The following is a 144,179-nucleotide window of genomic DNA, read 5'->3' as shown; positions in this document are numbered from 1 at the left end:
CCCCCACAAAATCAGCCACACTTTACAATACCAAGAAAAGAATTAAACCACCAGGAAGAGGGGAAAGAATCCTGCAAAATATTTCCATTTTTAAGAAATCCATTTAAAAACAAAGGGAACGATATCGATTTAAGATTTTTTATACCGAGGATTTGCCATGGAACCGGGAAAACATTAAAATCAAATCCCTCCTGCAGCTATTGTAAGCGACGGGGTGGGAGGAATTAAGACGACATTTTGGGGGTATCTCGAATAACCAGATTAAGGTTGGGTTGCTTTGAGTTACGTGGGGGAGGGGGTTAAGTCCCCGACTGGGGAGGGGGGGACGGCGTCTAGACCTTCCACAGTCGGATGCAGAAGACAGGGAAGACATGTCTTGTATTCTTTCCCTTGCCCTCACGGCGCCCTCGGCCCCGCAAGCCAGGGACTGGCCTCAGGCGGTGGCTGCCGAGGCGGCGGTGGTTGCTGCTGCTTATTGACACTGCCGTGCCCCTCCCTCCCCAAGGGGCCATTCTCCCACCACAGTCAAGTCAGTCATCTTCTCCTTCCTCCTGCTCACCTCCCCTTCCTTGCCAAGGATCGAGCAAGGAACACCTCCCTCCCACCAACCCTCCCTCGCTATTTACCTTCCTTCAGCGGCGTGTTGTTATGGAGCAGGGAGGCCGCCGCTGAGGCCGCCACGGCCGCTGCCGCCGCTGCTGCTGCCGCCGCCGCGGAGCAGCCCTGCAGGCTCGGTGGGGACGTGGAGAGCCGGGACCAAGATGGCGGCCCCTCCAAACTTCCACTGCTACTTTGGACACTCATCAAGCTACTTTCCTGGAGCCCGGCGGCAGCCGCCGGGGGCAGCAGCACTTGGGGGAGAGGAAGAGGCGGCGCGGCGGCGGAGGGACAACCAGCAACACCGCCGCCACCACCGCCGCCGCCGTGGTCATTGCCGGGGGTGGGGCGGAGAAGGGGAGCAGCGACCCCGCACGCGGGAACACGAAGGAGAGGGTTGAGGGGGGGGGAGTGAAAAGCCTCCGTGGATTTGGAGAAGGAGGAAGGGGGCTCCCGCTCCCTCCAAGGGGGCGACGGAGGAGGAGGAGAAGCCGCGACTCAGGCCGAAACAACCTGCCCACACCTCTGCACTGCGTCGCCTCAGAGCAGCCGCCAATGTTAGAAGACGGAGGAGAACCCTCTCAGGCAGCCTAACCTTCTCCCCTGCTAGGGAGCGGGCGGCTGGGAGGGGTCATGCGCAGACACTATCGCAGCCTGGCAAATGATGAAGGAGCGGCGACGACGCTGCTGCTGCGCATCTCAGCGGCAGCGTCGGCACCCACAGCCCGCCTGGGAGAAAGAAGGCACACGCAGCCGGCATGGGCACCTGCTCCTCCTCCCGCCTCTCTTCCACACAGCAGGCCGTAGCGCCGCTAGCGACGCGCCCTCTTTGGCCTCTTCCGAGATTACCTCTCAGCTACTTACATCACCCACCCCCAAACACAGCCCTCCCTGGTTGTTACACCTCTCGCCGCCCATTACATAGATACAGACGGACGCACGCTGCAATGTACGCCCTCAACGGAAACCTCTTCCGCCGGGACACGGATGGCGAGTCCATCGCCCTTGTTATACGCACATTTCAGCGCCACAGCCTTAGTTAACTTATGGAATTCACTACCACAAGATCAGACCTCGGTTCAGTATGGTTTTTCAAGGCTGCAAAACTAGGAAGCTAGTTCCACTGAACAGAGCGGGGGACCTGCTTCGGAATAAACATGTACAGGGTTAACCCGAAAAGGATTACATACATTCATAGAGGATATCATAAACATACTAGCCATAGCCATTACCTCCAGGGAGCCCCCATGTTCCAAAGCAATATACTTCTGGATTCCAAATGCTCTGGCTGACAAGGCAAATGATGAGCTAACAAGGGAAGGCTGCCACTTTCATACCCTGTTTTTTATTGCTCTCAGAAGAACCCCAGCTGGCAGTGCTGGAAACAGAATCTTAAGTCTCATCCAGCATGGCAACTCAACTCACTGCTACACTTACAGTGCAATAGGAGGGTCCTTCCTTTTATTCCAGATTTATATCATACTTTATTGCCAAAGCCTCAAGACTGCCAAGCATTTTTTTAAAAAAATAAATCAAGCCACTAAAATTAAGACAAGAACAAAAGCAGCCAAGAAAACACAGCTCTAATTCAGAGAGAAAGACCAGAATCATAAAAGCAATTACATGCCATTAAAAGCTAACAAGTACAGGACAAACTTTACCAAGCACTCATTAGATAATAATGAAGGCTTCTGGCAAACAGTAGTTGGGAGGGAGTTCCACAATTAGGACATTTTCCATGGTGGTGTCCTTTCTCCAAAAGCTACCAACGCACTAACCTTGTGATGGTAGAGGTACCCAGAGAAGGGCCTCCAAAGATCCTAATAAGCAGCTGATTTGTGTGAGAAGGTGGTCCTTTGGACACTGCGATCTCAATCAATTTAGAGGTTTTTAAAAGGCCAAAAACAGTAACTTTAATTGGGTCTGGATGCAAACTGATAGCCAGTGAATCTCTTTAAATCCTGGCATAGTAAGTACATTTTTGGTACCATGTGCCAGTTAACAGTCATGCCACTGTCACATTTTGAACCTCTTCTGGACAGTCTTCGAGGGCAGCCCCATGTACAACACATTATAATAATCCAGCAAGGATGTTTCTGGAGCACAGATTGCTATTGCTCTTTAACAAGGGAAACAGCTGATGAAATGCATTGCAAGGTACGTTATAAGTTAAAATGTCTTCTAAATCAAGGAATCTGTGTATAAGTATCCTGAGTATACACCTGCAGAACTACAACATGGATGTGTGGTGGGGTATGTGTAATAAATAATAATAACCTACCTACTGATCCTGTCACATATGCACACTTCCAGCCAGATCTGCCTCCACTTTCCTTCATTCCATCCTACTGATCCCCCCACACACATAAACCTCTGCATAGCCCCTCCTACTCCTGATGTAGAAACCAAAATTCTTCATGTTTTTTCAAGATTAGTGGTTACGCCATCTACAGTGATAGCCTTCTACAAATCTACTACAACATTAATAACAACTGAGAATAACATTGTATTTTTTAAGCTATATTTCAGGGCCATGCTCTCATGAAGCAACATACACAAAGAATTATCATCAATTGTATTATTTATTTATATTGTTTTGTGATTACATGGCCATGAAATGCAGCTTAGGAATAGTATATTACTCTTAATTGTTACATTTCATAGCTGCTTAATACACAAGAAAAAAGTCTCTAAGCAACTTATTAAAAAGATAATCAGAATGGTATACATTATTATGAGAAATCTGTGCTCAATCACATAAGCCATTTACATTCTTAAGAAAAGGCAATGTTGAACAGATAAGTTTAAGGCCCACTTGAAAACCTGTACTATAGGGGCCAAGTGCAATTCAAGCAGAAAAAGGTTCCATTACTCTGGGTCCATCACTGAAAAGGCCCTGTCTCTCATGATCACCAATCTAACCAGCAAGCACACCAGCACGACATCTGAAGCAGATCTGAGGCTGTGTGCATACCATATATTTAAAACACTTGGCGTCCTCCCCCAGAATCCTGGGAACTGTTGTTTATCCCTCACAGAACTACAATTCCCAGCACCCTTAATGAACTACAGATCCCAGGATTCTTTGGGTAAGTAATTTGCTTTAGATGTGCTTTAAATATTTGATGTGTGTACACAGCCAGAACATACAGGTGAAGATGGTTCTTCAGATAACCTTGTCCCAAACCATTTAGGGCTTTAAAGGTTAGTATCAACACTTGCACTGAGCCTGGAACAAACCAATAGCCAGTACAATTTCTAAATAGTATTCAAAGGCAGCCCCACATAAGACACATTACAGTACTCCCCCTTGGTGGCAACTAGGGCATGGGTAACCAAAGCCAGTTCTGTCCCATTAGATTGGACTCTAGCCACCAGGCAAGCATGAGCTGATGGAAGACACTTCTAGCCATTAATGCTACCTATGCATTACTGCTTACACTGATGCCCAAACTTCATAATAGCTATTAAAGGCCTGTAGAACTTTACTAGCCATATACAGAATTGGAGGGAGGCACCCACCCCTTCTACCAATCCCCTTAACCTACACATCTACCCTTTCCCCTTGCCTTTGTTTAGCCCCTAACAACCTAGGGCCTAGCCCAGTAATAGCCTTCCCTCTCTCCTTAACCTGCAGGCCTGAACCTAGAGAGACCTAGTCACATCCCATGTTCCACCCACAGCAACAGCCTTCATAGGATAAGGCAGCAACTCTTCTCCTATCTCCATGACTATTATTAAGGCTATCACTGCAGATAGACCAAAAGTCCCACCACAGACTCAGATTTACAAAACCATCACAGCAGCCTGTCAGAGACACAAACAAAGAAATCCCCAACCAGCAAGGACCTGAGTTTAAACATGGGGAAAACTAATCTCACAGGTAGAGAAAAGATGTATAAGCTAACTGTCTGTTTCATTTGCCACTCACCATTCTTGCTCCATTCTGGGCTGGAAGAAATTGGCCTAGTTCCATTCACAGCATTGGCCATTTTATTGGCAATATTGCCACAGGTGGAGCTAGGACTGCTATTTTAGATCCAATCCTGTCCAGACTTACAAATCTGCTAGCTATACAAGTGAGAAATGCTTTATAAAAGAGAAATGCCTGCATAAAAAATGCATCACCCTGATCTCTGTTACTTCAGAGGTGTGCTGTCTGGAGGAATGGAAAGTTATTCTTCTCTCCAGCCAGCTGCAAAATTCAGATTGTTTCTTTCTTGATAACTACATTGCATATACAGACCATTACCATCTGGCCACCAGACTGAAGAAGTACCTTCTGTACTAGGGCTGGGGAACCTGCGGTCCTCCAGATGTTGTTGGACTACAACACGCATAATCCTCAACCATTGGTCATGCTCGATGGGGCTGATGTAGGGTTGCCATTTTCCAGTTCCACAAATCTGGGCAGTATAATTTGCATATTATGCAAATTAAGCATATTAATGGTTGCATTGTCCAGTTGTTTTGTTCTTGTGCCTAGTATATACCACCAAAAATTGGGGGAGGAGGTGAGGAATCTTTTTCTTCAGAAAACCTTACATTTTCAGGCTTCAGTGCCTGACTCTAGTTTCCAACACTATAGAATATTTATTTATTTGTTTGTTTGTTAAGAAGGTTTATATCCTCCCCTTCAACTGTTAAAAACAGAGCTCAGGGCAGCTTAATAAAAACAATAAAAATACACAAGAATCAGTATAAAAACGTAATAAAAACACAAAATAGAAATAAACATGAAATAAGTCATGGCAGTGATATAAAAATCGAACATAAAACAAAAAGCCAGCAAAACATCAATTAAAAGCAATATTGTGATCGAGAGGTTGTACCAATAATTAGGAAATGTGAAATGAACACACCACCATAACTTGTAATGCAGATAGAAATCAGTATTTCAATATTATCAATCAATAATCGTGTTTAATTAGCTTCAATGCAAGCAATGCTATCATAGAGTCACCAGACTATACTCCTGCCCCTCCCCCAAGTTTGAAGATATCCATGCTTATACTGAGCAGTAAATTGGAGATCAGCAAGGAAATAGGAAAGATGTATTCTATCTTTAGAGTATTTAATATGCTGCTAGAAATAACAGAATCTTGGTGTGCAGCAAGGTTTGCCTGAACTACAGAGTATTTTCAGCATACTACTGCCAAAAGTAGTATTACTAGCTGGCATTAGACAGGGCAGCTTATCGTGAGAAAGGGAGATGTACCTTCCCTATCCAGCCATTTTCCGTCTCCCGTGAATAATGTTGCTAGTGGTGTCCCCTGAAGGAGCTAAAGTCTCACATTTTCCCCCAGGAACCCAACATAGCAGTGGGAAGAGCAAAGATCTCAGCCACTGCCAGGGGGCAGACATGCAGAACCAAGAGAAAAATATACCACATAGTAAGCAAATAACTTTTCCCAGGGTAGTGAGTGTGGGGTCAATTGTTCAATTCCTATTGATCTTAAGGGGGAGGAGTTACACCCTCCACTACATTGAATGTATATACAGTCTGTGTGTATGTACAAATGTGTGCATATATATATGTATATATACACACACACACATACATATCCATCACTGGGGAGGAAATTAAGCAGGGTGAACTTTGGGGGGGGGAGATGCTTGCCAGTCATTTTGAAGAAGGGTATGTATTAAAAATAGATGTTAGCCTTTTCTGAATTGCTGAAAAATTCAGTAGTGCTCTGCCAAGCAACAGGGTAAGTGACGTTGCATTCTAATGCAACTTTACTTGGGAGTAAGCACCATTTAACAAGGTGAGGGCAGGGCTAAAAATGCCAATGCCGATACCTCAGCCTTTTCTATGAGAAATTTGCTTTTATATCTTGTATTTGTTCAGGGTTGGGGGTGTTACGGTGGAATCAAACCCCTTTATTCCATCCTCCATGATGGCAGGCAGACCCTCCCATTGCATTCACTTAAGACACATACTCTGAGACATAGAGGAAATTGAGATGAAGGCTGCTTCTCCTTGCTGACTCAGCCAGAAAGTGAGCTACAATCTCTGGATAAGGGGCAGAGCTGCAGGTGTTGATCAAGTAAGCATGTTTCTAGACTGCCTAGAGTTTGCATAAGCAACAGGCAGGCTCAAATTCTTGATTTTCCTAGCACAGCTGTGGTTAAGAACAATGGAAGACAGGAGTAGGCTGATTTCTCACAAACTGATTGGGCAGAAAATTGCCTCCACATTTTGCCTGATATCTCTGGGCTAGGGCTAAAGACTTGCTTTCTTTAAAAAAATGAAAGCTGGGAATCTGGGCCATCTAATGGGCTAAGCAGGCTAGAATCCTGGTAAAATCCAGCTATCTGGGCAATATGGCACCCCTAGGCTGATGGGAGTTGGAGTCCAGCGACATCTAATTTCCCCATCCCGGATCTAGAGATAATTCAACCCACCAGGAAACACTATAGGGAAGCAATTTGGTAGAAAAGAGCTGCCTTGAACTTTTATAAGGAAAGGCAGGATGGAAACATTTTAAAGATATATAAATCATGGTCACTCAATAGCCATCTCCCAATAACCTCCCAAGAAGTGACAGTCTCCTCCAGTCATGTGAAACTGACAGCCCTTTGTCCTTGAGGTTAGTTTCCTGAGTTTATTTTTCCTTCTCCTCAACTATGGGTAAGGATGAAATGGTATGGATGCTTGCTTCCCATCCTGTTGGGAACAGAGCAAAAGCTAAGCTAAGCTAAGCCCCTCCTCACTTCCTAGCTCTTCCTCAGAGGGGGCATTAGAGGAATAGATTATTTGTTCCCATCCTAATTCTTGTTGAGCAATATGAGAGCCAAGTCTGTGGCTTTACTTGAACCCTTTCCAATATTTCATTGTGGGCATCAACCAGTCTATATTAATGTGGATTATGTCAAGCTAATGAAACTGTGAAGGAGACTATAGACCAGGTTAGCCAACATAGTGCTGGCCAGACGTTTTGGACTACAACTCCCATCAGCTCCAGCCAGCCTGGCCAATGATTGGAGATGATAGGAGTTGTAGTCCACAACCTCTGGAGGGCAACACATAGGTTACCCCTGCTATAGACCTATTAGATAAGTGGAGATAGTGTCCTGCCCAGAGTGCGAGACACGAGACAGAGGTGAGACTGGAATTAATTCTTGTTTTATTAGAGTAATGGTTACATCAAAGGCAGTGCACTTCATAGACTTAGCTATGCTAACTCACTACTATCCCTAACTAAGCTACCTAGGCATACTCTGCAGCGTGTGAAGAAAGTTGACTCAGCACCCCAATCAGGGGGGGTGCCACCTTAAGTAGGGAAGGTCTTCGCTCATAATCTCTGACTCCTCTGAAGTTCTACCTTCTGGCCTACCTGCTTCTCGTGGCATCTCGTGCAGGGCGAAGGGGGTGAGCCTCCGCCGGCTCATCTGACAGTACGGGCTCGATAGGTGCCAGCTCAGCTTCATTAGGCAGGAAAGCATTTGAAGTGCCAGGCGGGGAGTCCTGGGGGGGTGGAGTTGGCGCGCGTGCTAGGTCATCCCCAATATCTCTGTTGGGGGGACTGTAGGGGGAGCGAGGCCTGCTTCAGCGGGAGAACTGTCCGTGGAACTGGCAGACTGTCAACTATACCCCCTCCCTCATTGTCCTCGGAAGCCTCTATACCCCCTCCCTGATAGCCCTCAAAAGCCTCATCTGCCTCTGATTCCTCTTCTTGCTCTAACTGGGGAAGCTGGGGCTTGACCGACTCCCCTCCCTGATCCTCCTGGGAGAGCTGGAGCTCAACGTAGAGCAGGGCAAGGTCCACCCCTGACAGTCGTTTTCCCATTTCCCAACCACCAACTCACTCACTCTCCCGCCTCCATTAACTGGATCACTGTGGCACTTTTCATATTCAAATTATAACTGAAACATGAAGTGGACATTAGAATGAGGCTACAAACCATTTTATTTGAAAATTAACTCAGTCAAAACAATAAATAAGACAATAAAACTCTCTTTAGAGAAAATGAATTTAGGATAGGAACAGTAATATTCCTTTGATTTCTTTTTTTTAAATGCAATATTCCCACCCCTAAGAGGCGCATTTTGCCCTTAGGAACATAGGAAGCTGCCTTATACTAACCATTGGGCCATCTAGCTCAATATTGTCCATACTGACTGGATTCAGTCCTCCAAGGTTTCAGCTGGAGGACATTCCCAGCCCTACCTAAAGATGTCAGGGAAACTGGGACCTTCTGCATGCAAAGCAGGTGTTGTACCACTGAGTTATGGCCCTTCTGTTCCTTCCTCCAGGCTGAATGCATTGGAAGGGAGATCACACCCATAAACTCTCCCCTCCAACTTCTGTATATACAGATGAAGGTCAACAGAGCCCTACACCCATATAACAGTGTGCACGTAGGGCTTTACCTCAGGGGTAGGGAACCTTTTCAACACAGTGGGCCAGATCCTTATCTCCACAAGCCCCTTCAGCCAAGTTTGACAGGGGCGGGGCCACCCACCTGTCAATCACCTGACATCAGGTAACAACACCTTTGAAGTCCGTTTCCAGTAGCATTGCCATCTCTCTGGATTTTACCCAGATATTCTGGGTTTTGGGAGTCCTGTCCAGTGGATTCACCTCAATCTCAAGGCAGACAAGGGGTCAAGGGGTTGTGTGAGGTCATGAGAGAGGAGATGGTGGCACAGTGGCAGCAGTGAGCAAGCCAAGTCCTCCCCAAAAGTTGAGGAGGAGGGAAGCCTGTAAGTGCATAATGCTGGGTGCTGACAAAAGAGGTTGGTGAGGTGGGGGAAGGAAGGACAGTGCCCAGGGAGTGAATGGGATGGGTGGTAGGGGTAGAAGGTGCCTGGGTGAGTGACATCTCTAGGGCCCCACCCTGTGGTTTGGGATGCTTCTGACCTGGCAAACCTAGTTTCCAAGAGGCTTCTATTGAAACTGGCAGGGATCCTAATCTGATCCCCTGAAAAAATGGATTGACATTCAACCACACTCTTTTCTCTATTGACAAAGCAACTGTAAATAACATTTAAAAAAAATAATAAGTTGTAGAATGAGAGATATGCACTTCTTGCAGTATAGGGTCCTCTTCCAATATAAACAATGCCACTTTAATTGATGCAAATTCAGTATTACTATTATTTCTGGATGCCACTAATATTCCCCATTTGATCAACCTTGGCCCGCTGTAAAGGCCGAATAAGGTAGGGTTCTCTATTGCATCTGTTGCTCTGAGGCCTCCTTTTGCTTGGCTTTGCTGCTGTAAGGCCTCCATCCACAGTTGGTAGCGCTGTCATGAAGCCTCCATTTGCTGTTGGAATAACAACTTATTTTGCACGAGGAGTTGCTGCTACATCCTCACTCTCGGCTCAGTAACACCAGTTCAAAGTTTCTCTCCAAGAAAACTTATCTCACTGCTAACATCAGCATTATAGTCTCCCCACTTCATTAACTGATATGAAATTATGGGTAGGGCTCCATGGAATTGGAGTTCTGGAGACACATCATTTTAATTTCAATAGGCCTACTCTGATTAACATGGTATATCACCCTTTGGTTATTTACAAATGCATAAGTAAATTAGGGCTCTACTTATAACATTGAAATAATTATAATGCCAGTTGTTGCTATTATTGTTACAAAAAAGGTATTCAGTAAAGATCTCCATAAACTTTATTGAATAACTTCTGTGCAACAACTTCTTATGTCTCTGACAAATACTGTAACATAAATCACCACACTTCTTTGAATGTGTAATGCTTTCTGAGCAGGAACAACAGATGTTGGTTGTATTCTAACTGCTAAGGCAGTTGGTCCCAGTCAGAATCCTCGGAATCAGTTGATGAAGTCCTCGGTTCCACAGGGCTCAAAATCTCAGCTGGAAGAGCCCAGAAGGACTTAGGGGCTAACAAACACATGCTTTTATACCAAAGATGAGTGGACAGTGAGAAAGGAGTAAACAGAGTAGCATTCACTCACAAAAATTTAAGTAAACTATGAGTGATGCTCGTTATAGAACCCCTTTGAGCTATTTTCTAACAAGAGTTGTAAGCACAGTTAGGGATCTACCATTTCTGCAAAAAGCTTAGTGCTGCCTTTACATACTTAGTTGTACTCTGGCCATCTGTCAAACTGAAGAAACAGCTTCATCCATGGAATTTATTTAGTTACTGTATGAGCTATTAGGGGTAAAAACAATATTCAATTACCTGTGTCTGTAATGTTTTCACTTGTTTGTTTCATTTTAATCTGAAGCAGTTTACCACAAGCAGCTTACCACCTGACATAGCAACTTTGTTGAAGCTGAGCAAGCAGAGCCAAATCCAGTCCATACTTGAATAGGAGATTGCCTAAAAACTCCATGTGTGTCACCTTGATTCCATGATGGAGAAGAGATGGGACAGAAATTTTCTCAAATAAATGTGTATAGGTGAGTTAGGACCATAGACTTTTTATACACCAAAAGAAGGGTCACCAATCTTGGGGGGTCAGTGAAGCACATTTAGAATTTTGATAAAGTGCTGTGGGCTGGGCACCCATCACAAAATGGCTCCTGTGGGAGAATGACATAACACAAAATGGATGCCACATCTAAAACAGCATAAAAATAGACAGGATCACAAAATGATGTGGGAATGCCCTCCTGTCCATCGGTGCTAGAAAAGGCACATACAGCAATCACTATTACAGTCATTTGCAGAGAAAAGCTCTTTGCACCTCTCCTCTGTTCAGAATAAATGGGGGGGGGAGTGCCCAATCCTGTCATCCAATGAAATGTGGGACATTCAGTGTAGGAGAAGATGAGCCAGCACAAACAAGATGACCAGGATGAGCAGACAGTTGTTTGTGGATTTTGAGAGGATATTTACTGAGACCTTTCACAGGCACCATAGGAGGTACCGGTGGGCACACAGGCACTCACAGGTGCCACACTGGCAATCTCTGCACAAAAAGCTGCAATCCTCGGCATGTCCCATCGGACACTGTCTCTAGTGAAACAAACATACATAGGATCAAGCAATATAATCTGTGTTAGCTGTCAAACTGTGTTCAGGGATACAATCCAGACGTAAGTCCAGTTCGAGTTTCTCAGTTTACTGGGGCATATCTAGGTAGTAGCTTCCTGTGACCAGTGATGTCAGTACAGGGGTGCGGGGGGTGCGGACCACACCAGGTGACACCATCAGAGGGGGTGATTCTCAGCTTTAATTTAAAAACAAAATTAAGTTTCTAGGTGGTCCGGTTCTCGGGATATACATAAAAATGTCAGCTGCCCCGTTAAATATTTTTTTAAACTACTGTATAGCACTTCGTAGCTTTAACCCCGCCCATTCAGGATTGCAGCCAATCAGTGAAGTGTTTGTTTGACCTGTGGCAGTGTCTAGTGAACCTCATTGCAAGGCCAGAAAATGGTGGTTTCCCCCCCCCCGTTTATCTGAAAATCTCATAAATTGGGTAAGTATATATATTTCAGTTTTTTCCCCTCGTGTGTGTAGGAGTCAGATCCTGGGCAGTGTTTTCAAAACCTTCCCAATACTTGCTTTTGTGAGGGTAAAGGCATTGCTAATCCCATATCTCCAGAGTAAATCCCATTGAATTCAATAGGATTCACTTTTGAGTAGACATGGTTATGAATGTGCTGAAAATCAATGGGACTTTGGAGTGAATGTAAAAAGAATTGTGTTTGTGTTCTCTTTCTGTCCCCCCTCTCCTCCAGTCCTATTTTAAAGCAAGTAGGCAGGGCTTACTTAGGTATTACAGTTTTTATTCTGTAGGAAACGAATACTGATTTTTTTAAAACTAATACTGATTTTTCTGCAATGACCAACTGGTTTGACAATAAACTATTATATGGGCTGTATGTATTTATACATCTGCAGTGTGTGTGTGTAGTCTTTCCAACAACCCTGTGAGGTAGGGTTGGAAACCAAGGCAGCTCACAACAAGAAATAAAGCCATTTAAAATCCAATAACCATAAAGCAAGAATAAACAGTTGGAAAACAGCCTAAAGAGGCATGATTCTGAATTTTGGGTTGGGTGAATGAAGTTTATTTATTTGTTATTTGATTTATATCTCGCCCTTCCTCGCAGTAGGAGCCCAGGGCGGCAAACAAAAGCACTGAAAGCACTTTAAAACATCATAAAAACAGACTTTAAAATATATTAAAACATCTTTGAAAATATTTTTTAAAAGCTTTAAAAAAAATCTTTTTTTTTAAAAAAAGGCTGAAAAACATATTAAAAAGCAATTCCAACACAGACTGAGATAAGGTCTCAACTTAAAAGGCTTGTTGAAAGAACAAGTTCCTTATCACTTGAGGCTGTAGTTCTCTGCACACTTCCCAGTTTGAGTAAGCCCCATTTAATACATTGGGACTTGCTTCTGAGTAAACAAACATCAGATTGCACTATAAATATATTTACAGATTGTGTAATTCATAAACATATTTGATAGTCATGTTTATATAAATATTTCTTCATACTGTGTCCCAATAAGTATTTGATTTCGCACTATGGTTGTAGATGATTTTTTCCTCTACATTTTAAGTGTGCCCTTCTTCCTGGGGGTGGTCATGGTTCTCTGTTGTTTTCATCCTGAGGGGAGGATAGGCTGAGAGATGGTGAGTAGCACATTTAAGGTCTTTTCACCTCCCCCTCCTTTTTTTATTTGTATTTATTTTATATTTCTCCAATATCTTCCCCTGGCTGTTTTTATGTATTTTAAATGTTTTTAGATTAAATAAATAGGAAATCATAATTGTGAACCTCCCTAAAAGCAATTTACCTATCCTTATGTTTTGGCAAAGTGATGGTGTGAAGGCATGCTGGTAGAACAAGAGACCATGTTTGAGGCATGTTATAAGGTGTTTGAGGACTTTGTCACACATTACTTTTTGAGACCTGTAGATTCACGTTGGAAAGAACACGTGCACGTATTGAATGGTGGCTTGGGTGCTGTTTTTTCAGTCTACGCTGCATGCGTAGCGAAGATGATACATCATCTGGCAGCTAGCTTCATAACGTGAGAATGAAAAACATTTGGATCACCATTCACTTGTTTACTTTTCTCACTATTGAGACCACTTCATATATTATTTTTTCATACACAGAAATTTAATCTTTGTATAGGAAAAAGTATTTTGTAAAATGTGAAGGACAGTGGCTGCCCAGTCAGTATAACCACTGTACAAGATCTACTCAGCCACTGTAATTACCTTTTTGTTTTGAGTGCCCTTTTGTCTGGGTCTTGGTTCAGGTGTGTATCCAACTTTGATGTGCTTATGGAAGGGGTGTGTAAGTAGTGCTCCCCCCCCAAGTGTGGAGGCTTGGATGAACATTGTGTTATGGAAAACCAAAGTCTGTGTGAAAGTACATATTTGGGAATGCCATCAGTGTAATCCTAAGCACACTTAATAAATAATGTCGAACTTGCACGTCACAAAATAATTAAAATTAAAATTAAAATTAAAATTAAAATTAAAATTAAAATTAAAATTATTATTATTATTATTATTATTATTATTATTATTTATACCCCACCATTTTTCCAAAACTGGAACTCATGGCGGCTTCCAGATAAAAAATACATATAATTAAAAACATACAAAATCTACATTAAAATAAGATTAAACTATTTCCAATATTAAAACCATACACACATATAGCTAAAAGAGTTCAGACTCGTTTAAAAATGATACAATAGACATTAGCAATGAAGCACCCTTCACGCCCTGTCCATAAGCACCAGGAGGGTAGTCGCCCAGGGATCTTAGTCCCTCTGCTTTTTTGGGAGCAGGGTCCCTATGTCTCCAAGCATCCTACAGTCAGCATGAAAAGGGAGTGTGTTAGTCACTGAGAAGAGTCTTCTAATAGGCTTCCTTGCTTTTCCTGCTTATTGGAGCCAATCAGAGGGAAAGGAGGTGAGTCAGCCACTGAGAAGATTCTTCTCAGTTGCTAACGCTCTCCACTTACATGCTGATTGGCTCCTAGAGATGTTTGTTGTTGTGAGAGAATGCATTAACAAAGATCTCATTCTTAATCCAGGAGCAAAAAAGGGTGTAAGTGGCTGCAACTATCACGAAGGGACCCTGCAGCTTTGAATTTTCTACTAAACAACTGATAAATATCTATGTAACTTTGTGTCTGGAGACTTATTATTAAGAATTACTTTCCATAATTGTAAGGAGGTGTGTCCACACGCATGCATCCCAGGCACCTAAATGAGGGGACAGAGCAGCATAGGGACATAAGCAGGTGTCTTATTCCAGGGGTTCCCAAACCTTTCTTCTACATAGACCACTTGAAAATTGCTGAGGGTCTGAAAGTATCTGAAAATTTACTATGGGCATATGCAAGATAATTAACTCCCATTAGTAATAAGAGCAAGAATTTGAGCTGTGCGTATGATATTGTAACTTAAAGGTGTAATTTTAATTTTGCTAGTTGTTTATGTCACTACTATTGCCATTACATTCAGTGATATATGGGAACTACGATTTACGAGTAACATTAGTACAAAAAACATTCTGTATGGTCTGATACGGGAGGAGGTCCATGGGGGTGACACCATGAGTTACCGCACCGGGTGACACCAACCCTAGTGACGCCACTGCCTGTGACCCAGTTGTGCACAGTTTTTGGCTGGCTCCACCCCCCTCAACTGGCACACCATCACTATTACAGCACTGTATTACAGCAATCACCAGCAGGAGTATATGACATTAAACAATATAGAGAGAGAGAGAGATTTCAGGAAACCAAGCAGTCATTTTCTAGGGGAATATGTAAAATTGACAAAAATGTGGCTCATGGAATTGGCCAAAAACAAATACAGCAGATCAAAACATTTGCTTGTTTGAGCATGTAAATTAGAATGCACTACAGAAGTCTAGAAAGTCTTGCTCTTCAAGCTTAAGTAATATCATTTCCATTACATAACAGGACTTCTCAGAGTGACGAATGTATCTTGGTGTATACTATGCTGTACAAGGCTCACTCTTTCATCCCATTTATATACTTCCACAAAGAAAAAAACTATCAACATGGAGGTGGTTTAGTGTCCACTCTTTTCCCCCCAGTTTAATTTAGCAATGTTTTTATCCAAGCAATCCATTCCATGAATATTTCATAACTTTTTTTCTTTTAACTCCCAGATAGTTGTGCTTTGGAATGTCAAGCATTTTATTGCCTATAACATATCGCATTGCACAAAGCTTTCCTTTTTTTTTTTTTTTTTTTTTTTTTTTCAATAATTTTTATTCAGATTTTCATAAAACATACAAGACGAAATCATAAAACATTCAAAGACAAAAAACAAAATCAAAAATAGTTAAACAAAAAAAAAAAAGAAAAAAAAAACAAAAATAAAAAATAAAGAGTAAAATATTGACTTCCCATTTGTCAAAGATCAAATCAGTTATAAGTCTATAATATATAACAATCCTGTCTCTTAAGTCATATTATAAAATCACTTTCCTCCAGTAGTTATCTTACTTAATCATCAAATCTCATAAACATTACTTTATTCTTTCCACAAAAAGTCAAAGAGAGGTTTCAATTCTTTAAGAAATATATCTATCAATTTTTTTTTTCCAGATAAGCATATCGATTAATCCATCTCATTACTAATTATGATAATCTTATTGTCATAACCATAGTCAAAATAAACATTTCAATTAATCCATCACATCAGAATCTGTTAGGTTCAGTAATTTCAGTAGCCATTGTTCTATTATCCCTATTAGTTCCATTTTCCATCTTCCATCTTCAGTAGTCTTGTTAAGTCCAGTAATTTCAATATCCAATCTTCCATTATCAGTATTCCATAATAATCTTGCTGTCAAAGCCATAGTCATATAGTAAGAGTCTGATGGGAATTACCTCTATCCCAAATATTTTCTTGCCATCCATTCTGAATAGGTTGCTGAAATACTGCTGTAAAATCATATCTCTGTTCTTTTTTTCAAAATACACTGGGTCATCTCTTAAAAGTTTTTCCATTGTCACATGGCTGCAGTTAATTCCATAGATTTTCTCTATATTGGGCTCCATCACATCATTCCAGTCCAGAAGATTATCCATGCCATTGATAACTTTATCTCTAGAATCTTCATTAATTTCTTCAGAGATAACATTGAGTTCCAAACAATAGATTTTATTTCTAAAGTCCATAGACTCCAAATCTTGTTCCTGTTCCACGTTTGTTCCAATCTCCGGGATCTCCTCTCTCACAGGGACCCCTGTTCCAGTCTCCAGGGTCTCCTCTCTCACAGGGACCCCTGTTCCAGTCTCCAGGGTCTCCTCTCTCACAAGGACCCCTATGTCTTTAATCTCCTGTGTCTCCAAACAATAGATTTTGTTTCTAAAGTCCATAGACTCCAAATCTTTTTCCTGTTCCACGTTTGTTCCAATCTCCGGGGTCTCCTCTCTCACAGGGACCCCTTCCAGGGTCACCTCTCTCACAGGGACCCCTATATCTTTAATCTCCTGCTTCATTTTACTCAATTCAATTTTCAGCTCCTTACAACCCTGTCGCAGGTTTTGTTTCGTTATCTCAATCTCATCCATTATTTTCTGAAACATAGTTATTTCCAGCTTCTCAGCCACTTTCTTAATTGCCATTTTAAAAGAAAAATATAGGAAAACCACTTCTTATTTCAGCAACAATTGGGTTAATACTCCAAACTTGGTGACATCACAGTATAAACAGAGCAGACAGCCTTATCTCTCCATGCTTAAGTAAACAAAATGCAGTTCCCAGGATCGAAACAATTAATGGCGGTCGTCAGGAAACAGATTCGTCAAAATAAAATAGACCAAAAAGAGAGTAGTCTCAGACAATATAATATTCTTCAAAATAAAAATCTGGAATAGAAATCCCTCTTCTGTGTATATCTTTAGAATGCAAATCCAGGACAGCTTTTTGCAACAAAAACAGAGATAAGCTATTAATTAGTGAGTAGCAGAGAGAAGTTATGGCTCCCCAGTGAGATGTCAAAAACCGATCAATCTGGCAAATCTCTTTTAAACAGCAACAATTTAAGTCAAGTAAAAGAAAAATATAGAAAGAAGGGTGCTTGCCTGTTAGTGCGTTCTCTCTTAGAAGATAAGATGAACGTTCGCTTTATCAGATAGAGCTTGTTGTTGAAAATCCGTCCCACCTTCGTCGGCTGGACCTCGTCCCATAAATTAATGAGATCTGGTCGTCCCAACAAAAATAGGCTTTGAGGTTAATCTCTTCGTTTCTCCCTACCCGGGAGAAGTTTAATCAGTCAAAAAAAAAAAAAAAACCTGACTGATATATCTGAATAAGCTTCTTTTGAGGCAGGAGCCCGTCTCAAAAGCAGGCACAGGCTAAGTCACCCTTCCCGGAAGTCCGCACAAAGCTTTCCAAGTATTCCAATTAACAATTAAATCCTAATTCAGTTTACCGCTGAAAGAGGGAAGCATAAAAAAGAGTGCAATTGTTTGTGCGTGTGTGCGTGCACACACAAGCACATATGCACGCGCACACACACACACATAGTCTGGTATTTTATCTTGGTTTTATACTTTTTGGGATGCATGGAGACAAGACGACAGTAAAACAGAGGAATTCTAATTCAAAACATAAGATCTGTGACCACAAACAGTACATTTTTCCAGAGGAGAAATAAAAATCTGCTTTTCATTATTTGTGTAATAGAAATGTTATATGAATAAAAATTCTCATCAGCTTTGGAAATTGGCACATAGAAATTCTTCAAATGGCTACAGCTCAAGCTGATTTCTCTCTGCCAACTTGACCTATCTAAAAACATCCTCAAATTCATGCAGTGCACATCTATTTTTGATTTACTATGCCTCTTACATCTCAATTCTGCCTTTGAACTAAATGTGGTTCATTCTGTGATTTCACTCTTACTTTCCTTCCAAAAATCAGTTTCAAGAATAATGTCTATTGACTGTAAAGAAATAGGGGGTATCCATTTCCTTGTAATGAAACAATGGGATAATTGGTATACAGAATAAAGACAACATCAGAAAAATTAACCAATCAGATTCATTTAATCCCCAAACACAACCAAATTCCTTTGATGCCACATGGAATACATTTATTTCTTTCACAAACACAAGGGACAATGCAAGTTCTCCTTCTGACAAATATAAGAAACACTGGAATAACAGCTGAGACAACAATAAAATCTGATTATATATTGTCAGGAAGTTTGAATGCTTTGCAGGAAGATATGTAACTGAAGGTTAAGATGTTATCTCATTATCTTCTAGGTCGTACCCTGCAATAACTGCAAGAATAGTCTCCATTATTTTTATCTATCCTCAATTATTTTTATGTTGTTCTCCATGTTGTGTAAGGCTATGTATACATCATGCATGTAAAAAATCATTTAAAGTACATCTCCCCAAACCTGAATCCTGGAAACTGTAGTTTGTTAAGAGTGCTGGGAAATGTAGTTCTACGAGGGGTAAGCTACAATTCCCAGGAAACTGGGGGTATGTGCTTTAACTAGATGCAAAGCAGTCAGAGTTTATGCATTCATAATACATATAAAAATTAAGTGATTTTTTTTAAAGAATAAAGGCCACATCAGTGTCATTCAAAACAGTTTACCATTATCCCATCCACATGCCAATGGATGATGCATGATTGAATGTGTATAATTTGTATAAGCCTAGACCCTACAGAAAAAGGAAGGGGGATTCCAAAATGCTGTGAAAGTTACGGAAAAGGTGAGAAGGCGGTGGGTTGTGATGGACTGGTGTATAAAATCAAGGAGAAAAGGAGGTGTGGAGTTGGATGGTCAGTTCATGAAAGAAAGCTTTACAGATAGAAATGGTGAAATAGGAAGAGTGAAGAAATTCCAGTCTGGTAACATTCGCTATCTGGGTGCCAGTACATTCAAGGCCAAACAATGGGAATATCCCCCACATCTCCAATTTGATAACCGTCCCATAATTGCATTCAGTTACATACTATATAGGCAGATGAACAAGAATCATTTTTAAACTATTATGGTTTTCAGGGAAATTACTTTAAAGTTAGAAGAGCAACAGCAGAAATTGAAGACACCCCCTGGTATGATTATGACATCACCACTTGGCTCCCCTAGCAACTGTGAATACAAGTGTAGTTTATGCTATTGGATGGGTTGTTAACCATCTTTCCCAATAATATATAAGGCCAAGAATATATCTGCTGTCACCTCACAAGCCCCCAAATCCTGTCTGGCTCTTAATATATGGTGAGCAAGTTGAAAGTCTTTTCCAGAAGAGGAAGATGGGGATTCTGTACCTTGAGCAGCAATGGCTGTAAACATACTAGTCGTCAGAGCAAAGTGTTTCCATTAGCTACACCTGGAGGGGGAATGGCTTGATCTGCCAATCGGCTGCGAAATCTCTTTGAAGCTGAATTTAAAAAAAAAAACGGACTTGAGCTGCTCCCACCAGGTGTTACAGTAAAAAGGGGTAGGGTTTGACTAGCATTGTGTGCCCCCATTTTCAGAAGACAGAGGTGGAAACACAATGAAACTGGCAGAACAGTGAGTGTGTTTCTACCATATGACTGAGCTGGAATTCAGGGTGCCTGACTCCTGCCTTTCCTCATCAGTCCACTCTGCTGTTACTTTTCGTAAGTTACAAAAATACTGTATTGTGTTTGATGCAAGGGTTTGTTTGTTTTTTGAAGAGCAGCTTGTAACCATTGTTTTGGTGGGACATTGGATGAGGGCACTGAGGAACTCTCTTTCTCCACCTCTCTCTCTACAGTCCCTGAGAGGGATGGTGGAGAGTGAAGGCAGGGAACAGGATCCAGAGAGAGATTATGAGTGGCAAATGTGTATGTAATCTGATTGTTCCTCATTTTGCAGGAGGAAAATCCTTGGTGGGGAGGAGGGCAAAGGAGATGAGAGCAGAGCAACAGGGCTGTGTACAGACTGTTGGGAGATGGAGATGGTAGGGGGATTAGGAGCACAGGAACACAGGAAGCTGCCTATGTTCAGATATTGTCTACACTGATTGGCAGAGACTCTCCAGGGTTTCAGGCAAGGGACAATCCCTGCTGCACCTGGAAATGCCCAGGGACTGAACTTGGGACCTTCTTCATGCAAAGCAGGTGCTCTACCACTAAACTACGGCAATACAACACAGTCAGACACACACACACCATTGGAGAAAACCAAGAGGTAACTGGGTCTCTTCTGGGCAAGCCAGGAGAGGATGCTAATGGCCTCTCTCCCACACCCCATGGCCTCTCTGAAAGTCCCTCTGTTTGCTCAGTGGAAGGATTAGCTTCCCAAGCCCTCTTTTGCATGCCTCTACTTTGTCTAGCTTTAACTGTGGGCTTTCCAGAGGCTTCAAAAGGCCTCTACTCTCTGATGCTCTTCTCCATCCTGTCCCTCTGCAGTCACTACTAACAGGATGGCTTCAGTGCCAGGATGGGAACCTACCAGCATCCTTGCAGGGAAAGAAGAGGCTTCTGGGGTGATTCAGGCTGTGAACACACTAGTTGCCAGATCAAAGCATTTCCATTAGCCACACCTAAAGGAGGAATGGGTCAATCTGCCGATCAGTTGCAAAATCTCTTTGAAGCTGCATTTTAATAGCACACACTAAAACTGCTCCCACCAGGTTTTACAGTAAAAAGGGGCAAGGTTTGGCTAGTGTCGTGTGCCCCTGTTTTCAGAAAAGAAAGGTAGAGACACACTAGAACTGGCAGAACAGTGAGTGTGTTTCCATCCTCAATCCGGCTTGAGTGTGGATCTTGCATCTTGTTACAAGGACTAACGTTCCTTTCATTTGCTGGCTTAATCCTTGCTGGAGCAATCCTCATCTTTAGTGCACTTCAGTTGGGACCTCAAAGAGGTATCAAACAGACCTGGACAGTATTTGAATTAAAGTCAGACTTCCTCAACCTGGGGCCCTCCAGAGTAGTCAGGAATGATGAGAGCTGTAGTCTAACAACATGGAAGGCTGATTTAGGCAGCAGTTTCCCTCATACCTACCCATAGGTATGAAAATGTTATTTGCTTTGGAATTCCTGCTGTTTCATCCTAACCTGTCCTAATGGGGACAAGTTGCAGTCATTTGTGAAGGAAAGGCATTATTTGGTACAAAACTGTGTGAGTTTTGTCCTACACCTGTATGTTGTATGCAGATTTTCTGCCCCTGCCTGGATAATGCAGGGATGGAGAAGGCAGGACCAATACACCAGGTGGGCTGGGATGGCAGGTGCAGTCATTCTCTCTTCATGGCAATGGGCCAGATTGGATGGGGCAGCATAAATATCATTCATTCTGATCCTCTTGCAGAGTTGTGGTTCCTTACGCACTATGATCTGGGGATTAGGTCTATCCTGATCGGAGAGCACAGTTAATTCTAGGTCAACAAATCTCCCACCGCTCCTCTTGGTTTAGTCTGGAAAGAAACTGATTTGTTTTCCCAAATCTGGAAACAAATTGGTTCATATGCTGCCCCAGTTCTGAAGGCACCCTTCACACCTTTCACTTTACTTGGCAGCAAATGGGGATAATGGTAGTAGCAGCCACTGAGAGTGGAGAACTCCTTCCTTCCTTCCTTCCTTCCTTCCTTCCTTCCTTCCTTCCTTCCTTCCTTCCTTCCTTCCTTCCTTCCTTCCTTCCTTCCTTCCTTCCTTCCTTCCTTCCTTCCTTCCTTCCTTCCTTCCTCCAGACTCAAGCGGTGGGACTTTAAGACATCCCAAAACTTACTGCTGGTGTGGGAACCATTGACCTCCTAATGAAACCATTGGAGGGCATGATGGGAGTCTGGTTTGTTTCATAGTTGGGCTCATTTAAAAAAACAAGCTATTGTCTGAACTGGGAGGGAAAGTCACTCATTTTAATCAACCCAATTATGAGCAGTTCTGGGCTGGTCCTGCCAGGAAGATGGTGGGACATTATGCTATCCTGGAACTTAGCTTGGGCTGCATCTCCACAATCTCTGGCCAAGTACATTGCCTGTGTTGGAAAGCCAATGGAGCGTAAGAGTTTTGAGGGATGAGAATGTTGGCCTCTTGATGGAACAGGCACAAGTTCTACAGACTTGGGGGTGTATGTCTGGGTTCTTTGGTATTGGTCTTAGGGGTTCCTAGGTATATGGGGGCTCAGTCTCAGTGTTGGGAATTAGGTTCAGCACTTTCTCTGTGCCACTGGCCCAACACTCTCCTTGTCCATGTCTGTGTTCCTGATGGAAGTCAGGGCAATGATGACAAGTTGCTTAATAAGACTCGCTAGGGTTGCCAGGTTCCTGGCCTGATCCTGATCCTGTATCTTTAGGAGAAAAGAAAGTCAGCCAAGTGCAGGTGTTCTTGCAACTCCGTAATGGGAAAAACCACAAGGTGGAATTCTCCCTTCCCCTTGCACATCTTTTAAATATACAGAAGACGTCTTGGAGGCTGGGCCTGGCAACCAAGAGGTCTTCTGTATCTTTAAAAGTTGTGGAGGGGAAGGGAGAATTCCACCTTGTGGCTTTTCTCATTACAATGTTGCAAGAACACCTGCACTTGGCTGACTTTCCATTCTCCTAAAAATACAGGATTAGTCTCAGGCCAGGAACCTGGCAACCCTAAAACTTGCATTTCTTAACTCCATATACAAATTTCCATCTATTGCAATGGTTAGAAATTTTGTCACCTATGAGAAAGGCAAACCCATCTGGAAATGTCAAAACTGACAAGTGGGAGAAAATCCATCTCTCATCTTTCTGTTAATCCTTGATCATTAAAAAAAAAAAAAGATGGACTTCCGGGAAGGGTGACTTCGCTTGTGCCTGCTTTTGAGACGGGCTCCCGCCTCAAAAGAAGCTTATTCAGATATAAATCAGTCAGAACATTTTTTTTTTTTGACTGATGAAATTTCTCCCGGGCAGGGAGAAACGTAGAGATCAACCTCAAAAGCCTGTTTTTGTTGGGAGGACTGGAGTTCATTAATTTATGAGAAAAGGTCCAGCCAGCAATGCCGGACGGACTTCCGAACAAGCTCTATCTGTTTAATGCGATACGTTTATCTTTTCTTCAAAGAGAAAACAGACTAACAGGCAAGCACCCTTCTTTCTATTATTTTTTTTACTTGGTTTAAATTGTTGCAGCAAAAAGAGATTTGTCAAATGAATCAGCTTTAAAGAACTTCTGGGTGAGCTATAACTCTTCTCTGTTATTCACGAAATTAACAGCTTATCTCTGTTTCTATTGCAAAAAGCTGTCCTGGAAGTGCATTCTAAAGATATAAACAGAAGAGGGATTTCTATTCCGAGGAACATTATATTGTCTGGGACTATTCTCTTTTTGGTCTATTTTATTTTGACGAATCTGCTTCTTCACGACGCCACTAACTGTTTTGATGCTGGGAACTAAATTTGTTTTGTGTTCTTGAACATAGAGAGATAAGGCAGGCTGCTCTGTTTATACTGTGATGTCATCAAGCCTGGAATATTAACCCAATTGTTGCTGAAATAAGAAGTGGTTCTTCTTTATTTTTGTTTTGTTTTGTTTTCGTGGTTTTAAAAATGGCAATCAAGAAAGTGGCTGAGAATCTGGAAGTAATTATGTTTCAGAAAATAATGGATGAGATTGAGATAACGAAACAAACCCTGTGACAGGGCAGTAAGGAACTGAAAATGGAACTGAGCAAAATGACGCAGGAGCTTAAAAAAATAGGGGATCCTGTGAGAGAGGAGAATGAGATCAGAGATGAGAAAAGAAAAAATAAAGGGAAGATACAAGCCCTGGAGATTGGAACAAATGTGGAATTGGAAAAAGATCTGGAGTTTATGGATATTAGAAATAAAATCTACTGTTTGGAATTTAACGTTATCTCTGAAGAAATTAATGAAGATATTAGAGATAAAGTTATCAATGGCTTGGATAATCTTCTGGACTGGAATGACGTGATGGAGCTTGATATAGAGAAAATCTATGGAATTAACTGCAGCCATGTGACAATGGAAAAACTCTCAAGAGATGAGCCAGTGCATTTTGTAAAAAAGAAGAACACAGATATGACTTTACAACAATATTTCAGCAACTTATTCAGAATTGATGGAAAGAAAATATTTGGGATAGAGGAAATTCCCATCAGACTCTTATTATATGACTATGGCTATGACAGCAAGATTATTATGGAATACTGATAATGGAAGATTGGACACTGAAATTACTGGACTTAACAGGACTATTGAAGATGGAAGATGGAATTAATATGGATAATGGAATAATGGCTATTGAAATTATTGGACCTAACAGATTTTGATGAGATGGATTAATCGATATGTTTATTTGGACTATGGTTATGACAATAAGATTATTATTATTATTAACGAGATGGATTAATCGACATGTTTATTTGGAGAAAAATTGATAGATATATTTCTTAAAGAATTGAAACCTCTCTTTGACTTTTTGTGGAAAGAATAAAGTAATGTTTATGAGATTTGATGATTAATTAAGATAACTACTGGAGGAAAGTGATTTTATAATATAATTTAAGAGACAGGATTGTTATATATTGTAGACCTACAACTGATTTGATCTGCGACAAATGGGAAGTCAACATTTTATTTTTTTGTTTAATCATTTTTGTTTCGTTTTGTTTTTTGTCTTTGAATGTTTTATGATTTTGTTTTGTATGTTTTATGAAAATTTGAATAAAAATTATTGTAAAAAAAAAAGATCATTTAAAAAAAAGATGATCTTGGCACTAGGCAGTAGGCTAGAAGCTCTTTTCAAACAAGTTGTTTAAAAGGTTATGATAGAGAGGATATGTTGGGAGCAGGGACATTCACGGGATATTTGCAGAAACACGTCTTTTCATACAGTTGAGGAGATCTGATGAGGTACAGAAAGAAGCACCACAACTGGATCAAATAACTGATGCTACAAGGTGGACTACACCTATTTACTTTTTGTGCATAAAAGAGACTTTAATTCTGTCCAAACGCTGTGAATGCTTCTACATTTTATCTCACTACTGGGTTGTTCAGATCCAATTTTCTTTGTCGTCAACGAGCTCATTAGCTTCCACACATCCTTTTTTTAGTCATTAATATTTGTTACTATTCTGCTACTTGCCATCCAAACCAGTGGGCAGAGCTTGACAGAATGTATCCAATCTCTCTCTCTCTCTCTCTCTCTCTCTCTCTCTCTCTCTCTGTGTGTGTGTGTGTGTGTGTGTGTGTGTGTGTGTGTGTCCATCCCAGTCTTCAGTCACTCCTCCCCTGTGCTCCTCTACTACCCCCCCATTCTGGGCACCTGGACAGGTATATCTGTACATGTGTGTATGCTCCTTTTAAAAACAAAACAAACTTTTTCCCAGAAGAGCACAAAATCGCAAGAGCAAATGTTACCAGCCTTTAGTTAGCATATCTCTATGGACAAAATGGAGCATTGTGCTTTTTTGAAAAGGCGGCAATATCCATTTTCATTTGGTTTTTTTTTTAAGTTATCAAAGTGATATTTAGCTATATTGATCTGTTTGATTTGACATAATCAAGGATATATGCAGTAATGTAGTGGCAAATTCAGAAATGCAGGATCCCTTCATGTTGATCACAGCCATGCCCCCTCCCCGATCTCTTTGCTGTGGGATTGAGAATGAGATCCTTGTTAATGCCTAGGAACAAATAAGCATGAAAGAGGAGAGCACTGAGAAGAGTCTTCTCAGTGGCTGACTTTCCTCCTCTCACTCAGATTGGCTCCAATCAGCAGGAAAGAAGCATGTTAGGAGATTGTTCTCAGTGGCTAACATGCTCCCTTTCATGCTGATTGACCTGCAGGATGCTGGAGACATATGGACCCTGCTTCCCAAAAAGTAAAGGGTCTAAGATCCTGCCGAGATCCCACACGACTTTGTTGTTGTTGTTATGTGCCTTCAAGTCGATTACGACTTATGGCGACCCTATGAATCAGTGACCTCCAAGAGCATCTGTCATGAACCACCCTGCTCAGATCTTGTAAGTTCAGGTCTGTGGCTTCCTTTATGGAATCAATCAATCTCTTGTTTGGCCTTCCTCTTTTTCTACTCCCTGCTGTTTTTCCCAGCATTATTGTCTAGTGAATCCTGTCTTCTCATGATGTGTCCAAAGTATGATAACCTCAGTTTCATCATTTTAGCTTCTAGTGACAGTTCTGGTTTAATTTGTTCGAACATCCAATTATTTGTCTTTTTCGCAGTCCATGGTATTTGCAAAGCTCTCCTCCAGCACCACATTTCAATTGAGTTGATTTTTCTCTTATTCGCCTTTTTCACTGTCCAACTAGAGATCGGGAATGATCCTGACTTTGGTGTTCAGTGATAGATCTTTGCATTTGAGGACCTTTTCTAGTTCTCTCATAGCTGCCCTCCCCAGTCCTAGCCTTCTTCTGATTTCTTGACTATTGTCTCCACTTTGGTTAATGACTGTGCCGAGGTATTGATAATCCTTGACAAGTTCAATGTCCTCATTGTCAACTGCAAAGTTACATAAATCTTCTGTTGTCATTACTTTAGTCTTCTTGACGTTCAGCTGTAGTCCTGCTTTTGTGCTTTCCTCTTTAACTTTCATCAGCATTCGTTTCAAATCATTACTGGTTTCTGCTAAGAGTATGGTATCGTCTGCATATCTTAAATTATTGATGTTTCTCCCTCCAATTTTCACACCTCCTTCATCTTGGTCCAATCCCGCTTTCCGTATATGTTCTGAGTACATATTAAACAAATAGGGTGATAAAATACAACCCTGTCTCACACCCTTTCCGATGGGGAGCCAATCAGTTTCTCCATATTCTGTCCTTACAGTAGCCTCTTGTCCAGAGTATAGGTTGAGCATCAGGACAATCAGATGCTGTGGCACCACCATTTCTTTTAAAGCGTTCCATAGTTTTTCATGATCTACACAGTCAAAGGCTTTGCTGTAGTCTATAAAGCACAGGGTGATTTTCTTCTGAAATTCCTTGGTCCGTTCCATTATCCAACGTATGTTTGCGATATGGTCTCTGGTGCCTCTTCCCTTTCTAAATCCAGCTTGGACTTCTGGCATTTCTCTCTCCATATATGGTAAGAGTCTTTGTTGTAGAATCTTGAGCATTACTTTACTTGCATGGGATATTAAGGCAATATTTCGGTAATTACTGCATTCTCTGGGATCCTCTTTCTTTGGAAGTGGGATATATATTGAATGCTTCCAGTCTGTGGGCCATTGTTTAGTTTTCCATATTTCTTGACAAATTCTGTTCATAGGGGTTTTGTGGTAAGAGGTATTCAGAGATGGTTTACTTCCTCTGAGTTTGGATGCATTTTAGTCTGGCGTCTCAGCTTTGACCATTCTGCCATGGGTGCCCCTGCTAGGATTCTAGCCTCTTGGTCTAGACTCCTGACGGCATTGCTCTCAGCTTCTTCAACACTCTCAAACCCCCTCACCACATTAAGGTGTGCATCCTAAAGGGGGCCTGCATGACTACACCCCTGGATATTATTTATTTATTTTATTTGTATCCCACCCTTCCTCCCAGCAGGAGCCCAGGGCAGCAAACAAGGCACTAAAAACACTTTAAAACATCATAAAAACAAATATTAAAATACATTGTATGGATATATGCCCTGGAGGCTCCCATAACTCTTAAGAGCATAGTGGTTTGGTTCTGCTCTGTTTATTTATCCAGTTTATTTAGCTCTCCATAATACATAAGCAGAGAGGTCATGTCTCCCCTCTCCCAAGTATGAATACACAGGATGCAGATTGCAGTTGGGGAAGCTAGACCAGTAATTAACAGCTCCAGTCTCCTGCCATTGGCATTTTGATAACTTCATCTCCTAGTCCCAGTAAAGGTGTTATGGCCACTTTCTGGCCTATGCCCAACTCCTGTGACTGGCTGCTCAGAACCAGCTGTCATTCAGAGCCACCTGGTCAAGACTCAAGATGCCGCGGCTTGAGATCGGGCTGCCAGGGAAGAGCTACAGTGGTTGGTTGGCGGAGACTGGTGGAGTTTAAAAGGACTTTTTGTTGCTAGAAGAATGAGATTGTGAATAACATCATGGGTGGGGTGGTTCTAGTAGCTAAGGTGAAGTTGAAATTGTGTTACTTCTCTTCTACTTTTGCCATATTGACTAGTTGTGTAATAGGATTGTTACAATGTGTTATATTTATAGTGCTGGTATGGTTTTTGTGTTGCTGTTATATCTGCCATTTGTTTTTTCTCTATTACTGTTGTATTATTTCGATTGAAATTGATTTTGCCATTGTTTGACTTGCTATAAGCTATTTCATATGCAGTGTGTTTTTCGTTTTCTTTTTGTACGTCACTTTGAGTCCTATTTTTGGAAAAAAGTTACTAACAAATGCTATTAATAAATAAATAAATAGATAAGAGCCCTTAAAGGTAGAACATTGCCTGGTCCCTCATTGTCTCTCTTCATCTAGTTGACCATCTAGGATGCTGAATTACTCATGAGAAGACCATATGCCTATGTCTGCAAGTAGCTACATTGAGTGGATAGACTTTAAATGTTTCTTTTATTTTCTGTCATGCACTGTTCTGCCCTTTCCTTTTTGCTCTCTCAAACTTTATTCTTAATAAACTCTCTTAAATTGGCTGATGGGGTTTGATGTGTGTTTGTGACTGCTCATGAGAGACAGTATTCTCCCTATAGTGCCTAGATCTCGTTGGCCAATGCTACACATTTGTGTCTAGGAAGAAGCTGAGGAAAGCAAGCTGCTCTATTTCTCTGTGAAGAAGAGGTGTGGCCTCAATGCTCCCTCATCTCCATAACCAGCTTGTTAGAGCTCCTCCATGTGAGTAGAATCTCACTCCGAATCCACTGTTTCCCCATTCTAATTTGATCTTAGCAAATTAAGGTGATGTTAGCAGTCCATACAGGTTCTCATTTGTGTTCGTATTTTAGCTGCAGAACTGCTGCTTCCCATCCACGCTTCTGGACATTCCCATATGGTAGGTCAATCTGCACTGTGTTTTTGACCCCACCTTCTAATTTTCATTTCCTCCATGGAAGCATGTGATGTCCTTATATGTTAAAACCTGTAAATATGGTAAGTGCAGGTTTATTAAGGGATATATGGTAAGTGCATTGAATGAGAGGGGGGAGAGCATGGGCTGGAAGGCTGGAGAATGCTGGATGATGATTGGCTGAGTGTTTGAATGGCTGAAGGTATAAATGGGAGGATGACAGTTGAGAAGAGGTCGGTTGGTGAGAATTGTTGGAGAGTCATTAGTGGAGAGTTATTTGGAGGGGTTGGTTGGCAGAGTTCTGAGGGAGGGTTGGATTATATTTGGCTGATATTTAGACAGTATATATATGACCAGAAACATAAAGAGTGACACTATATGAAACCAGGCGCTTGTTAAACATTCCTAAAGTAATCTTGTTATTTCCTGGTGTAATCAAATAAATACTTTTATTGGTTTACCAAAAGCCTGATCCTTGGCTGGGAATACACAGACCAGAAGGGAGGGCAGTGTAATTACCAAGGCTGAAGGGAAACTGTATCATATGGTGGCAGCGGTGAAGGGAGATATCCTAACAACGTCAAGTATCCAGAGCAACCCAGGATTGCATGCTTTATAGACAAAGATATAACGGGGTTGTGGACAGCAAGGGCACCCAGACACAAAGTAACAAGCTATAGAGAGACTGAGGCAAAGTGTCTAGCAGTATTGTTTACAGGGAGTGACTGGTGGTGCCGCCTAGCAGTGGGATCTTGTGAGATCTGTGCTAGAGCGGAGTGAGAAAAAATAAAAATGATGATCCTGACTGGTGGTGTCCTGAGGTGGTGCCTAGTGAAAGGCGGTAGCCACAAGCAGGTGGGAACCTGACAGGGGGAGCCAAAGGTGGGATCGTCACAAAGCACAACCTGAGCATGTGCAAAAGTGGAGGTTTGCCAGCATGTCTACACTTTAAAAAACACAACAACTAGGAATGGGAAATGGTGGAATGATTTAATAATGATTGATCTCCAGTGCATTCCTATTATTTATTTTGTGATTTTATTATATTTCCTGGCATTCAATACAGCACACAAATACTAATTCCCCATTGTCATGACCATTGGGGAGAGCGTGTGGCCAGAGTGGTCTGAGGAAGAGAAGGATTGAGATCAGAGAAAGGGGCCCAGTGATCCGCGACTCATGGATGAGGTTGATGTTGACACCTTTGGTATGGAGACGCTGCCTGACATGGTTGAAGGGGCATCCCCTTCTACGCCTTCAGCAGTTGGTTTGCCTCTCAGCCCACCTTCTGTTGCTGAAGCACCTCCGCTCAGGTAGAGATGCTGGAATTGGAGCTGGGGGAGGACCTGGCTGAGTCATCCCTACATCTGTCGCCACGGACACACCAAAGGATATGCAGGCACAAACAGACTGAACCTGTCAACCAGGCTATTTGTAGGAGTGCCTGTTTACCCAGTCCTGAGATGAGAGACAAGTCCTGCTTTAGCAGTTGTGCCTGTCCTGTCCTACTTAAGGGGGATATAGGGGGGGTGTCAAGTGCTGTAACAACTTCTTTGCTGGAGCAGCTATACCTAGTAGTGTCTTGCAGTGACCTGAACTCTGTATGATCTGTAACCTGACCTATATTTCAATCGTGATAAATTGTGGGACAAGGACACCCAAGAAGGGACTGCATATTTCGGGAGTTGCCTCTGTGCATGGGTGTGTGTGTTTGGGAATGCCTGTGTATGTGTTTGGGAGTGCATGATGTGTGTGTTTGGGAGTCTGGGAGAAGGGATTTTGGAATTCCTTCAGTTTGTATGTGTGTTTGGGCATTCCAGGGGATAGAATTGGCAGTCTGTGTGTGTTTGGGAGTCCCTGGCTGGTGATTGGAGTGAGTGGGGAGGGAGTAGGTGAATGAAGCGAGAAGGGGGCAGAGCCCCCCTGGTACTCTATACTAGTCACAAAGCAAACATAGGCCTAGTTCTCATTGAGGTGATAAACCTGTGACTGGACTGTATCACGTGTCCACACTGCAGGTGAGGGCTCCCATATTATTTGAAAATTCCTCCTCCATTGGTTGCCAATCCATTCCTAGGTCTAATTCACAGTGTTCATGATGTTAATGTTTAAAGCCCCAAACTACGTAGGCCCCAAACATCTGAAAGGCTGCCTCCTTCCCTGCAGGCCGTCTCAGGTGTTAAGGTCAGCAGAGGAGGCCCTCTTGGTACTTCTGCCACCCTCAAATGTTCAGTGGGCAGTGGCCCAGAAATAGGATTCTTTGTGGCAGCCCCTAAGCTGTGAAACTCCCTCCCCACTGAGGTGTGTCTGGTGCTTTCACTACAGTAGGGCCCCGCTAATACGGTGGGTTAGGGACCAGGCCCCCGCCATAAAGCAGAAATCGCCGTAAAGCGGGGCCCCATAACTATAATGGGCTGCATCGTGTGAAAATGACATCAAAATGGCGCACGATGGAAAAAACCCGCCGTATTAGTGGAACAAGCACTGTAAGAGCAGGGTCTTTCCCTAATTGAAAACCGCCGCATGAACGAAGCACCGTAAAGTGAAAGGCCGTAAAGCGGGGCCTTACTGTATACAGTTTTCAGAGAATGCTAAAGACACACCTCTTTACCCTGGCTGGTACCTAAGATGTGTGTTTCCAGGACCCACCCTATTTCTGTGACTGTAAATTTTTTAACTGTTTTTAATACTGAATTTTAAATGGTTGTAACCTGCCCTGCAACCTTGTTGTTGAAGGGTGGGAGCTAACAACAACAAATGAAAATATTCCCTTACACAGAAAAGAAGACTTCTCCTTAGTTCATTACGACATGCACTCTTCAGCAGTCTTCAGGGGAGGCTCTGTTAGTGGTCCCCAATGGCTTAGATGCATGGCTCATATCCACCAGAAGCCATGCATGCAGTATTGTGGGCCCATTTCTGTGGAACTCCCTCCCAGCTGAAGATGAGCCCCCTCCCTCGGGCACTTGACAAACACCTTTCATCAGGCATTTTAAAGTAAATTGTCTGTTTCTATTATTAATTTTAATTGATTTTATTCACTATATGCTTTTTTGGAATCTTATTGTACACCACTTAAAAATTTTGATGATTAAGCATTATATACATAGTTGAAAAAAAAATTTACACTAGATTATGATTTTGCATAGTTTCTTATTTCGTAAAAGTCTAGGCAGTGCTATCTGAACCCAGTTTCCTGAATCCTTCCTCTTTAATTTCTTAATTAAACTCCATCTCCCAATCTTTCTAATACTGTAATTGTTATTGCTCACCTCTCGTTATCTAGAATTCTTCACCTTTGGTAATATACTCTTAGGTGACACCATTTTTTGTATATTGGGGATCATTCAGTTATGTGAGCCCTTCTCTACAGTCTGAAATGATACAACTCAGATACAGGCTTATCACCTCAGTGAGAACTAGGCCAAGGGCAAGCATGAACTAGTTCATGACCATAAACATTAAAGAGGAGAAAGAGGAACTTGCTAAACATTCCTATAAATCATAAATGACTCAAGAATGTATTCAGAAGAAGGAAGTCTAAGGCTACAATCCTAAGCACACTCACTACAGACACAGTAAGCTCTAGCCCAACACAGTAGGATTTACTGCATGTGAGTAAGAACTGTGGGCCACATCTCGAAGGTTTGTTTAAATGGTATGTAAAAAGTATTACAGAATAGAGAGGGAGAGGTTGAAGTAAGATTAAAGGGTTTTTTTAAAAAACAATTTGTATGCAATTACAAGTTTGAATTCTGAACTATCAAGCAAACATAAGGCTTATCCAAACGGAGTGGGATAATCCACGGTTTCCATATTCGGTTTGTCATCTGATAGTCCTCACTTTGCCTTTTAGTTCGCTCTTTCCCAATTAAAAAAAATGCTTTTTTGCACCCGCACACGCAGCAGTAAGACCCCTACATTCTTTTTGCTTTTTCCAAGCTCCGCCTCTAAAACCTCCCCCTATCAACCAATTGGTAAGCAAAAAAATTACGTATGCTGCTCTCCCCCTTTGCAAGGAAGCACAATATGGCTGTAAAGGAGTTCTTGCCTCTGAAGGAAAGGCTGCTGGTCGGTTTCACGCCTGCCTTCTCACTGAGAATGAAATTGACAAAGCTTTCGGGTGCAGGCTTGAAACCAAGGAGAAGCCTTTTCTTGTTTGCATTTGCGATATTACACTTAAACGAATGTATGCTTTTCTGCCTTTATTGATATTTAAGGAGATACACACGCTGGCAATGCACTTATTTCTCCAAAAAAGCAAGAAATGTGTCACACACACCCTCCTTCTCCCTTTCCTTCCCAGGGAGAATGAAATTGACAAAGCTTTCTGGAGCAGGCTTGAAACCGACCAGCAGCCCTTTTCTAAGTTTGTATTTGAGATATTACACTTAAACAAATGTATGCTTTTCTGATTTGAAGCAAAACCCCCAGCAAGTAGAATGAAATTGACAAGGCTTTCGGCGGCAGGCTGAAACCGACCACCACCCCTTTCTCGCTTGCTGTGCATTGCAGATCTCACCCAGAGCAACCGCCCAGTTTGCAGGCTGGCAAAAAATAAAATGCATCTGCGCAGTAGTTGCAGACCCCCCCAACACCCCACCATTGTGATGATTGGTTCAATTTTCCCAGGCTTATTCTTGCACATGTGCAAAAGTGCAGATACGTGATTGGCCAGAATGAGAAGGGGCAAGGGGAAACGCCCAAGAACCACCCATCGGCTGTAAAGTTCGCGGTATTGCATCCTAACTCCTGAAGGCACAGCGGATGATTCCCGATTTTAAACAGCAAATCGCATTTTTGCCGGTATTGCAAGGAGCGGATTTAACCCGCGAAAATGCGTAACAGCGCGAGACGTCATTTGGACGACCGAAAAATAATGAACACACATAGCGGGCATGTCACACATTTTGCAGTCGTCTGGATGAGCCCATAGTCACCCAATTGGGATTTCGTGCTTGTAACAAAGAGCCAAACTAGACATGACGTTAAATGCGCCTTTGCATTTAACATGCAGGTTTTTAAAAAAATGTTTGGGATGGCGATAATTATTGGGATTACAGCAGATGGCGATGGGGAGTTTAACTGTATTTTACTTACTTATTTATCCGTGTGGCATTCTTAATACCCCACTCTTCCTCCCAAAAGGGAGCACAAGGCAGCTAGCAACATAAAGCAATACATTAATCATAAAACATTTTGAAAATCAGATAAGACCCTCATCAATAGAAATACCAGCAGATAATGCTTTCCTAGAACCAATCATATCCCAAAGGCCTGGGCAAATAAGTGAGCTTTCAAACTGAGCCTGAACATAGCTAGAGTGGGGGACAACTGGATTTAACCCTGGAAGGAGTTCCATATGTGGGGTGCCACTACTGAGAATGCATTTATTAGCTTACCAATGCTAGGACATTTGTGCTATCAAGTGGTGTGCATGTATGGCCCCTGTTAATAAGGTAATTATCACCATGTGTATTTTTCTGTATTTTATTTCCTTCTGATCACACAGTTTACAACTTCACCCCCCCCCAAAAATCATGTCTCTATGTGTCTGCTACTCAGGATAACACTTTGTTCATCTGATGAAGTGGGCTGTAGTCCACAAAAGCTTATGCCATAAAAATGGTTAGCCTTTAAATTGCCACAAGATTCTTTGTTGTTTTTAATAACTATTCTAATAAATGTTCATATACACATAGCTGATAATGGTATGGGATAGAGTAGAAGAGTGTAAACCTGAGAGTATTTTTGAGGATGTGCTCATTTGCTAAGATTGCAAGAATAAAGACGAGCCTGGAAGAAATGGTTTGAGGATGAATTTCTTTGCAGAAGCTATCCATTCCTAACTCCTAGATTAGAATGATGATCAATATCTGGAAAGGAAAAAGAGAAAATTGGCATTCAGTGAAGGTCAATTATAATTTGAGGCACAGGCCAGGTGAGACAAGTTCTGAATTAATTGGTTCAATGTCCCAGAATCAAACAACTTCTGATAGGCATTTTGGCCTACAGATATCTCTATGCTGTCTATTGCTTTATCAGCCCTCAAACAAAGTTGCTTCTACCCATTCACTTGGGAAGTGAATTTAACACTGCTGCTGTATAGTAGGCAGTAATTGCATAAAACCTAACGGGACTGTAAACTGGAAGGCTAGTGCTGAAACAAGTACATATTTGATGCTTTTTCACCAGTGCTGAAACTCCACCCCGACTTCATAACTGGCACAGAAACAAACAGGACCGGCCCTGCCGTGCAGCAGTGAAGTGACCTGCTTCAAGCAACAGCATGAAGCTGGTGGGAGGCAGACAGAGAGAGGTTCTGGTGTTTGAACATTGCAGCAAGACTCTTAAGAGTGTTGGCCATAATGAGTAGGGAAGGGCCATCCCTCAATGGAACAGCATCTACTTTGCTTGCAGAAGGTTCCAGGTTCAGTCCCTGGCACCTTTATGTAGGGCTGGAAATGTTCCATTGCCCATCTGTGCAGACAATACTAAGCTAGATGGACCAATGGTCTGACTCACTATAAGCCAGCTTCTAATGGGGAGGGGCTGCGCTCTTTTTCAGATGGCAAAATGAACAGTAATGGTTACATATGAAAGAGTGGACAGTAGAGAGTTAATTAAAGATGAAATATTCAGAAAACTGTTTTAAGAAATATAAGGTTATATTATTATATTGCCAGTTGTGCATATCTCAGCCTTTCCCAACTAGTGGGCCACCATATGTTGTTGGACCACAACTCCCATCAGCCTCAGCCAGCATTGCCAATGGTCAGGAAAGATGGGAATTGTGGTCCAACAACATCTACTAGTTGGGAAAGGCTGGCATATCTTAATGAATCCATAGACAAAGAAATACTGGTGGCACTTTCCCCTCTGTTTTTATTTATCATGTATCAACTTGTAGTTATTTTCTGAATCCATGAGCGGCAGTTAATACCTCAGTTATTGTTGTGTGCATAAGAGAGCAAAGATGATCCCATAAGGGAACAGCTAATAACTAGATTGATAAGTGCTCTGGTCCTTGTTCACATAAACACCCCCGTCAAGAGCTAATAACACCTGAGGTGTAATAACAGTGCTACAATGAAAGAATCACAAAAGCCCAGAAGAAGAAACTGTCTTCCACGTAAAATGCTCTGAAATTTTCAAAAAATGATTTCTGCCCTATTCAGGGCCATTTCACATATTACATAGTGGCAAACATGGGCTTGCTACTGAGTGTACATCCAACATAAGGCCACAATCTTAGCTCTCCAATAAGTGTACTTGGAGGATACACGTTTGTAATCTGTAACATTTACACATTTTTGGTATACTAGTTAAAACATTCTAGATATATATCTGAAGTAGTAATGTACAAATAAGCCTTCAGAGAAATATCCTTTATTCTTTTGCGTATATTATGCCAATCACGTGCCGTGCAGTTCGCATAAATTCATTAAGGCAAGGCATCTTTTGCTGCCCAGAACTGCTAGTCTTACTCTCCTGCAAACTTTTTTAAGCAGTGTAAAACCTAAATGTAAACAGTCACTCACATCACACTTTATCTAAAGTTCCCATTACTATAGTGTGCTTTTATTATTCCATGAGTGATAGCTACTCACTGGTTAATTTCTGAAACAAGATGCCAGCTTTCAAGTCATCCCGGAAAGATGATCAGATCAAGAGAGGACAAGGCTGTTATATCTTTAACAGCTGGGTGGAAATGAGAATTTCAGACAGTGCTACCTTACCTGCCAAAATCCCCTCTTCTACACAGTTAGTAAAAAGGCACAAAACCATCCAGTTTCTAAAGACAAAAGCCCTGTGCAGACATTCTAATATACATATGAAGGGGAGATAAATGCTGACCAGCCCTTGCCCCTAAGTGTGTCCAGTGTCCATGTTGGGCATCACATTTGCATAGTGGTCTGTGTATTTACACTCGACTGATCCAACTGAACAATCTCTGCAAAAGTTGAATGCGCAGATCACATGGCTCCTGCCTATGTGCTTAGATCTTTCTGTGCAAATGAGATGTCCAACATATAGATGCAGGCACACCCAAGGGAGTGGGGCCTGCAGCTAGTATTATCATTATTTCCCCCTCCCCCCACTCTATACATACATTAGATAGTCTGCACAGGGCTAAAGGCCATCCAATACTACTACTAATAATAATAATAATTTAGGAGTTGCTTTCCTTGCAAAGCAACCCAAAGCAACTTACAACAATAAGATTAAAACCAATTATTACAAACACACATATTAAAATTAAAAAAAACAATACAACCTAAAAACAGATCAGTACAAATAAAGACCGGTCTTGCAAGACCTGTCACATTAAAAGAGACCATTGATTCTTAAAGCCCTTCAAATTGAGGGCCAAAAGCCCAGGTAAAAAGGAATGTTTTTGCCTGGAGCCTAAAAATAGATAATGATGGTGTCAGATGTACCTCCCTGGGGAGAACATTCCACAAGGGGGAAGCCACCACTGAAAAGGCCTATTCCCATGTTGCCACCTTCTGTACCTTTCTCGGAGGGGCCACATGGAGAAGGGACTCAGATTAAGAATCAATTTCTCGGCCCAGACTGCTGTTCCCTCCTTGTTAGTTTTTATCAGCCATGAGGGGCAAGGATCAAGAGCACAAGTGGTTTGTTAAACAGGTATGCTTTACAAAGTATAGACTTAACAACAAATTATATACTTGACAACAATACCATCTCTAAAACAAGCAAGTACAACAGGGTAGAGATCATGCATATATGCACAATATAAATTATTGCCAAGAGGTGGTGTGGTGCAATATTAGTGAGAATAAGGGTCCTCAATTTCTCCTCATCCATGAACTCACTCGATGGCTGTAGACAAAGCATTCTCTCTGTCAACCCTAATCTGCAAGACATGGGATAATAATATTCTCAGAACAAAGAAGCACAGTGCCAGAAAAACTGGATGAAAATTAAGAAGTAGACTTATCATTCTTCTAGCTTTCACTGTTATTAACTAAACCAGGGATGGGCAACTTTTTTTTTTTCTGTCGTGGGTCATATACCTTCAGAAGTAATTGGCTGTGGGCTATAAAACAGTAGAAGGCAGGGCCAGAGTCTAAAGTGGGGCTGAGGGAACCCCCAGAGCAGATTTGAGGACTGGGACCAGGGGGAAGAGAGGAAGAAATAATTCTGTCATACAAGGAGAATTCCTGAACACTACGTTGCCTTAGCACTATGTTGAATATAATCCTTTATAACTAAAAATTTCCTGCCCTTTTGTGGCACCCAAAACCAGCTGCCTGAGGTGACCATCTCGCTCTATCTAATAGTATTGCTCCTGTATTTGGCTTTTTTCCAGTCTGAGTTTGAGCAACCCGTATTGGGGAGGAGGTGCCAAACGGCCTTGCCTTGCCCTTCCCAACATAAACACAGCAAATTTTTGTTATTCTTTTAATTCTCACGTTTGGTTCCCATATTTTTTCCCTTGGAACTCAGGTGATGTTCATGGTAATGTTATTCCCCATTTTATCTATAAAACAACCCTGTCCATCTGAGGTGAGTTAAGATAGTGATCCAAACAGTGACTGACCCAAGGTCACAGAGTGAGCTTCATGGCTGAGCAGAGATTTGACTCAGGTCTCTCTGTCCAAATCTGGCACTGAAGCAGTGGAGGCTGGCTCATTAGGACTAGAGCTCAGCCCTACCAAGTGAAATGCCCAGCAATTAAAAAAAAAAGTTTCCCCAAAACTCTGAAAGCCACACTCTTCCTGCCCCACACATTGTTTCACAATCTATTTCAATGTAGAGAAAGTCCTGAATAATTTATTGTCAGTCTCCTGTTCTTTGGCCAATCAGCTGTCGCACCACTCAGCCAATCACAGTCCAAAAGGATTGCTATGGCTAGGAGGATTCACCCATATGTCTCAAGGCAGAAAAACCACGTGACAGCATTTTTAAAATCTGTTCAAGGTCTGTTTACAATAGGGTGTAAGACACACACACCAAAAGAACAACTGACAACAGTAAATGGTATTGCCAGAAACAATAACTGCAGAAATAAAAATACATCAGAAGTTAAAAGCCTCAACTGAAAATACCCTCTCCAGGTTGCCACCAGCCTTACCTCAGATGGCAGAAATATCTGGAGGAGGACCTCTGAAGCCTTAGTGTATGGCAAGGTTGTTGTAGGACAGGGATGAGGAACCTGTGGCCCTGCAGATGTTGTTGGGCTTCATCTCCTTTCAGCCCTTCAGCCCCAGCCAGCGTAGCCAGGCATTGTGGGAGTTGTAGTCCAACAACATCTAGAAGGTCACACATTTCTTCTACTTTCCAGGTCCCAAGCCATGTAGGTCTTTAAAGCTAAAATGCAAGCATTTTGAATTGGGCTTTGACTAGAAGCTAATGTGTTTAAATATTGACAAGCTTCTTTTGTTTGAAATATTTTTACCCTGTTCTTTAGCGCAAAAAAAAATAAAGCTTAGTGACTTAGACTGTAAACACAGAGTGACTTAGACTGTAAACACACTATTCGCCAGATCAAAGCATTTCCATTAGCCATACCTGGAGGGGGAACAGGTTGATCTGCCGATCCATTGTGAAATCTCTTTGAAATGGAATTAAAAAAAAAACTCAAGCAGCTCTCACCAGGTTTTACAGTAAAAAGGGGCGAGGTTTGACTAGCGTTGCGTGCCCCCATTTTCAGAAGAGAGGTGGAGACACACTGGAACCGGCAGAACAGTGTGTTTGTACCCTTAACAAAGATAAATAAGACAGTCTCTGCCCTCAGGCTTATTGTCTGAAAGACATGACATAAAAAGAAAAAGGACTGGGAGGGAGGAGAAAGTGCAGAGCCTGGCACTAGTTTTTAGTTACAGAGTTCTTATAAAGACTAGCTGGACCAGCCCTTTAGGATAGGCGTGACCATCCTATGGCCCTCCAGATGCTGCTGGGCTTCAACTCCCATCAGCCCCAGCCAACTTAGCCAACAGTTAGGGATGATGGGAGTTGTAGTCTGACAATATCTGAAAGGCCACAGGTCTCCCACCCCCACCCTGCTTTAAGAGAAGTGAGGAGCAACTTGGGCCAAAGTGTCCAGTCTGGTCCCCATGGACTTTCTGTTTGCTACAAGTGATCTCAAGGACACCTTTTTATTGTGTACATCAGTTGCTTTCTACAAGCCCTTTGCAGGCATCTTAATGATCTGAAGAGCATAATTTAAAGGATCCACCAAGGCCATAGTTACACTCAGGACAAAAGACAAAATGTATCATTCTACATGTACATGTATGTGTGATTTTTGCTCCCAGATAGAGAGGGGGAGATAACAGTAGCGGGTTCTTAAGAAAGGGGTAGTTAACAGCTCTGTGCTCCACTGACACAGAACTGTCTCTGATGCCTTTCACGTTTGAGAGAAATAATGTCTGAATTTGTATGAGAGTGGTTCATCTTCGATGGAGCCAATATTGTTGGTCGCTTGTTTGGTGCTCAGATGAAAAGATGAACTCACGAAAAAATTAGTTGCTGACTGGGCCTCCAATTAAGTGAGACGTCTTTATGTACAAAAAGAATGATCTTACCAATCCCTTTTTCCTATTTCATTTTGCTGTAGAATTTATCACTGCCATCGTATTTTAAATGCCAAACAAAACCAGACCTTCTCTTATCTTGAATGGAAATATATTAATATCTCCACAGAATTTTGAAGCTGCCTGGAATGCCAGTCAGGCCAGGCATTCATTTCAGCCACTAGTGAATGACTAAGAAAATATATGGCATTCATTTCAGAGTCCTGCATGACTATCCTATTATACGAAACAGGAATGTATTACATGCCAACTAGTTTCCAAGGGTTACTCTTTCGTTTGGGGGAAAGTGCTGTGGATGCTCAATCCATGCAGCAACCACAAGCATCTAAAAGGGATTCAGTAAACCCAATTAAACAGAAAGGACCAGTCTCTCTAAATGCTAATTATTCAGGCACTGTTTGAGTTCCTATAAAATTAGTTTTAGACTCCTTTTTTTGCTCTCTAATCAATGGGAACATAGAAAGAGCACTGTTTTGGGGGATTTTTTATGTCATCCTGCTGTTGCTATATTATTCCAGACATTTATTAGCTGCAGTTTTACAAGCTATGAAGTGCTTTTCTTCAGGGATGTCTCATCATTGGGAAAAAAAGGAGCAGGGAGAGAGAAAAGGCAGTTTGAAATAAAATGCCAGTACACCACCAATTACCGTTTTTGCTTTCTACTGGTTCTTGGAGCAAACAAGAGCCTTGCTTTGCACATACTATGCCATTGCAGAGCCTACATCAGATTGTACAGGCCACCACCTGTTTATAGGCATCTAGAGCCTGATCCACATGGATGACATAATTGGTGTGCGCCAGGACCTAATAGTCCAAAGATACAATTAACTCACTCTTGTTTTTTGGATGACTAGAGTCATCTGGAAAACAAATCTTAAAATTAATTACAGATTGAAACTGATAGCTTTTGCTTCTCTCTAGATGTTGCTATAAAATGTTGTCATGTTTCTTATGGGTTTTTTATATAAATCCATAAATCCATGTACATGGGGCTTTACAAAGAATGAGAAGTCCTTGCCCCAAGAGCCTTACAATCTAGAAACAGACACACAAGGGAGGTAACAGAAGCAGGAAAGGGAAAATGAGAGCAGGGGTAGATGGAGAAATAATATCTAATTATTTTTGTTATACGTACTTGGTTTGGGCCACATCTGAACTATACATTTAAAGCAGTATTATACCACTTTGTTAAGGATGCTGAGCTGTTAGGAGGCCCTTATTCCCCTCACAGAGCTACAATTTCCAAAGTGGTTTTAACTGTCCCCAGGAACTCTGGGAATTGCAAGTGTGTGGAAGGAATAGGGGTCATGACTGTGAAAGTGGTATACTGCCTTAAATGTAAGGTGCAGATGCGGCCATAGCTATAGTAGGGTATAGACAAAGTGAACATAGACAGTAGTGGCTGGTAGATCCATGTCAGTGGGGCAGTGGAATCTGTTCTGGGTTTTAGTCCAAACTTCCACACAGCTTTCCAAGGTACTTTGCAAAGCTTCTTGAACGTTCGGACTAAAATCCAGAACAGATTCCACTGCCCCACTGACATGAAGCCTCCAGCTGCCACCAAGCATAGATGAAGGCAGGAATTGGTGTCTTAATTGTACAGCAATTTGTAAAGTGTTGGCCTAGCATTGGACAGTGGGTGGGGATTGCATTTGGGCTTCACTTCAAGTAGGATAATGGCTTGTGCTTGTGCTGAGTACAAGGATCATGAGGCTGTGTTAAAGGTGTCACAAAAAGTTGGGTTTTGAGGAGAGATTTCAGGGGAATCAGGAACATTATTGTCTATTCCTCCTTACATGGAATCTGTATAGAATACTGATGCACATGAAAGATGATTGAGAGGCCATTTTAATTAACAGTAAAATCAAGCTTCCATATAGTGTATTTGGCATTCTTAAGCTGCAAACCCACACACACTTACATGGGAGCAAATCTCATTGAACTCAATGGTTGGACAACTCCAAAATATATTAGTTTAGTTTTAGTTTTAGTTTATTTATATACCACTTTTTGCCCAAAAGGCCCCCAAAGTTGTGAACAACATATTAAAACAGATCACAAAAAAAAATTACATAAGAAATAAACAGTAAAAAATATACAGTAAAAATACAATGCAACAAGAACAATGCAAATACAAGAACACTGCAACAAGAACAAAGTAAAAAAGATTGCAACAAAAACAATGTTTTCTTTGTTTTCAAATGATGCACACAGTTACCACAGCAGACATGGTCTTAGGAGACACATTCCTTCTTTTCTTGGAAGCACATAATGTCGTCAGCCAAGTTGTCCCTCTTCACCTCCACGCGGCCCTTGTTGGTGGTGAGCTGGTCCACCTGCCCAGGCTGCAGGGAGGATGTCTGACTGCCCAGGTGACACGCTGCTGCCTCACGCCTGGTAGTCCAAAATGCTGAATCCTAAGCCCATTTTAGTGTCTTTTACAAGTGTAACAACTTTGACTTCAGAAGACCACAGTTCTAGCTCCACATCTGCCTCCTCCTCTTCTTCTTCCTCTGGGTCAAAATGTTAGGTTTCACCTTTGGCTCTGGAGAGCAAGCAATGATAGCTGTGGGCTCATCCACAAAGGATTCTGTGCCATCATCAAACAGGCAACGACAACAAACCAGGGTAAATGGAGGTGGTACTTCCTTCAGAAAAGAAACTGCTTCACAACAGGATTTTCCATAGAGTTGAACACCATTTACCTCTAGAAGTTCATCTTCCAATTGCAGTAAACCAAGTTTAGCAATCGGGCTATCCTTGTGTTTAGGCAAGCAGTCTTGCATACATGGTTTAGTATATATTTTGGGCAGTGTTCAACTAATGCATCCCCTCAGCACAAGGATTTCTATTTGTACAACAGGACTTTCGCCACTCTCTTCCCCCCCCCCTCGCATGCCTGTGCCATCCCAAATCTGCTCCAGATGGTTAGGGGAACCTCTATAACAGATTTAGGCGGTGCACAGGAGGAAGAGAGGAAAAGGATACTCCACTGTGCAAGCAGAAATCCTTGTGCTGACAGAATGTTCACGTAGCACTACGTTGGATCCAACCCTATAATATTGTGTATTTTACTATTTCCCTAATGCATTCACCGTTTACACCTAATGCACTAAGCCATCTACAACAGGGGAACTGTAAAATATACAGTATTATAACATAACATATACTAAACATGTATGCAACCAGATATCATTTGTATGTTTGGGAGTTTCCAAATATTGTAATCTTTCAATACTTGTCTTAACTTTGCAAAATATTGAAGAAATAATAGGTAATCATATAACAGAAAATGCCATATTTTGATACTTATATGAAATAACATAATTTGAAGGTTATAAGAAATTATTATCTGTCTTTTTACTATAACCAAAGTGGCTTTAGCTCAAGCACAGAATAGAATGGACTTGATATTTATATAAAATGTAGAGCCTTGCCTCAATTGTTAAATGAACCAATTATGTACAGCCTCATAATGGAAATGTAATGTTTGCTGAGTAATTGTTATATTTTTATGTTGAAGTTATAAACTTCACCATCAATGAAGCCTCATAAGCTTTGTTCCCGTTGCTATAATTATCTAATTTTAAACTGTAAACTCTCAGGGTAGGGCTTGTCCTCTGGTTCTCTGTAATGTGCCATGCTCACTGATAGCACAAATGTTTCTTTGAATTGTACTACGAACAGTTTAAAATTAATGCATGCAACTAAAAAAAAAAATTCTCATATTACATAACTCCACTTGTCATCACACAGATCAATGACAGTTCAGCTCTGCACAATGAATGTACTATCAACTTCTAAACAGAAAAATATGAATTCTGGCTACACAGTGTACACAGGGGTATTCCATGCAACTATAAGAGGGAAAGATTACTACACTGATTGTAACTGAATTATTATAGCTGATTGGATTTTACCACCATAGTAAAAAAAAATGCTATGTTTGATGTTTGAAACAAGTAGAAGATAATTTGCCTCTGGGAGCGCTGGTCTCATCTGAACGTTAAACTGCCTCGTTCTTACATAACAATCATTAATTGCACTAGTAAGTGGCTGATGAAGTGCATCATGAAAGAAGAGTAATTTCTGCTGTAGCTTCATCAAAGTCTGAAAATATGAAGAGATCCCCTGCTCGGGTCATATTGTGCTGAAACCCCACTGTATACAGGTATCAAAGGGATTTTACGGTTAGAACAGATATGTTGGCATAGGAACAGGGAAAGCTGCCTTATGCTGAATCAGACCATTGTTTCATGTGGCTCAGTATTGTTTGCTCTGACTGGCAGCGGCTCTTCAGGGTTTCAGGCAGGGGCCACTCCCAGCCCTAGCTGGAGATGCTGGGGACTGAATCTGTGACTTTCTGCTTACAAAGGCAATGCTCACCAGTGAGCTGCAGCCCTGCCCCAATGGCCATTTCTGCATGTGCAGATCCAGACTGTTTATTCTTGCACTCACTATCTGCATGTGAGCGGAGAGTACTCTTGTGCTTGAGGCCAGCTTGCAACTTCCCAGAGGGATCTGGTTGGCCACTGTGAGAACAGGATGCTAGACCAGATGGGCCACTGGCCTGATGCAGCAGGCTCTTCTTATGTTCTTAATTACTGCTTCACTTCAGATAGCATCAACACACACACCCAAAAAACAGAGGTTGGTGGGCTTCAGGCTGGTGAGATCTACTGCACTTTTAAAATTATTGTTATAACCCAGAGACCCACTAACTGGAGCCAGGTGCAAAACAGTGGTTAAGAAACAGTGTGCCTTTGGGCACATGCTCAGCACAGGAATTTGTTGTGGGTACCAGAGCTGAGCTCACAGTCCTGCTGTCACGCAATAATCTAATCCTGGCTTCCCCCACCCCCAGATTTCTTCATCTCAGCAGCATAATTTAGAAGGAAAAAAGGGCCTTGTTGCTATTCTCAAACCATTGGAAGTCAGGGAATTGTTGCTGATCCACTGAAAACCATTGAGAGATAGACTACCAGTAGATCTCAGTCTATTTTCTGCTAGGAATGGGGGAGAAATTGTTTGCATTTAAAAGCAGATACCTAATTTGCACTTCTTGAAACAATACACGAAACAAAACACAGCCACCCTTTGAAATTCACGTATCTGAATTTTGTAATGCAATTCTCCAGCCATGTAATGTGCACATAGCCTATACAGTAGGCTAAAGTGTGCATAAAAATGCGCATGAGTGAAAACATAGAAAAATGCACTGTATTAGGGGAAATTGCTTTGCAAAAATATGCTTACAGGGAGAAGTTGGCACTAGAATGATGAATTTTCATGAGGATTTCAACAATGAGAAACTGATATGGAAATGTGGAGAACTGAATTTTAAGATTAGAAACGGACAGAAACTGAAATGGAGAGATTTTCTCATCCCCACATTCTGCATACATCCCTTCATTCAGCTCTTCTGTAATGCCCAGAATTAATTTTTCCTCGTGCTGAAAATGATACTACAGCAGGAACTAACTAGAATGAAAAACAACAACCCAACAACAGCCATCTTCAGGAAAGGACAATGTAAGATGGGCAAACCTTGTGTTGATATAATTCCTCCTAATGACAAAGACTGACCACAGACCATGACAATCACCCAACCAATACAGGTGGGGAGATGGGCGCACCTCCAAGGCACAGTGCAACCTACAAGGGTGAGAAGCACATTGAACCACATTAGATGAAGACCCCCTTGGACTTTCTGTAGCTTCCCTAGGAGATTGATCAGCCATCATTGATTCCTGCATCTAACCAGGTGCTCCAACAAGCACTGCTGCTGTTGGCACCCAGACTACTAAATGCAGTTTTTGGCAAAGGGCAATTCTCGCCCCACAGGAAGAACTTCCCCAAACGCATGCTGTGCAGATGGCAATCATGCTAGAGACACTGACATCTTACTGGTTAGTGTCCACTACATCATCAGCAAGGAACATGGCTTCATATCTTAATTATATACTACCTAAAAAGGTTTTGGGTAAAATGGTCCTTATTACCCCCAAAGGAGGTTGTTTTGCGCGTGGTTAACAGGAACCATGGCAAACCCAGCAGTACTTTAACCATTTTCTGTCTCACTTCACCAGGTATCACCATTCAAAGTGTTGTGTCCTGTTTATCAACAAGGTCTAGTATTCTTCCAGACTAGATTATGATGTAGCATATTTGCATGGAAAGAGTTATGTGCCTTCAAGTCAATTATGACTTATGGTGACCCTATGAATCAGCGACCTCCAATAGCATCTGCTATAAACCACCCTGTTCAGATCTTGTAAGTTCAGGTCTGTGGCTTCCTTTATGATATCAATCTATCTCGTTTGGCCTTCCTCTTCTTCTACTCCTTTCTATTTTCCCCAGCATTATTGTCTTTTCTAGTGAATCATGTCTTCTCATTATGTCTCGAAAGTATAACAACCTCAGTTTCAGCATTTTAGCTTCTAATGATAGTTCTGGTTTAATTTGTTCTAACACCCCATTTTTTGTTTTTCACAGTTGATAGTATGCACAAAGCTCTCCTCCAACACCACATTTCAAATTAGTTGATTTTTCTCTTATCCTCTTTTTTCACTGTGCAACTTTCACATCCATACATAGAGATCGGGAATACCATGGTCTGAATGATCCTGACTTTAATGTTCAGTGATACATCTTTGCATCTGAGGGCCTTTTCTAGTTCTCTCATAGCTGCCCTCCCCCGTCCTAGCTTTCTCCTGATTTCTTAACTGTTGTCTCCATTTTGGTTAATGACTGTGCCACGGTATTGATAATCCTTGACAAGTTCAATGTCCTCATTGTCAGCTTTAAAGTTACATAAATCTTCTGTTGTCATTACTTTAGTCTTCTTGACATTCAGCTGTAGTCCTGCTTTTGTGCTTTCCTCTTTAACTTTCAACAGCATTTGTTTCAAATCATTACTGGCTTCTGCTAGTAGTATGGTATCATCTGCATATCTTAAATTATTGATATTTCTCCCTCCAATTTTCAAACCTCCTTCATCTTCGTCCAATCCCACTTTCAGTATATGTTCTGCATATCAATTAAACAAATAGGGTGATGAAATACACTCGTCTCACATCCTTTCCATTTGGGAACCAATTGGTCTCCATATTCTGTCCTTACAGTAGCCTCTTGTCCAGAGTACAGGTTAGAAAGAGTATTGACTTTAAAATGCAACTTTCACCAATGATTTAATTCCACTTTCCTTCTCTGTTAACAATGCATTAAAATAAGGGGGATATTTTTAGACACTGTGGGGTTAATGGTGCTTGCCCTATTAATCTAAGGGACACAGTTATAAATACATGGCCCCTGCTTTTAACTGAACTGTAGGTTTCAAATGGCATAAATTAGATCAGAACCTGTTCTAAAAGCCTTTCGGCTACTTCTTTTTTACACAAGGCTGTCTTTGACTTAATAAGCTTTGTTTCAAACCAAAACAAATATTTCCAGCAATCCAGTCTATCCCAGTGGAAGCGGCAACTTACTGTGGAAAAAAAGTATTTTAAAGACACTTTAATGCTTTTCATCATGGATGTCTTCTGTATTTTGTTTCTCCTCTCTTTTGCTCTTAAAGCTGGCAGAGGTAGAATAAAAACCAAAGTTTTAAGAAAGGTTTCCTGTTGAAAATGTCTACTGATTTCTTTTTTTTTACAATAATTTTTATTCAAATTTTCATAAAACAAATCAAAAACATAACACAATAAAAATAAAAAAAATAATTGACTTTCGACTTGTCACAGATCAGCTATAAATATATAATATATATCAAACCTGTCCCTTAATACATACAAAATCACTTTTCTCCATAGTCTATCTTAATTAATCGTCAAATCCCATTATCATCATTTCATTTTTATCTTTCAACAAAAAGTCTAAGAGAGGCTTCCATTCCTTAAGAAATGTATCTGTCGATTTTTCTCTAAGTAAACATGTCAATTTATCCATCTCTACTAAGTCCATTAATTTCAATAGCCATTCTTCCGTTGTTGGTGTTGATTCCATTTCCCACTTTTGTGCATATAATAATCTTGCTGCCGTAATCATATATAATATTATTCTTCCATATTTCTTTTCTATTTGTTTATCCATAAAACCCCAATAAAAAAAATTCTGGTTTTGACTGTATATTTATCTTTAGAATTTTTTGCATCATCCTACCTATCTGTGCCCAAAATAATTTTGCCTGTTTACACAACCACCACATATGATAAAATGATCCTTCTTGTTGTTTACATTTCCAACAAACATTAGAAACATTACTATACATTTTTGACAACTTTTCTGGAGTCATGTACCAACGATACATCATTTTATAGAAATTTTATTTAAGATTATAGCATAATGTAAATCTCAAGCCTTTTTTCCACATATTTTCCCATTGATCCATTTGTATATTATAACCAAAGTTTTTTGCCCACTTTACCATACACTCTTTTACTTGTTCTTCTTCCATATCCAAAAAATGTCTACTGATTTCTAATAAACTCTTATAAAAATCCAGTACAGACTTTGTTGCCAGTGTACTTGCTTTCCTCCCTCTGTGTGTGAGAGCTCTAGTTAAAAATAAACACCATTTCACACTTTGGGAGCTGTAGCATGGTGTCCTTTCAATCTACTAAGTTTCGTTCACACATTATTAACAAGTATAGCTTGTTTATCTGGGATACAAAGCAATCATCAGTTTACTTCTATGTAAAATCAAGCCTGGATTATTACTAGTCATGGCTTCAGCTCTTCATTGTCAACTGTCCCCAAATCCCTTTGTTGATTATAAATTAGATCCAGAAAAGGGAAAGTAAATACATTACAAAACAAACCTATTCTTCCCGTTGTTCTCCACTTCAGACCAACAGCCATCCTGAAGTATTCCCGGTAATTTTACAGTGCTACAAACTAGACCTACATATGATTACATAAAATGACAACAGTGGTTTTGTATATTTGTATTTTAAAAAGTTACAAAATCTCCAGGAAGGGCTAGGAGAAACTCCCTGCCTGAAATCCTGGAGAGCTGCTGCCAGTCAGTGTAGACAGTACTGAGTTAGGTGAACCAGTGGTCTGACTCAACATATTCCTATGGTCCTATCTGAATGTTTCTCCAGATATAGCTGAAAAAATGGGGATTTGACTGTAAGATTCTCCATTATCTTGGCTTTATGATTTAAAAGACACAAGGGACTCAGTGTTCAAACAACACCCTCCCATCTTTAGAAGTCCAACATTAATATTGATATTAATAGAAACATTTTACACAAAACATTCTGCTTCAAGTATTAAAAGCATATGTTCATGCCAATCATTCGGTCTTGGTATGAATGACAGCACTGAATGCTTTTGTGAATATACACAGTACAAATCGATGCTACAATGCACTCAATAGATCCTTCTTAATTCAAGAAGTGACATCTTACACTGAATTATTTTGCATTCACAGAGTACACTGCACTTGTGGAGGTCTTTCTTGGAAAACAATGCTAGCCCAAATATTAGCTTTAAGATCTATGAAGGAAGCTATGTCCTTGAACTCTGAAGAGTATAAAGCTGCACTCATTGCTGGAGTGAAATCCTATTTCCTCCAAAAAAGGCAGGAAGAATGCCCACCTCCCATGTCTTACTCTAACCATATACTTACTGTGCACACACTAGCAAAAGTTAAATATTTCAGAGAAAGGAAAGACTTGTAAATCTTGCTGGCAGTTTTCTGTATTTAACACACAAATGAAGGCATATACAAAAACCATAACCACTACCACAGGACGTGTCGTGTCCTGTCTCTGCATCTACCACATTTCCTGCAGTAACATCAGGCATGATCATCTGTCATAGGCTACAGACTATGCACAATACCTTTCCGCTGGTTACTTCATAATTATATATCTGCAGCATAACCTCCACATTACAAGCAAACAAGTGTGTGTTATTATGGAAAGCATTAAAATCTTTCAAGAGTGGTGCCAAATCCAAGCACTGCAAAGCTGGAATGGTGGACCCAACATCTTAATAAGAAAGCTTGTCTCTGGACAAATCAGAGTTTCATAGATATACAATACACACAGACTGAATGGTGGTCACAGTGGAGATAGCCAATGTGGTGCCTTCTATATATTACTAGACTAGACCTTCCGTCATTCTAGATCCTTAGCCATGCTTGCAGGGGCCAATGGGAGTTGAAGTCCAACAATTATAGCACTACAGGTTTCCCATTTCTGCTTAAATACTTCTGTAAATGTGCATTTCTAAGGATGGGTGTGCATAGTTTAAGTCTCAGAAAAAATTACAATGCTCCTCAATTCATGCCGTCAGTTTCCATGAAATAATACTGCAATATATTTCTGTTCATACTTTGGTCAAATATGAGAAGACCACACTGTAACTATGTTTTAACATATGATCTGGTAGTTAAAATGACAGCTACGTAAGACAACCAGTATTCTGGATATATTCATCCTCAAAATTCTAAATACCATTGCATTTAGCTATGAACATTAAGTAGTGCAGTACAACAGGAAACTCCTGAAGTAATAAAAATAGTATGATATGAATTTGCATAAGTGTAATCCAACAGAGAGTCTAAGGCTGCAATCCTAACCACACTTATTTGGGAGGAAGCCCCACTCTATTCAACAGGATTTACTTCAGAGTACAGACTGTTAGGATAGTGCTGCAAGACTCTGAACTTGGGTCTCTAAGGTAAAAAAAATCAGCCTGAACCATACAACTCATTAGGTTAGCTCCAGACTTGTGCTCGGCTGACGGAGGAAATATGTGATTTTTTCCAATTCCCCCTTTCCTCTGCAGACCCTTGTGCCCCCCTGAAAAGCTGCTCTGGAGGATCAGGGAACCCCCTAAAGCAACATAGGAGGTGGCATTGGGAACTGAAGGGGAAATTGGCAAAAATCACGTACTCCCCTTTCCCCCAATGAGAAACTGCCACTAGATCCCAGTTTCCTCCTTGAGCAGATGGAGCCTTTCTATTCACAGAGGCGCAAGTCTGGATCCAATCTCTTGTGTGGCCTTTGTCAGGTTTCCATCTTTCAGCCTCAAGTCCCCTCACTGTAAAATGGCTATGGATAGATAAAAACAAACTAAACATTATAAAACAGTTGCCATTTTTTGAAGGGCTATACAAATGATTAACTTTCCAAGTAGAAACAAACAATGGAAGTACACCAATTATAATTATGTAATCATGTAATCCTTACATTTAAAAACAGAGATAGAAGGTATAGGCAAGGTCTCTTTTACTAATGTCCAAGGGCATGTGAATCAAGCAAAAATTAGACTTCTCCTGTCTTTTCCCCTCAGAGCAGACCAATCTTTTTGTTACTGTTACTCTGTAGTAAAGGACCATGTGTACATGGTGTTACATACACATGCTACATCATTTTCCAAATTTTTATCAATTCCTTAAGACAGGTTATATATGTTGTTCCATATTTCTGTACAATAGATACTGTTGCATCCATTCATCTTCTGCCCCATGTATCTCAGGAATCAAATGTCAAAGATATGTTCTGATTAAAACAATGTGTTCCAAAAGACTTTTTTCTTTAAGTATATTTTACCAAAGTGTCAATGCTGTAATATTAATTTTAAAAAATCCAAATCCTATCAGTTACATCAGATTTGTTTTGAAAACTCCCTTCTTTCACACCTTGGACAGGTCCTTGAAAGTTTGGACTAAAACTCAGAGGGATTCCACTGCCCCACTGACATGGAGCAACCAGCCACCACTGACTATAAGAGCAAACAAACAAAAATATTGAAAAACACCCAACTAAACCTAGTCTAGACCATTTCCCTATCCAAATCAATTCTTAGGAGCACAACAGTTTTTAGTCCTCTCAGTGTTTGGCTTCTTCTATTCTTGAAGTCTGGATCTACTGCAGCCCACTGGGCTTCTTTTAAGTTCATCTCTTCCCCCAAGAATGCTCCTAATCCACTATCTTTTCAGCTTTACTTGCATGCATTATTCCATTCCCCTAACAATCTCTTGGCCAATCCAAAGGGTAGGAACGTTCAGTTTAACTTTCTCTTTCTTGAGTCTCTTCCTTCCATCCCCACCCTGCTTTTAAATCTTTAGAGGTTTCACTTTCTCTGTACATGTCAAAATCATGGCCTGAACCTTTGACTTTCTGTGATGGTTTGAACCTCCCTGGTTAGAACATCTGTTGAAAACAAAGATCAATCATTTTGCATCAATGAACAGAACACAGAACACCAGAAACAGTTTCATTCCTTCATAATGAGTGTACAAGAGGCAATCCAAACACACTTTATTTTATTTTATTTATTTATTAATTATTTGATTTATATCCCGCCCTTCCTCCCAGCAGGAGCTCAGGGCGGCACTTCTGGAATGTGACCAGTTTATACCAACATATGAGGAACTGGTAAAAAAATGCTTCTGTTCAAGAGTCTTCCTGAATTTCAGCTACTAACACAGGACCTTTGGGAATAATGCATTCTCAGACTAAGAACTGTGTTTACATGGAGCATCTTCTCGCCTACTCTGAGTCAGCTGTAGTTGTTTTTGGAACTTGCTTTGTATCCAAACTCGATGCATCTTCACTTTTTTCTTCCTGTTTACTTGCAGACGTCGATCAAGCAGATTCTGCACTTCAGTTACGCCAGCTGAAGAGAAAATGTTTTGTATTTCATCTGTATTTGTGAAACAAAGAACTAAGTTAAAGTCATTAAATACTGTACAATAATATTAATCTACACAGAATGCTGCTAATTAGATCATGAATTACAGAAAATGTAAGATTGCACCCTCACGATCTCCTGGCACTGCAGGATTTCCTTATTTTTTGTGGCTTGCATTGCAGTGTGTTGGCTTTTCATTGTCTACTTCCAAATGAAAGAGCAAGTATGGGATGGGGGGCTCCCCCAAATATTTCCTGCTGACCCTTTCAATCCTACAGTTTTCAGTCACAGTATATTAACAACAATGGTCTCTCCACCCTTCGTCCACCTCAAACCATTTTTTCTAGAGCCCACTGTGTAGTTAAGGTACCAGTATAGATTGGTTTTCAGGCAGAGTGACCAGAGAACCCACAACCCACTTCTGAGACACCAGTGCCTTGGTCTGAGGGCCATCAGGGTGTATAGAGCAGCCTTCCCCATCTTTGGTCTCCAAATGTTATTTGAGGTTACAACATAATTCCCAGCTAGCATGGCCAATTACCAAGAATGCTGGGAGATGTACTCCAACAACACCTGGGGACCCAAGGTTGGGTAAGTATGTCGGACAATGACTGGCAAACCACTCACCCATGAAGTTCCTTGAGTGATTTGGGGGTCAGTCACTATCACTTACCCAAACCTATCTCACAGGGCTGTTTGATTGGGGGGTGGGGGTAGGGAGGAGAACCATGTATATTGTCCTGAGCTCCTTGGGGTATATTAAATATAACAGCATCACAGTGCAGGTGTGGGAAAGCTTTGGCCTTCCAAATGTTGTTGAACTGCAACTTCCATCATCCCTGACCTTTGACCACACTTGCTAGGACGAATGGGAGTTGTAGTTCAGCAACATCTGGAGGGCCAAAGGTCCCCCACTCCTGCCACAATATAAGAGCTCCAGTACCACTGCAAGTGAAAATTTGCCCCAACAGCGGAACCCAATTTTCCCGCATCATGCAGTACCAGAGAAGCAGCCACAAGTGTCTCAAAGTACCTTCCCCACATAGTGGATCTCTACTGTACAAAGGACATTCCACAGAGGGGTTGAATGTGAAGCAGTGTCATTGTTTGCCCCATCCATGACAGTCACAGCTTCACTGGGCAGCCTGGTACACTGATTCCAGTGTATTGGTCAACCCCTGCAATACAGCATAGCCTTTTCAGGTGTACAAGTGAGAAGCCGGTCAAAGATGTACAGTTCTGCCCCGCCTGTCTAGCACAGCATGCCACTTCCAAGATTTGGTGTTACAATCCTCCACTCACAGTGCAGCAGCTGAAGAAAGCAGCACCTACTCAGGCTGCCTGGTAATTCAAGAGGATTAAGCTTGAAGTAACCATTTCTATCCTCCCAGCAATACAATAGTTATGCACTTTAAGTAAGAGTACATCATGGATGGAACAAGTCCCCTCTTCCTTGCTGTTCTAAAAGGCACACTGAAGAAACTACCCCTAGGAGGGGGAAAACATTTTATGGCGCCACATGAATTTCATTACAGAATCTCATGCCTGCTAGCGTACAAAACTCATCAGTCACACCACAAGTTGAAAGCACTCTTGCAGACACCCTTTTCCCCCTCTCTCCTAAAGCGTTCACAGCTAATATCAAATATTATGGGAAACAAATGTGAGTTTGGTCACATCTCATCATCCAAAAAGAAAAAGACCTTTGCAGGACTGATTTAAAACACACACACACATTTACACCCCCCAAAACCTCAGTGAATACAGAGTCCCAGACGATTAAGCACGAGAGACTGGACCTATCGCAGGACCCCACAGAAAGAGAGGGACTCTGTGCCAAGTCAGAAATATCTTCTCCTGCCAATGCTGACATCCACATCCCTCCCCCAAAATATGAAGGGGCACAGAGCCATAAGAACTAACAGAGCCCAACACACCATGAGGAAATACTACTTGGAAATAGAAACCTGCTCTCAACAATGTGCTGGGATGGAAGGTGGGGTTATTTGTTCATCTGCTTGTTTATAATTTGTTTTTGGAAAACCAATAAAATACATCTTAAAAACAACAACAATGTGCTGGGATGCAACTTTTCCTCTCTCATACCATCTTTTAAGTGCCACAGTTCTACACTACTGGGAGAATTTCCATAAAACTACACATACATTTCCCCCAAAACTCTTCATTCCAGTAGGAGGTATTATATAAAATTTGCATTTAATTTAATTTAAGTTTAAATTTAAACCAGCCTTCATGATCACATCTGAGTTGTTGTGACTAAGATGCTTCTGCAAATGCTCCACATTTATTCTGGTTCAAAGGTGCTTTTACGCACCTGGTTACAAGGGACTAAATAGAGATAAAGTCAGTGAATTTTCCACTGCAATTTTCTTTGTCATCTATTTTGTATGTTTACTTTTTCAAAGCTTTCTTTCTATGAAGTCTTGCCAGAGGTACTGCAACCCACCCATCCTAGCCCTTGAGGAGAGGGTACATCGAATATCTGCTTCAGGGGTAGCCAACATGGTGCTTTCCAGATGTTTTAGACGCCAATTCCCATCATCCTGAGCCAGCATAGGTAATGGTCAGGGATTATGGGAGCTGTAGTTCAAAACATCTGGAAGCCACCACACTGGCTACCCCTAATCTACTTAAAAGAAACAGAAATAAATGTTAATCAACACAGAGGTAGAAAAAGGAACTGTCTACTCGCAAACTCTCTTGACAGAAACGGCTTCTGGCTGTTGGAAAACAGAATGGGATGGGGTGGGGGTATCTCAAGTTACTTCAGAGTTCACTTTATTTTCCACCTCCTAAAACAAATCAGTGCTTTGAAGAAATCCATTTTTCTACACCTACTATACCAGGGGAGCATTATCCCCTCCGCTCTCCTGCTCTAGGCAGCCTACCATTACCCAGCCGTGGGGCTGGCCCAAATACCTTTTGTGAAGAAATATGCTCTGGTGCCATCGCCTCTTACGTAGAAGTTTTCCGACAAACAGCAGCCTAATAGGAGAAAATGAAGGTTGGATTATGCTATTCCCACTGATGACTCACAAATAATCCAAACAAAGCAACTGTCTCTTTGAGAAGTACCTTTTTTAAAACGAAGCTGAGAAAAGTCGTATCTTCCATAGTCTCGAAACAGTATCATTCCTCCAGGTTTCAATAATCTGGCCAGCCTGTTTACAACCCCTTGCATCCTGTGAAAAGAGAAAAGCTAGAGATAAGAAGACCTGGAAAAATTTTGGGGGGGAAAATGTTTTTTTCCAGTTTGTTGGGATAAAAAGGAAAATTTAGGAAAATGGAACCCCCTCCCCCGATTTTTCCAATCCTTCACATCTCTAACAGCAGTCCACTCCCACCCCACACCAGTCTGGGTGTAATTCAGAAACCTGAAACAGTTGCTTGCCTTTTGGTTCTAAAATCCAAACAGATGCTTGTGAGGACTCAGTGAGTGGCCTGTTTATGGTTATCATTTGAAAATGACAGACACTAACAAACAAGATTGCCACAATGAACACTAAATATTTATTAAAATAAGTGCAAAGAAGATGAAGTATGAAAATAGATGCAAGAACAATAGAAAGCTTGAGTTAAGTATAAGCAATAGTTTCAGTAACTTTACTGGTTCGATCCCAGCCAATCAGCCATCAATAGCCTACTACTGACAGCTACCTATGTGGGTCCTTTGAAGGAGCATCAGAGAGTTGAAACAGAAGAGCAGGTGCGGGGAACCTTTTGCCCTCCAGATGATGCTGAATTACAAATCCCAACACCCCTAGCAATTGGCCATGCTTGCGGGGGCTGATGGGAGCTGTAGTTCAGCAACATCTGGGGGCCCAAAGGTTTCCCACCCCTGCAGAAGACAGGCTAAACTACTCTCTCCATATGGACAACTATATTTTGACAAGTAGAAATCTAAATGAAAGAGAAGGGGGGGGATCCGATCAGGGCTACTTCCTACATTACATTTAGATAAAAACCAAGAGTGCTCTCTATCCTATATAGAAAACCTGGTTAACATAAAAATGGAGAAAGAATTTAGTACACCCTTCTCTGAGGAAGGTGTGCAAGTGAAATGGTGAGGAGCTTATGGACCCTCTGGGTACCAGTCAAGTCTTTGGTGATTGGTGTGCTTCGTAAACCTGCCCCAATTTTATTTATTTACATCCTTACATTTATACTCCACCTTTCTCCTGTCATGGAACTGAAAGTAGCATGCATGTGGTTTCTAGGCAATTTCCCATCCAGGCACTGACCAGCCCCAGACTTGCTTAGCATGAGCAAAGTGGTGGCCTCAAATGCCTTTAGAACATACCCTGGGGCCTAACTATACATTGCATTAAATGTGTTGCTTACAGTGGTCAGGTTTTTGGTTTTTAAAAAAAATAAAATAAAAATGGGAGGAGGTGATCTAGATTGGCACTAGTGATAGATCATTATTGTTATAATTTTGCAATCGCTGCTTTTCATTAAGTTAGCAATTACTGCTACTACTACTAATTAAATTTATATCCCGCCCTTCCTCCCAGTAGGAGCCCAAGGCGGCAATAATTATGTCAATTATCCCATGTGTATCAACTTTTGTTCGTCTGCGGCTTTAATAAATCTATTGCTATTTCCACACTGGGAATGTGTTCCGGATCATGTTACAGAAAAGAAGGCTTAATCCCCACTCCCTGTACATGGTCCAAATTCAGATTTGGGGCTCCCTGTGCTTAGTTTTTTTAAAAAATCTTGATATTACTTCAAGTGGCACACTTATAGTAATATGCAGTTAGTCCCCCATTCTCTGTCATAACCAAGCCAAAGCACAAATAACTTCATCTTCTCATATTCATTCTTTGCTTTCTTGGTTTCTTCCTCCCTCTCTGTCCACCCATCCCCCACTGTCAACATTTGGAGGACAAGCTTCCTGAGAGCAAGGACCAATTTTTTAGGCATGAAACTCTGTCAAGTATCATGTACGCTGATGGCACTGTGTAAACATTTAAATATTAGTACAAGAGTAAGATGAAGAAATGCTCATGTTTATTAAATGAAACATGGGAAAGGGGCAATTATGCGTTCATGTCTCAACTGGAATAAACTCCCACAAGAGGTAGTGATGGCCACCAACCTGGATAGCTTTGAAAGAGGATTAGACTTTCATGAAGGATAAGGCTATCAAAAGCTACTAGCCACATGTCTACTTCCATATGGCTATGTCTACTTCCACGGTTGGAGGTCTGAATACCAGTTGCGCTCAGGTCCTGCTTGTGGGCTTCCCATAGGCATTTGGTTGGCCACTGTCCAGGATGCTGGACTAGATGGGTCATTGGCTTGATCCAGTAGGGCTCTTCTTGGGTAAGAAAGCTCCATGTATATTTTGGTGGCTAGTTAGTATAGAAAAGGCCTATTATTTAAATAACAAAGGTCACTTCCAGATGACCCATTTATCAAGCATTCATCCAGATTTGTTTGCGAAAAGGATATATGACATTACTTTAAGCAACTGTCATCCCACACTTTGCAATGCATAGACAAGTAGACACTTTTCTTATTGCAGAAAGTCTGATTTGGGGGTGGGGGGAGAGAAGTGGATTTGTTGTGCAAGAGTACTCAGTCAAATTTAATTGCACTACCAGAATTTGCTAGTACGTGAATCCCACCTGAAAATAATGACAGTCTGCAAGTGCCTCAAGATATGAGAGAGAGAGAGACAGAGAGAGAGAGGTGACCTTAAACATACAAACAACCACAGCTACGACTGGAATTTAGTTCCACTGATTTGAGGGGGTCTTATTCCCATGGAATATATTTATTTAAAACATATATATAAAACACCTTTTGTGCTATTAGGATTGAGGGCTGATCATCACAGCGGGTTACAATGTAATCCTATACATGACTACTCAGAAGTAAGCCCCACTGAGTTGAATGGAATTTATGTCCAAGTGAGTGTATGTATGATTGTGGCCTTAGGCTGCTTGTTCGGGGTGGGGAAAACAGGACAAGCTCTAAAGGCTAATAGGGAAAATAGTCACAGAAATCCTAAATGTCCATGGTATACCAAGAGGTTCAGGATAGTTCATCCTCATTCAGGTTTGGCAAAGCATTCTTTTGCATATGAGTTATATACTTGCCTCTGAACAAAGAGGAGGAAGATAGATGCTATGTGGGAAATAGATTCTGTCTGAAAGCAAATCAGATAGCCCAGCCATTTGGAGAATAAAGCTGAGAATATATTTGGAGCATGATGGTGGCAATAAGGTTTCTGGCGACTTTCTTTTATTTATTTATTTTTTTAAGAAGAAGTCATTTATAAAGTTTTGGAAAACTCACCACCTTTAATAAGTACGCATGTTGCCAAAGAGGTGCCTTCTGAGGGAGATAGAGGCCTCATTAGTAAAGCACTATTTTGACCAGCTCACATTATGAACAGGAGAAAAATAGGATTTAAAATGCCCTGGGGGGTATTCAGTGTGAGTCCTACTCAAAGTTGAATCGCTGATGTTAATAAACATTATAAACTGAAGTTAGTTTCAATGGGTCTGCCCTGAGTAGGACTACAGTAGGAATACAAGCCTCTGTATGCAAGTGAACCTGAGACTGTTCAACAATAAATCCATCCTCGCTCTCTTAAGATAGCCCTTGAAAACCACTCCAGACAAACAGGTATTTAGTGCCTGTGCTCTGCCCCCCACCTTCCCACCTTTTCAGTCTTCATTTACCTGTCAGGATGAATAGAAGAGAGGACAAAGATGAGGAGAATGACATCCAGGCTGTCATCAGGGAAGGGGAACGATGACGCATCATCACACACATCATGAACAAAGGCAAAACACCGGGAAGCATTGAAGAACAGATGTGACTGTTGCAGCCCCCGGCCCATTAAAAGAACAAACAAAGAGATCTCAAACTAGTTAGAATCTATTTCCTATGATACACAGAAATGTTTCCCCTGAATCCCCCTCCCTCTCATTGGACCAATGTGTACAAAATTCAGATGATTCTTTTTTCATGGGGCAGTATAAGAGGGTTCCTGCTCAATGGTAGTGCACCTGCTTTGCAAAACAAAAGGTCCCAAGTTGTTCAGTCACTGGCATCTCCAGCTGGGCTGGGAAAGACCCCTTTCTGAAACCTCGAGGAGTTGGTGCCTGTTAGTGTAAACCAAAAGTTCTCAAACTATGGACCACAGATCACTGGTCCTCAAGATCCATTCAGGTGGTACATGGAAAGGCTATAGAACCGTCAAGAATGTGTCTGGATGTATTTTTTCTGACAGGGGAGGGGGCTGTAATGACCAGGAATGATAATCGAAGAGGCTAACAAGGTCCTGGCTGAAGGTCCATGATTTTTGTAATATGCTGTTGGTTTTTGACAACAATGTGAGAAGTCTTTTAAGTGATCCATTGAGACTCGTAGCAATTTTTAGGTGGTTTGAGAAAACTGAAGTCAAAACTGCTGGTGTAGACAATACTGAGCTAGATGGACCAATGGTCTGGGCGTGATGTAAGGCACCATCCTCACCTGTACCTGGAAGAAGTAGAACCCTGGAGAGACTGTACCACTTGATTCTGCACCACTTGATTCTGCTGATCCTAATAATATCTAGATGAGGAGCCAACAAGTACAAACAATGCAGTCAAACATGTCCCAGTAGCCCACATCTGGGAAGGCACTTCTATGCAGTCCACTGGCTCTTGTTAGAAACCAGGAAACACCAGCTGCTTAAAAAAAAAAAAAAAGAATGCTGCTTGAATACAAAGTGGGGGCTTCGAGTCTCTAAGGATTTTAAAAAAAGAAAATCAACATTTAAAATAAACAAAATGTGCAAATTATTATTTAAATTATTTAAAAGGCAACTGCTAAATATACAAAGCAACCTCAGTATTCTGACTGAATCTTAGAGCTGTCGTTCTAACGGGAACATAGGAAGCTGCCTGATTGACATTGGTCCACCCAGCTCAGTATTGCCTACACTGACTGACGGTGGGGCTCCCGGGTTTCAAGGCAAGGAGACTTTGCCGTCCCTATCTGGAGACACTAGGGATTAAACCAGAGATCTTTTGCATGCAAAGCAGGTGCTCTTATCACTGAGCCATGACCCTTCATATTAACAGGACAGACTCTTCCTCTCCTCCAATACTTCTACTCCTTTCTCTCACACTACTACAGCCTCCATCCTTTCTTCTCCACATCAAGTGCCCCTGCAAAGAGGTGCTCTAGGCAACCTCTTAGCTTTTTTCCTTCCTTTATGACTAGAGCTAAGCAGGTTTGTTCTAGAATTTTGTTCTGGCCAAGGGCAGTTTCATGTAAGCCACTATGTTATATATTGGGCACACAGTGATCCACAAAAGCAAGTGTTGAGTTCAGGGACATCACCTCTGTGTCGGGGGTCGGGGAGAGAAGAAAACTGTGTACTCTGTTCTGACTTTCCAGGACAAAGTATGCAATCACCACATACAATGCTGTGGGTATGCAAAAAAAAAAAAAAGTCCTTATGTCCCATAAGAGTGATTAATTTATCACAAAAAAGAAGGGGATGGGTTGCATATAGAGATGAGTGTGAAGATACTCCAATTTATGTGCAACATTAGACATTTCCTCCCCAAAACATATCTCTTGCTTTTCTTCAAAGAAGTTAACTGGCTAAAGCAAAAAGGAATGTAGCTCTGCTACGGCAGCAAACACAGAACAATAATAATTGCTCCTGCTGGAAGGGCAGGATATAAATCAAATAAGAAATAAAATAAAAATAGTTAACAGTCAGCTTCTCCTGCAAGCATGCGGGAAAAGCCAGAAGACACTTTAAGAACAGAGCTACACAGGCTTCCCTGGGGAACCCTTCTAGACCACTGGCATCACAACTGAGATGGCCCTGCTCCACACTGCCACACTTCAGTCAGCAGGAAACGGAGCAGGACCTCTAATTTGGAATGATGTGCATGGGGAAGAATATATGGGAGAACATAGACCTTCAGGTACCCAAGAACTCAAACTCTTTAGGGCTTTATATGGAAGTAGTCACCGGTCAGGGGACTGCATGAACCACTTCCACACACGTTAGTTCTTAGCACTTTCTTGAGGTTTAAGGAAGATAAAAAGGGAATTCCAAGGAGATGCAGTCTTTGTGCTCTATATCTTAAAGATACCTATTTTGCTAGCTGCTGAACCCAAGGATTGGAGGATGCTCCTTGCTCTCCAAAATGAATTACCACTTCTAAAATACCTTGATTAGCTCCACAGCTTCTGAAGCAAAATCGCAGCAATATAGAAAGACTCTAGGATTATGGCTAGAGAAAGAAACAAAGTAAGTATCAGCTCCTTAATTGCTTTTGTGAAGTAATCCTCACCGATAAGTCTGCAGCCATAATAAATAATCTAAAATCAGTTCTTGGGAGAAGTGGGAAATGGGAGGGGCAAAGACAGACTGAAGGGAGAGTGAAGGGAGAGGGTGAAGGTGGTAAAATACAGCCCTTCTCTGAGTGTCCCTTCAAATCTGAAGTTTAGAGGGTGGCCATGAGACAGAGGGCCTTTTCAATGGTGGCCCCCCAGTTATGCGCTCCCTAGGGAAGCTCAGCTGGTACCCACATTGCTGATTTTCCAGCATCAGGCTAAAACTTTTCTGTTCACCCAGGCCTTTAAAGATAATGTTTTAGTCTGGGGAAGCCAACATGGACTACAACTCCCATCAGTCACAGCGAGCATGGCTGGGCATTATGGGAATTATAATCTAACCACATCTGAACGGCACTGTGTTGTCTGGTACAGTTGGTGGTTTTAACTTCTGCATTTTTGCTAGCTGTTCTTAATTCTTGTTTTTAGTTCCTGTTATTTATATTGTATTTTAGACCTGGTTTTGGAATGACTGTTTTAAATGTTGGCTTGGATTTTACTTCTTACTGTGAATTTTTAATGTATATTGTTGTTTTAAAATTCATTGAATAACACCTACAAAATATTTTACAGGCGTCTTAAGTAATGAATGATGAATAAAATAAAAATATACACCACTTAATTCTTTACCATTTGTTGACTTGCAGCTGAACATGTGAACTAACTCTAGAAACAGCATGCATGAAGTGATATGAAAGCAAGTCACTACTTGAACAGATGAAACTGCTTTAAACCAAGTCAGACCATTGACCCATCCAGCCCAGTATTGGCAGCTGATCTCAATATATGTCTTTCAATTCCTGCTACCTGATCCTCTCAGGATTCCAGGGATTGAGCAAAGCATGTGCTCTGCCACTCAGCTATGGACCTCTCCCTCCATCAAGTGATACGTGTGTCTGTGTGTGTTTATGAGAGAATGAAGGATTCCTAAACAGTTTGAGAATTCTAGTTGCAAGTCACACTGTTGGCTGAGAAACCCCGCTTTACCTGGAAGGATAAAGAATACTCATGGGGATGCTGCAAGTCTAATTTATTCATTTGTTTGTTTTTATATCCTGCTTTTTCACCAATCAGAGCAGAGGGAACCCAACAATATACACTAAATAAAACAATGCAATACAATAATAAAGCTACAGAGTCACCATCAACATTTTAAAATATTAGAGCGGCAACCACCTATAGTACCACCCACTGAAAGCCAATTTAATCTGTGAGCCATAAGCCTGCACAAATCAAATGTCTTTAGCCTTCACTTGAATGGTTCTACTGTGGGGACTAAGTGGATGTCACCTGGGCAGGAGTTTCATAAGTAGGGTGCCACCATTGAAAATGTCTTGTGTCACTATTCTACTCAATGCTCTAGTCGACAGGTATAAAAAAGCATAGTAAATAAAGTTGTCTAACGTTTGGTTCAATGCACAGGAAAGTTCCATCCAGATGTACCTTAACCCACAAACCCTTACTCCTACTCAGAGTAGACTCAATGAAGTTAATAGACATGACTAACGTAGGTTTTAATTAATTCCTATGTGTAACTAGTAGTTAGTTGAATACGACCCTTACTTTTCATTGGATGAACAAGATCTTTTAGCAGATGCCTTTTCCCATTGAAACAAATTGGAAAGCTTGAGCATAGGAGTATTGTATATGCCTCACAGTAGCACAATGGATACCGTGTGTGTGTGTGTGTGCGTGCGTGCGTGTGCTGGAGGAAGAGCAGAGAGAGTGTCCTCACATGATACCTTTTCTCAAAAGAGAGATCCTAAACAGCTAGAAGGACAGGTGAGAATAGTTCAAAAATAAAATACAGGTTTCTGCTCTTACACAATTCATTCAAAGCCATCAAGAACTAAGTTTCAGAGATGAAGACACAAGTGACAATTATTCACCATTTATACTTTCACTGAAAGGTGACTATGGCACATTCATTACTTAAGAACAGTATTATCAAGTGATTTGTTGGATTATCAGATATGATGAGGTTTCATACTGTCTATACTCCCCAAACAATTCTTTTTATTGGAATCATTTTACATGTTCAACTGTGAACTATCAGCTATTGAACAAAAAATGCTAGTATTACCAAAAGCAGGAATGATTAATCTGTAGCCCTCCAGATGTTATTGGAATCCAACACCCATCAGCCCCAGCCAGCATGGTCAATGATGATGGGAGTTGGAAATCCAAAAAAGTCTAGAGGGCTACAGGTTTCCCATTCCTGACCTATAGTGAACATTTTTAGTAGACGTTACAGCAAACCAGCTGTTCTCACAGCATTACTATAGCATAGTACTTTTTCTCTCAGCAGGGTGGGATAGCTTACCGAGTAACTTCCAAAATAGGAAAAACACTGTTTCCAGCACCACATCCAACCTGGAAGTAAAGACAAAAGCAAGAATGAGTGTTCCTGCATTAATAGCACTCTTTGAGGGGGAAAGGGCTTCATCTTGTTTGATACATCAAGACATATAGTAGCCGCACCAAAAAGTATGAGTTTGTTCTAAAATGCGGCTTCTTTCCCCCACTTAAATGTATTTAACTGAATATGTACATAAACTGACGTACAAAAACTATAACCAGCCTTAACAGAGAATCATGAAAAAAAGTTATATTTAAAGAAACTTGAGCTAGACATGATTAAAATTGGGAACTGGGTTGTGGATAGGGTTGCGCTCCTTCTAAAGGAGCAGGGGTGTAGTTTGGAAATGCTTCCAGATCCATTCCTGTTATTGGAGGTCCAGGTGATCTCAATGGTTCGGAGTACCCATTACCAAACAACTCATCCTGGACAAGGATAGCCTTACCATGGTGGTCCATACATTGGCAATGTGTAATGCGTTGTATGTAGGGCTATCCTTGTGCCTGGATCGGAAGCTGCAGCTAATACAAGCGACTCCCCTGCCCCCCAACCGTGATTTATAGTTATTACGCCAGTGTTGAAATATCTGTACTGGCTGCTTATTAACCTTGAACACATTCTCCCTCTGAGAATATAGCAATGGATGCACATTAAAGAGGTCTACTGTACCTCTAATATTCGGTAAGCAGCATCACTGCCAGGGAATCGTTTTCCAATGCACTTAACACTTTGGTCACCAGCTGCAGAGTAGTTGTAGCCTGGGCTGAAGTTATTTCCTTGCACAGAAGAAGCTTTTACAACAGAATTATCCTCACAAAGGTTGTTGTCTTCAAGTAGTCCAGTAAACGTCATGTGTTTTGTTGTACTCCTTTTTATATAATGATCACGTTTTCCTTCTGGAAGAATTTCTGGAAATTCCAAGAACAACCAGTTGCGATCTTTGAAAAAGTTGTTCTTATGGGTCTTGTAAAATTCATTCCAGTATTTACTGGCTTCTCTTTCATACTTTGCTGGATTAAAAACAACAACATACTCATAAGAAATAGCTGACATAAAACAGTGAAAAATTGTTAAAACTAAACAATGTTGATAGCAAAAGGTAAGGATGGAGATTTCAAATTACGGGTAGGCACCCTTAATACTTCCAATGGCTACATTAGAAAGATGTGAGCATGAGAACTACAGCTAACATAGACTGCCTGGTTGCCTGCAATAAAATTGATTTATATGAAGACTGCTATTAATGGATGCGCTATATTTATTCTACAAAATCCTTGTTCAACTTCTTCCCTTGTATAGCGCAGCCCTTGCAACATCTTGATATATGGACTTGGAAATCATGAATGCCAACATACACAATGACCACATTTGCACATAATAAGCCAGGGTTTCTGGCTTATTGTGGTTGACTGGGCCCAATCTCTCCTCCCTAGAATAAATTTTTTAAAACCTTCACTTCGATTATTATGTCTGAACCAAGCATCATGGTTTGCCACTCCCTAACAAGCCATGACCCGTAAGCCAACAACAAATCATAGCTTAGGACTAGCTAGCAATTGTGACTTGTGAGGGAGGAATAACCCACAGCCTGCAGCTTGGATGTAAGCTATGGTTTGTTTATCCCACTCAAACAAGGGGAAAAGTGAAGCAGGAGCAGCCAAGCAGCATGCACCACAATAAGACAGAAACCCTGGGTTATCATTTAGTCCATAGGAATCAGTCTTATACTGACGGAGACCATAGGTTCTATCTATCTCAGACAATAGGTTCCATCTACTGTGACTGGCAGCAGGTCTCCAAGGTTTTAGGAGGTAGTCTTTTCCAGCCTTACATGGGTAGCCTGAGAATTGAACTTGGGACCTTCTGCATGCAAATGAAATGCTTTTAGTTTACGATTGCTACTTGTTCATTATTTTTTCATACCCATGCACTTCCATATTTAGCTTTGCCGTCTTATGAGCTAGGTATTTACTATTTTGAAAAAGAAAGTCAGTGTTGCGCCCCAGGTGCAAGGAGAGGTAGATCAGGGAGAGGAGTCAGATGAGGAAGAGGTCCCTGGGGACATTGAATGGGGGGGGCTCTGTCAGCCCGCAGACTTCCTCACCCATCCCTCCTGTCGAGGCAGACCCCACCCCATCTGCGAGTTCCCCGTCTGAGCTGTTGGGAAGCGACCCTCCACGTGCGCCAACCCCGCCCGCACTGAAATCCTCGCCTGGCACTTCAAAGGCTTCCCCACTAACCAGCTTCCCGCTCCCTAAGGTCACGCCATCACCTAGCGAACCCTACTGTTGGATGGGTCGTCGGAGGCTCGCCCCCCCTCACCCCGCACAAGAAGCAGGACTCTCAAGGGTGGAACTGCGGAGGAGCTGTCGGTTACGGGCAAAGACCTTCTTTACTTCAGCAGGTGCCCACCCAGACTCTAGTGCTGAGTCAACTCTCCCCACACGCTGCAGAGACTGTCTAGTTAGACTAGTTAAGGCAAGTAGTGAGTCAGAGTAGACAGGTGTATGAAGCGCACTGCTTTGGATGTAACCATCACACTAATAAAACAAGAATTAAACCAATCCTAGCCTCCGCCTCATGTCTCGGGCTCTGGGCAGCAGGGCTGTGGAGTCGGAAGCAATTCTGGGTAGAGTCGGAGTCGGTAGAAATGTACCGACTCCGACTCCTTCATAAATGGCACTAGTAATAACAAATTTACTGTAGTAAAATGGTAGCACAAGGCATTTCATCACTACCACATGAATCCAGAGCTTGGAAAAGTTATTAAACTACAACTCCAATCAGCCCCAGGGATTGGGCTCGTGGGAGTTGTAGTTCAAAAAAGTAACTTTTCCAAGCTCTGGATTCATGTGGTGGTGATGAAATGCCTTGTGCTACCATTTTACTACAGTAAATGTGTTATTACTAGTTAGTATACATTTGCCATTTATGAAGGAGTCGGAGTCGGACAGTAGAAAAATAGAGGAGTCTGAGTCGAAGGTCTGGCGTACCGACTCCACAGCCCTGCTGGGCAGGACGGTCAGGGGCATCTAATTGTAGCATGATCCCATAAAGAGCATAAAGGTGACTAGTAGGCCTAGTGTTGCTAATACTGGATGTATTCTTCTCAGTGAATAGAAAGAATCTACACATTAGGCTGTATGAACCGGTAGTAGAAGGATCAAAAATATATTTTTTTCCAGTATGCTCCACTTAAAAATGAAATAACGGTTGTGAGAAATCTAAACAGATTATCTTTGACCAAAATGTAAATAGATTATTTTTGGTCAAAAAAGACCTACGGTTTCTGGTAAGTCTATTCAGTAAAGAATGCAACTCACTAATTCATGAATGAGCACTGCTGGAAGACAAAGGGAAAAGATGTGAAAGTATTTTGAATCCCTCAACTTGAGTTATCACGAACACGATCCCACAAACCCCTCCCTTTCCTTTGTATTGGACAGATAACAGGAGCTGCATACTAATGTGCATGCATAAATCCTGGTTCACACTTATTGCACTACAAACCAAAGGCCCACACCCATGGACCACTATTTATAGAATGTGTACAATGGGGATGTATGTGAACTGGCTCTTTTCTGTGAAAAGCTGATCAAAGCAGAGCTAAACCACTACCCTTTTCAGAACAGATATGTATATCTGGGACAGGAATGAAATCGGCTAGTATAAAAAATCAGTGCTGTTTTAAACAGATTATGAACAACTTTCGTAACAAGAGACAAGAAATCAGTGTTTATATATGCATGTTTTCCAGCCATCCTTCACTGCTACGTTGCTATTATTAGATTATCCATGCAACAATTCCTTGGTATATACGTGCGCGTGCACACATTCTTTCTCCCTCTCCCCCTCCCCCTCCCCCTCCCCGAGAAAGCCCCAGTTCCCCAAGACAGAGAATTCAGAAAGAGTGCTTGTTGAACTGAAATGGAAGTAACCATAGAAAAACATTCCTTAGGTTTTGGTTAACATGGTTGCAGGCTACTAACTAAGTGAACACAGAGAATTGCCTTATATCAAGTCAGACCATCTGTTCATGTAACTTACTATTGTCCACCTCACGAGATAGGGAACCTGTTGCCAGTGACATGGGACAGAAAATTTCCAAGTGTTTTATTTTTCCACGGGAAAAAAAAATCTGTTTCCACTGATTGGCCTTAGTAACACTCAATGGATACCAACTGCAAATACAACATTAGGTAAGCCTGGCAGTTTCAAAGTTTTTAGCTTTGTTTACTAAATACAGGTAACACAAATATGCTAAATTTAACAACTCTCTAATTTACTCTAACTGCATAGCACAATTTACATTGGGAAATTTTCAGTTTGTATCCTAACCTGCATAAAATTTCAGTTCAGTTTTTTTCCGGAAAACCAACATCACTGCCTGTGACCCTCTGGATGATGCTGGACTGTAATTCCCATTGACTCTTACCATTAGCCGTGTTGGCTGGGGCTGATGGAATCTAAAGACCCCCACCACTGGTTAATACCAACTGGTTTCAGATGGGATCTTTCCCAGCCCTATCTGAAGATGCTGGGGATTGAACAGAGGATCGTCTGCTCGCAAAGCATGCCCTTGAGCACTGAGCTACGCCCCCTTCCCAGCTTTCACTCTAAAATGTAACTTTTCATGTTAAAGATTTCTCTGCATAAAGGTGCTTCCAGGTGGTGGCTTGGTATTTTTAAAAAATGTATTGGATTTCCCCCAAAAGGGGAAATCTGGATTAAAACGGGGGGGGAAGAGATAAGGGTTGGCATTGTTGTATGGATGCTACAAACAACTTCACATGCATGAGGAGCACCAATTTCACAATAAACACCCTTCAAAGCACCCTACATCAGGCAGCATGGCTGCCAGCTTTTCATTGCTGTTTACTTTGTTTTCTTTCGGGACATTGCCTGCTTGCAGCGTTCTTCGAAAGAGAGGAAATCACAACTGAGCAGCATATGGAGTTGCTACACAAACGCCACCTTCTTTTAAAAAAAAATATGCAATAGCTCCTTTTTCTAATAAGCATACTTGAAAAGCAGCTGACCATATTAATAAGCAAACAAAAAGTGCTTGCAAGTCTTTCAGTTGATTCATTCTTGCTCTTCCTTTTTGTACCAAAGACCTTCACAATGATCCTTTTTGGCAATATTGCAATGCATTGGAGGAACACAGTCTTTTATCTATTGCTTTTTAACAGTGATTTTCAAGGACCTAAAATAACCTACTCATTAGTTTCAGCCCAGCTCATTGTGAACAATAAATAGGTCAAAATGTGCGGCCACATGCAGGAAAAAGATGAAGCTTTGGGAGGAAGCATTATTGGCAATGCTCACCTATTCCCATTTTAAGCATGCAGGCATTCATAAGAAAAAGAATGGTTCCCAGAATCCAACATATCTCAGCAATAAGCTACTGCCTGCATCCTACCTATTTAATTTCTAGTGAATGCTAACCATGTTTCAATTAATCTTTAAAAAGACTAGGAAGAATGTCAAACAAAGCAAATTTGCAAGTCCATACTTATTTTAGAATTGAAGCAGAAAAGATTATATGGAAACTAAACTTTGAATGTGTATATTAACTTCATCAGCCAGGTAGAGATTGCTGTGGTGGGAGGAATGCATGCAGGCGCACACATAAAATGGAGTTTGCTCAACAAATTGAAGAACAAATCCTGCCAAACTAATATCATCTCATTTTTTGATCGGGTAACCTCCCTTGTAGACTGTGGGAATGCTGTGGACATAATATCTCAACTTCAGCAAAGCTTTTGACAAAGTGCCCCATGATATTCTGATTAGCAAGCTAGCTAAATGTGGGCTGGATGGAACAACTATTAGATGGATCCACAGCTGCCTCCAGAATCATACTCAAAAAGTGCTTATCAATGGCTCCTTCTCAAACTGGGCAGAAGTAACGAGTGGGGTACCACAGGGCTCGGTCCTGGGCCCAGTGCTCTTTAACATTTTTATTAACGACTTGGATGAGGAGGTACAAAGCATGCTTATCAAACTTGCAGATGATACACAATTGGGGGGGATAGCTAATACCGTGGAAGATAGAAACAAAATTCAAAGGGACCTTGACAGGCTGGAGCATTGGGCTGAAAACAACAGAATGAAATTCAATAGGGATAAATGAAAAGTTCTACACTTAGGAAAAAGAAACCAAATGCACAGTTATAAGATGGGGGATACTTGGCTCAGCAGCATCACATGTGAGAAGGATCTTGGAATTGTCGTTGATCACAAGCTGAATGTGAGCCAACAGTGTGATGTGGCTGCAAAAAAGGCAAATGCTATATCAGGCTGCATTAACAGAAGTATAGTTTCCAAATCGCGTGAAGTACTAGTTCCCCTCTATTCAGCACTGGTTAGGCCTCATCTTGAATACTGCATCCAGTTCTGGCCTCTGCACTTCAAGAAGGATAGACAAACTGGAACAGGTTCAGAGGAGGGCAACAAGGATGAAGAGGGGACTGGAAACAAACCCCTATGAGGAGAGACTGAAAGAACTGGGCATGTTTAGCCTGGAAAAGAGAAGACTGAGGGGAGATATGATAGCACTCTTCAAGTACATGAAAGGTTGTCACATAGAGGAGGGCTGGGATCTCTTCTCAATCGTCCCAGAGTGCAGGACACGGAATAATGGACTCAAGTTGCAGGAAGCCAGATTTCGACTGGACATCAGGAAAAACTTCCTAACTGTTAGAGCCATACAACAATGGAACCAATTACCTAGAGAGGAAGTGGGCTCTCCGACACTGGAGGCATTCAAGAGGCAGTTGAACAGCCATCTGTCGGGAATGCTTTGATTTGGCTTCCTGCATTGAGCAGGGGGTTGGACTCGATGGCCTTGTAGGCCCCTTCCAACTCTACTATTCTATGAATTATTATAAATAATCTTTATTGCATGCTTAGCCATGGGCCATGTGCAAGAATACATGTTAAAACATACAAACATACATTGATACGTATCACCTTACAATTTACATTTCTTTGGGTGACTCATTCATGGGGGAGACACTCTTAACATAGGAATCTCTCATTTTTTGTGCTGCCATGGCAAAATTGGCAACCGCTAGTGATACATGATTACATTCATCCAATAAAAGCATAATTATCTTTTCCCTATCTGAATAAGGTATTAAAAGGTTTAGAAAAGTGGATAAAAATTTCCGCCTAGGATTGTCATAAAGTGGGCAATGGAGTATGTAGTGTGTAATGTCCTCTATTGCCATGCATCCAAAGATGCATAGACGTTGAGCCACTGGTATGCCTCGATATCTGCCTTCCAAATAGGCCGATGACATAACTTGAAAGCACAGAGCTGTAAAGGCTCTTCTTATGTGGGCTCTGTCAAGTGAGTCTAAATAATTTGCTAACGTCTGATTAAGTTTAATATGAGGGTACCATGTTGAAAACCGGGCCATCACAATTGAGGCTCGGTCCTGGGCTGCATCACATTCATAAATCCAATTGCGGAGAGCCATTTTGCTTAAGTCTAAAAGTTTATCTAATGTAAGGTCGTATTTTATGAGTACTGATTGATATTCCTTCGCCCAACCTCCCTTCGCCATTTGTACCTGCCAACATTTCTTAGTCATAGATGTATTATTCATATTAAGAATTCAAAGCCAGTATCGTAGGTATGCCATATCTATATGTGCCCTTACTGAGGGGAGTCCCAGTTCAGCTCTCATGTGGGCAGCCGGAGTGCCCGGGGGGAGGCCTAACACTATCCTCATAAAGGCGTTCTGGGTGGGCTCCAAGGTGGATCTAGCGGCTGGGCCCCATAGTTCTGCGCCGTATAGTATCTTAGCTAGGATTTTAGCCTTTAATATTTTAATCATAGGAGGAATCAATTGGCCCCCTCGCGTGTAAAAAAACTTTTTGGCTATACCTAGGGCGCGTGCGCCTGCTGTGGTCACTGCTTTTAACTGTGGGGTCCAGGAATGGTTATTTGTCAGCAATATGCCGAGATATTTATAGGAATTAACCTGTTCTATTGGGACCCCGTTTAGTGACCAGGAATTCTTTGCTTTCATGTTTTCCACTCACCATGACCTTTGATTTAGAATGGTTTATCTTAAGTTTCTGGGACTGACAATACTCTTCCAATTTATGTAGCATTCTTTTAAGACCTATTTTGGTTTGAGAACATAAAACCACGTCATCAGCGTATAGGAGGATGGAGATTTTTTCTATTCCAATAGAGGGTGGGAAGAAGGAGGGAGATGATAATGCATCCACTATGTCATTTATAAAAAAATTGAACAAAAATGGAGCTAATAGGCACCCCTGCTTTACTCCTCTGAATACGGGGATTTTCATTGACAAGATGCCTTTGATCCCTTGTCGAACTTGGATGACGTTAGATTGGTAAAGGGCCCTGATCAACCATAGCAATCTTTGGTCTATGTTAGTACGGGCCAATTTTTGCCAAAGCAGCTCTCTATCTATTGTATCAAAAGCCGCCGAGAAATCTATAAAGGCGATGTATAAAGATGAAGAGGCTTTTGAACTGGTATTTCTTAATAGATGTTGTAATATGCTTGGTCGATAGTGCACTTTTTGGGTCTAAAGCCAGCTTGTGCATCGTGTATTATTGTTTCAGTCTCATCCCAGTCCATTAATTTATTTAACAGAAATCGGCTGTACAGCTTTAAAGATACATTTAGGAGGCTTATAGGACGGTAATTTGCTGGATTTGCAGAATTACCTTTTTTAAAAATTGGTACCACGATGCTGGTTAACCAGCCCTGCGGAATATTTCCCGTGTTGTTTATGTGCGTGAATAGAGAAGCTAGGAGGGGTTCCCACCAGGACAAATTTTGGGTAAAAAATTCAGGGGGAAGCATGTCCTCTCCTGGAGCTTTCCCAGCTTTCAGAGATAATATCAGTGTCCCAATATCGTGTGTTGTAACTGGGGGCCAAGGTGGTAGATCATCCAACGCTTCTATATTAACTACCGATTTATAGGTAGATTGATTACCAAAGATCGTACTAAATTACATCACCCATTCTTCTTCCATTATAGGGGGGATGGATGTGTGATTTACTGGGTTCTATGAATTAAGAGAAGCAGCAAGGATTTGACTGAGTATATGAACCTGAACACAGCATAACGTGTCAAACAACTGAACGTCAGAAATGAAAATGTATGTAAAGAAAAAAGGGGCATGAGGGCAAAGGGAGATGAGAAGGTGTGGGGGAACAAAGGATCATACTGTTTTGTTGTAATAATGTGAAAATCTTTTTAAAAAACCTATACGTAAAGATAAGAAAAAGATGGTTGCAACACTATTTGAAATGAGCACATCTATTTGTGACCTAAGACCTTTCCTCAGTATGCAGCACCAGTGGATGCTGCTGCAAGAGGGCTACACCTTACTAAGTGAAACGTCCAGCAATTTTAAAGAAGTTTCCCCAAAAATCTGAAAGCCACACTCTTTCCTATCCCACACATTCTTCCACAATTCATTTCAATCAGGAGTGTAACGAGACCATTTTCATTGGGTGGGCAGAGACACAAATATGGGGGGGGGCAGAAGATCACTACAAAAGAGGTTTCTGGAGGAAAATGTTTTCTTAGGTAATGACAAAAATAAACACCAATTTATGCATTTTAATTAGGAACTATGATTGGTGAAGTTTACAAAAAAGCAAATCAGATTAAAATGCAGTATTTTCTACATGCTGAATAGTTATGTAAACTAAACAACAGTGACTAGGAAATAAATGTATATTATGAACGTCATCCTACCATAATGATTTGAACTGTTAATAAAGTCTAATGCACCATGATTTCTCTACAAACGTGCAGAGGAACTGTTCACTTGAAATTCCTTCAAATATGTTACTTTCAAAAGACAAGATTGCTAAATTTGCTACCAGAAGACAGCAGAGGAAACCAATGTGGCTTCACAAAGAGCTTAAGAGATGACCTGAAAACAAAAAAGGACACATACAGGAAGCAAAAGGAAGGCCAGGCCACAAAGGAAGAGTACAGACAGGTAGCACGGAATTGCAGGGATGGTGTCAGGAAGGCTAAAACGGAGAATGAGCTGTGGTTAGCGAGGGATGCTAAAAGCAACAAAAAAGCTTTCTTCAGGTACATCCACAGTAAAAGACAGAGAAGAGAAATGGTAGTACAGCTACTCAATGAGGATGGCAAAATGATAACAGATGACAAAGAAAAGGCAGAAGTGCTCAATTCCTACTTTGGCTCAGTCTTCTCCCAAAAGAGGGTCTTTGACTCTCCTGGCAAACGTGAAATTGAAGGGGCAGGATTGCAGCTTGAGATTGATAGACAAATGGTCAAGGAATACCTAATCACTTTGAATGAGTTCAAATCGGCAGGGTCCAATGAGCTGCATCTTAAGAGTATTGAAGGAACTGGCTGAAGAACTCTCGGAGCCACTGTCTATTATCTTTGCAAAATCATGGAGGATGGGTGAAGTCCCAGATGACTGAATTATTATCATTTGTTAACAGAGAGAGCAAGCAATAGTGGACAGTGCAAGTCTCCTTATACAATAAGTGTTTCCCTATTTATTTATTTTTACTTTTTTGCATTTATTTTTTTTGCATTTATTTTTGTGAATAGGCTAAGGGATATATGGAAGGAGAAATGGTGGACTGTAGTCTGTGTCCCTACACTTGATGGACTGTTGGGGGCGAGTAGCTGGTGAAGGTGAGCTATTTTCCGATTCCTCCACATGCTCACCCCTCCATGTGCTTGGTAGTTGTCGTCCTTCTGCAAGTGTGTTTTGCTCCCAAAGACTTTTGGAAAGTTGGGAGCAAGAGGTTGCAGTAAGTCTCTACTCTCCTAATATCCTACCCACCTTTCTGTTCTACAAGCCTGCAATATGCTTTTCCTTGGTATTTTACCTGTAAAAGCAAAATAATAAAAATTTTAAAAATCATTTTAAAAATGAAAACAAATCACTCTGCTTTCCACAGATCCAACCACACTAATATTTCCTTGATTGTCACATAAACTTCACAGATTACCAAGAATGATGCATCTGATGAAGTAGACTTGAGCCCAAAAAACCTTATGCCATAATACATGTTTTAGTGTTTAAGCTGCTATTTTGCTAAAATTATACTGTGACCTACTTTACAAGGGTGTTGTGGGCATAAAAGACCTAGGTAACATCAGATAGGAAAAAAAATTATTATGGGCTCAAAGTACTAGTAGAAGTATCTTTCTCTGTGTGTGTGTGTGTGTCTGTGTAAAATGGATTAGTGAAATTTAAGATGGAGAATAGATATAAACACCAGCAGTAAGTTAGATTTTAACTGTTATTTTATTGCATTTTAAACCAGTACTTTATAGGATGGTTTTTAAATTGTTGTGAGCTTCTTCGAGAACCATGTTTTGGCTGAAAGACAGGGTAAAAATATAAAAAATATATAAATAAAACACTACTGCTGCATTATCATAAACTAAATCTCAATCCAGGAAAGACAAGTTGCTTATGGCCCACAGATAATAGAAGTTAGGAAAATGTCTGTCCTGGATGAGATCACCCCCACTCCCCACAAAGGAACAAGCTCGCAATATTCTGAGAGCACTCAAGAGTAGGTCGCAGTCAAGAGTGCTTTTTCCAGGTTTAGACAGTATGCCAGTTGGACCCCCTTCCTCAAAAATTGGGGCCTTCCCACTATTTTGCATGCTCTAGTATCTTGTAGGCCGGTGGTTCCCAACCTGGGGGTTGTGACCCACAGCAGGGCCTCAAAGTAGTCTGGGGGGGCTGCGAACAGTAAAGAAATGAATTATTTTTTTAAAAAAAGTCTTCCCTCCCTGGATGTTGTCTGCTCCCCACTGCTGCTGCAGATGACACCTTCCCCTTGATCCAAACAAGAGGAGAGGACTTTTACTGAAGTGACAGGATGTCTTTCAGGTGCGCCGAGGGCAAGCGTCTGCCTATAAAACACGTGGCAGACGCAGGAGGCAGCTGAGGGTGCAGCTACCAGGAAGATGAGGGGATTACCTTTGCCGACTTCCATCTCCTTGCACTGCCATTGCTGATGACGCTGTTGCTCAGAATGAGAGGAGAGGGCTTTTCATGATGCAAAAAAAGCAAGGCTGCAAAGAAAGGCTGTTTTGCCCCTTCCTTCCTAGCAGCCAGGCTGCCTGCCTTTCTTCGCTGCCACCTCATTTAAAAAATTATTCTTATTTGCGAGGCCGCCCAGATCTCACCTTCAGCCCAGACAGAGCCAAGAAATAGTGAGAAAGCATAGGACTTGCTCACCCTCCATTTCTGAGGCTGTGTGGGTGCCAGTGTCCCCCCTTTCTTCCACCTACACTCCGCACCTACACTACACATCTACTCCCAATCTCTCTCTCCAAGATGCTGCAGACGTTGAGGGCTTCCCCCTTCCCACGTGCCTGAATACATGTGTACCAGCAGATGCTTGCAGGACGGGCGTGTGTGTGTGTGTGTGTGCACATGCGCTGATGCCCATCCACATCTACTGTAATCCCCAGCAAGGTGTCCAGTGCAATATCTGCTGCAACTTCTTGGGATCGGTTTCATTAGATGCGACCTCTCGACCCTTGTCCTTCTTGGCTTATTAAAGCTTGCGAGGAGGTATGATCAAGTGGATTCAGGGTGTGGTCAATGCGTCTTTGTGGGAGGGGGTGGCCCCAGCTGCCCTAAAAGAGGCAGTGATCCGACTGCTCCTGAAAAAGCCCAATCTGGACCCAGTGGTTTGTGACAACTACCACCTGGTCGTAAGTACTCCCTTTTTAGGGAAGGTGATTGAGATGGTTGTGGCGTAGCAATTGCAAGTAGTCTTGGATTGAACAGATTATCTTGACCCATTCCAGTCTGGGTTCAGGCCTGGTTATGGGACTGAATCGGCCTTGGTAGCCCTGATGGATGACCTTTATCAGGAGAAGGACAGGGGGAGTGCAACCTTGTTATTCTTACTTGATCCCTCAGTGGCTCTTGATACTATTGACCATGATATCCTTCTGACCCAACTTAGTGAGATGGGTATCAGAGGCACTGTTTTACAGTGGTTCCGGTCCTACCTCCAGGGTTGTTTTCAGAAAATAACATTGGGTGATTGTCTTTCGGTCCCCTGGGAGTTCTGCTGTGGAGTGCTGCAGGGTACCATCTTGTCCCCAGTGCTGTTAAACATCTATGTGAAGCCCTTGGGAGCAGTCATCAGGAGATTTTGGGCAAGCAGTCAGCAGTATGCTGATGATACCCAGCTCTATTTCTCCATAACATCTCCATCGGGAGAGGCCATGCAAGCCCTGGACCAGCACCTGGACTCGGAGGTGGGCTGGATGAGGGCCAATAAACTGAGTCTGAATCCTAGCAAGATGGAAGACGCTGTGAGCTGGTGGTTCCCGAGTATGGATAATTGGTCAGCTGCCTGCTTTAGATGGGGTTGTACCGCTCTGAAAGAGTAGGTTCATAGTCTGGAGGTGCTCCTGAATCCAACCTTGTCGCTAGAGACCCAGGTGACCTAAGTGGCTAGCTTTGGCTGGTAAGACAGTTGTGGCTGTTTCTGGACTGGGAAAGCCTGACCACTGTTGTTCATGCACTGGTAACCTCCAGGCTGGATTACTGTAATGTACTCCATGTGGGGCTGCCCTTGAAGTAGGTCTGGAAGCTGCAGCTGGTAAAAAATGCAACAGCACAACTGCTCACTGGAGCAGGGTATAGCCAACATGTCACCCCACTACTGAAAGAATTGCTCTGGCTGCCAATTAGCTACCTGGCCAAGTTGAAGGCCCAATATAGCTTGGGACCAGGATGACTGAAAGATCGTATTACCCTTTATATACCCAGTCGGACACTGCGCTCTGCAGTTGAGGGCCTCCTGCAGATACCACCTTATCAGGAGGTCTGTTCCATACAACATAGGAAGTGGACCTTTAGTGTTGTGGCACTGACACTTTGGAATTCCCTCTCCTTAAGTATTAGACAGGCGCCATCTCTTGTTATCTTTTCTGTGCCTACTGAAGACCTTCCACTTTCAACAAGCCTTTTAAGTAGAGATCTCATCCCAATCTACATCTGTTTTGGAACTGCTTTTCAAGATGTTTTTAAAGTTTTTTAAAAAGCTTTTTTTAAAGATGTTTTGTTTTAATGTATTTTAAAGTCTCTTTTAAAGATTTTTTAGGGTGTTTTTGTTGCTTTGTTTGCTGCCCTAGGCTCCTTCTGGGAGGAAGGGCAGGATATAAATTTAATAAATTAAATAAATAGGCTTGACCACCATAAAGTGCCCTATGTAGGGCTGTCCTTGAAGGCATAACAACATGTGAAAGTGGTGTTAGACCAGGCCATATTTGACCATCTGGCCCAGCATTCTGATTGGCAGGAGTTCTCTAGGGTCTAAGGCACAGAAAATGGTTTCCATAACCTGCTACCTGATCCTCGATTTTAGTAATCTAAACTAATTTTATTTGAATTGTTTTTTATTTTAGAGAGTGTGTGTTGGGGGAGGAAGCCAGTCTGAGTTCATTTTATGAAGAAAAGTGGGGTACATTTTTTTAAAAAAAAATTAACTGGAGATGCCAGAGATTGAATCTGGGAACTTCTACATGTAAAGTATGTGTTCTACCACTAAGTCATGACCCTCCCCTAGACCGCATGGAAATTTCGGCTTGTCCAGACACAGTGGCTCAGCTTTTGACTGGAGCTGTCTGACAGGTGCATATTGCACCAATAGTAAAAGCAGCTCAGCTGGTAACCATTTCATTTTAGAGTTAAATTCAAGGTGCTGGTGTTAACCTTTGAAGCAGGGATAAGGAAACCTGTGTCCTCCAGATCATGTTGCATTACATCTGTCATCAGACCCAGGCAGCATGGCCATTGTTAATAACAATGAGAGTTGCAGTCCAACAACTTCTGGAGGGCCACGGATTTCCCATCCTTGTTTTAAAGCCCTCTACAGCCTAGGATATCCCAGCAGTATCTTTTTTTCCATATGTTCCTCCTCCCCATCATGTCAAGATCTGGAGGCCCTGCTAAAATCTTTCTCCCTGACATACATTGCGGCACCAAGGAGGGCTGTACCATGTGCTATTTTTGCATGCTTCCAATTATTTGAGATTCTACTGCTGCTGTTACCCCACCTCCCAAATGACAACAGCATAGCTGACTATTTTTAGATTGATTTTTAATTGCAATTTCATTAGGGAGAAAGGGGGGGAGGGGAAGAAAAAAAGGAAAGAAGGAAACCTGTCAGCTCACATTAACAGAACATTTAAACAACTATATCTCCATTTAGTTTACACATATAGATCAACATATGCCATCTAAATGTCCAAATATGCACACGAAGTTGGTGTTTATAGAAGGTTTATATAGAAGCAAGGGTGTTTAGGTCACCAAACCTAAGTTGGCCGGTATTTGTCCTTCCAGGCTTGTATAAGTCTCTTACCTACCATTAGGGTATATAAAGTCCATTCTAGTTGCCCTGCCATTAATCTCCATATAACAGGAATATAATACAAATGTACATGGATATCTGCAAAATTCAAAGATTTCACTAATACAAAGTGAATATGGACAACAACTTAAGGCCATAAGTGTCTATGTGAACTGTAGTTCGAAAGTGCCTGACTTTTTTTTAATGGGTTCATTTTGGATCTGCAGAACCCGAGGGAAATCAACAAGATCAAATACTAACATAAAATTCATGTAGTAACAATGTACATACTGTTATCGCCAACAAAGGTCAACAAGTTGCAAGAGAGCAGGCGAGGAACGCCAGAAGTGCCTGGAAGGTCAGAGCTGAATAAGATGTTAATATTTTGTAAGCTACAAGTGAACAAAGGTAATATTTGTCATTGTTAATGCAACATATAGGAAAAGGAGGAGATTGTGACATTAAGGATTAGCATATAAACAAAAAGGATGGCTATACTGTAGCTTTAATTTTTCTCAGGAAATTTTACCTTGCAGCTCTGGTTGGACTCTTATAAGTGAATTTTCTATGGCTTTTTCCTTAGCTCTTTCTTCTTCTTCCCGTGACCACTGCATGTGGTCCCTGCAGGGAAAAAAAATCGTAAGGGGGAAAAATATGCCTTTTATTTTTAAAAGCCTTCCCTAGCCTTTTCTTTTCTTCCCCCCTCAAGCACCACATGTAATCAAATGCATTGTACATTCTAGATTCCATACACCCCCTCCAGTTTTTAAAGTAGGCCTTGATGCACTCTGGAACTCCTACCATTCTTATGTTCCATTCTTTTGCTTTGTTGAAAGTTCCCAAAGGCTCTGTGCTGACAGCTCCTTGTAATGCCCTCTTTTAACAGTCCACGGTAGCATTTGAATGCCTTTGTGGTGTGTTGTCTTTTTGTTGCTTTCTCTGTGGGACATTTCACAGACTTTCCCTCTGCCCATTCTTGAGCGTGCATTGAAGGAAAGTGCAGGGCCGCTTAAGTTACATATTTTCAAAATGACAAACTATGTATCTTGATAAAATGCAAGCCTGTGTGCTCATAATCTTCATGTGACACTTGATTCCTGTATAATAAGGATTCATTATGCCGAAATGATACATTGCATGCAACATGCCAGCTACGCAATGTGGCCACCATTTCACCACAGATTTATAACCATCAAAAGATGGTCTCCTGGTGAGCCAATAGCATGTCATACAGATATGTACAGAAAAGTACTTAATAAGCGTATGGAGTAATAAGATAGAAGAATGTTGCAGCTGGTTTTGTTTCTTAAGAAATATTTGTGATTACTCCCATCTGTTAGCAGACCACTAAATGCAACCAAAAACAGCATCCAGAGGTGAGCTACATGGAGCTTTTAATTACAGGATGCAACAGATGAATCTGAGTGGGATAAAGATTTAAATCTTTCTAGTCAAATAATGGTGTTCAAATGTCAGCCAGGCCAAATTATTATTAGAGCCTGTGTCATACCACAGTATTATGCCAAAACAAGAGAGAAAAATGCTGAGCAATGCAAAACATTCCCCAGGAATTTCAAGAGAGGCTAACAATTTAATGGCTAAGTCCTAAGATATGCTGCAGAAGCAAATAAAAATTTAGGGTGCAGCATACCAAATGCTATGATGGCACACTTCCAAAAAATCCACCAAAAAACATAATATTTCGGGCATGTATGTTACCATACATTTTTAAGGTGCCAAGACAGGGATGAGCAACCTGTGGCCCTCCAGATGTTGCTGGAGTCCAACTTCCATCATGCCTGACTATTAGTCATGCTGGCTGGGGCTGATGGGAGTTGGAGTCCAACAAGAATCTGGAGGGCCACAGGTTGCCCATCCCAACAAGAACAGCATAGTCTCCCATAAGGTAGGAAGAAGCAAGGGAGGGCTTATCTCCCATTCTGCTCCGGTTAAAACTTAAAACTGGACCTCTCTCACTGTAATGCCTCCCTTGGATGAGTCTTCAGAGGAGGATGAGGAGCAGTGAACTGGCACAGCAGACCCAGGAAAGGGAACACATAGACCCACCCCAGAAGCAGCTCTAGACCCCCCACCACTAGAAGATGTTCAGGATACAGCTGGGGTCCCTCACTCAGACTCAGGGAATGAACAGGAGGCCCCTCCACTCCCTGCAGAGCGAAGATGCCTGTAAGTAGCAGAGGAACGCAGGCGTTTAAGGCTACAAGCTGCTGGGAGTCGGAGGGCTCATTGCTAGCACCCGAACCAGGGAGGGGAGCTCAAAAGGGAGTGACATGCCAGTTGCCCTTTGCTGGAAGCAATGTCAAGACGACAGCATCAGATCCTTGCCAGCCATGCCTTGAAACCCGGATTGCTCTTCATTAGAATATTGGACCTTGCTTTGTTCACCAATTTTGCCTTTTGGAAGATGACCTGGTGTGTTCACTGAGACCCCTTGACCTTCTCCCTTGTTTATCTGCTTTACAACCAAGCCCCTGTGTAAGCAGCTGTCGGCTAATCGTTTTACAGTACCATATATCACCTCGGTTCAGCCGGCAGAGACTGACACACACTAATATAACCATGATTTATATTATCATGGGTCTCCATTTTATGTTCTATTTTTAAAAAATTATTAGAGTAGCCACTACAGCCATCCTTGCAATGGTGAAAGAGCTATCCACTCAAATTACCTGTAACTGGTACTGTAGAACCAACCAATTCCTGGTTTCATCCACTGGGTGCTCTCTGTATGCACCAGATACAGTACACATGTATCAAATGTGGGGAAACGGATACCCACAACCTCTAATGTCTTCTAAAACATTCAGATTTTGACAGACCACTGGACAGCAGTTGATCTGTCTCTCTGATGAAGATTAAACCAACATCTTTCATTTTCATCTCAGGTTCTCCTTTCTGTGGGTGACTAACAATAATCTACAGATGGAGGAGAAGGTAGTTTGATCCACCTTTTAAAAGTAAGCTGAACTAACTGGCAGAAGAAAATCATCCTTCAGATTTCACACATCTCCAAATTTTGCAATACAGCTCTCAGCTCAAAAACTGTACCAAAATATGTATGAAAAATTGCAGCATCTACGATAAAATAACATTGAAAGAAGTATACATTGTGATCAAATGTATATTTAGGTACTATTTAAATAATAATTTTTTGCACAGTTTTTTTTTTAAGTTGAGATTAATGCAGCAATGGGAAAGCATTTGTCAACGAACACATGTGAGACTGACACACACTGAAAAGACTGCTCCATCCGCCCCTATAAAACAGGTGTGGGGAACCTTTCGCTCTGCAGATGTTGGTGAACTACAAGTCACATCAGCCTCAGGAAGCATGGCCAACAGCCAGGAATTATGAGAGCTGCAGTTCAGCAACATCCAGAGAGCTAAAGGTTCCCCACACCTGCTATAATAAGATACAAATATATCCTAAACTAGATTGGAATATTACCTGTATTACCTGGCAAACTTCAAAGCAAACATCACTACAAGGAAGGTTATGGCTTCTGGGCTCTGAATTTTAGGAAAGCATACAAATGTCTTAGAGTACTCAGCTTAAGAACATAAGAACATAAGAAGAGCCTGCTGGATCAGGCCAGTGGCCCATCTAGTCCAGCATCCTGTTCTCACAGTGGCCAACCAGGTGCCTGGGGGAAGCCCGCAAGCAGGACCCGAGTGCAAGAACACTCTCCCCTCCTGAGGCTTCCAGCAACTGGTTTTCAGAAGCATGCTGCCTCTGACTAGGGTGGCACAGCACAGCCATCATTCTGGTTGCCCTCTTCTGTGCCACAAGTGTATATTTTTCACACACTCGTACCTATACTTAAAAATCAAACAGGTAATGCAGTAGCAAACTGTGTTAAACTTACCACATGTTATGATCAAAAACTTTATCAGGATTCAGCAAAATCCTTGACCCAAGAGGAACAGTTGGTCGCCTACTACTTTGGAACCTCTGGGGCATTTTGCTATTCCTCAGATGCAAAGCAGAGAATCTTTTGACAAACAGCATTTCAACAGCAACAACAAAATACCCTGAAAATAAAATTAAAAAGCAAAGATTTCTTGCAACTTAATTATTTCAGTTACCTAAAGAATTCCTGTATATATGTGGCAATGTGAATGTAGGGTAGTTTTCCATGTCCTTTCCTTTATTTGATTAGTTTTTTGAAAGTAGCTTATCACCGAGGCACCATCTCCACATTTAAAGCAATATGACACCACTTTAAGCAGTCACGGCTTCCCCCAAAGAATCCTGGGAACTGTAGTTTGTTAAGGATGCTGAGTTGTTAGGAAGCCCATACTCCCCTCACAGAGCTATAATTCCCAGAGTTCCCTGGGAAGAGGGACAGACTGTTAAACCACTCTGAAAATTGTAGCTCTGTGAAGGAAACATGGTGTCTCCTAACAACTCTTAGCACCCTTAAACGGCAGTTCCCAGCAGGCCGACTTGAGGAACTGATGGTACAAGCCCCTTCTGGCTACAGCCTTCTGTTAGGGCACACTGCTCTTAAAGTAGCCGCAAGGAAGATGGGTGTGGGGCTGCCCCAACAGACCACTGTTGGTTCTTTTAGGATATGTGATCCCTGCCTATCATGTGCAAGTACTAACATCATTTCTGTCACAATTTACCTGTGGTATTCAATACATCTGTGTTATTCAATGAAATACCTGTGTTTCTGGAATATGGGATCAGTTAGAGCCTATCTTTGGTGCCCAATGTTTTTGTTTGTTTTTAATACGGAGGCCACCATATCTGTAAAGTGGCACTCCTATCAATAATTTTTAATAAAATGTCATGCAGTGGTTAGTGCTAGACTAAGAGCGGAGGAGCAGCCACAAAATCACGTCAGCCACAAAATCACAGAGTAACGTTGGGCCAGTCAACTCTCTCAGCCTGACCAACCTCACAAGATTGTTGTGAGAATAACATGAGGTGGGGTAGGGGGCAGACAACTCATGTATGCTGCCTTGAGCCTCATGGAAGAAAGCCATGGTATATGCATGCAGACACACATTTACATTACACTGAAGTCATTGTTACATTGAAGCATTGCCAAATATAACTGTGTCTAAAAAAAAACAACAACCCAGACTTGATATGGATCTATGAGATCCTAGCAGCTGACTGTTAAAACGCTTCTGCTTCACCACTACCACCTGCCCAGCACAGGAGGGTTAAGTGATGATGAAATGTCTCAACAATTACCCTTATATAACAAATTTCTCAGCTACAGTAGTGACTAATGAGAATTTGCCTGGGAAGAAGCAAAATGTACATTACCAAGCATTTGTGAGGGGCAAAGAGACTGTGATACATACCGTACATTCATATCAGATTATTATGATTGTTTACTTTAATATGAACGTTTCCGGGGAAAAGGACGGGGGAACCCTTATGTTTCAAATGTTGTACCTTTTTAAAAAAATCAAAATGCTGATCACTGAAGAAACATTCTGTTCCTGTGGCAATAAATTGTTCTGCTGCTTGACATTTCTTATCCCACTCAATAGGTTGCATTTCTTTCACGACTCTTTTTAGAGTTCTAACCACTCAAGCAAAGTAGGCAGGGAGGAAATAGTGTGTGCTTGCATGCATGCATGCATGCATGCATGCATGGACACACCTTCCAAAATTATATCACAGATTTGTAACAGACAAAAAAGTCTCAATACTTGAAAAGTACATGCTTGAAATAATTTATTACCATGAAACTCAGCCCTTCCACAACGTACATTCCTTAAACTATCCAACCAAACTTGTCTCTTACAAAGTCAGAAGAGTTTCTGCTTGCCATGAAACTGGCAATCTGAGACCTCCCACCTACCCTCCAAAAACCCATGTACAGCAAGGTTGCTTGAGGCCAGCTGGCAGTCTTCTCTGGAGTCTCCCGGTGATGGAACCAGAGAACATTCCTCTTTTCACATTTCAGTACTTGGTGGGCAAGTTACTTGTCCAACAGCGACCCACAAGAATTACAGGGAAGTGTCAGTGCACCATAACCATGGCCTGTTAAAGAAATAAATCCAAACACCTGATTGGTTATAAATATGCTAATCCTTCATCTAGTCCAGCTCAGTAATATTATGAATTTAGCTTCCTAATCGGGGTAGCAGCTGATGGGAAAGACCTCTGCCCAAGACCCTGGAGAGCTGTTGCTAATCAGAGTAGACAACACTGAGCTAGATGGACCAATGGTCTGGCTCAGTACAAGGAAAGTCCCCATGCTCCTTATGATTTATTTATGAACTTCCTCACATTGTTATCCTGCCTTTCTTCTCTCATGAAATCCAAAGCTGTGAACATGTGGTTTCCAGGCAGTCAATCACCCAGGCACAACCAGCCCATCCTGCTTAGCATCAGCAAGGTGCTGGCCTCATGTGCCTTCAAACAATACCTCTGAAGCATCAAGAGGTTCTGTTGCACCGACACCACTGCCTTCCAGACATAAGCCAGAGTTGTGTTTCTCCCTCAGTCCCAGAATAAGGCAGTGCTATCAGGCTATGCAGTAATGGTGACAGCGGGGAATAAAGCAGCAAAGCTGGCTGACATCCAGAGCATCCAAATATGTGGAGGCTCAAAATAATACTCAACAAAAGTTGCATTCCTGCTAGGAGCGATACTTGTAATAGCTCAGAAATATATTAACGTAAGTCCACCGGAGATAATTAGACAGATGGTCAAAATATCTGGCAAGAAAAGGAGAAGGAAAATAGACGTTTTCTGCTGGCTAATACATTTGTATGGGCAGTATGTGATCTATTAATTGTTAAAGCCTCTATCATTTCAGAAGAATTTATAAAAGATGGAGAAGCAACTGGTTTTGCTGGCATTTGAAAGAAGGCTATAGATATGGATAAGTTTAATTTTTTTTAAAGAAAAAACCAAGACCCTTGTATTGTATTAGCAAATAAATGGAAGGTAGAATTATGCATAATTATGTCGCCCTGGACTCCTGCTGAGAGGATGGGTGGGATATAAACCAGATAATAATAAATAATAATAATAAATAAAATTTGTACAACAATACAATCAAGATTACTTATACTGCTTTGCACCTTGTTGACTTGAGGTAGATTCCTTTGAACAGAATGTTTGTTGCTATCCACCTCTTATATGATATTTTAAAAAATTTCAACCTGCCCCATTACAGCTTTATTGCTAAAGAAACAACAAATTAGTTGACTTTCAACAATGCATCACAAAGCACATTCTTGTAGCTCTTTTAAAGCAAGCCTAACAATACCTTGAAGAGTCTATTTCTGAATAGGATCCCTGGAGAGATTTGCCTGACACCTACCTTATCTTTCGGTTGCCAGGTAAAGACTGCTTTACTTTCCCAAGCATTTTAGATACCGTTTTAATCTTGATGATAGTTTTATGCTTTTTTGTGATTTGTTAGCCTTTTACTTTATTCTGTGTTCTTAATTATACAGTCACAAGAGTGGCTGTCTACTATAGTCAGCATGGATTTTTTGCATTCCGCAATGTTAAATTGAAAATACCCCCATGCCATTCTGATGCTTCCCATAAGCTCATTTCAAAACAAAACCTTACAAAACTTATAGTCCTGAAAAGCTTGCTTAACAAACCTCTAAATTTTCATGGCAATACACAAAACAGAGAGAATAGAGAGTTCAAAGTGTAAAAAGAGAAAAAACAAGACCCCATTTGGACTTTTTTGTCAGAGTTCTCATAATTTGTTGAAATTAAAAATCAACTATGTTCATAGAGTACCTGTAATCCTATTACTGACTTTGCCCCATACCCTGACCTTCATATTCTGCAGTTTAAAAGTTTTTTAAAAAATGCCTGGCTGATTTTTAATTCATTTAATAAATTTAGCATTGAACTCAATGATAAGGCCAGGCATGCTCAGTAAGAACCAACTGCCAGTGTTCTAAAGCCAGACTCACAGCTGCTTGGCTTGCCTAATCAGGGGGCCATACACACACCAGACCTTTATTTCACTTTAGACAGTCATGGCTTCCCCCAAAGAATCCTGGGAAGTGTAGTTTGTGAAGGGTGCTGACAGGACACTCTTATTCACATGACAGACGTCCAGTGGCCAGAGCGGTTTAACAATCAGCAGCTCTGACTGAAGCTCTGTGAGGGGAAGAGGGCATCTAGCAACTCTCAGCACCCTTCACTAACTACATTTCCCAGGATTCTTTGGGGGGAAGCCATGACTGTCTAAAGTGAAATAAGGGTCTGGTGTGGATGGGGTCAGGGACAGCTTTGGTTTAAATTTGGGTGGGAGGCTACATCTGCTTGCTGTAGAATAAAAAGGTGGGGGAAACACTGAAAAAGAATGATACTGTTCACAATGTTTTCCTTTTGGAAAAGAAAGGAGCTTCCCTTCTACCCACTGCCCACCCATCCAATCTCCTCCCCTACCCTAGCATTCCTGTTCTCCTCCTCCCCTCCCTTCCCCTCCCCTAGGTCACTTTCACCTTTCCTAAGCGTATTGTACAGGAGTAAATCCCACAACTCAAAAAGCATGCCAATGATCAAACCTGCCCTCCCCTCCTCCTCCCTATCCCCTCCCTCTTGCCCTTTCTCTCCACCTTCCTTCACCCCTCCCTTCCCCTCCCCATCCCCTTCCAATCCCCCCTCCTCCCCCTCCCCCTCAGCCAGTTTTACCTATCTTAGCCATGATTGCACAGGAGTAAATCTCACTCTACTCAATAAGCATGCAAAAGATCAGACGCGCCTTTCCCCACCTTCCCCTCTCCTCTCCTCTTCCCTTCTTCCTCCCCTCCCCCCTTCCTTTTTCCTCCTCCCCTGCCCACTCCAGGTCTCCCTCCCCAAGGTCAGGTTTACCTATCCTAAGCATGATGGCAGGGGAGTAAATCCCACTGAACTCAATAAACATGTAAATGATCAAACCTGCCCTCCCCCTCCTGCCTACTCCCCTCCCCTGTGATCAGTTTCACCTATCCTAAGCATGATTACAGGGGAGTAAATCCCACTGAGCTCAATAAGCATGCAAATGATTAATCCATTCTCCGCAAACTTGTACAGGATCCCATTCCTTACCTCCTGGATTAAAAACCAGAGAAATTCACTAATAGGCAAGAAAAACCTTGCAGTTTAAGAACATCCCTATAGCCAACAGATATTTCTATCAAACCTTAAAAAGCAGGTAAATTGGGCAGCTATAGTGAATGCGCCAGGGGAGCAGGAGACCTGACCTCCTCTCTGAGATATTGTACTGCCCTACTGATCTTTAAATTAACACAAGAACCTTAAACCTGGCTCAGTAGTAAATCATCAACAGTTTACTACAGGCAACCAAATACAGGTTTTAGCCAGATAAAATACTAATATACAGAGACAGTATCTGAAAACTTTAACAGTGGTATCTAAAACTGTAACAAAAGTTATAAAAATTATAACATTATAACAATATTTAAAAGTAAAACTCAGATTGCGAGGCAAGTTTGTCTACTCTGAGCAGCTCTCACTGCAAATTTGGCTGTGCTGACCATTACAGATCTATCTGGCCTGGTCAACAAATATTTGATCTTCTGTATATCACTAGAGGAGGAGGAAATTGCCACTAGAAACTTCTCTAAGTATTTCTTCCTTAATGTCTCGTACAGTTTACAATGTAACATATAGTGGATGGTATCCTCTACTGCAAATACAGATGCGCTGATCTCTAGGAATTCTCTTGTATCTTCCTTCACGGAAGTTGGTTTTCATTGTCTGACAGTGCAATGCAGTAAACGCCTTGCGGAGAAAAGGTGGATTTAATTCAGACAGATATTTCTCCTCCTCATGATGCTCTTTAATAAGGGGAAAGGTAATGGAGAATCTAGATGAACAAATAGCATCCATATCCTTCTTTGCAAAGAAATCTTGGAGATGCCTTTTGATATTACATCGGCTGGACAGGATTCCTGCAGCAATAAGTGACTCTAGATTAAGGCCATATTTCTGTAGCAATAATTTGCTGTTAGCTAGCCAAGTATTTTGAATAGGTAAATGTAGCTGCTCTGTTATACACAATTTGACCAGTTCATTTGAAGAGTAGTTCAGTTTTAAAAGGTAATAAAAAATGGCCCTAAGAATAAAAAATAAAATTGGCATTGCGCCCACTTCTGCTCGAAGATAGGCTGCAGGAGTTCCTGATGGAAGATCCAATACAATATGTATAAAACTGTTTTGGACAGATTCCAGTTGGTCTGGTTCGGGAATACCCCCAAGTTCTGCCCTGTATACCATCTGTGGGATGACCTTGGCAGTAAAAACTCTTAAGGCTGGTATAACAAGGCTCCCTCCCATGACTTTTGCAAATTTCAGAACAGACTGCATTGAGCTTTGAACTTATTGGCCTGCCGGTGATTATTCCATGAACCATTATATACAAAGCAGATCCCCCAGATAATTAAATCCGTAGTTCTGTTCTAGTAGATGACCATCTAGAAACCATTTGTGTTTAGCTGGGCGTTTGCCAAAACCCGTAACTTTGGTCTTGGCATAGTTCACACTTAGCTGTTCTTTCACACATATGTCCCCAAATATTTTCAATAATCTCCTCATACCAATCTGGGTCTGGGAAAGAAGGACCATGTCGTCAGCGTATAACAAAATGTTTAGTTTCCATGAACCGAGAGCTACTGGAAAGTTGGATTTATCAGCTAATTGATCTATGATGTCATTCGCATATATATTAAACAGCAGGGGTGCTAATAAGCAGCCTTGTCTCACTCCTTTAGTTGAGGCAATTACCCCTGACAGCTGACCTTCTCTACCTACCCTGACTCAAAGCTTGGTATCTGTATAAAGGTTCCTTATCAAAATCAGAAGGCGTTCATCCATTCCAAGTCTCCATAATTTTCTCCAGAAAATCTCTCTATTTATCCTGTTAAAAGCAGACGTCAGATCAACAAAGGCTGCAAAGAGATATTTCCTAGGGGCTGCTGCGTATTTTTCTCTCAAATGGTTTAGAACAAAGCATTGATCTATAGTTGACTTCCCATGATGGAAGCCAGCTTGTTCGTCCCCAATAATATTGTTGCTGTCTACCCAGGCTTCAATCTTATCCAATAAATAACCTTCATATAGTTTAGAGGATACGTCCAAAAGACTGATTGGATGATAGTTGGCTGGGAGACATTTATCTCCTTTTTAAAAAATTGGGACCACAATACTTTGGTCCCATCCCTGGGGCAGTCTGCGAGAGGTATTTACATAAGTAAAGAGTTTTGCTAATACTGGAGCCCACCAATTTGGATTATCCAGAAACATCTCAGGGGGAAGCATATCTTCCCCAGGGGCTTTCTGTCTGCGCAGGCGAGATATTAGACATTTCACCTCAGAAGTAGTTACTGGGGGCCAAGCAAGGGTATCTTTAATATCAGGAATTTGAATGGGTGGAAATGCTCTCATTAAAATTAAATCAGAATTAAAATTAAAAAGTTGATTAAAATGATTAAAAGTTGATTAAAATCATCCAGGGTGTATTTCTTCTCCTTGAGCTTGGAAGCCACCAGGTTCCAGAACTTTTTAGAGTCTTTGGAAGTTGCAGCCTTTTCCATTTCTGACCACATTAAAGCATAAAAGGCAGCTTGTTTATGTTTCAGCAGCTTCCTAAAACAACATCGCTTCTCAATCCATGCTTTCCTCATTGGGGAGGTAGCATTAAGACTAGCATACCTGTATGTCACATGGAGATCTCGTCTTGCCTGTCTACAATCTGCATCAAACCACTTGGCTTATAGGGCAAATTATTTGAGCAGAGAGTACCTACTTGCTGCACAATATCTGAGTAAACTGACAGTGGATCATCGATCTCTGTTCCCATTAATCTATTTCTGAGGGACAGCAACTCTTTGTTAAAGAGAGCCTCCTCTACTTTTAACTGGATCTCAGGAACCCACCTCAGACTTCGCCTCCCTTGGAGAATATAGGGAGGTTCATAACCCAGACCTTTTGAGGCTTCTTGGAAGTCTGCCAGTTCCATGTAAATCAGCAACCAGTGCATCTTTCTTAGCAAAGGAATAACTTACGTGCAGACAGTAAAATATATGCATATGTTGTTCCTTCTGCCCCCCCATCCCTTCTCTCCTCACGAGCATCCTTTATACTTTTTGTGTTTTGTTTTCATGCACTTGTATGTTGTTGAAAACAAACAAATAAGCAAAGGAGTAATACATTGCCAATAATCTAGGAGCAGATATGATCCTGCACATGTGTCTAAGGCTATTAGTTAGTTTAGCCTTGTGCAAAATCCACTGTCTAAGGTACAATGGGCATGAATGATTAATTTCAGCTGGATTTAAGGAGATGAACCACATGCAGGTTTGCACCCAAGGTCAGCAACAGTTTGGAAAAAGTCAACAGAGAACAAATACTTGCTAATTCTCAGAATGCAAAGACAGTGGCTGGCATGCATTTTATGTTTCAAAGAAAAACATTTTATTGTACAATCTGTGTAATCTGCTGCCACAGGATGTGGTTACAGAAGACAGTGTGAGTGGGTTCAAGATTATTTCAACAAATAAGCCTGAAAGGTATTTCTACATATATGCTTTAATGTGGAATTCCCACTGTAAAAAGTGAGGGGAAATTGACTTGACAGAATAGAGAGGGGACACCAGTAAACCAATGCAAGTTACATAGCTTACAGTGAGAGAATAATGACTGGGCAATGCTAAGTAGCTTTCCTCAATAGTGGGGTTGCGTCTGTTCCCCTGATATGGTAACTCATGCTAACTCACAGTGGCAGATTTGACTAAGTAACATAAAGGTAAGGAACATTTAAACATTATTGCGTCTGTAGAGAGTGTCATGATTAGAGAAAGCTTTCTGACAGTGGAAGAGGTGTAGCATGTCAGCCATACAACTACTGCACTAAAATATTTCATAAAGCCCTAAACACCACCGTTTAGGTGGCAGCTTACCTTTTTCGATTTGATGGTGGTGTCTTTTTTTTAAAGCAAGGGCAGAAGGAAGGGCTGGTTGCCCCCTAACCAGCCAGCCTTGCTGGCAAAGCCATAAACTGTAGTCAAAAGCCCTACCCAACCCCCGAGTCACTCATTCTCAACAGAAAAGTCATGTGTGTGGGGAAAGCATGCACCGTTGGGTGTGCTGCTTCCTAAATGTGCACAGAGCACCATCAAGAAGCAGCAGCAGTTTTTCTACCCCAGAGCAGGAAAGGCTAGTTTGGGGTGGGGGGATGGGAAGGTTGCTGAATTGGCCCTGTCCAGCTAAGATTCTTCTGGTGACTCTGCCATTCAGACCAAAACAATCCCCAGCCTCCTTCCTAACTTTGGAGCTGGTGGTGTGGACTTAACCACTTGGATGATCCCAGTCACCTCTGCAGCTTCAAAGTTGGGAGAAGACTGGCTGCTCATCACGCCAGCTACCCACTTTGTCAGTGGCAAGCATATTTGTTGAGACCTGCCCTAATCCTGCAGCAATCAGGAGGCAAACCTAGGAGCACAGCAAAACCTCTCCTACTGGTAACCTCCTATAATAGCAAGCATTTTCCAACAGGAATACAGGTAGACATCAGAGGCAAAGTCAGTTTTAATGGCATTTAAAAACAAACTTTTGCAAGTACAATAGGGCCCCGCTTTACGGCACTTCACTTTATGGCGCTTCGCTAATGCAGCGGTCTCAATTAGACTAAAGCCCCACTCATACGGCGCTTGTCCCACTTTTACGGCGGTTAGAACATAAGAACATAAGAAGAGCCTGCTGGATCAGGCCAGTGGCCCATCTAGTCCAGCATCCTGTTCTCACAGTGGCCAACCAGGTGCCTGGGGGAAGCCCGCAAGCAGGACCCGAGTGCAAGAACACTCTCCCCTCCTGAGGCTTCCGGCAACTGGTTTTCAGAAGCATGCTGCCTCTGACTAGGGTGGCACAGCACAGCCATCATGGCTAGTAGCCATTGATAGCCCTGTCCTCCATGAATTTGTCTAATCTTCTTTTAAAGCCATCCAAGCTGGTGGCCATTACTGCATCTTGTGGGAGCAAATTCCATAGTTTAACTATGCGCTGAGTAAAGAAGTACTTCCTTTTGTCTGTCCTGAATCTTCCAACATTCAGCTTCTTTGAATGTCCACGAGTTCTAGTATTATGAGAGAGGGAGAAGAACTTTTCTCTATCCACTTTCTCAATGCCATGCATAATTTTATACACTTCTATCATGTCTCCTCTGACCCGCCTTTTCTCTAAACTAAAAAGCCCCAAATGCTGCAACCTTTCCTCGTAAGGGAGTCGCTCCATCCCCTTGATCATTCTGGTTGCCCTCTTCTGAACCTTTTCCAACTCTATAATATCCTTTTTGAGATGAGGCGACCAGAACTGTACACAGTATTCCAAATGCGGCCGCACCATAGATTTATACAATGGCATTATGATATCGGCAGTTTTATTTTCAATACCTTTCCTAATTATTGCTAGCATGGAATTTGCCTTTTTCACAGCTGCCGCACACTGGGTCGACATTTTCATCGTGCTGTCCACTACAACCCCGAGGTCTCTCTCCTGGTCGGTCACCGCCAGTTCAGACCCCATGAGCGTATATGTGAAATTCAGATTTTTTGCTCCAATATGCATAATTTTACACTTGTTTATATTGAATAGCATTTGCCATTTTTCCGCCCATTCACTCAGTTTGGAGAGGTCTTTTTGGAGCTCTTCGCAATCCCTTTTTGTTTTAACAACCCTGAACAATTTAGTGTCGTCAGCAAACTTGGCCACTTCACTGCTCACTCCTAATTCTAGGTCATTAATGAACAAGTTGAAAAGTACAGGTCCCAATACCGATCCTTGAGGGACTCCACTTTCTACAGCCCTCCATTGGGAGAACTGTCCATTTATTCCTACTCTCTGCTTTCTGCTTCTTAACCAATTCCTTATTTCGGGCATTATTTCGGGCATTGCGCACCATTCTATTAAATGAGTTCTGCTTTACAGCGGTTTTTGCTTTACGGCGGGGGTCCGGAACGTAACCCGCCATATGACTGGGGCCCTACTGTATAGGCTGACCCTGGTATTACACTACTGAACTCAAAGAGAACTGTTCAGTGACTCATTCACATTAAGAGAAACGTTTCCTAACATCACTGGGAGCTATAATAATTTATTACAATTGTCTAAAGGTAATTTAACAGTCAACCAAATTATTTTTGTCATCAGTATAAGTATCAAAATCAGCTGATGAATAAAGTATTTTTTTGCTGTTTGAATAAAGTTAATGCTTTAAAGATATTTCCAAAAAATGGTCATGTATTTGACTGGTCAAACAAGAATATTAAAGCAGGACAGAAAGACTCCCCTTTAAACCATATTTTAGCCACATCCTTACATCACATTTTAACCAATACAGGACTTAAATTCAAACAACAGACAGAGAAAATTCATATATTGAAAATATTTGTATCCCTCCTTTCTACTCAACAGTCTTCAAGTCAACCAAATAAATTCCAGTTTTTATCATCAAGCAATCACAAACAGAAACAAAACTGATAGAACAACAGGACAGCCTATTAAACAGTAGTTAATATTAAATGCTCACACTAACCGGAAAATTCAAACTCGTGTCTAGAATATAGCAATACTGGTGTCAGGCAAATCTCCCTGGGACAGGAATTCCACAGGCAGGGTGCAGCCAGAGAAAAGAAAAACCTTAATGGGTGGGTAAATTCATGTGGGATAAGGCCATCCTTCAGATACTCAAGTCCCTACAGTTTAGGACTTTATAGGTCGAAACCAGAACCTTGTATTGAGCCAAAAACAAACTGGAAGGCAGCACAGACTCTGAAGAACTTGAGAGATGCTCAATGAGGTAAGTCCAGGTTCATAATCTGATTGTTGTGTTCTGACCCAGTTGAAGTTTCCACTTTTTAAGATCAGCTCCACACAAAGCCAAAAGCAATAAAGTTAGCCACAAATCAAGGGATTCATATACTCAACCCAACATGGCAGAAGTTTTTGACATCAGACCCTGACATCAAAACCCCCACCCCAAACTTGCTTCTCAAGGTCTTGCAACTGGATATTCTACTGAACCAAGAGCCTCCCCATATCCCCCATTTGAAGATGAAGCATTTTTTGCTCAGAATTAAGCCCCACTGAGTTTCTTGTGCCTAAGGAAGTGAGCATACGTTGTAGCCTTTCAGTCTCAAGCGGGTTTCCTTGGTTCCCTAAGAATCAGTGAGACTTGCTTGTTGAAAGTACACTTCAAGAAATGTAAATTTTAGGATCCTAGCCAGCCGTTACCAGTATGGCCAGTTCCCCTAAATCTAAAGCTGCACTTCTAACCTCACTGAACTCAATGGGAGTTATTTCTGAGTAGACATGGCTAGGATTGTATTCCTAGTCTCAATACTTTAAGACACTGCCTGAGTATTTAATTTTAGACGAGCAAAACCTGTGGGTTGAATCCTACGAAATGACTCCAGGGTAAGCGATTCTATTTTAAAAGCTTTCGAAAACAGAAAAAAAATCAAATACAATCTCGATTTTTATGAAGAAAAACTTACCTTTCAAACTTTATATGTCATGTAATGCAAAAAACTTTTCGGATATCCTCATTCGCGTATTTCCTCAAATTCAGTCATTATACAGTAGTTAACATTTTTAATAGTCCCCCCACCCCGGCTACGCGGTGTGGGTAAAAAAATCCAAGTACTCGCGCGACGTCTTGGAAAGGTAATTTATACAACCTTTCAGGGCGCTCAACTTCCATTTTCTATTCCCGCACAGAACTAACAGCCGGTAAGACCTCCATACCGCGGTATGGGAAACAAATAAGCACGTGGCTTGTTCTGTGACATACACACAGAACAGAGAGAAGAGCGGTGGGTTTCGGGAGTCGTAGTCTCGCGTCTCATACGTGTTCACTAGAAAATGTGGTGACGAAAACTACTTTCCCGTTGAGCATTGCGAAGCGGCGGCGGCGAGATGTGTGCAAGAAAGAAAGGCCTATTTTGTAGGCACGGTTTTGTCTGGTGCCGTTCTGAGAGATTTTGCACGCATTGCTGCGTATTGAAGGCGTAGGTGGGCATAAGGGGGTGCGACTCCTCTTCTATATGTTTTTTTTTGTACAGTGTGGCAAAAGGTTCTTTACAGGTATTTCTCCCCCTTAAAGACTTATAGCCAAACCTTACACGTTTACTCAGCAGTAAGCTCCACTATATACAATTGGCCTTACTCCCTAGGAAGTTTCTATTGGACTCAGTGGAGTTTACTTATCAATAGTCGTGCGTAGAGCTGCACTGTCGAGATCTTTCTGTGGTCGATGTATATTTCTGCAAGCCATCCGATTCGGTAAGACAAATATATTGAAATTTAACGTCAGTAGTGCATCTTTTCAACCCTAAACTGTTTACTGAAGTAAGTACCAATAAGTTCAATGAATCTTACTACCTAGTGGCGTACGCATCGATTGTAGCTTTAGGACTGAAAACTAGGCCCCTTAGCGACTCAAAATATGTTAAGGATTAAAAATATGTCGCCCTCCCCTCATGATGGATAAAATAGGTTACGGAGAGGGAAGTATCTGGGCGAGAACCGATTCAAATTTCCATTATAATCATTGATGGGTAGTAGCATGAGATTTGTAATCTGCAAAATGAAATACTTCATATAATTCTTATAACGCTAGAATTTGGAAGGAGTTGGTAACTTCTGCTTGTCTCGTTGAGATCAGCTGTGAAGATAATTGGACCCCTATTTATACTTAAATACAATGCAATCCTATGTAGGTTTACTAAGCCCCATTAAATCAATGGGATTTATTCTAAGGTAAGACTAGTCTTAAACTTACTAGAGAGTGCCCATTGAAGAAAGTGAGACCTACTTATTTTATTTATTTATTTATTAAATGTATATCCTGCCCTTCCTTCCAGGAGTAAGAGTGCATAGGCTTGCACTATAAGGCTGCAGTCCTATGCACACTTGAGAGTAACCCCTATTGAACTCAGTGGAGCTTACTTCAGAGTAAACATGTATAAATGATTGCATTGCTATTTATGCATAAACATGCATAATAGAGTGATCAGGTGAAATAGGATGGGGCTTGTGCACCTTTAATGATTGTGTAAATTCTATACAACTTTTAAAGGTGGAGGAGCCTTGCCCCCTTTTTAACTGGCAACCCTAATGCATAGGTTTGTATGGACAGTTTTACTTTTTGCTGCAACTGATTTCTATATTTGGGAAATGAAAAGACTTAATGCTTTTTCTTTTATTTAGCTTCCTGCTTCCTGAATGAGCCATAAACCAAGTGGAAAAAGCAGTTGGAAGTTTGATGTTTCACCAAAATGCTTCCCAGTTCATCTTCCTTATCTGCCACAGCTAGACTTCCTTCCTCTGATGCATTTAAAATTCAAAATATCTGCTTCACACTCACCAGAAGGTCCCAGGGATTTTACATGAAAGATGCTGGTGTTGTCTATAGGAAGAACATGGGGATTCTAAGGAAGCTAGTATGCCAGGTAATAGCTACTGAGCTGTGCTGTGTTGCATCTGAGTCCATTGTGTCTTGTCCTGAAAGCACTAGAAACTTAGAATGAAATCCACACATTGACTATAATTTGTGAGGATCACTGATACGTTTCCTATGTGGAAAATTTGTAATGTGTGAAGCAGCATTCTGTTGTTTTCTGGGACAGCTAATGCAATCAAGGTTAAGTGGTCTTTCTCAATATATATTGAAGAGCAAGGAGTTTTAGACACAGTCTATTACTATTTTGCTCTATCATTGCAATCCAATGAGTATCTACTCAGAAGTAAGTCCCACTTTTGTTCAATAGGTCTGAATGAGCAAATGTGCAGGTTCTTGGAGTGAAGATCCATATCTCCCCTGGTCATGCTGCTGCCATGCTACCCTGGGCTAAACCATGGTTTGACTCAGAGCTTGGAAAAGTTACTTTTTAAAACTACAACTCCCATCAGACCCAGCCAGCATGGCCACTAGATTGGGTTGATGGGAGTTGTAATTCAGAAAAGTAACTTTTCCAAGCTCTGGTTTGACTTAGCATTATGTCTGGACCTGTGCTTATTTGGGGGAGACAAACCACAAGCCCAGGTTCAGATGTAACACTAAGCCAAACCATGGCTTAGCCCCGGGTAGTGCAGCAGCAGCAGGACTGGGGAGGAGCACAGTGGCTGTGAACTTTGCTCCGAAACCTGCACAATTTTTGTATGCACTACTAAGCCGTGATTTAGCTTACTGTTACATGTGAACTGGGCCTTAATGTGGTTTAAATGTAATACTATGTGGAATTGTTTATTGGAATATTTAAAGACAATAGCATATACTTCCTGAGATTTTTTACATTTAAAAATCAAAACAAAGGTACTGAAAACTGTTGACACACTAATAACTGTTAGTAACCTAAAGAACTGTGCATGATATGCTGGGTTTCATACTTGCTAGGGATAGTCCTCTGAAAAACATTAATTATATTGTTGAAACTGCCAAGTTTGCCTAATATTGTATTTGCAGTTGGCATCCATTCATTGTTACTAATGAACTTACGAAATGGAATTTTTTCTACAGAAAAATGAAGCACTGGAAAAAATTTCTGTTTTGGAAACATTTCTGTCCCACATCACTGTATGTTGTCTGTGAACTCTTGTCTACTAGAGTAAACGGAGTATTGGTGTTTACATTCTCTGTCTTTTTATTTCTTTTAAAAAATTATTTCCTGCCCTTCTGGTGCCTCTTTACCCTGGCTTTTGGTACTTGAGATGTATATTTTTAGGATGTACCCAATACTTGTGATTGTGTTTGTCTTGGACTGTTTTGAATGTTGTATTTTAAATTGTTGTGACCCACCTTGGGACAAGGATGAGTAATGAATCAAGATGATGATTATGATAATAATAATAATAATAAATAATCACCAGTCAGGATGACTAACAAAAAATTAAATCCAACTGTAAAATACAACAATTAAAAACAAACCAACACACAGTATAATCCAATATAATTTCTCCTCCTGGGCATGAAACCAAGGCCCCCTGATATTGCTAGAAGTTGTTGACTCTCTTTAAAGGTTGAAGTGAGTTCAGGAGTTATTCATCCAGGGTAACTGATAGTTTAAATAGACTGAAAAATTCTAAAAAACAATTCAGATTGTGTAGATAGATTTCCTGTTTGAAGCTGGAAAAGGGCTATAATATGGAAATGCTACTTAATAAATTAACAATTATAAGTAGCATTTCCATATTACATTTTTTTCTTTTTATCATCAAGACATAACATTACATTCGCAGCAGAATCCTATGAAGTTAGTCCCATTAAGTTCAATAGTGCTTACTCCCAGGTAAGTGTATATAGGATTACAGTTTTAGGCTGCAATTCAATACAGTACATGTCTACTCAGATGTTAGCTCCATTGGGTTCAATGGGATTTACTCCCAAATAAGTGTGTATTGGATTGAAGCCTTAAACCTGAAGTTCCTGTTGTACAGGATTTGAATCTGTAGAGATAACTAGCTGGTGGAAATGTACATAATTGATATAAAAATGTTAGAACATGCATGGTAACATTCTATTAATCAAAGGTAACATCACTATTTTATTCTTGGATACAATATATTTTTATAAATATTTTGTATATTTTCCAAAACAACAATATGTTCCCATATTAGATATTTTTTCATTCACAAAAGACCTGCTTTTCTGATATTCTGCAGTAGTACATAATCCTAAAGATAAATTTGCTAAAGTTCCTTTTCTAGGATCTTTTAGTATATTTACATTCACAACAAAATAAATAGAAATGATTAATGTGTGACCATTTTAAATATGTTTCCGAAACCACGTTTTTTTTACGGATCACTGTTATTTATTTCAGGAAACTACAGTGTTCAAGAATGTTTGGACAACACATTCTACATCTCCAATTGCTTATCAAAATGGAAAGATTTACTTTGACAATTATCGGTGCTGCGTGAGCAGGTAAACAACCCTTTTAGAATGTAATATTCTCCCACATCTTGTGAAGAGATGTTTACATAACCCAAATAAAGCTGTCTCATGATAAGTAAGTATTTGTAAAGTGGAGGTTTGCAGTGTGGCACAGAATATCTTGCTTTAAGGATCCCAATGGAGTGGGAGGACAAGGTTCAGATCCCTACATCCCCATGAAGCTCACTGGATGACTTTGGGCCAGTTCCTGTCTCTCAACCTTAACCTGCCTCACAGAATTGTTGTAAGAATAATATGTAGGGAGAACCATGGAGATCTTTGGAGAAATGGTGGAGTATAAATGTAATAAATAATAACAGAATTGTATGAGGTAGTAAATATCTTCTTTCCGCTAGTGTATATGGCAAGAGTTCTATGCAGTCAGAGCCTGATCTGTGTTTGTGTGGAAGGGAAGTTCATTTATTTCTATGTAACTTTTTTTCTCAAGAACTATACATAGGATTGCAACCATAGGATGTGATGAACTATCTGCCCCAGAGCAATCTGCAGTGAGAATCCTTTCCTAGTATCCAAAAATGTTCCTGTGGTTTGAGCATTTTCGCCACATGGAAGAGTTGCAACATTTTATGCTTTTTAGTTTGTAGAAAGACTAAGATCGGGACATATTATTGTTTTGTAAAATTATGAATGGTATGGTGACAGTAGGTAGAGTTCTTTTTTTTTAACCCTCTTATGACACTAGAATTTGAAATCACCCAGTGAGGTTAATTTGGCAGTAGATTCAAGACAGAGAAAAGAAGGTATTTATTTGTTAAATTTATGTCCCACCTTTCCACCACAGAGCATAAGGTGGCATGCAGACATGATTTTACCCTCAAAACAGCCCTGTGAGGTGGGTTAGGCTGAGAGATAGTGAGTAGCCCAAGGTCAAGTAGAAGTACAAAAAAAATCTGTAGTAAAAAAAACCCTAACAGGGCAGGAAACCCTTCTGTGCCCTAACTCTCAAGACTGAATTACTGTTGTGGAGGGAAGAGAAAAAACAGGAGAATTGAGTGTCTTAAACCCTCCCTGAACAGAAGCACTCCACACTGCAACATTTTGTTGCAGGCCTCACTCCTCATCATATTTCAGGTGTTCTCTTTATATACATATCTGAGGTCCAAGTGACAACCTCCGTTTTTCCATGGACAGCATTTTTGTTAGACAACAAACTCCTGTTGTTATTTAGAAATCCTAACCCATATATATAAGGATTTCTAAATAACCACCTGAATCTAAGATGCACACATATGCTTCTAACCTGAGTAGCACTGAAAAATGCATCCTGTCAGCACAAGGATTTTCCCTTGCACAATAGGCCTCCCCACACACACACACACACACACACAATAGGCCTATCCCTGAAATCTGTAGTAGGGGCTTCTCCAACCCTCTGAATGAATGAATCTGAATGAATCTTTATTTTTACCCCGCCCTTTTTCCAAAACTGGAACTCAGGGCAGCTTACAAATAAAAACTACACATAGGTAAAAAAAAATACAAAAATATACAATTAAAATAGAATTAAACTATTCGTGACATTAAAACCAGGAAACATACACTTAAGATACTAAGACAATTTAAAACATTAAGAATATTATTATTATTATTATTATTTAGTTGCATTTCTAAACCGCCCTATAGCTAGCAGCTCCCAGGGCGGTGTACAACATGATAAAACCACAATATTTAAAATACAGCAAGTGTGTATTGCGCAGACAATATAAACATTATATAAACAAAGTGAAAGAAAACTAAAAAAAATAAGATTAAAAGCTTAAATACTTTAAAATGCCTGGGTGAAGAGGTGGGTTTTTACCTGGTGCCGAAAAGATGACAGAGAAGGCGCCAGGCGTATCTCATCTGGGAGGGCATTCCATAATTCGGGGGCCACCACCGAAAAGGCCCTAGATCTTGTTACTGTTCTCCGGGCCTCTGTATGGGTTGGGACCCGGAGAAGGGCCTTAGACGTCGAGCGAAGTGAACGGGTAGGAACATAGCGGGAGAGGCGTTCCATCAGATATTGCGGTCCAGTGCCGTTAAGGGCTTTATAGGTAAGGACCAACACTTTGAATCTGGCCCGGAAACATTGGAAGCCAGTGCAGTTGGGCCAGAATAGGTGTTATGTGGTCGAATTTCTTCGTCCCAGTAAGAACTCTGGCCGCAGCATTCTGCACTAGCTGAAGTTTCCGAATCGTTTTCAAAGGTAACCCTACGTAGAGAGCATTACAGTAATCCAATCTAGAGGTTACCAGAGCGTGAATAACTGAGGCTAGGTTCTCCCTGTCCAGATAGGGTCGTAGTTGGGCTACCAGCCGAAGCTGGTAGAACGCATTTCGTGCCACCGAGGCTACCTGGGCCTCGAGTGACAGAAGCGGATCTAATAAGATCCCCAAACTACGGACCTGTTCCTTTAGGGGGAGTGTAACCCCATCTAGGACAGGTCTGACATCAACCATCTGAGCAGAGGGCCCCCCAACTAGCAGCATCTCAGTCTTGTCAGGATTGAGCTTCAGTTTGTTTGCTCTCATCCAGTCCATTATCGCGGCCAGGCAGCGGTTCAGTACAGCAACAGCCTCACCTGAAGAAGATGAAAAGGAGAAATAGAGCTGCGTATCATCAGCATATTGCTGGAAACGCACTCCATAACTCCTGATGACCTCACCCAGCGGCTTCATATAGATATTAAAAAGCATGGGGGACAGAACTGAGCCCTGTGGGACCCCATACTGGAGCACCCAGGGACTCGAGTAGTGTTCCCCAAGCATCACCTTCTGGAGACGATTCTCAAGATAGGAGCACAGCCACCGCCAAGCAGTGCCTCCAACTCCTAACTCCGCGAGTCGCCCCAGAAGGATACCATGGTCGATGGTATCAAAAGCCGCCGAGAGATCAAGGAGAACCAACAGAGTTACACTCCCTCTGTCTTTCTCCCGACAGAGGTCATCATACAGGGCGACCAAGGCTGTTTCTGTACCAAACCCCGGCCGAAAGCCGGATTGAAATGGATCCAGATAATCAGTTTCATCCAAGAGGGCCTGGAGTTGGCGAGCGACCACGCGCTCTAGGACCTCTGGTGGTGTTTTGGAGAGGATTTGCATTGGCGGGGGGGGGGGGGTGTCAGAATCCTTGCACTGGTGGGACACGTTAGTTGGATGTCACCTCTTTGTTTTAAAAATGTAATTGTGCTGTTTTAATATTATTTTGATGTTTGCTGCCCTGAACTCCTTTGGGAGGAAGGGTAGGACAAATTTTACTGTCTCGCTTGCTCGCTCTCGCTCTGAATGTATTTGTCATGCTAATACAAAAGCCAAGAGAAAAGAACAATTAAAGTTGCCATTGTTTTCATTTGTAGTGTAAATCTTGGTTTTTATTGTGCAATTTATGCATTCTAAATCACTTAGATATTGCTTCTTCTGTTTTATAATTGAACTGAGAATTCATGCAATAGTTGGTTTAATTGTGGTCATGTTTTTAGGCAGTTTTTAATATTGTTCTGTGATTTTTTTGTAGAAGCAATTTGGTTAAATCTGTAAATAAAGACTTTGCTGAAATGTAGCCAGAAAGAATAGAAAGCTCCCACCCACACCTGTCCTGTCCAGGGATATTTGGCCCTGGCACTCAAGCTCCCAATAGAGCTCTAGATTAATAAGGTGGTGCCATTCACACATTGATAAAAAAGAGAACAAAAAGGATTTGCATAATATTTGCATATGTTTATATTTATAGATGCAAATTTAGAAAAAATGACTATCATTTTAAATAGCACAGTGGTGAAGACTGAGCAGATGATCTATGTTCCTGCCTAGCCTGCTGTCCAGGCCCTTACTGTTGACAGGAAACTTCAAGACCCCTCCATTGCTGCTCTCCCTTCTTTTGGTTCTTTATCTTTAAACTGGTCTTGGACCGGACAGATAAATAATAGAGGACTTCAAATAGAGGTCTCCTTCAGATAGAGGACTTTCCTCTATAAAGAAGGACTCATGGCCATCCTTGATGCTACTGTTGCTGCTGCTGCTCTCAAGCAGTCATCTTAGTCCAGGGTTTGCCAACATTTGGATTTTTTGAGCCAGTGCCATTGGCACCTCCCCCTGAGAGATTTTCCAAGGGATCATTGTAAATGTCAGATCCAGTAGAATTAATAAGACCCTTGAAAAGCACACAGAGCTGAAAAAGGAAGTGGGAAGCAGTATGATTCTTCCAACTTTCTCCTTCAGCTCTATGTACTTTTCAAGGGAGCAAAAGGTAACCACCCTCGCCACCTCGTGACCTAAGGAGCAGCAGGGAGGTTTCAGACACTTCTGAGTGCCAGGACAAGACCTCAAAGGTTCTGTGGTGCCAGTGGGTGCCTCACGGACACCCCCTCTTAGTTAGTTAGTTATTTTTAAAGTTTTATTCGGCCCTACCACTGCATTTGGACTACCCATGGTGGCTTACAATAGTTTTAAAAAACAATAACACCCAAGAGAAATTAAATAATCTTGGTTATGACATTCACTGACAATAGAAGTGGTTAGAGATAACAGATGTTCCTCCGTGGCGCAGAGTGGTAAGCGGCGGTAACGCAGCCGAAGCTCTGCTCACGGCCGGAGTTCGATTCCAACGAAAGGAGGAAGTCGAATCTCCGGTAAAAGGGGTCGAGGTCCACTCAGCCTTCCATCCATCTGTGGTCGGTAAAATGAGTACCCAGCATATGCTGGGGGGTAAAGAAAGGCCGGGGACGGAACTGGCAATCCCACCCCATATATATGGTCTGCCTAGTAAACATTGCAAGACGTCACCCTAAGAGTTGGAAACGACTTGCACTACAAGTGCGGGGATGTGATGTTCCCATATTAATGTATATATGGTAAGTGTTGTTGTTTTAGAAGATACATGGTAAGTGGAGTGAAAGAGGGGGAGTGAATGGGCAGTAGAATGCGAGATGATTGGCTGAGTGTTTAAAATGGCTGAATGTATAAAAGGAAGAGTGAGAGTGGAATAGGGGGGAAGAAAAGAAAGAGTGGATTGCTTGGTGGGGTTTGAGAGAGTTGTTTGCCAGAAGAGAGTGAAGAAGGAGGGAGGTGGAGTTCGGATTAGTATTGAGTAAAACCATATGCTTATGTGCCTTAAGAAGAAATCCTGTTAATCTTGTTAGTTTTGTTATCTGTAATAAATACTTAATTTGGTTTACCAAAGGCCTGATCCTTGGCTGGGGTTTCACAGACCAGAAGGGAGGGTAAGGTAATGACCAAGGCTGAAGGGGAACTGTAACAAATGGTGGCAGCGGTGAAGAGAATAACAATACCAGTATTCAGAGTCTCTGGGAATACTAGTATTGGGACGTTACTGGTGGTTGCCTAGCAGGGGGATCTGTTGAGATCTGTGCTAGAGCGGATAGGTAAACCATAAGAGAGTGCGGTCCGGACTGGTGGAGTCCCTGGTGGTGCCAAGAGACAGGCAGTAACCACGAGCAGGTAGGAACCTGACAGGGAGAGCCAGGGAAGGACGCATCACAGGGGACACCTTTACCTTTTAGAGATAACAGGTCCTCCACAGCCATAGACTAGTATGCATGTAATTCACCTTGGCAGTAGTGCATTTTGCTCATTTTAGACTCTGGACTTAATGATCTTATGGGGTGGGGAGGAGCTCTTTAGATGGTAATATGAATTACTTCCAAAATGTAGTAAGCTGTCTCTGCTGCATTGTGGCGGGGCTTCTGATTCATTCTGCTGAGTGAGGCCTGGACCTCTGCCCCAAAGTCCTGCCCTGATGGCACCACTGCTCCTCAGAAATATCAGGTAACAACTGCAGAGCTTTTGCCAGAGACAGCCCCATCTCCTGGCCTCCTATGGTGACAGGAGAGACAAGAAAGGCGGAAAAGAGGAGAGGAAGTCTTTGGTGTCCTGGTCAAGGTTAAGGGGCATCATTAGAGAGCTGGGGGAAGAACCTGAAGGCTGGCTGCATGAGGAATTGGTAATGAGTTATAATAATGCATTAAAAGACTTTTTGATTCATAGAAAATAATACACACTAATTCCATTTCTCTCTCTCAGCATCACTCCAGAGCCAAGAATAATTTATCAAATGCCAGTGTGTCCTAAATCAGAAAAAATAGAGGATGCTTTATTATTGGAATGCCCAGTGGTAAGATTTTTTTTTAACAAAACAACTTTGCTGAGAAAAACAAGGACCAGACTCCCTTGTGTAATATTCAGTGTATTATTCTTTTTCTTCCTTCGTTTTAACTAGAAGTCCAACAAACTAAATAATCTCTGGGGAACCACCTTTTGGGACTAAAGCAAGCAGCATCTTTTAAAGCAAAGGCTCTGTAGACAGCTTCTGCCTGTTCAGCCTTTTACATGTATACAAGATGGTAGTTGGGTTCACATATCCTATGCATGGTGTGACCTTCCTTAAAAGATTGTGAAGGCTGAATATATATGAAATGTTTTAAAGCAAGTGGTTGATGGGTTTGCAAAGCATAATCAGATACACGCTGTGAAAATCCAAATTTAGGCTGCTGTAACTAGCTACTGACTTACTATACTACATTGCTGTTGCATTTTTTAAATTGTAAGAATAACAAAATGTCTATTGATATCACAGCCAGAGCATTACAGGGGCTTGTATGTTGCAAGGTCTGTTGACGGGTGCCGTTATCTCTCGTGTGTTCTGTACACAGTGAAGCATTGCACCACCCAGCAAGATCCCTATCCAATGAGGGCCAAACTGCCTGGTGTCTAAAGTGTAGGGCAAGCTTTCAGCATTACTCCAAGTGCAGCACTTTACAGTTTCCCCCACAGGAGTGGATGACATCCTCTCTGGTCCACTATTTGTGGTTGGGGCTAGCCCTAGTGACCATTGAGAATCAAGCCTGCTCTTATCTGCGTAGTTCCACCCTGGGTTCTGCTTCTTGGTAATGGTAGAATGTGCAGTGATGTTGGAAACTGGCCTTTTCATACATAGAACTAGGTACCTCCACTTCAGTCTGTTTTGGTAGTCATGTGTACACTTGGACAATCTTATGCCGATTTACTCTGAAGTAAGTTACTGTATAGGATTGAAGCCTTAGTTTGTTTAGATTTCTGTCCTGCCATATCCAAAACACTCCAGTTGCAAATACATACGTTTTTGAATGGTAGTCCCTCCAAGTTCAATGGGACACATTACTTTAGGCCATAATCTTTTCATTTTGATTGTGCTTCCAATCCGCAAAATACCTACAGTCACTGGCCACAATAAGGGTTGCCACATTTTTTTGTCTCCCCCACCCCCCGTCCTCTGCTCCTGTGCCTTTAGGAGTAGGTGTTATAGCAAGTGATTGTTTATCATCCCCATGCTTTGAAATGTTTAACATGCTGGTGGTCTGTGTCCCAAGCCAGCTTTGTTCTGGTCAGTGGCTAACCCTAGTAACAATTCAGATAACCACAGAACTGGCTGTGTGACTCTAGCAGGGCTCCATTGGGAGGCAGGCTGGGGACAGGGGGATAGAAATGTAAAAAATAAATATACAAAATATTTCATGAACAGCAGCCAACACATTGCATGACAAACTGCCTTTGAATTGAGAGCCAAAGTAGACCTGCAGGGTAACTGTGTGTGTGCCTAATGTGTGTTTGCCCTGTTCACATAAAGCTTGCTCTTTCCGCACAAAAATTCCATGGGGGAGAAAGACAAAATGCAGCTCCCTCTCTGCGTTGCTGTGTTCTTGCTTTTAAGAAGCTTTTCCCAAGCCTAGCTCCAATACCGGTAAAAAGCCATGCAGGAACACAGTGTGGTATAGAGGTTGGAGATTTGGGCTAAGGTCTTGGGAGATCCTGGTTCAAATCCCCACTCAGCCATAAAGGTCACTCAGGTGATATAGTGACCAGTCTTTATCTCTCAGCCTAACTTGTCTCGCAAGGTTGGGGGGGGGGTCGTAAAAAGTAGGCAGGTGAATTGCATAAGAAGAGCCTGCTGGATCAGGCCAGTGGCCCATCTAGTCCAGCTTCTTGTTCTTACAGTGGCGAACCAGTTGCCCATGGGAAGCCCGCAAGGAAGATCTGATCACAAGAGCACTCTCCCCTCCTGTGGTTTCCAGCAACTGGTGTTTGGAAGCATGCTGCCTCCAACCATGGGGGCAGAGCATAGCCATCATGGCTAGTAGCCATTTTCTTCCACGTACACCACCTTGACCCTCTTGGAGGAAAAGTGGTCTAGAAATCCAATAATAAGTAAAATTGCTTCAAGGTGCAGCAAAGTGGAGAGGCATGGTGTTTGTTTCCTCCCTTGTGTGCTTGTTTTTTTAGAATTCCCACTGCCATTCTGTACATGAATGGGGCAAATGTTTATTTAATATTTATTTATTTATTATTTGATTTATATCTCACCCTTCTTCCCAGTAGGAGCCCAGGGCGGCAAACAAAAGCACTAAAAACACTTTGAAACATCATAAAACAGATTTTAAAATATATTAAAACATCTTGAAAAACATTTTTACAAAAGGTTTAAAACATATTGATTTCCCATTTGTCACCAATCAAATCAGTTATAACAGAGATGGTGCCTGTCCAATATTTAAGGGGAGGGAATTCCAAAGGGTAGGTGTCGCCATACTAAAGGTTAGTTTCGTATGTTGTGCAGAATGGACCTCCTGATAAGATGATATCTGCAGGAGGCCCTCACCTGCAGAAAATATACAAACGAATGCCCAGCACATCTAGTTTGGCCCTCTGTGGAGCTTCAAAAATGGCACACACTACTACTAAAAGAAAAGCAATGAAAACAGGCAGAAATGTCATAGTTTCTCCTATACCAACTCTGTGAATTGTGGCCTTTAATTTTCATCCTTAAAACATGCCTTTTGAGGTGGGAAATGTTCTCATTTCACCGACAGCGAGCTGAGGCTCTAAGGCAGTGACTCAGCTGTGGCTGGCTGGCATAACCTTCCAAGTCCAAAGCACATGTGGTGCTTTGGGCTACATAGAATTGATACCATCAATGCAGTATCTTGAACACTGGCATGTACAGCCAAAAAAGTGGTAATTAAACTTCAGCTAAGAGCAAATTGATTGAAATCAATGTGCTTAAGTTACCTAAGCCCATTGATTTCAATGGTTCTGCTCTGAGTAGGACAAATACTGGATATCACTCTATATAATTTCATCCCCGTCTTCAAATAATTGCCCCTATCATTATGCAGCTTGCACCGGAAGCTTACACCCATGTTCTTGGAATTAAACGCCCTTGATTTCAGTATGCTTAAGTGTGTATGTTTATGCTCATAGGCCGAGGGCTCTAATGAGATGTGTTTGTTTTACATTTGTTCTGAAACGTTATGAGTAGCATCCAGCTAACTCATCTTCTGAAAAGACTGATTAAAACCAATGAACTTAAGTTAATCACGTCCATTGATTTCAGTGAGTCTAATCAGAGACTGAATTAGCTTGATACAACTTGTAATGTTTCAGAGCCAATGAATATTTTTCCTTTCTCTACGTTTTATACAGCTGAGTCCTTTTAATACAGGGTGAAGTGCTGCCCAGTCCATCAGATTACAAACCTTCCTTGGCAGTTCTGACAGCTCACAACTGGCTTTTTCGTCTCTCTGCAAGTACGGGAGAAATACTTGAAAAAGTATATCTTACTCCCCACTGCAAATTCAGGTAAAGAAGGTAGGCTTGGTATAAATTTGCTTGGATTACTGCTCTAGAGGGCGTGAAATCCTATGCAGATTTACTTGAAAGTAAGTCCCTCCAAGTTCAATGGGACACATTGCTTTAGGCCACAATTCTGTGACCACTTACTAGAGAGTAAGAGCCATTGAACTCAGTGGGATTTACTTTTGAGTGATCGAAAGTACATTGCCACACAAGTGGGAATGGATGAATCTGTAAGTTTTGATTTCATACATTTCTCATTTTTTCCAATCTTGAATTCACTTCTCCGGCATTTCTGTGGCAATTTTCATTTTTTAAGAAAAAAAATCCTTATGAAAATTCATCAGCATTTTGGTGCAAATTTATCCTGATAAGCACATTTTTGTATGCAGGTTTGACATATACAATTTTTTGCAAGCAATTTTCCCTAATATAATGCATTTTTATAGGTAATTTTCACTAATATATGTGGGAATCGGGGAATATATATATAATATATGTTTCCCTCAATATATGTATTTTTCTGTGTATTATTTGGTTGAGCAACTGCATTCACAAAATTCAGAGAAGTTTTTAACTTCTTTTATTTGTTTTAATCTTTTATTTTATTTTTTATTATAATCTTTATTAATTGTAAGTTGCTTGGAGTGCAAACAAAATCAAATTTCTTCTCCGTTCCAACTCACAAGTACCTCCCATTGGAATCAGTTGTCTATATTTGTGAGTTGTTTGCTCAGCACTGGGTCATAAACCTATATCAGATTCTGAAAGGCCTTTACTTGATAATAGCCTTTCCCTGAAACTTGCAAGAGGTGATAGCTGCTTTCATCCAAAGGAAGATTGATTTCAAAATGGTTTTAATAGCAGCTTTTTATTGGCCAGAGAACTCATCTGCTTCCACAGTGCTTACTATCTTATCAGCACGGTCATTTAAATAAAAGGTATTGTTTCCCAGTGGCTCCCATATGCGCATTTCCTTTCAACCAAATAGATCAGCCCCTTTTCTTGCCAGTTCCGGAATAGGCAAAGGGGTTTAACGGACAGTGTGGTGGGGCAGCAGTGGTCACCTGACTTTTAGTTGGTTGCGTTGCGCTGCTGCTGCTTACTGGGAGAGGCAAGGTCTGCATGGTGCAAACACATTGGCAGGATGCATTTGCACCATGTCAACTTTGCCCCTCCCCCTCTACCTCCTCGTAAGCAGCAGCAATGCAATCGATCGGAGTTCAGGTGCGTGCCTCTGCCCCCCCCCAACAGAAACCATCCACTACTGGTAAAGGGATTCTAAGAGAGTGAGGTACCCAAAGTAGCCCAGTGAGTCTTTCGTGAAGAGGGATTGGACATTAGCCCTTCTAATTCTAAAGGACTTTAAAAATAAATGGTTAGCTTTTTCCAAAAATACATTATATTTCATTTTGGTGAATTGTGGTCTATTTGCCTTTTATTCCTAATAGATACCTTAGCTGGGACACTCCTCAAGAGGTCATGGTTTTAAAATCAGCTCAGCAAAAGGTCCCTGCAGCTGCTCGTCAGGTACGTTGGCTTGGAAGTGTTTGCAGCTGGCTATTTAGGGAGACCTTTTTGTGTGCTTCCCATTTTGCATTTCATAGGAAACATTTTGGGGAGTGTCGCACTCTGATTTTATCAGAGGATATCTGTGTCTGAAAACTACAAGGATGCTTTATGAATCCTCCTTTGCATTTTGCCACATCAGTGACCTTCTCCATCATGATTGCATGTACATAGCAGTGTAATGTCTTGGGTCAGGGCCATGGAATCATAGGATTGAACCCTCAAGTCCAGACTTCTTCCATTTTCAACCTGGCAGATCCTTTGCAGTATCTATCAAGAATATTTTAGAATTTGATTCACTAATAGGCAAAAAACCCTTGTGGTTTAAGAACATACCTATAGCCAACAGATACTTCTATCAAACTTTAAAAAGTAGGGAAATTGGGCAGCTATAAATGCACCAGGGTGAGTGGCAGCAATACCTGCCATTTCCAAAGATGGAGAATTACATTTTTGTATGTTTGTTGGTGTTCTTTCTTTGCTTCTTTCCTGTGGTACTACTGTTTCCATAGAGAATGATATTTCTGTCATTATTCATCCTAGAAATCTGTGTCAAATATATTTTTATTAATTTCAAAGTCTTTTTATTGCTCAATGTCATATGATGGCGAAGACAGCCTTTTGTGTTTCAAACTGGAGGTTATGTTCCATTTGTATTTTGGGTGCATTAACAGTTGAATCTGAAACTGCAGTTTGATGTAAAATCAGACTGATTACAATATGTTGCTACTTCAGGAATGACTCTAGCTGTTAGAAAAAAGAAACTTGGCCTGCCCAAGATGCATGTTTTCAGCCTGCTATGCTTAAACCGCCCCACTTAAGGAAAGGTGAGTATGGTCAATTAAAAACATAGAGCACACCTAGAATATATTTCATATCCCACTATTTTATCTTGTGCAAACTGCGACACTCCTCATGTCCATTGGAAACTATTCGGCAGAATAATCAGTGCCATTATTCCACAATTGTTTTTGGAGTTTTTTTAGTGTTGCAAAATGTTGCTGTACTTCACATATTCAAAGAAACAGAAGCAAAAGAGAATGATTTACTATATGAAACTTCACTAAAATTCCAAAGTAAATCAAACATATTTAAAGTGACTATCTGAACTCTATCAACTGTCTTAATATTGTTGCTTCCCTGCAAGATCAGCACATGTCTTGTTTCTGTTATTCGGTCTGATTGCAGGTTTTGCCGCCACTCACCGTATGCTCAGAGGCACATGTGACCAAATTCTTCCAAGCTACACAGAAAGTGGATTGGACTGTGAAAGACCAACCCAAATTGTATTTGCATTTTGACAACTTTGTAGGGCACTACAATATCTCAGAGAGGAGGTCAGGTCTCCTGCTCCCCTGGTGCATTCACTATAGCTGCCCAATTTCCCTGCTTTTTAAAGTTTGATAGAAATATCACTTAACTATAGGTATGTTCTTAAACCGCAAGGTGGGTTTTTTTGTGTGTTTTAGTGAATTTCTCTGTTTTTTATTCCGGAAGTAAGAAATGGGATCCTGTGCAAGTTTGCTGAGAATGGATTGATCATTTGCATGCTTTTTGAATTCAGTGGGATTTATTCCCCTGCAGTCATGCTTAGGATAGGTGAAAGTGACCTGGGGAAGGGGCAGGAAGGGGAATGGGAGAGAGGAAGGGGGGAGATTGGGTGGGTGGGCACTGGGCAGAGGGGAAGTCCCTTTCCCTTCCAAAAGGAAAACATTGTGAACAGTATCATTGTTTTTCAGTGTTTCCCCCACCTTTTTATTCTACAGCAGGCATATGTAGCCTCCCACCCAAATTTAAATCAAAGCTGTCCCTGGCCACATCCACTTTAGACAATCATGGCTTCTCCCAAAGGATCCTGGGAAGTGTAGTTAGTGAAGAGTGCTGAGAGTTGCTAGGAGATTCCCTGTTCCCCTCAAAGAGCCTCAATCGGAGCAGCTGACTTTGGCTGCTGGATCTCTTGTCAGGAGAATAGGAGTCTTCTTTCAGCATCCTTTACAAACTACACTTCCCAGAATTCTTTGGGGGAAGCCATGACTGTCTAAAGGGAAATAAAGATCTGGTGTGGATGTGGGCCCGATAGCCAAACCAAGCCGCTGTGAGTCTGCCTTTTAGAACACTGATATGCTCTTAGTGAGCATGCCTGGGCTTACCATTGACTCCAGTGCTAAATTTCTTAAATTAATTAAAAATCAGACAGGCATTTTTTTTTAACTTTTAAACTGCAGAAGATGAAGGTCACAGTATGGGACAAGGTCAGTAATAGGATTACTGGTACTCTGTGAACGTGGCTGATTTTTAATTAATTTCAACAAATTATGAGAACTCTTGACAGAAAAAAGTCCAAGGGTCTGGATTTTTTTCCCTTTTAGACTTTGAACTCTCTATTCTCTCTGACTGTTTTGTGTATCACCATGTAAATTTAGAGGTTTGTTAAGCAAGCGTTTCTGAGTTCAGGACTTAAGTTTTGTAAGGTTTTGTTTTGAAATGAGCTTATAGGAAACATCAGAATGGCATGGGGGGTATTTTCAATTTAACATTGCGGAATGCGAATAGTACATAGCCAGTCTTGTGGCTGTATAATCCAACATGTTTTTTTCAGGTTATTTTCAACCTAATTCAAGAGTGGGCTTTCATAGAATCATAGAATAGTAGAGTTGGAAGGGGCCTATAAGGCCATCAAGTCCAAACCCCAGCTCAATGCAGGAAGCCAAATCAAAGCATTCCCGACAGATGGCTGTCCAGCTGCCTCTTGAATGCCTCCAGTGTCAGAGAGCCCACTACCTCTCTAGGTAATTGGTTCCATTGTCGTATGGCTGTAACAGTTAGGAAGTTTTTCCTGATGTCCAGTCGAAATCTGGCTTCCTGCAACTCGAGCCCATTATTTCGTGTCCTGCACTCTGGGACGATTGAGAAGAGATCCCGGCCCTCCTCTATGTGACAACCTTTCATGTACTTGAAGAGTGCTATCATATCTCCCCTCAGTCTTCTCTTTTCCAGGCTAAACATGCCCAGTTCTTTCAGTCTCTCCTCATAGGGGTTTGTTTCCAGTCCCCTCATCATCCTTGTTGCCCTCCTCTGAACCTGTTCCAGTTTGTCTATCCTTCTTGAAGTGCGGAGACCAGAACTGGATGCAGTATTCAAGATGAGGCCTAACCAGTGCTGAACAGAGGGGAACTAATACTTCACGCGATTTGGAAACTATACTTCTGTTAATGCAGCCTAATATAGCAATTGCCTTTTTTGCAGCCACATCACATGTTGGCTCATATTCAGCTTGTGATCAATGACAATTCCAAGATCCTTCTCACATGTCGTAGTGCTGAGCGAAGTATCTCCCATCTTATAACTGTGCATTTGGTTTCTTTTTCCTAAGTGTAGAACTTTTCATTTATCCCTGTTGAATTTCATTCTGTTGTTTTCAGCTCAATGCTCCAGCCTATAAAGGTCCCTTTGAATTTTGTTTCTATATTCCACGGTATTAGCTATCCCCCCCAATTTTTTATCATCTGCAAATTTGATAAGCATGCTCTGTACCTCCTCATCCAAGTCGTTAATAAAAATGTTAAAGAGCACTGGGCCCAGGACCGAGCCCTGTGGTACCCCACTTGTTACTTCTGCCCAGTTTGAGAAGAAACCATTGATAAACACTCTGAGTACGATTCTGGAGCCAACTGTGGATCCGCCTGATAGTTGTTCCATCCAGCCCACATTTAGCTAGCTTGCTAATCAGAATATCATGAGGCACTTTGTCAAAAGCTTTGCTGAAGTCGAGATATATTATGTTCACAGCATTTCCACAGTCTACAAGGGAGGGTCCTCGGTCAAAAAATGAGATAAGATTAGTTTGGCAGGATTTGTTCTTCATAAATCCATGTTGGCTCCTAATCACTGCATTGTTTTCAAGGTGCTTACGGATTGACTGCTTTATAATCTGCTCCAGAGTTTTTCCAGAGATTGATGTTAGGCTGACTGGTCTGTAGTTCCCCAGTTCCTCCATTTTGCCTTTTTTGAAGATAGGGACAACATTAGCTGTCCTCCAGTCATCTGGCACTTCACCAGTCCTCCTTGATTTCGCAAAGATAATAGACAGAGGGTCTGAGAGTTCTTCAGCCAGTTCCTTCAATACTCTAGGATGCAATTTATCAGGCCCTGCCGATTTGAACTTGTTCAAAGTGATTAGGTATTCCTAGATTAGGTTTGGCTACAGTGTGGGTCTGTAAGAGAAGATTATAGCGAGAGAGAGTGCTTTATTTCATTTACGTTGCTTCATACCCCTGCTTCCACCCATGTCCCAGATTACTTTCACCAATAAAGTCAAGTCTTTCAACAGGCGTCCCCTCCCAGAGTGATTGCTTCAGCATAATTTGTTTCCTTCTCCAGTCGTCAGGAGTACATCCCAAACCCCAGGGGCAGTCAGGTCCTACCAGAGTCGCCTCAGTATTCTGGGGGAGGCTCTCACTGAAGGGGACAGAGGTGTCCTCTTTTAGTGCTCTTGGCCAGGGCAGGCTTCAGTCCAGAACTCCTGTGCCTCCCCAGGGAGGAGGGGGACTGGGTAAACCTGGGATGCTGGTATTCCCTCTCTGGCCCCACCCAATGGGGCAAGCCTGAAGCAAAGGAGTGAGGACAAAGTTTCCTCACTCTCCATGGGAGAGATTTATTTAGGAGCCTAGCTATTCCAGGCTGTTTCCTGTGTCTCCACTGGGCTGTCCTCACCACAGTTTTTTATATCCTCCCTGTCTCTCCACCCTTCATTCTGCCTGGGGTATAGCAGCTGGGTTCCATCCCTAAGGCAGCTGATGGAGAATGCCTCGTCTTGCTCTTTCTCCCACAGGTGGAGCCTCCAGGCAGTGTCCAGATGTGGTCTCCTCAGGAGACGTTGCCTGGTGGCGTGGATTGGGGTCTGCTTAAAGGGCCAGGTGCCAGCAATGATCCCCAGCAGTCTATCACAGCCGGCCACGAGATTCAACTTTTATCTGTTGAAGACTGGCGTGTTATCTCTCCACCCACCTTCCAGCAAGGTTCCTGTTACCCCCAGTGATTGTTGGTGGGGGCTGGATTCTGGATTTTTCAGGATACAACTTCTTCTCCTTGGGAGGGATGGAGAGATCTCCATTGATTTGCATCAGGGAAGGGGTGGTGGTGGGAAAAAACAGCATAGCTACATGTGAAAAACAAAAATGTCTAATCCTTCTCCCCAAGGCAATGTGATTGGAGTGTCCTGGGATAATAATTCACTATGAATTAAACCTAGACCTATCAGATTAAAACCTAGACTTGTTCTTCTAATTCTCCACCTCTCTCCACTCAGGGTGTTTCCTTAGTCAGTTTGGTTTTGCCTTTCTTTAAAAAAAATGCAGCTGTCGCTTTAAAAATGCAGTGTTTTGGGGACACCCAAATCCACAGAATGACGTAGGATTTTAAGAGGTCCTTGATCCAACTCAAGACACCTTGTTAGTGGCTCAGTTGTACTTGGGCATGTGAAAACCTCACCAGGATCACCCCTGTGTGCCGCATAATTCGAGAGAGGCGATGCACACCCCTAGTATTGGGCAGGGCCATGGCTCGGTGGTTGAACATCTGTCTTGCATGCAGAAGGACCCATTTTTGATTCCTGGCATCTCCAGGAAGGGTTGGGCAAAAACCCGGCCTGAAAGCCTGGAGGGCCCCTGCCAGTCAGTGTAGGTGGTACTGAGCTAGATGGACCAAGGGTCTCACTCAGTATAAGGCAGCTTCCTATGTTCCTATATATGTGTATTGGTTTCCAGAGGGGTAGCCATGTCAGTCTGTTCGAGGCATTTAAAGATTCACAAATGTATTATGGCATAACTTTTCATAGATTGCTGTCTACAAGAGCTTATGCCATCATAAACGTTGCTGCTGTTTTTATACCTGTATGTGTGCATACCTTTGTAAGTGTTTGGGAATAAGAGAATAAGAATTTGAACAGATGAAACTGAGGTTATCATACTTTGGACACATAATGAGAAGACATGATTCACTAGAAAAGACAATACTGGGGAAAACAGAAGGGAGTAGAAAAAGAGGAAGACCAAACAAGGGAGAGACTGATAAAGGAAGTCACAGACCTGAACTTACAAGATCTGAACAGGGTGGTTTATAACAGATGCTATTGGAGGTTGCTGATTCATAGGGTCACCATACGTCATAATCGACTTGAAGGCATATAACAACAAATTTCTATCATGCCACACAAGTTGAAGTATGTTAACTATTTTCAGTGTGTTCCTTCCTAGACTGGCATCCAGCAGTCTGTGCTATTCTTTCTTGCTGTCTTCAGAGTTCTGCCACTTTCATTCATCGGAATGCTAGAGCTTGACAAAAAAGTGAGTCTGCTATCTTAGTGATTAGATGGCCTCTTCTTGAGTAGTTCCAGATCACAGAGCTGTAGATTTGTACAAATCCCTTTAATCATTGACTGTTTATTTTATAAACCTTGAGAAGCCTTGGCTTCCCCCCCTCCCCGGGTTACACTACGCATACATCAAGAGACTTTGGAACTGGATGCTTAGTTTTCTTGTTGGAGGCTAGTCCATGCAATATAGCCATTATTTAGAAATGTGAAAAAGAGCACTGTGGCCTTGCTTAGGTACTGGTATATCTCTATTGCCAAACACCATAGTGCTTATTTAGCAAGACTAGGCTAAGTTTAGATTAGGAGTTTCAGCCCTAGGTGAGAGGGCTTAACTCTTCCCCCCCCCTTGTGCCATTGTTCCAGTGGATATCACCTCCCCTGTCCTCAAGGCTGCCATTTTGCTCCACTAGAGCAGAGCTGGAACCTTTGGCCCTCTAGGTGTTGTTGGACTCCAGTTCCCATCAGCCTCAGCCAGCATGGCCAATGGTTAGGGATGATGGGAGTTGTAGTCCAGCAACATCTGGAGGGCCAACGGTTCCCTAGCCCTGCATTAACAAAACATATGTTTTCCCTAATTGCAGTATGGGGGCAGGGAGAAAAACTTTGGAGACAGGTGGACTTAAAATCCTGCTTTCCCAGCACTTGAGTCCAAAATGACACACAAACGCTCCAGTGGCTGCTTTTCGTTAAAATTTAAAGACATGGAGGGTAGTGTCCAACAAAAATAGATAAGGACTTCTGGCTGTGCAGTGGAACTTCCCCTTCTCCTCCTCTCCCTGTGCAACTCAGAGGGGGTGGAAGTTGGAGGCACTTTATTACAGTGGTCCCACTCCTACTTGCAGGGCCACTACTAGATATTAGCACTTGGAGATGGTTGCTCACCTCCATGGCTTTTGAGCTTGTGAGGTCCCACAAAGGTACATACAGACTCCTGTGCTATTCATCATCTATCTGAAGCCATTTAGAGCTGTCATCCGGAGATATGGAGCATGGTATCATCAATATATTGATGAGACACGCCTCTATCTCTCCAGTCCATCTGGATCAGGAGAGGCTGTGAAGGTGATGGACAGGTGCCTGGAAGCAGCGATGGGCCGGATGGGGGCCAATAAATTGAGGCTGAATTGAGGATAAGAAGGAAGTGGTTCTGGTGTCTGGGAATTAGGTGTACTTGGAGGGGTTGCCCCTCGAAGAAACAGGTTTATAGTCTGGGAGTATTCTTGGATCCTAACCTGTCCCTGGAGTCCCAAGTGACTCTGTGGCTAGGAGGGCTTATGCCCAGCTTAGGCTGGTTCACCAGCTATGGCCATTGCTGGACCTGAATAGTCTGACTTTGGTTGTCCGTGCTCTGGTAACCTGCCGCCTAGCCTACTGCAGTGAGCTCTACATGAAGACTTCCTTTGAAGATTGTCTGTAAGCTGGAGCTAGTGCAGAATGCAGCAGCTAGGTTGATGAGTGGGGGAGCCCAATCAACCTGCATCACCAATCTTGAAACTATCGGTTGCCAGTGAGCTACCAGGCCCAATTAGTACTAGCATAGAAAAGCCCTAAATGGCTTGGGATCCAAATACCTAAAAGAGTGCCTCCCCCCAGTACAGTAGGGCCCCGCTTCTCAGGGCCCCGCTTCTCAGCATTCCGCTTATACGGCACCAGATGGGCGATCAGCTGGAGGGGGGGCTGGAGCTCCCCACGCTCCAGCTGATCTTGCCAGAGGAGGGGAAGATCAGCTGTAGAGTGCTACAGCTTATCTCCTCCTCTTCTGGCGCGATCAGACTCCCACGCTCGAGCTGATCTTCCCCTCCTCCAGATTGATCAGCTGGAGTGCGGGAGTCTTATTGCCCCGAGGAGGAGAAGACCAGCTGTAGCACACTACAGCTGATCTTCCTTTCTCCGGCTTGATCAGTGGGTTAGGTTCCAGACCCCCGCGCTACAGCTGATCCGCTTTTTGGCAGTTTTCACTTTTCGGTGGGGGTCTGGAACCTAACCTGCCGTATGAGTGGGGCCCTACTGTACCATCCATCTTGGACCCTACAATTGGCAAATGTTTTTAGTGTTCTGTCACTTGTTTGCTGCTCCTTCTGGAAGGATGGGCAGGATATACATTTAATAAATAAACAATGATAATAAAAAATAGGCATTTCACTTGCTGATTATAATTAGCAGCAGTACAACTGCCTTCAGTACACTTGTCTCATAGTTATTTCCACTAGCAAGGTAGAAGGACCATAGCTCAGTGGCAGAGTGCATATTTTTCATGCAGAGGGCTCCAGATTCAGTTGCTATCATGTTCAGTTAGAAGGGTCAGGGAGTTGGTGATGGGAAAGACTTCTGCCTGAGATGCTGGAGAGATGCTGGCAGTCAGAGCATATAGTGCTAGATTGGATGGACAAAGAGTCTGACCTAGTATAAGGAATCTTTCCCGATGTTCTTCACAGGGTCTTCAGATCCTAATCTCTCACCGGTGCTAGTGATTTTGTCAAGCGCAGGAGGCCTCTACTGATCTCTTTGCTTGTTTTCTTTCCTTTAATCCAGATCTTTGGAAACAGCATGACAGATGCTGCAGTATCTCATAGCATGCTGATTGTGACGCATAGTGCAGGTCTTGTCAAGCTGTATAGCTTCCAGGCTGTCTCTGAACAGGTAACGGAACATTAGTAGTAGTGGTAGTAATATTGCAGCACCATTGATGCAGAAGGTGTTTAAAGTGACATAACTTGCACGATTTAGGCAGGCAGCTGGGGAGAAGGAACAGGGAAACGGGAGAGGCTGGAGTAAAAAGGGATTCATGTGAGCCAATAAGAAATATCACCTGCAGGACATTGACATAAATTTGGTTCATGAACCATATACAGAGGAAAATTGGGTTAGGCATCTCCAGAAGAAGTGTGTGGAAAGAACAACCACATAAATAGTTGACCTTTTTACTGTATTTTTAATCACTTTTATTTGTTGTAAATTGCTTTGTTTTTTGAAATGAAATAGTGGTATACAAATATGTTTATAAATAAAGGATTTCAGCTGATTTTTTTGTAGAGCAGAGATGTGTCTCCCTAGATCAGCCTTTTCCAACCAGGGGCCTCCAGATGTTGCTGGACTAGAATTCCTGCCATCCTTGACCATTGATCATGTGGCTTGGGCTGATGGAATTTGGTGTTCAACAGCATTTGGAGGGCACGAGGTTGGGGAAGGCTATTGCTTCAAAAACTGATTAATAGATATTATTCTAGCTGTAGTACTTTGCAGTACTAGGGTAGGGAACTTTTATCAGCCCAAAGGCCACATTCCCTTCTAGGCAACGTTCTGAGGGCCACATGCCAGTAGTGGGCAGGGCCAAAGGCAAAACTGGGTGGAACAACTAATGTAAATTTTACGTTTGTTTAGTAGACTCGTTTCTAACACACTCCCACACACTCCTCTCTATCCTCCATCCAGACAACCAAGAGGCATTATCAGAGTTCAAGGACACATTCAAACCAGGCAAAAACACTTGGGAGTGTGAAGCAGGGCAAGAGAGCAATGTGGCCTTGGAGAGTTCTGAGGGCTAGATAGAGAGGCTTGGAGGGCCACATTCATCCCACCAAGCTTGAGATTCTGTGCTCCTTTTTAATTTGTGTGTGTTACTGCAGATGAATTTTTAAGTTCAAGTTCAAACCGAGAGAGAGAGAGAGTGTGTGTGTGTGTGTGAGAATGAGAATATAGTGTAATAATGTGCCAAAAGCATTAATCAGATTTTTGTTTGTTTGTTTTAGTTCATGGCATGCCAGGTGGATTTGGGACATGAGTGCTGCTGGAATGGCAAAGTTGGGATTGTGGGAAAATATCCTTTTGGCATTCCTTGTAATATTAAAATCACAGGTATTTTATATGGGTGTATTGATCATAACCATGTTTGGTTGGGTTCACATTTTGTAAAAAGCACTTGTGGTGCCAGTAACCATCAGTATGGTAATTGTTTTGGTATTCATATTGATACTTTTAATAGTGCAAACCTATGTGTGTCTACTCAGAAATAAGCACCACTGAATTTGATTCAGTTTTCTCGCAGAAATGTGTGTATATATTGCTTTGCATTGCTATCCTATCCTTGTGGCTTTCATCAGGATACAATCTTAAAAATACTAAAATCTAGTAATGTGTAATTTGTAATTTTGACATTTGTCTGCAGAATCTGTCTTGGCTGCCAATCTGCTGCTAGGCCAACTTCAAGGTTTTGGTACCAACATATAAGGACCAAGTTATTTAACAGACCACCTTATTCCTTATATATCCAGTAGGATCACTCTATTTTGCAGGAGTTTCTCCTTGATGTTCCTAAAATATCAGAAGCTCGCTCCACAGTAATTCAGAGCAGGGCTTTCAGCATAGCTGCCTCTGTTCTGTGGAACAACATCCCTGTTGAGAATATGACAGGCATCTGTTATTTGTACTTTCCAGAAACAAGCTTTCTGGATACCATGCTTTCTTGGTTGGACAAGCTTTTCCAGCTGGATGGATAGTTTTCCTTTGGTGTTCATTTTGTATAATGTTTAATCCTATCTTTTGTTGTTGTGTTCCTGATGTTAAAACTATTTTAGCTGTTTTCATGATATGTTTGTAAATTGCCTTGAGATAGAGGTGAAAGGCAATTCATAAATGATTAAAATAAATAAAATAGCAAAAGGGAAAATTTGATTCCTTGTACTATTTATTAGATCATTCAGATGTTTGTTTTATATACTGCTAATTAAATGCAAGGTAGCACGGTTTCTAATAAGCATTGTGCTATAAACTGGAGGACAGCATCTTTCTACATAAATTCTGTGTGATCAATCTTTAAAGTTTTACTCAAGAACAAATGGAATTATAAAGCTATTCATGGTAATAATGTCCTTAATATCAATGGCTCTTCACAGATACTCCAGATCTGCTTTTTGAAGTGTCTTCCTTGGAGAACACATTTCAAATTGGAGGATACCCTTGGCATTACATCATCACTCCTAACAAGAAAAATCAGAAAGGAATCTTCCATGTTTGTTCATTGAAAGACCATACTTTGGTAATGTGTTCAAATGTAATGTATTTATCATTTAGGATTTGGGTGTGGGGGGAAAAAGAGAGAACCAAACACTTATCATTTTTCACCTGTGTTTCCCCGATTGTCCCATTTCAACAGAGTCATATATAGAATCACTTTCGACATTAGGTTACCCTGTTTTTTGTTTGTATATAAGGAAACATTTTTGTAATATTGGAATATGGCCAGACATGAGTACAAGTTCTATCTAGACGTTCTCAGGAGGTGAGCAGGATGCATGCTGCAAACTCTTGGGTGGCTGTTCTGCCATTGCAAATATGTGTGTCTTCTGCCCATGTTCTTTTGAATATTACTTGGCAGTGTTTCCCACTACATTCTGTTTCGACTTGTAATAATAATTGGAGATACTAGGGCAAAAATAGTGCATTCAGTACTTAAGAACATAAGAACATAAGAAGAGCCTGCTGGATCAGGCCAGTGTCCCATCTAGTCCAGCATCCTGTTCTCACAGTGGCCAACCAGGTGCCTGGGGGAAGCCCGCAAGCAGGACCCGAGTGCAAGAACACTCTCCCCTCCTGAGGCTTCCGGCAACTGGTTTTCAGAAGCATGCTGCCTCTGACTAGGGTGGCACAGCACAGTCATCATGGCTAGTAGCCATTGATAGCCCTGTCCTCCATGAATTTGTCTAATCTTCTTTTAAAGCCATCCAAGCTGGTGGCCATTACTGCATCTTGTGGGAGCAAATTCCACAGTTTAACTATGTGCTGAGTAAAGAAGTACTTCCTTTTGTCTGTCCTGAATCTTCCAACATTCAGCTTCTTTGAATGTCCACGAGTTCTAGTATTATGAGAGAGGGAGAAGAACTTTTCTCTATCCACTTTCTCAATGCCATGCATAATTTTATACACTTCTATCATGTCTCCTCTGACCCGCCTTTTCTCTAAACTAAAAAGCCCTAAATGCTGCAACCTTTCCTCGTAAGGGAGTCGCTCCATCCCCTTGATCATTCTGGTTGCCCTCTTCTGAACCTTTTCCAACTCTATCATATCCTTTTTGAGATGAGGCGACCAGAACTGTACACAGTATTCCAAATGCGGCCGCACCATAGATTTATACAATGGCATTATGATATCGGCTGTTTTATTTTCAATACCTTTCCTAATTATTGCTAGCATGGAATTTGCCTTTTTCACAGCTGCCGCACACTGGGTCGACATTTTCATCGTGCTGTCCACTACAACCCCGAGGTCTCTCTCCTGGTCGGTCACCGCCAGTTCAGACCCCATGAGCGTATATGTGAAATTCAGATTTTTTGCTCCAATATGCATAATTTTACACTTGTTTATATTGAATTGCATTTGCCATTTTTCCGCCCATTCACTCAGTTTGGAGAGGTCTTTTTGGAGCTCTTCACAATCCCTTTTTGTTTTAACAACCCTGAACAATTTAGTGTCGTCAGCAAACTTGGCCACTTCACTGCTCACTCCTAATTCTAGGTCATTAATGAACAAGTTGAAAAGTACAGGTCCCAATACCGATCCTTGAGGGACTCCACTTTCTACAGCCCTCCATTGGGAGAACTGTCCGTTTATTCCTACTCTCTGCTTTCTGCTTCTTAACCAATTCCTTATCCGCAAGAGGACCTCTCCTCTTATTCCATGACTGCTAAGCTTCCTCAGAAGCCTTTGGTGAGGTACCTTGTCAAACGCTTTTTGAAAGTCTAAGTACACTATGTCCACTGGATCACCTCTATCTATATGCTTGTTGACACTCTCAAAGAATTCTAATAGGTTACTGAGACAGGACTTTCCCTTGCAGAAGCCATGCTGGCTCTGCTTCAGCAAGGCTTGTTCTTCTATGTGCTTAGTTAATCTAGCTTTAAGAATACTTTCTACCAGTTTTCCAGGGACAGAAGTTAAGCTAACTGGCCTGTAATTTCCGGGATCCCCTCTGGATCCCTTTTTGAAGATTGGCGTTACATTTGCCACTTTCCAGTCCTCAGGCACGGTGGAGGACCCGAGGGACAAGTTACATATTTTAGTTAGCAGATCAGCAATTTCACCTTTGAGTTCTTTGAGAACTCTCGGGTGGATGCCATCCGGGCCCGGTGATTTGTCAGTTTTTATATTGTCCATTAAGCTTAGAACTTCCTCTCTCATTACCACTATTTGTCTTAGTTCCTCAGAATCCCTTCCTGCAAATGTTAGTTCAGGTTCAGGGATCTGCCCTATATCTTCCACTGTGAAGACAGATGCAAAGAATTCATTTAGCTTCTCTGCAATCTCCTTATCGTTCTTTAGTACACCTTTGACTCCCTTATCATCCCAGGGTCCAATTGTCTCCCTAGATGGTCTCCTGCTTTGAATGTATTTATAGAATTTTTTGTTGTTGGTTTTTATGTTCTTAGCAATGTGCTCCTCAAATTCTTTTTTAGCATCCCTTATTGTCTTCTTGCATTTCTTTTGCCAGAGTTTGTGTTCTTTTTTATTTTCTTCATTCGGACAAGACTTCCATTTTCTGAAGGAAGACTTTTTGCCTCTAAGAGCTTCCTTGACTTTGCTCGTTAACCATGCTGGCATCTTCTTGGCCCTGGCGGTACCTTTTCTGATCTGCGGTATGCACTCCAGTTGAGCTTCTAATATAGTGTTTTTAAACAACTTCCAAGCATTTTCGAGTGATGTGACCCTCTGGACTTTGTTTTTCAGCTTTCTTTTTACCAATCCCCTCATTTTTGTGAAGTTTCCTCTTTTGAAGTCAAATGTGACCATGTTGGATTTTCTTGGCAATTGGCCAGTTACATGTATGTTTAATTTAATAGCACTGTGGTCACTGCTCCCAATCGGTTCAACAACACATCTCGCACCAGGTCCCGGTCCCCACTGAGGATTAAGTCCAGGGTTGCCGTCCCTCTGGTCAGTTCCATGACCAACTGATCTAGGGAATAGTCATTTAGAATATCTAGAAACTTTGCTTCTTTGTCATGACTGGAACACATATGCAGCCAGTCTATGTCCGGGTAGTTGAAGTCACCCATTACTACCACATTTCCTACTTTGGATGCTTCCTCAATTTCATATCTCATCTCAAGGTCTCCCTGAGCATTTTGATCAGGGGGACGATAGATCGTTCCCAGTATTAAGTCCCTCCTGGGGCACGGTATCACCACCCACAACGATTCTGTGGAGGAGTCTGCCTCTTTTGGGGTTTTGAGCTTGCTGGATTCAATACCCTCTTTCACGTATAGAGCGACTCCGCCACCAATACGTCCTTCCCTGTCCTTCCGATATAGTTTATATCCAGGGATAACCGTATCCCACTGGTTTTCTCCATTCCACCAGGTCTCGGTTATGCTCACTATATCAATGCTCTTCTCTAAGACCAAGCACTCCAGTTCTCCCATCTTGGTTCGGAGGCTCCTAGCATTAGCGTACAGGCACTTGTAAGCAGTGTCTCTCTTCAAGTGTCTTTGGCACTTGTGGTTAGGCCTGTGGTAATTTTGCTCTTCTGAATTTATATCCTGTGCCCCTGCTCTCACAATGCCTACTTCTAGGCCTACCCCTTTTAAAATTTCATCATTTCTTTGGTTTTTATCCCAGGGGGAGGTTTATTCCGAACCGGACCTTTCTCAGCTCCTGTTGGGTTTCCCCCCTCAGTCAGTTTAAAAGCTGCTCTGCTACCTTTTTAATTTTAAGTGCCAGCAGTCTGGTTCCATTCTGGTTCAAGTGGAGCCCGTCCCTTTTGTACAGGCCCGGCTTGTCCCAAAATGTTCCCCAGTGCCTAACAAATCCGAACCCTTCCACCCGACACCATCGTCTCATCCACGCATTGAGACTACGAAGCTGGGCCTGTCTGGCTGGTCCTGCGCGTGGAACCGGTAGCATTTCAGAGAAAGCCACCTTGGAGGTCCTGGCTTTCAGCATCCTACCTAGCAACCTAAATTTTGCTTCCAGGACCTCACGGCTGCATTTCCCCATGTCGTTGGTGCCAACGTGCACCACGACCACTGACTCCTTCCCAGCACTGTCTACCAAACTATCTAAACGACGGGCGATATCCACAACCTTCGCACCAGGCAGGCAAAACACCTTGCGGTCTACACGCCCATCACACACCCCACTGTCTATGTTCCTAATGATCGAATCACCAACTACAAGGATCCCTCCACCCCCTGGAGATATATCCTCGGCACGAGAGAATAGCTGCTCATCCCCCAAGGAATGGGTCCCTTCTATGGGATCGTTTCCCTCTTCCTCAGCTGGATGCTCTCCTTCCTCGAGACCATCGTTCTCCATGATAGCAGGAGAGCTATCATCGTTGGAGTGGGACACAGCTATAACGTCCCTGAAGGCTGTGATGCGTCCTTCCCTGGCTCTCCCTGTCAGGTTCCTACCTGCTCGTGGTTACTGCCTGTCTCTAGGCACCACCAGGGACTCCACCAGTCCGGACCGCTCTCTCTTATGGTTTACCTATCCCCGCTCTAGCACAGATCTCAACAGATCCCCCTGCTAGGCAACCACCAGTAACGTCCCAATACTAGTATTCCCAGAGACTCTGAATACTGGTATTGTTATTCTCTTCACCGCTGCCACCATTTGTTACAGTTTCTCTTCAGCCTTGGTCATTACCTTACCCTCCCTTCTGGTCTGTGAAACCCCAGCCAAGGATCAGGCCTTTGGTAAACCAAATTAAGTATTTATTACAGATAACAAAGCTAACAAGATTAACAAGATTTCTTCTTAAGGCACATAAGCATATGGTTTTACTCAATACTAATCCGAACTCCACCTCCCTCCTGGTAAACAACTCTCTAAACCCCACCAAGCAATCCACTCTTTCTCTTCTCCCCCCCAATTCCACAATTCACCACCTCACATTCACTCCACTTACCATGTATCTTCTAAAACAACAACACTTACCATATATACATTAATATAGGAACATCACATTTCCCCCCCCTTAAACAACAGCAGAGTATTATTCCTGTTCCAGGATTTATACGTCGCGTTAACAAATAAAAGTCTCTATGGGGAAAATGTCTTTCTTTGTTCCTCTGTCTGGTCACGTCACTGCAGTCCCAGCCACTTGCCTGGAAAGTCCATCGGCCAGTACATTGTCCTTGCCTTTGATGAACTGGAAGTCCACTTGATAGTCCTGTAGGGCCCAGGACCACCTCTGCAGCATAGTGTTATGGTTTTTCATAGTCTGCAACCATAACAAGGCCCGATGATCCGTAGTCACTGTGAATCTTCGTCCCCACACGTATGGGCGCAACTTGTTCAGTCCCCACACGACCGCTAGGCACTCCTTCTGGACCGACGAATAGTTTTTCTCCCTCGGCGTCAGCTTGCGACTCAGGTACGCCACTGGATGTCTGGTGCCTTCTCTCTCCTGCAGCAAGACGACTCCCAGCGTGAGGTCCGACGCATCTGTAGCCACGATGAATGGTTTCTCATAGTCTGGTGCTATTAATATGGGTCCTTGGCACAAGGCTTGCTTCAGTAGATCAAAAGCCTTCTGACATTCATCCGTCCATACCACACGCTCAGAACACTTCTTTGTTAATTCATGCAAGGGGGTTGCTATTTCCCCAAAATTTCTCACAAACTTCCTATAAAATCCAGCCACACCCAGAAATGCCCTTACTTGTTTTTTGGTTAAGGGGATCGGCCACGCTTGTATTGCCTCCACCTTGCTCCATAAGGGGGTGATTTTCCCACTCCCCACCTTATGTCCTAAATAGATTACTTCCTTTAGTCCAAACTGGCATTTCTTAGCTTTTATTGTGAGGCCTGCTTTTCTTAAGGCCTCCAATACTGTTGTCAGGTGTTGGACATGCTCAGGCACCGACTTGCTAAAAATGACCACGTCATCGATATAGGCCACTGCAAAATCTGACATGCCTCGCAACACAGTATTGATTAGCCTCTGAAATGAACTTGGTGAGTTCCTTAGTCCCATGGGTAAGGTCACAAACTCATAACCCATCTGGTGTACTGAAGGCAGTTTTGGCTCTGGATTGCTCGTCTAGTTCCATTTGCCAAAATCCTTTACAGAGATCTAGTGTAGAGATAATGGTTGCTGCCCCCAATAACTCTAACATTGCATCTACCCTAGGCATAGGATACACATCTGGGACAGTAATTTTATTGATTAGCCGATAATCAATGCAAAACCTTGTCGTTCCATCTTTTTTCGGAACCAGGACAATACTTGAGGCCCAGGGACTGATGGATTCCCTGATCACTCCTAATTCCAGCATCTCTTCCACCTCCTTTTTGATCTCATTCAAAACTTTCCCATTCACACGGTACGGAACAGATCTGATTGGGGCATGATCTCCAGTATCAATGGAATGTATAACTATCCTGGTTCGGCCAGGTTTGTTGCTAAAGAGATTCCTATAGGTTTTCAAAACTCTCAGAATCTCCTCTTTTACTTCCTCCTTCACCTCCTCTGACCATTCCACTTGATCTACCCCTCCTTTGTCTTTGCTTTCCTGTACCAAATCTGGAAGTTCAGGCCCACTTCCCTCAGGGAATAAGGTAACTTGCAACACCTTTGCATCCCTGGTATGGTAAGGTTTCAACATATTTACATGAACCACTTTGCTTTTGTTTAATTGGTCTGTGGTGATTACATATGTCACTGTGTCAAGCCTTTCTCTGATGGTATATGGTCCTTCCCAGTTAGCCTGTAATTTGTCATGTTTCCTGGGTATGAACGCCATAACCATATCTCCCACATCATACACACGTTCTCTGGCTGTTCTGTCATACCAGTAACTTTGCTTCTCCTGTGCATGACTCAAATTCTCTTTCACTACTTCCATCATTGATGTTAATTTATTGCGGAATTCCAATACAAAATCTACTACAGAAGTTTTGTACTCTCCCAGAGTTCCTTCCCATGAATTTTTTAGCAGTTCCAAAGGTCCCCTCACTTTTCTAGTGAACATGAGTTCAAAGGGTGAGAAGCCTGTTGACTCCTGAGGGACTTCTCTGTATGCAAATAAGAAGCATCCCAAACGTTCATCCCAGTCTTGTGGGTGATCTAGAACATAGCTTCTTATCATGCCCTTCAAAACTCCATTGAATCTCTCAGTTAGCCCATTAGTGGCGGGATGGTAAGTAGTGGTCTTTAGATGTTTTAGACCACAACATTTCCACATACATTGCATCACTTCTCCCATGAATACACTGCCTTGATCTGTCAGCACTTCATGAGGGAAACCCAGCCTCATAAAGATTTTTAATAAAGCCTCTGCCACTACAGGGGCTTCTACAGATCTCAGTGCTTCTGCGTCTGGGTACCTGGTGGCAAAATCCACCACCACCACTAGATATTTCTTGCCATGCCTTGTGGGTTTGGAAAAAGGGCCCACCAAATCTATTCCCACTCTATAAAAGGGTTGTCCAATTATAGGAAGGGGCTTTAAGGGTGCCTTGGTCTTTACTCCACTCTTTCCCACCTTTTGGCATATTCCACAAGATAGACAATGTTGTTTTACATCCTTGGAGATATTTGGCCAATAATAATGTGCAGCCAATCTCCTCTTGGTCTTTTTTATTCCCAGATGTCCTGCACATGGGACATCGTGGGCTACCTCTAGCAATCTGGTTCTGTATTTGCTAGGCACTATCAATTGCTTCACTGGTTCACATTCATCCTTTCTCTCAGCAGGCATCCACAGTCTATATAAAATCCCATTCTCACACACAACTTGATTCCTCAGTTTGTCAGTGAAAGGAATCTGTTGGGTCAGCGCTTGTTCCTTTATCTGCTTCAGACTTATATCTTTATGCAGCTCTTCCCTGAATTGATCTGCTTCTTCCCCAGAGACCACTTGATACAGTTTGTCTTCTTCAGCAGGCCTGCTAGTGGTTGCTATGGTGACCTGAGGCTGGTTAACAGATTCCACCCTGTTTGTTTCAGCCCCCCTTAATATGGCTTCTTTTTCTCTGCCAATTTGCTGTCTGGTCACTACATATATTTTCCCCTGTGCCCCCATAACATCTCTTCCCAGTATTACTGGTTCTTGTTGCTGGGCATTAATACCAACTTCATATTGGCCCTTTCGGCCTCTCCATTCCATTTTCACTAGGGCCACAGGCAAACTCTCTGGTTGACCCCTCACTCCTTGGATAGTCACTGTTTCCTGAGGTAATATTTCTTCAGATTTTATTAAATCTGGCCTCAGTAACGTCTGAGCGGCACCAGTGTCAAGCAATGCCCAATAAGTTGCCCCTTGTACACTCACTTCCTCTCTCAGACTTGAATCCAGGTCTGTTACTTCTGTCCAGTTTATCTGGCAAAACTTAACCTTTTTCGCTGCTTCTAAAGCCTTGGGCTCTGTTTTCACTGCCCTTGTCTGAGCAGGATTACTAATGGGGTTGGCAACCTCACATTGAAAACGTAGGTGCCCCGGTCTACCACATTTGTAGCATAATTTCTCCTCACTTTTAGGGTACACAGATCCACTCTGGGGTGTCCTGTGCCCTTCAGATTTTAATGGAGGACTCACTCGCTGTGGTACCACATCCCTTCTGCCAGCACTATATGGTCTGGGTTTAAACTCTCTTGATGTTTTCCCCACCCAGCCAGTTCTATTGGAGGCGAAGTGATCCGCCAACTCTGTGGCCTCCTGCACAGATGTAGGGGAACGGTCTTTGACCAGGAGCCTTATTTCTGGTGGTAACTGATGGTATAATTGATCCAGTATCATGAGGCTTTTCACCTCTTCCGCTGACTGAGCTTTGGCACTACTCATCCACTTTCCAAATATATCCATCAACTTTGCTCCCAGTTCCACAAAAGACCTCCCTGTCTGTATCTGGCAGTTTCTGAAAAGCTTTCTAAAATAATCAGGCCCCAGTCTGAATCTTTTAAACACTGCTTCTTTGAATTCAGCATAGGTGACGGGCCTGTCTGAGGGGAAATATTGGTATACCTCAGCCAATTCCCCTTTAATCAGGTTTGATAAATACTGCATGTATTTATCTTCAGGTAGCACCCACAACTGAGCTGCTTTTTCAAAGGTGCTGAGGTAAATTTGAGGATCTTGACCAGGCTCATAGACAGCAAAGTCCTTTGGAGTAATTTTTATTTTTGCTCCATCTCTGTCTTTCCTTGTCTCCTCAGAGTGAAATTTCTCTCTATCAAATTTTAACTTTTCTACTTGTAATTCAGCATCCAATGCTCGTTGCTTCTCCCTCTCCTCAAACCCCAATCTCATTCTCTCAATTTCCAACTCCCTCTGTTTTTCCTTCTCTGCACCTTCCATCCTCAGTCTCTCAGCTTCCATCTTCAATCTCTCAGCTTCCAACTCCCTCTGCTTGTCTTTTTCCTCAGCCTCCCATCTTAACTTCTCTCTCAAGTACTCTATATAAGCGGGATTGCTTAAATATCCTTCTGGGGTCTCTTCCCTGACAGGTTGTTTTTGCTGGGCAGTAGCAAATCCTATAAGTGCTACCCTCAATTCATCTACCCCTTTACCCTCGTGAGGTAAATTGAATGTTATGCACTTCTCCACCAGCTCCTCTCTTTTCATTTTTATGTATTCAGCCATGGTGTTTGAGTTCACTCACTCTTTGCCACACACTCTTTGCCAGTCACTCTCACAAGTAATCTTGTTTTGTTATTTCTGTTTGCCACACAACTATTAGGGATTGTCTAGTATTCGTATCTCACTGCTACAGCCAACACCTGTGACGTAGTCTCCTTTGTCACCACGTGTCTTTGGGACTCACTTTGGTTCGTATCTGGATTCACTGTTGTTCGTATCCCACCGCTACCACCACATGTGATGCGTCCTTCCCTGGCTCTCCCTGTCAGGTTCCTACCTGCTCGTGGTTACTGCCTGTCTCTAGGCACCACCAGGGACTCCACCAGTCCGGACCGCTCTCTCTTATGGTTTACCTATCCCCACTCTAGCACAGATCTCAACAGATCCCCCTGCTAGGCAACCACCAGTAACGTCCCAATACTAGTATTCCCAGAGACTCTGAATACTGGTATTGTTATTCTCTTCACCGCTGCCACCATTTGTTACAGTTTCCCTTCAGCCTTGGTCATTACCTTACCCTCCCTTCTGGTCTGTGAAACCCCAGCCAAGGATCAGGCCTTTGGTAAACCAAATTAAGTATTTATTACAGATAACAAAGCTAACAAGATTAACAAGATTTCTTCTTAAGGCACATAAGCATATGGTTTTACTCAATAGTAATCCGAACTCCACCTCCCTCCTGGTAAACAACTCTCTAAACCCCACCAAGCAATCCACTCTTTCTCTTCTCCCCCCCCCCGATTCCACAATTCACCACCTCACATTCACTCCACTTACCATGTATCTTCTAAAACAACAACACTTACCATATATACATTAATATAGGAACATCACAAAGGCCTCCTCCACACACCTCTCTGCCTCTCTCAGCTTTTCCAGGTCCGCCACCTTGGCCTCAAGGAAATGAAGTCGTTCCCGGAGAGCCAGGAGCTCATTGCACCGAGAGCACACCCCCTTAAAACAACCTTCCCCAACCTGGTGTCTTCCAGATGTTTTGGACCACAACTCCCATCAGCCCAGCCATGTGTTGGCTGGGACTGATGAGACGTGGTCTAACAGCATCTGGAGGACCACAGATTCCCACCTCTGATTTAAATAATAATGCTTGGGGAAGGCATCCTATCCAATTATGTTATATATAGGCAAACATTAAACTCTGTTTCAGTCTAATTGCTTTGAGCTCCAAAATCTGAAATAGGCATACCTATTCTAGCTCATCCTTTTTTTGCATTACAAACAACCCAGTAGCACTATGGTAAAGTACCCCTGTAATAAATTAGATGGGAAGCTGCATGTTTTCTTTCAAATTTGACTCTCTCTGTGCTCTAGGGGTTGACTTCTTTCTGATAGAAATGAAAATAACACTCCAAGGCTTGCCATATGATTGTATTCTTGGTGAAGACATTGAATAATATTCTGTGAGCCAATGAAGTGTGGTGAATTTGGACTGCAGAAACTTGTGTTTAGATCCTTAAAATGGGATAACACAATTTGCAGTAAATGTCCAGAGCTCCTTCTAGAAAGATCAGGATACAAATGTGTGATACAACCTCTCAGTGTAGACAGGATTGGAGTTTTCTTCATTGTTTGCTCGAGACGCCTTAAACTCTGTTCCATCATTCCAGGCAGAGAATGGCATACAGGATATGAAATGTTGCTCATTGGAACCTGACTGGATATCTTTCCACCCAGACACTTCTGGGAGGATGCTACATGTGGGACCAAAGTTGATTAAGTGAGTCTTGCTGAAACTAGCCTTCAGAGTTATTGGAGGCTCATTGTTTATTGTCTTTATTAGGAACAAAGGAAGCTGCCTTACACTGTTAGACCATTGGTCCATCTTGCTCAGTAACGTCTACAGTGACTAATGGCTTTCTGGGGTTTCAGAGAAGAGACTTTCCCAGCCTTACCTGGAGATGCCAGGATCGAACCTGGGACCTTCTGCATGCAAAGCAGATGCTCTGTCACTGAGCTATGGCCTTTCGGCATTGGAAACTTACTGTTTATCATCTTTATTTCTTTACTCAGCTTGAACTTATGCCAAGGTCACATAGCTAGATCTTCACATTTGAATTTTCAAAGCAAACTGATTAATTTCTGAAATGCCTGAAATAAGGAGTTAAAAATAAAAAATGTTCTACACCAGTATATGTGTGCATGGGTGCAGGCATGCACAGCAGAGTCCTGGATACTACTCTAATGTACAGGAACCCAAGAAGCTGCATTATACCAGTTCAGGCCGTTTGTCCATCTAGCCCTGTATCATCTACTCTGGGTGGCAGCGGCTCTACAGGGTTTCAGGCAGAGATTTTTCCCATCAACTCCTGTCTGATCCTTTTAATTGGAGACGTCAGTAACCTGCTCCGTATGCAGAACTCTTACTTATGGACTATGGTCTACTCATCTCTTGTGGGTGGCAATTTTTATTGTCAACCATATGCAGGAGCAGCTAGTGAGGTGGGGCAGTGCCATGGAACCCTCCTCCCAACATCACCGTTGCTGCAGCGGCGAGGGAGCTGGGCAAGTGGGTGGCAAGGAGCTCTACATGTGCACCTATGGGAGCACCAGATTGGCTTTGCCATTGAGCCCATGCAGCCATGACCTTGCACCATCCAGGTAATTGAAGCAATGCTGGTGTCGGGAGGTAGCTCCACAGCACTGTACTGCCACACTGGCTGTTCCTGACCAAGTGAAATCTAGCTGGAAATGGATCCAGTGTATGATAGATTCTGATGCCACCACCCAAAATATGCTAAAGGTGTGCCCATATCTATATATGGCTGTGGAACTGTGGTTGGGAGTTTGATACTTTGCTCCATCACACCTTCTTGTGAAAGTAACTCCCCTGGGGTTTTTTTTCTTAACAGAGTTTTGAAGCTGAAAGAAGCTGAAAATAATGCAGAACAGCAGGAAGTTATAGAAGACTTTGTCATAGAGGCCAACAGGGAAAATAATGTGAGAAAATAACAAGAAAATTGGTTTTAAAAATAATACCTTTGTTATATTTGCACAATCTGTATGTTGTAGAGGCTTCGATCATTTCTCTCAGTTGATCTATGGATTAAATGGAGAAAAATTACTGTCATTTAGGCCTGGATCACGGCCATAGTAATAGGCAAATTTGGTGCTATGCTGAAGCCATTCACTATTTAGGCGACTGTGGCTTTAAAATATTTCCAAAATATCTGAAGGATGTTATATAGAAACATCTCTCAAAAAATACAATTGAAAAGTCCTAGAAACTCACCATGAAACATTGATGACTTACACCTGAAGAAGTTTTTCTGAGTGTAGGTACAGCTCGCAAACCATGCTACTTTTTCAGATGTGGGTTAGGCAGCTTTGAAAAGTTAGTAGTGTTACAAAATAAATTTCTCCTTGAGGAGAAAATGTATGCTGTCAAAACCTATATTTGATCAAGAATAAGTTGCTTAAATTAGAGAGAGATGGGATTTGCCTCTTGGGCATGAGTTGCTAATTTTTTTTAGTCTCTTTCAGACATTTGTGTGTACCAGGCAAAACTAAAACGAGGGTTGTAGAATTACTATTTTTTTGTAAGAATTAGTTTTATTTTGAAAGCAAAAGAGCTTCTAGTCCTCATAGTTGTAGAGGAAAGTTTAGGAACATGTGGGCAAAGTATTTATATACAGTTTTAAAACCATTAAAAAAGAGGGAAGTGTTTTCTTTAGTCAAGAACATAACTTTACAACTTGGAAAGTGGAGAGGAACATGGAACCCTCCAGATATTGTTGGACTGGACTCCAACTCCCATCAGCCCCGGCCATTAGTCAGAATATGAGAGCAGGAGTCCAGCATCATCTGGAGGACCACAAGTTCCCCATCCCTGCTTTAGAACTTGGGTTTATTTCTGTCTGTCTCCTTCCATACCTCTTACTTCCTATATACCCCTTATCTACTAATTTATAGCAGGGATGGAGGAGACGTGAGATTTTGGAGAAACACTGATTACTGAACCACAGTCCCAAGTAATGAGAGATGTTTGGATCTAAACACTGAGTAGCAAGTGAAATATTATAATACGACTGTGTGTTGTTAGAGTGGCTGCATTCCATATCACAGTAAGCCATAAACTATGGCTTAATGGAAATGAGCACATTGGACCCTCTTAGCTCCTCCTTGCTCATGCATGGAGGAAACAAAACATGATACCTGGCTTACCATTACTTCTGAATCGTGGATCATGGTTTGTTTCACTCTCAACAAATCAGTCTGTAGCCATGGTTTGTTCTTGGCTTACTGATCATGATTTGTTCAGAGCAAAACAAACCACAATCCCTGGTTCAGGCATAACACAAAGCAGGGAGAAGACAAATAGCCTAGGTAGGCACATTCACAGTAGACTATTAAATGTGGTTTGCTGTGACATTGAATTACATTGTTTTTAATGAACTACTACATAGTTACAAGAGAGAAATAATATAGCTAATAAAGAGAGGATGAGAAACAGCTTAATAATGATTTGAATGTGGTTTTTGAATAAGCAATAGCAAATAATTTATTCAAGCTCAAAATTGCTTTTTGTGCTATAAATATCTAGCAAGCTGAAAAGCTGTGTCTTTAGAGTACAGTGGCTGTTAGTCTGTATTGTTGCAACAGTTCAAAATCTACAGTTGACTTCATTGTTCTCTTGAATGCTTTGTAATTACCCTTTAAATCTTTTCAGCAAAGATGCCTAAGAAGATGGTGTCTGTGGTTTTTCTAGGTGCTGTGTGCATTTTTCAAACCATTTTGAAATTTTACCCAGTCTGTCCTTTAGCAGCAGAAACAATCCATGTTTAACCAAAAAAGTAAAATGAATAGTTCAGTTAGCGTTACACTTAGTTCACTAGTTGTCTAATTCCCCCCCCACCTTCATATTTTTAATCTCAAAGGTTAACAACTCTGTAATGGTAACAGCTTCTGGTCGAGTGGTGAAGAAGCGTATTAACTTATTGGATGATGACCCTGAACAAGAGGTAACGTAAATCCTGAGGCAGTCAGCAAAAAATTGATCTTGAATGAGGCAACCAGTGAAATAAGCCGCATTGGCTTTGTAGAACTTGTGTGTACATGTAAAATACACCTTACTCATGTGCACAGCTGCACAGATACGTTAATCTGTTAATTTAAATGTCCTGGAATGCATTATCTGAGTTCAATTGGGAGGGACAAGAACAATAATGAATATCCCCTTTTTATTTTTTGATAGAACAGATCTCTTTGTTTCCTAGTCCACTGATGGTCAGTGAGGAATCTGCCAGCAAACTCCTGGGAAACAAAACAACTTTCCCCTAAAATACAGCTTTTGTGTTCTCTGTGCACAGGAAAAATCAACATAAGAGATACTAGTCTAGTTAAATTTTAGTAATGTAGCCTGGCACTGGCCTAGATATCCTTAAAGGTTAAAAGGAATCTAATTGGTTGGTGAAAATTTTGACAATTTGACAATCCAGTTTAACTGCACACTGCGCTGCCTTTGACCACTTTTATGCTATTTGAAAACATAAGGTTCAGGAAAAAGATGGTAAATAAACACAGGGGAAAACACTACACATCTGAGCAGTGTGCCCCCCACATCATTAGCAACTATTTTTGGAAAGCATTTCTCATTCTCCATCAGGAACTTTAGCTGAGATGACATAGCCACAAGAATTCTAATTCCTCGGCTTCTGGAAACCATTTCCAGCCTTGTTTCCATGGAAATGAATATCTGGGTGAAAACATGGCAAGGGTTCCTTCATGGCCTTTAAAACCTGTTGTTCATTTATATTCAGTTACCAAATTTAGAAAGAGAGAGAAAACACATGAGGAGGCAGAAGTTTACCCATAGTATGCCTCCTGTTTAATTTTATGGCAAAAATAACATTTCACTTGGAAAACTGTTTGTTGAAAATATTTTCCTGGATTTAGCAGGCAGACATATCCAAGCATTTTGTTTTTAATAATCATTTTCATGATAAAACTATACTTGATCTAGTTCTCAAAGCTATGACCCCTGTTTCCATAAGAACCTTGCTAGATGAGACCAAGGCCTTTCTAGCCCGGTTTTCCTACATTACTTGGATACATGAAGACCTCGCTGTAACAGCCAGACATGCCACATACAGCTTTCTCCAAAACATTTTTTCATAATTTTATGCCACAATCTACTTTATGTATGTGATTTAAATCCTAAAGAAATTAGCATTGCTTTTCTTGCATATGCTAAAATGGATTATGGTCAGTTACCTGCATCTAATAATGCAGATGTAGGAGGACTCATATATGTCTGGAGCTTCCCACCCAAAATGGCTTCCTTGTTCATTTAAATGGAAGGAGCCAACCCATATACATATATTCTTTTCTACATACAGAGTTTTAGAGTGGGACAACTATCTAGAATTGCCATTTGATTGAACAAGGTGATACTGTTGAACTTATCATCTACACATCAACTAGGACAGTGGTTCCCAAACTTTCCCCCCATCGACCACTTAAACATTGCTGATGGTCTTGGTGGACCACTTAATTATTTTTCCACTTGATGATTTTTAATTGTATTTTATTGCTTGTTTTATTTCTTATGTTGTATTTCATTGCATTACAATTTGCATTACATAGTGTTCAGTAAAAGAAGCAATAAAAATTCAGTTAAAAATAAATACGAATACTTAATGCAGACATGCTGTGGACCATCTGAATGAAGCTCGTGGACCACAGTTTGGGAACCCCTGAACTCAGACACATGGAAAGATCACAGATTTCTAGAGACCCTGAATGAAAAGTATTGAAACCATGGTTGGAAAGCTGGCTGTAAGCAGCCGCAATTAATGACAGGAGCATTTATAAATCATGGTTCTTTCTCTTATTTGTCTTACCATTGGTTTTTTATCTGCACAATAGCTAGGAGGTATTTTGAAAATGTAACTAAAAAGTTAACTTTCTGATTAACCCAAATTCATATTTTTAATAAGACTTTCAAAATTGTGGACTATGAAGATGAACTGAATTTACTGTCCATTGTGGCAGTCACTCAGATAGGAGCTGATGGGACAGCCCACCTTGACTTTCACTGTAACGAGCATGGAACTCAACTTAAGAGCATTCCTTTTATGGAATCTTGGGATGTGGTGAGTATAATCCACTAATGCAAATTTTCATTAACATTTCTAGTAGCTCAGTTTAATATGCTATTGTTCATCCAGTTGTATGTGCCCTTCAGATCTCAAATGTAAAGAAACACACTATGTTGTTGTCAGATGTACCTTTTCTATTCCAGAGCTGAGCTCAGGAAAACCCAGTTCTGTACATTAAAACTAGAAGCTGGCCATGCACAGTGTTGATTGGCTGGTGGCTTTGACTGACACACATTCTCTCTCTTTCTCTCTCTCCTGGAGTAGTTTTGCAACTTTAAAAAATTGAGTGCTTTTTTTAAAAAAAGCTCAGTATGAACTTCTAATCACATAAATGACAAACAGAACTTAAAGTTTTTTTTAAAGCAGCGAGCTTGAAGTATGTGGAAGGGACAAAACTGACACCCAATCTTTTGAAATAAAAGAGGCAGATATGCCTGCTGATTGTAGCACAAAGGGCCGGCATAACACAAGACAGGGTGGGGGGAACTTGCCAGGTCCTGTGTTAAGGTATAGCTGTATCACACCTTTTAAAACCTTCCACTGACAGCTTAAGTTACCGTAAGTTGCCACCCTACAAAATAACAGTAAAGCAAAAATCCCAAATTTTCTCTCATATGGAGGTTGAGTAATTTCCTCATCACTGATATGAGGGCTCCATCAGAAATATCTGGTGTCCCTATATCAGATTTATCTAGGTTGTAGCTAGAGCCAATGGGGCACATAATAGGCATCTGGGGAACATGTGGGTTCTAATTGGCCAGCAATTTTGCCTGCCTCTAAGATTTATATCATTTGCATTGGTAAAGATTTATCAAGTACACATCATTCATGATCCTCAAACTTAGTTAATGTGCATGCCCTATTTTACATTTCAGATTACAGTGATTAATACAAATAACTATTTTCAGGAGCAGGGTCTTAAGGTCATACTTTCATATGTGACTTACAACACATGTTTGACAAACAAAGGACACTGGTTTAGACATGTTGCCTTCACAAGCTGTCTCCACAGATTTTGATTGCCAGCAACTCTGCCCCCACCCCCTAGTCCATGTGTGGGGAATCTTTGGCCCTCCAGATGTTACTGAGCTACATCATCCCCGGCCACTGGTTTTACTGGAGGATTGAACAAAGTCCCCACAGCAGACAGCACTCTCCATCCAGTAGCTTTTTGCCTCCAGCAGCTGCCAGAGCTGCTCCATCACTGAAGGGACAGCCACTTCCCTGTCTCTGCTTTCCTCCCTTTTATTCTCTCCCCCCTGCCCTGCCAGCTAAGTCTCCGCTGAATCCCCAAGTCACAGCAGGAAGGAAATGTTGTCTTCCTTGTACCAGGCTCCACCTGCTCTGTGCCCTCTTTAGTGCTGGAATGTGGTGCTCCAGAAGCACCATTCTCAGGGTGCCCAGAGAGGTAGACATGCACACCGAGCTCTGGCACTGGTGATCCCACTGGGGCCCTGCTCTACCCAGCACTCACAGAGATGCTTGCCAAGGAGGCAAGAGATGCGACCATGTCAACCAAATCTCACCCTCCCAGCCTTGGTTATAGTCAGGTGGAATTTCAGCTACTTCAGAAATCCTCACCTTTCCTCCACCCAGATTTGTTCCCTCGGAACATTTATTGACACGAATCTACTGTATGTTTGCATTATGAAAATGTTTCTCTTAAGCATATCCTTGAAGAAAGTGTTTGCTGGGAAAGCACTAGCCTCTGTGGCATTAAAGCAACAACTCAGTTGTCCAAGAGGACTACCATGGAAGTCCCAGTCAAGCTAGTGCATTGTGGCCACCCCAGAATAGGTGAGCTCAGAACTGAAGCCTTATTCAAGTTTCATACAAGCACGTAAGGTGTCTGGCTAGCACTGGGGAGATGCAGGATGGTCATACAGCTGTGAAGTTCACTGGCTGATCTTGGGCCTGTTCACACTGGCCCATTGTGGGGTAGGTCTGTCCCTCAACAGAGAAGCCAAACCGAGGGGAACTGATGTCAGCTGTCTTGTCAGCTTTAGAACAGATCAGGATATCTTTCTATACAGTGTTAACATAAAGTGCAAGTTGTTTGGGTATAGCAAGAACTCCAGATGCTGTTGGGCTCTTAACTCCCATCAGTCCCGGACATCATGGTTAGTAGTCAAGCATGATGGAAGAGTTGTCCACCAATATCTGGAGGGCCACAGGTTCCCCATCCCTCTGGGGTTGAGCTATATTCTTTGGTTACTCTAAGCTTCATGTTATAATCAGCTTGTTGCAGGGTGATGTCATGCCACAGAAGGCCTATGTGTCATGAGTACATTTTCTACCCTATCTAGCAGAAATGAAAATTACTATTTTCCTTGTTTTCTCAATACAGACGTACAACCACGAAGTTTATTTTGACAGAAATATAGTGGTGCACATAGAACAAAAGCCGAACAGGATCTTCAGCTGTTACGTTTACCAAATGATCTGCAGTAGTTCCAAGGAAGATGAAATCATAAAGAAGGAAAAAGGAGAGCGATTGTTTTGTAAAAAATTGGGAAGAACTTTTGAGATGTTTTTATAGTTCCAGTCATTTTAGAGGCTTTGCTGGGGACAACACCCAGATTTGTAAACTTGTCTGAACTAGTTAGTAACTATTACTCAGTTTCATCTGTGTAAGTGTAAATCCTTTAAAATGAATAATGCATTGAGCTGTTTATTTTGAAGTTCTCTTACATGCAACAAAATTGTAATTGCATTTATTACCTATGTTTTCAGGAAGAGGGGGAGCTACCTATTTGGCCCAAGAGCAGAATACAATTTGTTGGACCAGTTTCTATGGCTAGAAGAGTATGCCAACTTCAATAGCTCAAAACAGTATTTATTTATGTATTCTTTAAAATATGTGTCTGTCTTTTTTAAGCAGGACCCTAAAAATATTTTTCAACCATTTTCGAATTCCATAAAACAATAGACTCTATAGAGCAAGGTCATTTATTATTATTACGTAACAGAAATGTTCATGCTCTGTCATTGTAGTTATAAAGTAGCCTGACCATAAAAAATCATCCAGTTTGTTAGGGGTGGAGAATCTTTTTGGTCCAGTGGGCCAGATCTTTATCTTCCCCCAATTCCACAGGGC

General features: G+C 41.8%; 3 protein-coding genes across 14 annotated transcripts in view; 1 reads left to right on the top strand and 2 right to left on the bottom strand.

Annotated features, from left to right (window-relative positions):
• TLK1 (tousled like kinase 1) overlaps nucleotides 1-4,591 on the bottom strand; it is a 96,772-nt gene extending 92,181 nt beyond the window's left edge. The window contains exon 1 of one of the 4 annotated variants that reach the window (XM_061608516.1): nucleotides 4,529-4,591. In XM_061608516.1, the coding sequence (XP_061464500.1) occupies nucleotides 4,529-4,589 (61 nt within the window). In that variant the 5' untranslated portion in view covers nucleotides 4,590-4,591. Of the gene's footprint in view, nucleotides 1-626; nucleotides 1,377-4,528 lie in introns of those variants that run through there. The other 3 variants (XM_061608517.1, XM_061608515.1, XM_061608514.1) reach the window with 3 other exon arrangements.
• A 44,301-nt stretch (nucleotides 4,592-48,892) lies between these two features.
• METTL8 (methyltransferase 8, tRNA N3-cytidine) lies at nucleotides 48,893-97,679 on the bottom strand. 5 transcript variants are annotated; one of them, XM_061608509.1, is made up of 11 exons: nucleotides 97,388-97,668; nucleotides 86,713-86,894; nucleotides 84,754-84,919; nucleotides 81,396-81,487; nucleotides 66,140-66,480; nucleotides 65,435-65,484; nucleotides 62,945-63,008; nucleotides 60,444-60,583; nucleotides 56,824-56,930; nucleotides 56,668-56,733; nucleotides 48,895-53,739 (listed from the first exon to the last, which is right to left on the bottom strand). In XM_061608509.1, exons 3-11 carry the CDS (start codon nucleotides 84,894-84,896, stop codon nucleotides 53,552-53,554), a joined length of 1,191 nt encoding a protein of 396 aa, XP_061464493.1. In that variant the 5' UTR covers nucleotides 84,897-84,919; nucleotides 86,713-86,894; nucleotides 97,388-97,668; the 3' UTR covers nucleotides 48,895-53,551. The 5 variants fall into 5 exon arrangements, with proteins under 5 accessions (XP_061464495.1, XP_061464496.1, XP_061464493.1 ...); XM_061608510.1 differs by lacking the exon at nucleotides 97,388-97,668 and adding an exon at nucleotides 96,427-96,444; XM_061608511.1 differs by lacking the exon at nucleotides 86,713-86,894 and having other exon boundaries at nucleotides 48,893-53,739; nucleotides 66,140-66,378; nucleotides 97,388-97,677.
• Nucleotides 97,680-97,732: 53 nt separating this feature from the next.
• Nucleotides 97,733-143,939, top strand: DCAF17 (DDB1 and CUL4 associated factor 17). 5 transcript variants are annotated; one of them, XM_061608505.1, is made up of 15 exons: nucleotides 97,733-97,918; nucleotides 99,102-99,343; nucleotides 101,714-101,817; nucleotides 107,865-107,955; nucleotides 111,319-111,455; nucleotides 112,901-112,979; nucleotides 119,273-119,362; nucleotides 121,924-122,031; nucleotides 123,141-123,246; nucleotides 124,284-124,426; nucleotides 135,593-135,702; nucleotides 136,835-136,922; nucleotides 138,860-138,943; nucleotides 140,921-141,076; nucleotides 143,430-143,939. In XM_061608505.1, exons 2-15 carry the CDS (start codon nucleotides 99,170-99,172, stop codon nucleotides 143,619-143,621), a joined length of 1,662 nt encoding a protein of 553 aa, XP_061464489.1. In that variant the 5' UTR covers nucleotides 97,733-97,918; nucleotides 99,102-99,169; the 3' UTR covers nucleotides 143,622-143,939. The 5 variants fall into 5 exon arrangements, with proteins under 5 accessions (XP_061464489.1, XP_061464488.1, XP_061464490.1 ...); XM_061608504.1 differs by having other exon boundaries at nucleotides 97,733-97,976; XM_061608503.1 differs by having other exon boundaries at nucleotides 97,734-97,904.
• The last annotated feature ends 240 nt before the right edge of the window (nucleotides 143,940-144,179 follow it).

This window comes from Rhineura floridana, chromosome 2 (genome assembly GCF_030035675.1).
Source record: "Rhineura floridana isolate rRhiFlo1 chromosome 2, rRhiFlo1.hap2, whole genome shotgun sequence".
NCBI classification, from domain to species: domain Eukaryota; kingdom Metazoa; phylum Chordata; class Lepidosauria; order Squamata; family Rhineuridae; genus Rhineura; species Rhineura floridana.
Note: the sequence above shows the minus strand (reverse complement) of the source record. Positions and strands in the feature narration are given on the sequence as shown.

Excerpts from the sequence above, each read along its gene's own strand:
- DCAF17 (XM_061608505.1), top strand. The coding sequence starts at position 99,170 with ATGCTTCCCAGTTCATCTTCCTTATCTGCCACAGCTAGACTTCCTTCC. Across the intron at positions 99,344-101,713 it reads TAAGGAAGCTAGTATGCCAG|GAAACTACAGTGTTCAAGAA; the intron begins GTAATAGCTACT and ends TATTTATTTCAG. Across the intron at positions 107,956-111,318 it reads TATTATTGGAATGCCCAGTG|GGTGAAGTGCTGCCCAGTCC; the intron begins GTAAGATTTTTT and ends CTTTTAATACAG.
- METTL8 (XM_061608509.1), bottom strand. The coding sequence starts at position 84,896 with ATGCTGTTTGTCAAAAGATTCTCTGCTTTGCATCTGAGGAATAGCAAA. Across the intron at positions 65,485-66,139 it reads CTGCTTACCGAATATTAGAG|GTTGGATGTGGTGCTGGAAA; the intron begins GTACAGTAGACC and ends CTTTACTTCCAG. Across the intron at positions 63,009-65,434 it reads CCTATTTTGGAAGTTACTCG|CCATAATCCTAGAGTCTTTC; the intron begins GTAAGCTATCCC and ends TTCTTTCTCTAG.